This window comes from Carassius carassius, chromosome 6 (genome assembly GCF_963082965.1).
Source record: "Carassius carassius chromosome 6, fCarCar2.1, whole genome shotgun sequence".
In the NCBI taxonomy this organism is placed as follows: domain Eukaryota; kingdom Metazoa; phylum Chordata; class Actinopteri; order Cypriniformes; family Cyprinidae; genus Carassius; species Carassius carassius.
The window spans coordinates 35003849-35125744 of NC_081760.1; the positions used below are offsets into that span (position 1 = coordinate 35003849).

At 41.0% G+C, this 121896-nt stretch overlaps 4 protein-coding genes and 7 long non-coding RNA genes across 13 annotated transcripts; 5 read left to right on the plus strand and 6 right to left on the minus strand.

Moving 5' to 3' along the window:
• Positions 1–13587: 13587 nt before the first annotated feature.
• On the plus strand, positions 13588–112508 carry LOC132142762 (uncharacterized). Its single transcript, XR_009434107.1, has 3 exons — positions 13588–13604; positions 111793–111845; positions 112195–112508. It is a non-coding gene; the product is annotated as an uncharacterized LOC132142762 (long non-coding RNA).
• Positions 22823–23660, minus strand: LOC132142013 (uncharacterized). The gene is made up of 3 exons (XR_009433999.1): positions 23488–23660; positions 23138–23249; positions 22823–22987 (listed from the first exon to the last, which is right to left on the minus strand). It is a non-coding gene; the product is annotated as an uncharacterized LOC132142013 (long non-coding RNA).
• LOC132142014 (uncharacterized) lies at positions 24153–24512 on the minus strand. The gene is made up of 2 exons (XR_009434000.1): positions 24361–24512; positions 24153–24250 (listed from the first exon to the last, which is right to left on the minus strand). It is a non-coding gene; the product is annotated as an uncharacterized LOC132142014 (long non-coding RNA).
• LOC132142015 (ladderlectin-like) lies at positions 29484–30316 on the plus strand. Its single transcript, XM_059551659.1, has 3 exons — positions 29484–29657; positions 29896–30007; positions 30158–30316. The coding sequence occupies exons 1-3, from the start codon at positions 29484–29486 to the stop codon at positions 30232–30234; spliced, it is 363 nt and encodes a 120-aa protein (XP_059407642.1). The 3' UTR covers positions 30235–30316.
• LOC132142016 (uncharacterized) lies at positions 47594–48410 on the minus strand. Its single transcript, XR_009434001.1, has 3 exons — positions 48250–48410; positions 47903–48014; positions 47594–47752 (listed from the first exon to the last, which is right to left on the minus strand). It is a non-coding gene; the product is annotated as an uncharacterized LOC132142016 (long non-coding RNA).
• LOC132142017 (uncharacterized) lies at positions 48917–49276 on the minus strand. Its single transcript, XR_009434002.1, has 2 exons — positions 49125–49276; positions 48917–49014 (listed from the first exon to the last, which is right to left on the minus strand). It is a non-coding gene; the product is annotated as an uncharacterized LOC132142017 (long non-coding RNA).
• Positions 53491–55088, plus strand: LOC132142018 (ladderlectin-like). Its single transcript, XM_059551660.1, has 5 exons — positions 53491–53548; positions 53660–53757; positions 54289–54423; positions 54662–54773; positions 54924–55088. Exons 1-5 carry the CDS (start codon positions 53491–53493, stop codon positions 54998–55000), a joined length of 480 nt encoding a protein of 159 aa, XP_059407643.1. The 3' UTR covers positions 55001–55088.
• On the plus strand, positions 67729–70741 carry LOC132142020 (uncharacterized). Of its 2 annotated transcripts, XR_009434004.1 has the most exons (4): positions 67729–67845; positions 68540–68614; positions 68956–69038; positions 70053–70741. It is a non-coding gene; the product is annotated as an uncharacterized LOC132142020 (long non-coding RNA). The 2 variants fall into 2 exon arrangements; XR_009434003.1 differs by lacking the exons at positions 67729–67845; positions 68540–68614 and adding an exon at positions 68716–68782.
• Positions 76878–77696, minus strand: LOC132142760 (uncharacterized). The gene is made up of 3 exons (XR_009434105.1): positions 77540–77696; positions 77193–77304; positions 76878–77042 (listed from the first exon to the last, which is right to left on the minus strand). It is a non-coding gene; the product is annotated as an uncharacterized LOC132142760 (long non-coding RNA).
• On the plus strand, positions 84291–91098 carry LOC132142736 (peroxiredoxin-1-like). The gene is made up of 6 exons (XM_059552831.1): positions 84291–84434; positions 85944–86061; positions 86277–86430; positions 87261–87383; positions 88265–88395; positions 90668–91098. The coding sequence occupies exons 2-6, from the start codon at positions 85959–85961 to the stop codon at positions 90748–90750; spliced, it is 594 nt and encodes a 197-aa protein (XP_059408814.1). The 5' UTR covers positions 84291–84434; positions 85944–85958; the 3' UTR covers positions 90751–91098.
• LOC132142737 (transcription factor JunB-like) lies at positions 94186–95809 on the minus strand. 2 transcript variants are annotated; one of them, XM_059552833.1, is made up of 2 exons: positions 95653–95809; positions 94186–95438 (listed from the first exon to the last, which is right to left on the minus strand). In XM_059552833.1, the coding sequence occupies exon 2, from the start codon at positions 95398–95400 to the stop codon at positions 94528–94530; it is 873 nt and encodes a 290-aa protein (XP_059408816.1). In that variant the 5' UTR covers positions 95401–95438; positions 95653–95809; the 3' UTR covers positions 94186–94527. The 2 variants fall into 2 exon arrangements, with proteins under 2 accessions (XP_059408816.1, XP_059408815.1); XM_059552832.1 differs by having other exon boundaries at positions 94186–95787.
• Positions 112509–121896: the final 9388 nt, after the last annotated feature.

Here is a 121896-nt window from a genome sequence, read left to right on the forward strand (position 1 = left end):
TAATTTGTCTGTCTTGAGGGTGTGTTGGTTTTTAAACTAACCCTTTGGTTGGTTCCAACTGGAAGTCAAGAAAGGGACCTGTGTTTAATGGGCTTTGTAGGGTCAAGTGAGCAATTTATACGGACAAGTATGTCACTTTGTTTAAGGAATAGTGAGCGCAGGGGCACTCAACACCAGTGACGTTTGTATTCATTGGTTCAGACATCTACCAGGAGAGGGTGCAGCTAACATGCCACTTACTGTCTGACTTAACCAGCCGGACCTCGAATGACTCCATTGACTGAGAACCAGGGCTTAATTTGTGCCGGAACAAGCTGGATCAGGCACCTCATTTTGGCGGATCCCCCTCCTCCAAGGGTGGCGTTTCCGTATGACAGACATAGATGTGCAGTGGAAAATTATCCAAAATTCATATCTCTATCATTTGTTATTTTAAATCCGAGGGTTTTATATTTTACCAATGAGAAGTATTTAATAGCTTGTCAGTAATTTTTTAACTCCATTGGGTCCTCAAGCTCTCGTGAAACCTCATCACTTCCCCCACCTCCACTCAGATTGACGCGCGCACAGCGTGGAGGAGACCGATCTCCGCTTATCCATAAAGCAAGGGTAAACGCATAACTTTGAATAGTACAGCATTTCTTTACTCAAACACTGTCTGTAAAGGCTAATGTCTTTGTGTGTTTGAAGACTTGAAGTAGGTTTTTTGCCATCAATCCAATATACCTTTTGTACGTTTTAAATATCCTGTGCAGAAGCGCTTTATCGTTTATATCATTAGATATTGGCCAAGTGTATTAAGTTATACCCTTACCTGTAAAAGGTGACTATAGCAATAATGCACTGCACTTGCCTCAGATACAGAAAAAACACAGATCTCCTCATTCGCCGGCCAAAAACCTTGTTAACTCAACCTTGTCAACATTTGAGCTTGTTTTAGTAGAGTGTCATGAAACGGTTTTATTTGTCAACCATCAGACATATTGTTTGTATTTGGTTGCTTAAACTCAACAAACTACGAAAAATAACATGTGTATATTATACTCGCGAGCTTTGGATGTGACTGTGAGGGCATACACAGCCTGTGGAGCGTGCGAGTACACCAAATGGCTTAAAATACTTAAAAGGTGTGCAGATTATACATTTGAGACAATGCACCAATTACCCACTTAGTCAAGAGTCAATTCTGTCAGCTGTCCTGATCGAAATGTGAGTCTTGTATCGCAGCAGGTCGCTGGAGTGCAGAGGAGATGCGCTGAGAGCTTGTGCAAAAGATTATGAAATTGAAGGCTGGATTTGAATGACTAATCTTAAAGTTTGTGTGGATGTATTTTATTATTCAAATCTATTAAAAACAGGTGTTATAAACTCAAAAAAATTAGTCTTTAAACTTACACAATTTAATTATGAACAGTGGTTCCACACAACCAAATTGTGTTTTGATAACATTAATGGAATTTTTTTTAATCTATGCAAACTCCTTGTGTTGTGACAACACAACTGAATGAGGGAGAATCTATGTGAAATAGTAATGTCCAACCAAATCAATTTATTCACATTGCTTTAACTTAAACCAGTTAAGTTAACTGAACCTGTTTTGGTTTATTACAATCTAGCCAAATTTGTTTCACTCTATCAACATAAGGAGGTTTGTTTTCAAATTACTCATTTAAATTATGGACAGTGGTTCCACACAATTAGTTCTAGTTACTTTAACTAAATATTTTCAGAGAACCGGTGAACCGTTTTTTTCAACCGGTTTATTGAATCGAAACGTCCAAAAGAACCGGTTCGAGGAAAAGAACCGAACTTTGTTGACTTAAGACATAACACATAAGACACTCTTTTCGCCACCTGCTGGCATATTTTGTGTAATACAAAAAAATGATCACTGAACGAATCATTTTGGTGAACGAACTGAAAATGAACGAATCTCTTTCCACCATCATAATTTCCACCACTATTTTCTAATGACAAAGGTGAAAGGTTATGATGATCCAATAAGCACCATAGTATTTGTTTGTAAGACAATTTACAAGACTATTATATCCAGTAAATAAACGTGACTTTACAACATACTCTATCCCTCAATACCAGACACACAAACATCAAGAACGGTGACAACCTACACGGGTTAAAAAGATCCAAGCTTGTACATCTTTACCTACCATCCATCCATCCATCCATCCATCCATCCTCTTCCGCTTATCCGGGGCCGAGTCGCGGGGGCAGCAGTCTAAGCAGAGAACCCCAGACTTCCCTCTCCCTAGACACTTCCTCCAGCTCTTCTGGGGGGACACCGAGGCGTTCCCAGGCCAGCCGGGAGACATAGTCTCTCCAGCGTGTCCTAGGTCTTCCCCGGGGTCTCCTCCCAGTGGGACGCGCCTGGAACACCTTCCCGGGAAGGCGTCCAGGAGGCATCCGGAACAGATACCCAAGCCACCTCAGCTGACCCCTCTCGATGTGGAGGAGCAGCGGCTCTACTCTGAGCTCCTCCCGGGTGACTGAGCTTCTCACCCTATCTCTAAGGGATCGCCCAGCCACCCTGCGGAGAAAGCTCATTTCGGCCGCCTGTATCCGGGATCTTGTCCTTTCGGTCATGACCCAAAGCTCATGACCATAGGTGAGAGTAGGAACGTAGATTGACCGGTAAATCGAGAGCTTCGCCTTGCGGCTCAGCTCTTTCTTCACCACGACAGACCGGTACATCGACCGCATTACTGCAGAAGCTGCACCGATCCGTCTGTCAATCTCCCATTCCATCCTTCCCTCACTCGTGAACAAAGACCCCAAGATACTTAAACTTCTCCACTTGAGGCAGGAACTCTCCACCAACCTGAAGTGGGCAAGCCACCTTTTTCCGACTGAGGACCATGGCCTCGGATTTGGAGGTGCTGATTCTCATCCCATCCGCTTCACACTCGGCTGCAAACCGTCCCAGTGCATGCTGAAGGTCCTGGCTTGATGAGGCCAACACGACAACATCATCCGCAAAGAGCAGAGACGAAATCGTGTTGTCACCAAACCTGACCCCCTCCGGCCCCTGGCTGCGCCTAGAAATTCTGTCCATAAAAATCATGAACAGAACCGGCGACAAAGGGCAGCCCTGCCGGAGTCCAACACGCACCGGGAACAAGTCTGACTTACTGCTGGCAATACGAACCAAGCTCCTGCTCCGGTCGTACAGGGACTGGATAGCCCTTAGCAAAGGGCCCCGGACCCCAAACTCCCGGAGCACCCTCCACAGGTACGTCTTTACATCACAGTAAAACAAATAATACCAAATAACTAACAATAATGATAAAACGATAATAAAAAACTGCTGGCAATACGAACCAAGCTCCTGCTCCGGTCGTACAGGGACTGGATAGCCCTTAGCAAAGGGCCCCGGACCCCAAACTCCCGGAGCACCCTCCACAGGTACGTCTTTACATCACAGTAAAACAAATAATACCAAATAACTAACAATAATGATAAAACGATAATAAAAAAGTTTAAATTAAGTCAGCAAACAGCAAAACAATAATGTTATAACAGTAACTGCATAATTTATTCATGCTGCAATGCATGCTGGGAACTCACAAAGCCTTAACATTTCAACAATATGAAATTCTTTGTTCAGACAACTGTGTTTGACTTGGGGCAACGTTTGGGGTAATTTGGTTTTGTTCTGACAAGGATTTTTGTGTAGTTTTTTTTGTATTTGAGACTCAAAAGTTTTCCTAAACTGGACAAATGAGAAGTTTCATTGTTTAAAGTGCAGTCAAGTGTTTTTCAACAGTAAAATGTAATGTTTTTTAAAGTCTCTTCCGCTCACCAAGCCTGCCTTTGATCCAAAGTACAGCAAAAACAGTAACATTTTAAATATTCTTACTATTTTAAATCAGCTGTTTTCTATGTGAATCTCTGTTAAAGTGTAATTTATTTCTGTGATTAAAGCTCAGTACTCCAGTCTTCAGTCACATGATCTCCAGAAATCATTCTAATATGATGATTTACTGCTCAAGAAACATTTGTTGAAAACAGCTGAGTAGAATCTTTTCAGGTTTTCATCAACATTTTTCATATCTATATATATATAATTATACTGCTTTTGAATGAAATAATGTATATTGTTAAGAAAGCTTTTTAATAAATGCTGATCTTTGGATCTTTTCCTTTAAAGAATCCTGGGGGAAAAAAATGACTCAACGGTTTTAAATATTGATAAATGTTTCTTGTGCAGTAAATCGGTATATGAGAATGATTTCTGAAGATCATGTGACCCTGAAGACTTCAGTAATGATGCTGAAAGTAGGCTACAGCTGCACATCACAGAAATAACATTTTACAATACATTCAAACAGAAAGCGATTTTAAATAGTAAAAATATTGCACAATATTATTGCTTTTAATGTATTTTGGATCAAATAAAGACAGGCTTGGTGAGCATTAAAAATCTTAATGTTCAAAAATATTTAACTGGTAGTGTAAATTTGTACATGTTCTCCACAACTTGTTGTATCTTTACGTTTAGTTATTTCCATATGAATTAAAATAGAAGTACTGTGGCCTTGTTGGCACTGTATTGAAGTTTTGAAGTTGAAATTGAAGTTTTTTTTTATATGACTATTGACTTGCATTAATATCTTGCTCCGTTTTGTAAACTCTAAATGTTAATAACCGTTACTATTAAACAAACTTATGTTGTGTATCAGATGTTCTCCACAAATGTATTTTGTTTAAAACTATAATTATTTTGTATATTTATACACTTTGGTAAATTTCTCTTCATTTTTATAAGTATACTACTTTATTAAAGTGAAAAACTCAGTTTTACATTTCATGTATGAGTTCTGTACAATGTTATCTTAATTCAAACCTTATTTAAGTGGATCTATGAAAGACGAATAAACTCAAGTGTTATTTGTGGCCGAGGCAGGATTCGAACCTCTAGTTGTGCGCATTTTCTAGTTCCTATTGGCTAGTCAGCGCTCTAAACCCATCCGTGACTGGCCTGGGTGAGCCACAGGATCATGGTGATCAGTCAATAGAGTCATTCGAGGTCCGGCTGGTTAAGTCAGACAAAAGTGGCATGTTAGCTGCACCCTCTCCTGAAGATTAAGGATAGGTCATAGTAATCTGAATAGCACATTACACATTATAAGAAAGCACCCAACTGGTTTTTGTGATTGTTGTCAGGTTGCAGAAACTATAGAGCATGTGTTGTTGAGTTGCAAACAATATGAAGAACAGAGGAAAAATATGATGGAAGAGTTAGGAAAAGTTGGAATAATAGGGAGAGGAATGAGGGAAATACTGCAAAGTGAGGAGAATGAACAAAGCAGAGGAAATATTTTATTTTATTTATCAAGAACAGGTCTGATGAGAAGAATATGATGTAAATGGATATTAAAGGAAAATAAATCCGGAAGATGGCGGTAGTGCAACAATAATGGATGCAAGCTGCCAATAAACCCTAAAGAAGACCGCAGTTCTGGTACCGCAGCTTTAGGACCCTAATTTTTTTGTGACAGCGCCACCTACCGTACTTGATCAACACTAATTAAAGATGGACGACGTGGACAGCAATCAGATGGTGGGTACCGATATTTAATTAAGTTTCACTTTATAACGTTTCAACGGTGCGAAGTTTACATAGTTAGAACTGCTAACTATGAATAAATAATTAATTGCCACCAAATTAAGAATTTGTGAGCTAGTTTTATTAATTACTACGACGTTAATTCGTGGCCATGATTTCATACATCCTTGTTGAGTTTTCAATGACGAAGTATTATAAGTGAACCTAGCCTGCACATTAATTAAACTTATCAGATGACAAGAGCATGGTTGATGTAAGGTTTGTAAGATTTACCTGCAGCTTAATGTATTAGTGTGAATACTGGCTTAATAGTCGTTGTTTTACCATATTTATGTATAAAATATCTTTCATATTTAAACTGCACTGACTGCCTAGTTGCAGTATGTGTTAGCCTGTTGTTTTGGCATTGTTTTGCAATGATGAATGAGGCGTTTGGCAATTTTAATAGCTTGCCTAATCTGCAGGCCTACTCCACATACAGTCCATTGATATCATGTGTTAGTTTCTGTCATGTTCTGCGTGGCCAATATGAAGTGATTTTATGGATTTGGTTAGGCTCATTGTAGAACAGATGATTAAAAAAGGCACTAGGGATATTTTCATGATCTCAAAATATTCTAACAAGTAGGCTCTCTCTTTTTCAAGATACATATAACAATCCAAAAAGGGAGATCCCTGCCCGAATTGAAGAGATGCACCACATGCTGCAAGGACTTTCACTTTTCATATACAGTGTATATATACAGTATATATATATATATATATATATATATATATATATATATATATATATATATATGTGGCAAGGTGGGTGACGTAGTTTAGTTTCATTGGCTCATTGGTGCATGATTGTCACCTACCATAGCCTATTGGAGGTGGCGCTGATGGTATTTTAAGGCTGGAGTTAGATCGCCTGGGGTGCGTCACGACTGGTACCTCCCTGTCAGGAGAAAGCAGGCTGGATTCAGATGCAGGTAAACTCAAGGCTTTATTCGAAACAGAGGAGAAGAGTCACGGTTCACAGGTTACACTCGCAGTGACAGGATGAGAAGCAGATGAGTCACGTTTCACTCGCAGTGACAGGATGAGTAGCAGATGAGTCACGTTTCACAGAAGTACGTATAACCGCCGGACCGGAGGGATGAACAGCTGGAAGCTACTAGGAGCTCAAGGCTTGTAAGAACAAGGGCAGAGGAATCAACTAAACACACTGGAGCCTGAGGACAAGACACGACAAGGTGAGTTCAAAGAGCTGCTAGAGGATCGGAGCTATTGGTTTGAATAACAACAGTCTGACAATAGACAGAGAAACACAGGGAATAATAAAGGGGAAAAAATTAGAAGGACATAGAGAACAGGTGGCGAGCAATTAAGGTTAACAACGGGGAAACAAGGGAGGCGGGGAAAACACAAACAGGCAGACGTGGTGAGCTGTCAAACTATCCCAACACACACACACCCACACCAAAAAGACAGGTGATTAGCCCCGAGACCCGACAGTACCCCCCCTCCCAGGAGCGTCACCTGGCGCTCTAGGAAGGGGCCTACCTCGATGCCGCCGGAAGTCCTCAATCAACGAGCGGTCTAGAATGTCCCGGGACGGCACCCAACACCTCTCCTCTGGACCATACCCCTCCCAGTCCACAAGATACTGAAACCCCCTGCCGCGGCGCCGCTCATCAAGTAATCTCTTAACCGTATAGGTAGGAGATCCATCCACAAGACGAGGGGGTGGGGGGGTGGGGCGACTGCAAGCAGGATTAAGGGGGGAAGAGAACACAGGCTTGACCCTGGAAACATGAAACACCGGGTGAACCCGACCAAGAGTAGGAGGGAGCTTGAGCCTGATCGCCACCGGACTAACCACCTTGGTGATGCGGAAAGGCCCAATGAATCTGGGTGCCAGCTTACGAGAAGGCGCCCGGAGAGGCAGATCCTTGGTAGAGAGCCAAACCCGTTGACCACACACATAGGTAGGAGGAGAGGACCGGCGACGATCAGCTGCAGCCTTGGTTCTGTCAGAGGTTTGGACCAAAATCCTCCTGACTCTCTCCCAGGTGCGACGGCAGCGCTGGACGAAAGCCAGGGCGGATGGAACCGCTGCGTCGGGTTCCTGTGATGGGAACAGAGGTGGATTATAACCAACAGCACACTCAAAAGGGGACATACCTGACGCGGCCGCAGGAAGGGTGTTATGGGCGTATTCTGCCCAGGAGAGCTGCTGACACCAGGAACTCGGATTGTTGGATGCTAGACAGCGGAGCATTCTTCCTAGATCCTGGTTGGCCCGCTCACACTGCCCATTGGTCTGAGGATGAAAACCAGATGACAGACTAGCAGAGGCCCCAATCTGTGTACAAAATTCCCTCCAGAACCGGGAGACAAACTGGGGACCCCTATCTGAAACAACATCCACCGGTAACCCGTGGAGACGGAAGACGTGATCCACCACCAGTTGGGCGGTCTCCCGGGCGGAGGGTAACTTGGGCAGGGGAATAAAATGAACCGCTTTGGAAAAGCGATCCACCACCGTGAGAACTACAGTGTTTCCCTTCGAAGGAGGAAGCCCAGAGACGAAATCAAGGGCAATGTGTGACCAAGGACGGGAAGGGATAGGGAGAGGATGCAGTAGACCATCAGGAGGGCGATTGACAGGCTTACTTTGGGCACATGTGGGGCAGGCCAACACAAACTGTCTAACATCCGCGGCCATAGTAGGCCACCAAAACGCTGTCGGATGGCAGACAACGTTCTCCGAATACCTGGATGGCAGACTAACCTGGATGAGTGACCCCACTCAAGGACCTCAGAGCGCAGCGCAGCCGGCACCGGCAACCTGCCCGCCGGACACTCTCCCGGCACCTGCACCCCTCGACCGGCCTCCTCAACTCGCTGCTCGATACCCCACGAAAGGGCCCCGACCACCACCCCCTCAGGAAGGATGGCATCGGCCGCAAACTCCCCTCCCGGAGCACCGAACAGGCGAGAGAGGGCATCAGGCTTGGTGTTCTTTGATCCCGGCCGGTACGAGAGGGTGAAGTTGAATCTGGCAAAGAAGAGCGCCCAGCGGGCCTGACGCGAGCTCAGCCTCTTGGCCGAACGGACGTATTCAAGGTTCTTGTGATCCGTCCAGACCAAGAAGGGCTGCGCTGACCCCTCCAACCAATGACGCCACTCACCCAAGGCCAATCGTACCGCCAGCAGCTCTCTGTTGCCGATGTCATAGTTACGTTCTGCAGGGCTGAGACGACGAGAGAAGAATGCACAAGGATGAACCTTCCCATCATGGAGGGAACGCTGAGATAGAACTGCGCCAACCCCAACGTCCGAAGCATCAACCTCGACAATAAACTGGGCCTCCGGATCTGGAACCATCAGAACAGGTGCAGAGACAAAACGGGACTTTAAAATGTCAAAGGCTACCTGCGCCTCCCGGTTCCACCTGAAGGACACCTTAGTGGAGGTTAAGGCTGTCAGCGGTGCAGCGATCTGACCAAAATTCCGGATGTAACGCCGGTAGAAGTTGGCAAAACCCAGGAAACGCTGCAGAGCCTTCCGGGAGTCAGGGACCGGCCACTGGGCAACAGCTTCAATCTTAGCGGGATCAGGCTTGATCCCCTCCGTAGAAATAATATGGCCAAGGAACGTAACAGACTCAGCGTGGAATTCGCATTTCTCCGCCTTGACAAACAACTGGTTCTCTAGTAACCGCTGGAGAACCCGTCTGACATGCTGGGTGTGTAATTGGAGAGAAGAAGAAAAAATCAAAATATCATCCAAATACACAAAGACAAATTGATTAATCATGTCACCCAACACGCTGTTGACGAGTCCCTGGAAAACGGCTGGAGCATTGGTCAGACCAAACGGAAGAACCAAGTACTCGTAGTGTCCCGAAGGGGTGTTAAATGCCGTCTTCCACTCATCCCCCTCCCGAATGCGCACCAAGTGGTAGGCGTTGCGCAGGTCTAACTTGGTGAAGACCCGAGCTCCCTGTAATAATTCAAAAGCAGAAGACATTAAAGGTAGGGGGTACCTGTTCTTGATAGTAATGTCATTCAAACCTCTGTAATCAATACAAGGCCGCAGGGAGCCGTCCTTCTTCTGAACAAAGAAAAACCCTGCACCAGCGGGAGAGGAGGAATGGCGGATGAGCCCAGCCTGAAGTGACTCACGTATGTACTTGTCCATGGCCTCTCTCTCAGGACCTGAAAGGGAATATAAACGACCCTTAGGCGGAGAAGAGCCCGGGAGGAGATCAATGGCACAGTCGTAAGGGCGATGCGGAGGTAGCGAGGTGGCCCGGGCCCTACTGAAGACCGCCCGAAGATCATGGTACTCCGCCGGAACACCAGTCAGGTCAGAGGGATCCTCCTGAGGAACACAAGACACAGAGACAGGACAAAAAGCAGCACCCAAACATGACACGTGACAAGACTGACTCCAGGCTAAAACAGAATTACTAACCCAATCAATGTGGGGATTGTGCTTGTGCAACCATGGGTGTCCCAGAATTAAAGGAGCCTTAGGGGAATCAATAATAAACAGTTCAATCCGCTCATGATGACTGCCAGCAATATGGAGGTCTATCTTAGGAGTGACGTGGGTGATGGTGGTAAGGGGACGGCCAGCTAATGACCATGCTGAAACGGGACTAACTAAAGGAACAAGTGGGATTCTCCAACGTTGAGCAGAGGCAGCGTCAAGGAAGTTCCCCTCAGCCCCTGAGTCCACAAGGGCGAGACCAGTGTGTAAACGACTCTGGAAGGAGAGTTGGAACGGCAGCTGAGTGCGTGCTGCAGGAGAGCTTGAGCTGAGAACCGTGCCCACCAGGACTCTCCTCCTCACTGGTGGGCCCTGGCTTTTAACGGACACTGAAGGGCGAAGTGGCCTCCCTTGCCGCAGTATAGACACGCCCCCGACGACAGACGCTCCTGCTTCTGCCGTGGTGTAAGCCGTAGACGACCCAACTGCATGGGCTCCTCCTCCGAGGGCTGTCGGCTGGCTGAACTGGCAGAGGAGGACTCTAGGTGGCGCCACGGGGCGGGTGTTTGCCGTTGTTGGCGGCGCCGGCTAAGACGACCCTCAATGCGGAGCGCGAGACTAATGAGCCTATCCAATTCCCGCGGGAGCTCTATGGCCGCGAGTTCATCCGAAATGGCGAAATCCAACCCCTCAAGAAAACGAGCGCGCAGCGCGCTCTCATTCCAGCCGCATGCCGCAGCTAAAGTCTGGAACTGGATAGCATAGTCAGTGACGGAGCTCCTCCCCTGAGACAGTCGTGATAACTGGGCCGCCGCCTCGTCACCCTGAGCAGAGCGATCAAACAATTTGGCCATCTCTAGACTGAAATCCGCGAAAGTGGCACAACAGGGAGCCCGCGATCTCCATACGGCGATTCCCCATTCGCGGGCACGGCCCGAGAGGAGTGTAAGGACATAAGCCACCTTGGTCTCTTCATTTGCGTAACGCCGGGGCTGCAGAGAAAACACCAGCGAGCATTGGGAGAGAAACGCTTGACAGGCGTTAGGATCGCCATCGTAGACCGGCGGATTGTTGGCATGGGGTTCGGACTCGTGTGACATACTGGTGTGAGGAACGGGCCCCCGGCTCGTTGCCTCTCGCTGAAGGTCGTCCACCCGTGTGAGGAGTTCGGAGACTCGGGCACTGAGAACGTCCACATCCTGCGCGGTGGTGTTGAGCTGGGTGGCATGCTGCCCTAACAACACTCCCTGTTGAACGAGAGCCGAGCGAAGCGGATCAGATCCCGCTGAATCCATAATCTGGTCAGACTGTTCTGTCAGGAGAAAGCAGGCTGGATTCAGATGCGGGTAAACTCAAGGCTTTATTCGAAACAGAGGAGAAGAGTCACGGTTCACAGGTTACACTCGCAGTGACAGGATGAGAAGCAGATGAGTCACGTTTCACTCGCAGTGACAGGATGAGTAGCAGATGAGTCACGTTTCACAGAAGTACGTATAACCGCCGGACCGGAGGGATGAACAGCTGGAAGCTACTAGGAGCTCAAGGCTTGTAAGAACAAGGGCAGAGGAATCAACTAAACACACTGGAGCCTGAGGACAAGACACGACAAGGTGAGTTCAAAGAGCTGCTAGAGGATCGGAGCTATTGGTTTGAATAACAACAGTCTGACAATAGACAGAGAAACACAGGGAATAATAAAGGGGAAAAAATTAGAAGGACATAGAGAACAGGTGGCGAGCAATTAAGGTTAACAACGGGGAAACAAGGGAGGCGGGGAAAACACAAACAGGCAGACGTGGTGAGCTGTCAAACTATCCCAACACACACACACCCACACCAAAAAGACAGGTGATTAGCCCCGAGACCCGACACTCCCATACTGAGTGTGCAGGTGCAGACGTGCATTTTATGCCCGGTTGGGTCACAGGTTGTCCACTGCATGTCAGGTATGTGCGTGATTTTCTTTTTTTACCTACTGTTATTTTGGCGTCGGATGATTACTTATCTGTTTAACTCTTAGCCATGAAATCAGTGAAAAGTCTTCCTGCATGTTAATTCATTATGAGCTGTGAGCGACTATAAACTTCGTGTGGCACGAGGAATTGCTTTGGGTAAGCGTGATCAATCTGCTTCCTCTTTTTCGCAAGACAAGTAATTAATTAAGAATTCTTCTTTCTTAGTGTGCTGAGCTGTCTCTCCCGTCACGTTTCTTGAAGGCGGAAGTTTATACTGTCGTTAAAGGAGGATGCGCTGCTGTTTTTCTTTCCCTGCTTTTTGGGCTGGTTTACATCTAGGGCATTATTAGTGTCATCGCTCGTGCCCTGATAAGTGTTTCCACGCTAGTGTTGGGGAACGCTGATTCTGGGACCTGCTCGATTTGGACTGTTGCATTCATTTCATTTTTGTGGGATGTTGTTTATATTGTTGTTTATTAGTATTTTGTTTTGTATACTTTCAATATTTTAAGTTTGATATTGTAATAGTGTTTCTTGATAAATTTTTTAGTTTACTTTGATGGAAATATTTCCACTGTATTACTGAATTTAATTTGTTTTCTTTGTTTTGGTTTATTCTACGCACTGCTGGCCCGGGGCTGGGAGGCTAGCTGGCTAGTTTGGAGTATTACAGGTGGTGGTGCAGTTGTGTGGAGTGCAGTGCTGCTTGGATTCACCTCTCACTGTGTGTGTGTGCGTGTGTGTGTTACACGAATCCACAGATAGGGTCTTCACTCCATCTAGCCTGCCCCCCTGCCACTGGAAAGCCTGTGTCTTTTATTATTATTATTTTTGTTTATTCTTTTGTATTTTCAAATATTTTTATTTTGTCCAGTACACAGAGTTTCTGATTGTGACAGTGTTTGATGGTGACCTGACAATTGACATTGACTATCATTGATGTTTTAACTAATTATGGTGATTTGAATAAAGTCTTTGTACATTGTTCACACGCCTCTCTCAGATTACTTCAGCCTACGAACCTGTGTCCCTTATTTTTGGTTATTTCCCCGTTTCCTTACGGGGTGGCGTAGTCGGATTGTATTTGGGTGTGTTCAAACTTACTTGCAACGTCCCCCCCCCCCCCTTCTTCAGCACTGCCACATTTGTGGCGTAGTCGGCAGGGTTGGCTTTCTTTTTCGGGAGAGACGTGTACCTGTATATGGTTTGCTCTGTGTGCTGTCTGTTTTTTTTTTTGTTTGTTTGTTTTTTTTTTTTCCTAGGACTGAGTTTGTGGTGAAAACATTAAGACGAAGGAAAAACAGCAGCGTATGTCCAGTGAGCACTTTTCTCTTGTGGTAAGTGAGATTTGTAGTTAAATATGGAGGAAGAGTTGCGAGAATTAAGAGAAACAGTAACTCAGTTGAGAGCAGACAATGACAGATTGCGGCAGGAGCAATCATCTGCTCATCCGGGTCCTAGTGGGCCGCAGGCTATGGCTTCTGGCCCCCCTCTTTCCACTCCACAGTCAAGTAATGAAGGCGTTGCCCCACCAGAGAGGTACGTTTTTGTACCACGAGATCGGGGGTGCCCAAAATTTAGTGGCAGGTCTAGTCTTAATATTGAGGAGTGGATTGAGGAGGCCCAGGCTTGTATGCAGGCCCGTTATATGTCTGCATCTGATAAAGCATTCTTCCTCTTTGACCATTTGGAGGGAGAAGCAAGGGAGGAGATTCGCTACCGCTCCGATGATGAACGTAATGATCCAGTAAAAATTATTTCGGTGCTTAGGGAGTTGTATGGTTGCTCACGGTCATATGTTTCTTTGCAGGAGGCTTTCTTCTCTAGGAGGCAGCAGGAGGGGGAGTCTTTGTTGGAGTTTTCCCTCGCTCTGATCGGCCTCCTGGAGCGAGTGAAGCAAAAGTCGCCTTATGCCATGCCAAATTTTCAAGTTTTGTTGCGTGATCAATTTATTGAGCACGTGAATGATAATTCTCTCCGGCGAGAGCTTAAACAGTTGGTACGAAGTCAACCTACTCTGACTCTTTTAGACGTACGTTGTGAGGCACTTCGGTGGGAACGGGAGGGCATGCTAGGGGTTTCAAGGGGTCGTAGTCATTCGCTCCCTTCTGCATATGGTATCCAGTATGGGGTGCGGAGTGAGCCTCGTGAGAACACCGTGAGGTCTTCTCAGGAGTCCGAATTGGGGGAAGTTAAAGAAATGTTGCGGTTGCAGCAAGAACAAATTAGTAAACTGACTCAAAGTATCGCCCGGTTACAGGCCCCTCAACCCCATAGTCAATCCCCTCGTCGTAATCAGATTGTGTGCCGTAGATGTCAGAAATCGGGCCACTTCGCTAGGGAGTGTGATGGAGAACGCGTACTTGCCCGTTTCCCTTCAAGTGCTTCATCACTAATGGCTAGTGGACAGCCTGACTCAACTATGTCATCGGGAAACTAATTCCCACCGCGTTGCAGAGCCAAGGCGTGGTTGGGGAAGAAAATGGCTCCAGTACTATTTTATCCCATTTGATGTCGTCATGCCCACACCTGCTTGTTCATATGGGTAGTGTTCCAGTGCCCTGCTTAGTGGACACAGGATCAATGGTATCTACCATTACCGAAAGCTGTTTCCAAACTCATTTCCAATCATGGGGCGTAGACCATTTAAAGTCGTGCCATTGGCTCCAACTTCGTGCAGCCAATGGCTTGTCAATTCCCTATATTGGCTACATGGAATTGGACATTGAGATGTGTAACCGGTTGATTTCTAAGTGCGGGGTCTTGGTGGTCAGGGATCCTCCTGGGGGCATCTGTACTCAAGTTCCTGGAGTACTGGGAATGAATGTTCTTAGTCGATGCTACCGGGAGCTCTTTGGACAGTATGGCCCTGGCTTATTTGATTCTCCCTCTTCCGTGGAGGCCCCAAAATTTGTCTTACAGGCGTTACAACATTGCCATCTAGTGGGAAACCAGCCTTCTGTGGTGCGTATTGGTAGGGCTAAATTGCGGGGTCGTAAGTCGTGTCGCATTCCAGGTGGTATGCTGAAGCTGGTGCCTGCTACTTGTTCCGAACAATATGCGGATGGAACCGTGTTGTTCGAGCCTCCGGTGTCTGGACTGCCAGCTGGCCTGCTAGCCTCGCCTGCGCTGGTTAGAGGGGTTCGGGGGACAGTTTATTTGCCCATGGTAAATCTGGGGACCGTAGATGTAATGTTGTACGCAGGTGCGACATTGGGAACACTTAATAGTGTTCAAGTGGTAAGCCTGCCAGCTGGGATAACTGAGGTAGAGCCAATGAGGGTCTTAGTGCGTTCTCAGGTTGCGGAAATAGTTGCACCAGTTCAAGAACCAATTGATGCAGTTGATCTTTCAGTCCTGTCTCAGAGAGAGCAGGGTGAGGTCAGGGCATTGCTGAAGCGATATCAATCCGTGTTCTCAGCTCATGACGGTGATCTGGGTTGCACCAATTTGATTTCGCATGAGATACCACTGTTGGATACTGTGCCCGTTCGTCAGAGGTATAGGCGGATTCCGCCATCAGAATATGAGGTCGTGAAATCTCATATTAACCAGCTATTAGAAACCAACGTGATCCGAGAAAGCTGTAGCCCGTATGCGTCACCCATTGTGCTGGTTAGGAAAAAGGATGGTAGTCTACGCATGTGCGTTGACTACCGTCAGCTAAATGCGAAAACAAGAAAGGATGCTTTTCCCCTCCCGCGCATTGAGTCGCCGCTAGATTTCTTGACGGGGGCTGGATGGTTTTCCACCATGGATTTGGCTAGTGGTTATAACCAGGTCCCCGTCAATGAAAAAGACCGATCGAAGACCGCATTTTGTACACCATTTGGCCTATTTGAATTTAACCGTATGCCCTTTGGGCTCTGTAATGCTCCAAGCACCTTCCAGCGTCTGATGGAACGGATGTTTGGAGACCAACAGGGTAGCTCGTTACTGCTGTACCTAGATGATATTGTAGCATTCTCCTCTTCTGTTTCGCAGCATCTGGAGCGTTTGGTGGTTGTGCTGGGTCGCTTGGAGCGTGAGGGTTTAAAGGCCAAATTGGCAAAATGCGCGTTCTTCCAGAAAGAGGTCAAGTATCTTGGTCACGTGATTTCGGCTCAGGGCGTATCCACAGATTCCAGCAAGATAGAGGCGGTGTCACAGTGGCGGTGTCCTACCGGGGCATCAGAACTGCGCTCATTCTTGGGGTTTGCCAGTTATTACCGCCGTTTCGTCCAGGGATTCGCGAAACTGGCAGCCCCCCTGCATCGTGTGGTGGCTGAGTGTACTACTGGTAGGCCCCGGGAACGGGCTGGTAAGAGCTTTGCTGATGCCTGGTCGGAACAGTGCCAACAGAGCTTCGACTAATTAAAGGTGAGGCTTACAACAGCACCGGTGTTGGCATATGCCGATTTCTCCCTACCTTTTATCCTGGAGGTGGACGCTAGTTATGGTGGTTTGGGAGCAGTGCTCTCTCAGGAGCAGAATGGGAGAGTAAGACCTATTGCGTATGCCAGCCGCAGTCTTAGGCCCACTGAGCGCAATATGGTTAACTATAGCTCCATGAAATTGGAGTTTTTGGCGCTCAAGTGGGCCATGACTGAAAAATTTCGCGAATATCTGTTAGGGCACAATTGTATCGTTTACACTGACAATAATCCTCTTAGCCATCTGTCGACCGCTAAGCTTGCTGCTACTGAGCAACGCTGGGCTGCCCAGCTGGCAGCGTTTGATTTTACCATCAGGTATCGCTCGGGTAGGAGCAATAGAAATGCGGATGCCCTCTCCAGACAGGACCCCTCTGGGCAGTGTGAGATGAATGCACTCTTGTTGGGAACTGAAGTGCCAGCCACTGTTAAGCAGGTGTTTGTGGCAGAATCGCGTCCACAAGCAACTCAAGCTGTAGTCTCCGTGTTGCCTGGTTTTGAGGGCGACATGGGCGCTTGTCAGCAAGCCGACCCCGTAATTGGTCAGATTCTAAAGTTTTGGAGACAAGGTGTTCCCCCTTCCCCAGCAGAGCGGAGACAGCTGCCTAAAGCTGCCCTCGTGTTACTCCGCCAATGGGATCGGCTGGTGGATAGAGCGGGTATATTGCATCGCCGCGTCTTTCGCCCAGATGGAGGTGAGGAGGGTTTTCAGTTGGTTCTCCCAATTACTTTGCGATGTGAGGTCTTGGCCCAGGTTCATCAAGGGCATGGGCACCAGGGCATTGACCGCACCACTGAGCTGGTTCGACAGCGCTGTTATTGGCCAGGCCTTACGGCTGATGTAGCTCAGTGGTGCCGTGAATGTGAGAGATGCCAGGCTGCGAAGGACACCCAGCCTGTAGTTCAGAGTTTTATGGGTCACCTTTTGGCAGAAAGGCCAAATCAGATCTTGGCCATCGATTTCACCTTGCTTGAGCCCTCACGTTCGGGAATTGAGAACGTATTGGTAATGACTGATGTCTTTACTAAATTTACGCAGGCAGTCCCTACCCGGAACCAGCGAGCTGAAACCGTAGCCCAGGTACTTGTGTCTGAGTGGTTTTGTAAGTTTGGCGTTCCTGCCCGCATCCACTCAGACCAAGGCCGTAATTTTGAGTCCTCCCTTATCCAGCAGTTGTGTCACTTATACCAGGTGGAGAAGTCTCGCACTACCCCGTGGCATCCTGCCGGCAATGGGCAGTGTGAGCGCTTTAACAGGACCCTGCACAATCTCCTGCGTACCCTGCTGTAATGATTAAAACCTTCATATTCATCCGGAAGAAGGAGGCGGGAACCGGCGGACAATCAAACACATTTTAATAACAAAATAAACACAAAACAGCGCACCAGCCCCTCACGGACGACTGGTGCGCATAAAATAAAAACCAAAACACAACTAAAAGCCCAGGCCTGGTCCTCTCTCGTCCTTCACTGTCGTCGCTCCAGTTTTATATCCTTCCATCTCCTCCATGGGCCTCGAGACCGGTGGGTCGAACAGGTGTAGTTCATCTCCAATCACTCCCCCGGCCTCGCTCCCATGTCCCTCGGCCCCGCCCCACTTGTCACATACCCCCATCGCCCCTCGCAGGCCGGGGGGTACTCCCGAGACTGCGCTCTACTAGACCCCCCCCCCCCCCCCTCCGGGGGGGCCGCTCACAGGGACCTGCGGGAACCTGGGGGTAGGACAGACGAGGCGAGAGAAAAGGAGATGGAAGGAGGAGCGACAGAGACGAGAGAGGGGAGAGAGGAAAAAAAAAAATAAAAAATTCCGGTTCCCAGACGCACCGCTGCTCGGCCCTCCACCAGCTGGGTGATCTCCTCCGCGGTGCCTGGCGGTGGCACTGGGCGGCCCTCGGCGGACGGCACGACACTCCTCCGCCGCCCGGTGGACGGTGACGGCTCCTCCGGTTTTGGGCAGCCGGCAGGAGTCCCCCGTTCCCTGCTCCTCCCCGTTCCGGCGGAGGCAGCAGGCTCCGGCCACCTGGCGAACGGCGCCGACTCCTCCGCTCCCTCACGGACGGCAGCCGTCTCTCCACATCGTGGGCGGCCGGTAGCGAGCTCGCCCGTCCCCGGCAACTCGCTCCAGCCCACCGCCTCGAGCGTCCATGGCGGCACACTCCTCGCCAGCTCGATGGCACCGCGGATTCACCACAGCGGCGAGGGATCTTCAGCAGCGCGTCCCTCCTTCTCCCGGGTTTCGGCACCACTGTAATGATTAAAACCTTCATATTCATCCGGAAGAAGGAGGCGGGAACCGGCAGACAATCAAACACATTTTAATAACAAAATAAACACAAAACAGCGCACCAGCCCCTCACGGACGACTGGTGCGCATAAAATAAAAACCAAAACACAACTAAAATCCCAGGCCTGGTCCTCTCTCGTCCTTCACTGTCGTCGCTCCAGTTTTATATCCTTCCATCTCCTCCATGGGCCTCGAGACCGGTGGGTCGAACAGGTGTAGTTCATCTCCAATCACTCCCCCGGCCTCGCTCCCATGTCCCTCGGCCCCGCCCCACTCGTCACACCTGCCTAGTTCACGGAAGGATGACTGGGTCTCTGCATTGCCCCAACTACTCTTCTGTTATAACACTACTCCCCATCAGGTGACTGGAGAGTCTCCCTATTTTCTCATGTTTGGACAGGAACCCCGACTACCTGTAGATTTTCTGTTGGGTCGTGGTCAGGAGAGGGGTCCTGGTAGTGTTTACAGTTGGGTGTTGGAGCATCAGACTAGACTGCAGGTGGCCTTTGAAGGGGCCCGGGAACAGCTGCGTCTAAATGCAGGGCGCCGCAAGGAGATGCATGACTCTCGTATCCGGGACGCACCCTTGAGTGAAGGCCAGTTAGTCTATCTCCGTAACTATGGTCTAAAGGGTCGTCACGAGATCCAGGACCATTGGAGTGCAGTGGTGTATCAGGTACTGAAAGCACCTGGAATAGGAGGCTCAGTATACACCATTGCCCCGGTCAATAATGCGAGTAGGGTGAGGCATGTTCATCGCTCTCTGTTGAAGGCCAGAATAGGGCGGGAGCCCTTGGCACCCCCCCCCCCAGAGAATAGGGCGTCGGTTGGCGAGGAACCACTGTTGGAGGATCCTTCCTCAATGGAGGAAGTTGACCTTTTTAGGGTCGTACATGAGACTTTGCCGGCTGCTATGGAGTCAGGGAGTCAGGGCCCCGTTTTGGCGGACTCCAGTTCACTAGCGCCTGTGGTGGATGTGGAGGTTGAGGCTCCTGTGGTTCCTGGACCATCAGGGCAGGGCGCCGTAAGCCAGTTACCTTTGACTGATTTTGGTCCCTTTGGTCCATCATATGTGAATGGGGCAGTGAGGCGTACTAGGCGAACTACTGCTGGTCATCATTCTAACCGTAACCATCTTCCTAGGGCTGTAGGGAGGGTGGCAGGTTTGGAGGCTGTTGAGGCCTCAACCGGTTCTATATCCGCATTGTTTAGATCTTGGGATTAGGGTTATTGGAATAATCGGCGGGGCGACGATTCAAGAGCTGGGGGTAGATTGTGGCAAGGTGGGTGACTTAGTTTAGTTTCATTGGCTCATTGGTGCATGATTGTCACCTACCATAGCCTATTGGAGGTGGCGCTGATGGTATTTTAAGGCTGGAGTTAGATCGCCTGGGGTGCGTCACGACTGGTACCTCCCATACTGAGTGTGCAGGTGCAGACGTGCATTTTATGCCCGGTTGGGTCACAGGTTGTCCACTGCATGTCAGGTATGTGCGTGATTTTCTTTTTTTACCTACTGTTATTTTGGCGTCGGATGATTACTTATCTGTTTAACTCTTAGCCATGAAATCAGTGAAAAGTCTTCCTGCATGTTAATTCATTATGAGCTGTGAGCGACTATAAACTTCGTGTGGCACGAGGAATTGCTTTGGGTAAGCGTGATCAATCTGCTTCCTCTTTTTCGCAAGACAAGTAATTAATTAAGAATTCTTCTTTCTTAGTGTGCTGAGCTGTCTCTCCCGTCACGTTTCTTGAAGGCGGAAGTTTATACTGTCGTTAAAGGAGGATGCGCTGCTGTTTTTCTTTCCCTGCTTTTTGGGCTGGTTTACATCTAGGGCATTATTAGTGTCATCGCTCGTGCCCTGATAAGTGTTTCCACGCTAGTGTTGGGGAACGCTGATTCTGGGACCTGCTCGATTTGGACTGTTGCATTCATTTCATTTTTGTGGGATGTTGTTTATATTGTTGTTTATTAGTATTTTGTTTTGTATACTTTATATACTTTATACAATATTTTAAGTTTGATATTGTAATAGTGTTTCTTGATAAATGTTTTAGTTTACTTTGATGGAAATATTTCCACTGTATTACTGAATTTAATTTGTTTTCTTTGTTTTGGTTTATTCTAGGCACTGCTGGCCCGGGGCTGGGAGGCTAGCTGGCTAGTTTGGAGTATTACAGGTGGTGGTGCAGTTGTGTGGAGTGCAGTGCTGCTTGGATTCACCTCTCACTGTGTGTGCGTGTGTGTGTTACACGAATCCACAGATAGGGTCTTCACTCCATCTAGCCTGCCCCCCTGCCACTGGAAAGCCTGTGTCTTTTATTATTATTATTTTTGTTTATTCTTTTGTATTTTCAAATATTTTTATTTTGTCCAGTACACAGAGTTTCTGATTGTGACAGTGTTTGATGGTGACCTGACAATTGACATTGACTATCATTGATGTTTTAACTAATTATGGTGATTTGAATAAAGTCTTTGTACATTGTTCACACGCCTCTCTCAGCCTACGAACCTGTGTCCCTTATTTTTGGTTATTTCCCCGTTTCCTTACGGGGTGGCGTAGTCGGATTGTATTTGGGTGTGTTCAAACTTACTTGCAACGCCCCCCCCCCTTCTTCAGCACTGCCACATATATTCCAGTTTAATATGTTAAACAAATGTTTCTTATTTATCTCTCGCTCTCTCTAGAGTTGAAGCCTACAGCCATTCTATCCATGCAGCAACTGATGGAAAAGGGGTTCGCTTTGGTGCTGTTGTGTTGTCGCAAAAATGACATATACAGTACAGACCAAAAGTTTGGAAACATTACTATTTTTAATGTTTTTGAAAGAAGTTTCTTCTGCTCATCAAGCCTGCATTTATTTGATCAAAAATACAGAAAATAATATATTTAATATATTCTAATAATATATATTCTAATACATTTTCTTTACTATCACTTTTTATCAATTTAACACATCCTTGCTGAATAAAAGTATTGATTTTATTTAAAAAGAAAAAAAATTACTGACCCCAAATTACTGACCAGTAGTGTATATTACAAAATATTTATTTTAAAAACAGCTTTTTTTTTTACTTTTTATTCAAAGTATCCTAAAAAAGTATCACATGTTCTGAAAAAATATTAAGCAGCAGAACTGTTTCCAACTTTGATAATGAATCATCATATTAGAATGATTTCTAAAGGATCATGTGATAATGATCCTAAAAATTCAGCTTTGCATCACAGAAATAAATGATAATTTAAAGTATAATAAATTTAAAAACAATATTATTTATTTTATTAAAATTAAATCACAATATTACATTTTTTCTGTATTTTTGATCAAATAAATGCAGGCTTGATAAGCAGAAGAAACTTTTCAAAAACATTAAAAATAGTAATGTTTCCAAACTTTTGGTCTGAACTGTATATATATATATAAACATTCTTGTGTCTTGTCTTGCCTCTCAACAACTTTTAAAATATCAGCTGTAATTTAGTGACTCCATACGCTGATTCCAACTTTAACTTACCTGATAATGAGCTAATTCACCTTAAGGAGGTTAATCAATATACTGTATAATTCAAGAGACTAAGACTTTTAAGGTTCTTCATTTTTTACAATTGTTTTACATCAATTTTACAAAATTGATATTTCATTTATATTTTGTGTAAAATCATGTTTAAATTTAAAATTGTGACTCAAGTGATGCTATATACAAAGTAACGTGACCGCAAACTAAACCAACAGGGTACTAGAAGTGCGGTCCTGAAACTTCAGCCATCACCATATCGTCCAGTACGGTAGGTGGCACGGTCACGAAAAACTAGGGTCCTAGAACTGCGGTCCTAGATCTGCAGCCTCCGGTTGTGCAGGAACATACTATTGGGTAGACGTCGGAACCAATGAATACAAACGTCACTGGTGTGGAGTCCCCCTGCGCTCACTATATTCCTTAAAGTGACATACTTGTCCGTATAAACTGCTCACTTGACCCTACAAAGCCCATTAAACACAGGTCCCTTCCTTGACTTCCAGTTGGAACCAACCAAAGGGTCAGGTAAGGGTTTAAAAACCAACACACCCTCAAGAAAGAGACAAATTAAAACATACATGTGGGTAAAAGTCCACTTCAGTTTTATTTTTGCAGTGACTAACATCAATCCAAAAACCAAAGCCTCTCTGGTGATGGACAGACCAGATTAACAATCAGCAAGAGAAATCAAACAGATGAAACTGAGAGGAGTGGCACAGTCCAGATCATTCCAGCATTGCTCAGCTGTGGAAATTCAGTTACATTCAGGAAGTTAGTCAGATAGGCTTTAGTGCAAACAGGAAGCCATAAGTGTAATAAAACATAGAGGTCTGAAACCTTTACAAGTTTAATACCAAGGAGGTTGTTAAATAACCTCAGATATGGACATTTTACCTCCATAGGCCAGCTCCACACAATTTTCGGTTCCTCCATTATCATTTGGCTCACCAGTAAGCCAGTCACTGTAGTCAAACTTTGAGCCATCACTCCAAAACCAGACATTATTCTAAGAACGTTACATCAACATTACTGAACTTGTTGCCATATCCATCATTTTATCATCTCTTACAGTGGTAGGTTTACATGAACATCAGATTTCATTGCGTGTGAAACTCTGGTTTGTTGGGGCAGTGCAAACCAGCTTTTACTAAATGTGAACAAGCAACACTTATGGGTCACTCTAAATATGACAAATCCGACACTGGTTGGATTGAGATTTAAATGTAAATGAGAAGACAGGTTACCTTAATTGCATCATGAGCACCAATCCAGGTTCGGGGCATGCCACTAGCACATTTTCTCAGAAAGGTCTTGAGGAAACCGCTAGTGCGTTTATCATGGACTGATGCAAGGTTTCCATCGAGCTCAAGGCACTTTTTCTGACAGGATGAAAAAAGGTTAAGTGCATTGCACTTCATTTAATGAAAGCTGAAAACAAACCCCATATACACCCCTTAAAATATAGGGGAGCATGACGCGGACTTTGAAAGATGCATGGCACAGAGATACAGGATTTGTTTGATCAGTAAACACTTGACCTCTGTAAAAAGACACCCTTGACCATGTAAAAAAAATTTTTAGAATTAGAGTAGAACTAACAGGGGATTTTTTTTTCTCTTTTCGAGATCAAACCTGCAGTAAAAAAAAAAAAAAAGCTAATTGACTTTACTAAATTTTAATGGTAAGTGGTTGCAATCAATAAAACTTTAGCTATATTTAAATTTAACAAAGTAGTTTAAAATGTAGCTGAAATATATTGACCAACCACTTACCATAATTTTTTTTTTAAAAAGTTCAATGTCAGTGTGCCTATATTTTTAGCATTAGTGTAAAACAGTTACAGTATGACTCATTACACAATTTGGGGCTTGCTCCTATGGTCATAGAATCTACAGAGAAGACAACTTGCCTCTGCTTCAGCCCATGGTTTCAAGTCACTGAAAAATTTAAAACATTGCATCCGGAATTTTTCCCAGCCAGTGGGACAGCTTTCATCATGCTGAAAATCTGCAGAGAAATATAAGCAGTTCTTACTAACTGATGAATAGAAAGCCAGAACAGTCATGGAGCAGAAAACTGTTATTAAAAAGAAAAGATTCAGCCCATTGTTCACTTACCTTTAGATTGGACTCCACTTACAGCCAAAGCAAGAATGAATTCTGCAGAAATCCACATGCTGACACAGTTCTATTAACATCAATATTATGCAAAATAAATGTAAAGAACATGCATTGACAAGTTTTAACACACTAAGAATCAAAATACAGCAGAAAACTAAGGATGGCTGAAGCGAAACAGTCGTTCCGAAGCTTTGCGAGATCCCGAAGCGCAGATGTGTCGAAACACTGATCCGAAGCGTGATTCGAAACACCCATGTCACGTGACTATGACCAAACGAAGCCTCGAAGTGTTTCACTAATTGTTTCATCAGGTGTGGTCCGCCGAATCAGCGTTTGATTGGAACGGTCGGGAACAGACCACACAATCGCACATCTGTATAAAAGTGAAGTAAACGCATTTTGACCTCGTGGGTTTTTGTGAGAGGAGTTTGACTTTGAGATAGCGGATTTTTGGTGATATAGTGACATAGTGCGATTTGATTAGTTATAGGCAATTTAGACTTACATTTAAATTTACACAACACATTGACTGAGAGGCTAGAGACAGACAGAGTATACCTATAGTGACACATTAATAGATACATAGATATAAATATATATAGACAGCTAGATTAATAGATAGATACATATATAGATAGATTACAGATAAATATATAAATACATATATTATAGATAGATACATATATAGATAGATTATAGATACATATATAAATACATATATTATACATAGATACATATATAGATACATAGATTATAGATACATATCTAGATACATAGATCGATTCATATATAGATAGATAGATTTGGATAGATAGATCAAATGGAAGAGAAGAGATGCCGTACATCTGTGGTGTGGGAGCATTTAGAAACCCCAAATAAAGTGAGATGTGTTTATTGTGATCGGCAGCTAGCCTACTGCAACAATACATCATCCATGATGCGCCATTTGAGGAGCACTCATCCTGCCATTTTGCAGGGTGCAGAGGATGGCATTCCCCCTGTACCTAGGCCTGCTACTGACACTGCTGGGCCATCTAAGCAAGGTATGCATTGTTTGGGATATAATTATAATTGAAATATAATTACAACCTTTTGGGACACTGTTTATAAAGTTTATAAGTTATATAAAGTACTGATTATAAACACTGGAAGGTTTCCAAATAATGAACCAGTAGGCTATACTTTTAATAGATGTGCACTAATTGAAGCTGTATTTTTCCAATGTATTTGTCTGAAAGTATGTTTTGTCTTCTCTTTTAAAAGTCAGACAGAGGGAATTGGATGAGGCTCTTATAAACATGGTGGTGAAGGATCTGCAGCCCTTCACCATCGTGGACGATGAGGGATTCAGGGCATTTGTGAACAAGCTTGATCCAAGCTATGTCCTCCCATCCCGGAAGGTGCTTAAAATAATGGTCAGCGAAAAGTACAACAAAGCCAAGGAGAAGACAATGGAGGACCTACAAAAGGCAGAATTTGTTAGCCTTACAGCTGACATGTGGTCCTCCATTAATATGGATGGATATCTTGGTGTGACTTGCCATTACATAACACCAGAGGCAAAAATGGCAACTGTTGTACTGGGTGTAAGGAGGTTTTACCAAACCCACACAGCCCAGCATCTCATGGAGGCTAAAGCCTTGCTAATGGCTGAGTGGGGAATAACCTCCAAAGTTCAGTGCATGGTGACTGACAATGCATCTAACATGATCCTAAGTGCCCAGCTACTCCACCTTCGCCATGTCCCATGTTTTGCTCATACTTTAAATTTGATTGTGAAAAAGGCACTAGATCAAACCCCAGTCATCAATGAAATACGCCAGAAGGCCAGAAAGATAGTGGGGTTGTTCAGATCCAGCTGCAAAGCAAAGGACAAGCTTGTGGAGATGCAGAGCTTGATGGGAAGACCAACTCTGAAACTGATACAGGAGGTTGACACGAGATGGAACAGCACATTTGACATGCTACAGCGCTTGTATGACCAACGTGAACCAGTGGCTGCTGCACTTTCCAACTTAAACAATGATACTGCTCCCCTGTGAAAGTATTGATTATGACATTATTGAACAATCATTGTCAATACTGCAACCATTCAAACTCGCAACAACAGAGATGTCAGAGGAAAAGAGAGTGTCTGCTTCAAAGCTTATACCACTGTACAGGATGTTGCAGCACAAGCTTGCACAGAAAAAAGGAAATACAACGCAGGAATCAACTGTTCAATTAGGTAGGCCACAATGACCTTACTACCCATGTGATTGGCCATAACTGTCATATTATTGTCATTATTATAAATATGTGTTTCTCCTGTTTTGGCTCATAGGCTCACATCTGCAAGAAGGTCTGCACTCCAGATGTGGAGGTTATGAGAGTTTTAGAGCCTTGGCACTGGCTACACTGCTGGACCCAAGGTTCAAAAATGTGGCATTTGGAAATGCTGCCAAAGCCCAGGAAACTGAAAAGCATATCACACTGGAGTGTGCTTCACTGATGCGTTCAAACACAAATCCTGGTGAGCAGTTTCAGTCTGTGTTATGTTATGTAATCTGAATCATGTAATATAATATATCCTTCATATATGCCGTCAGTTTAGGATTTGTTACTAATTGCTGTTTTCATTTTTATTCAGACATTTCTGTCAACATCACACCCATCATCATCATCATCATCACCATCACCATCAACATCAACACCAGTAGAAACACAGGACAGTTTATGGGAACTTTTTGATACTTGCATCCATCAAACCAAGATGATACACAATGCTACAGCTGATGCCACAGTGGAAGTGAAAAAATACATCAACGATGCGTATTTGCCCAGAACTCATGATCCACTAACTTACTGGAAAGAGAGAGCAGTAATCTTTCCTCATTTGTATGTCCTTGCAAAAAAATATCTTTGTTTGCCAGCAACAAGTGTCCCTTGTGAGAGGATTTTTTCAAAGGCTGGAGAAATTATCTGTAAAAAAAGAAGTAGGCTAAGTCCTTCCACAGCAGATAAATTAATATTTTTGAATAAAAATCTCTAAAAAAGTGAGACATTGTGGCTTGATTTCTTTTATTAATATTCATTTTTCATGACCAAAATAACATTATGCACAGTGAGGAGCCTATAGGTTACAAGCTTCACATATTAGAACATTATAATAATAAAAAAACACATTTTTTTAATGGCTCGTCAAGGTTGTTTCAGATCAACACCTGCAAGTGACCACTAGGTGTCACCGTTGAGACGGGTGTCGGATTGATTCGAAGCCTCGAAACAATATGGCACATTTGGTTCAACTGTTTCATTGGTTCACGAGGCCTCGATTTTGCCATCACTACAGAAAACCCTCTTACCAACGGACTCAAAATTCAACTAAGCACACTCTTAACACCCCCGATGTAGTTCTCTGATCAGTGCTTGCAATCAGCTTCATTTATACCCAGTTGCTCAGTCACAAACACTGGTTCAACACCAATGAAAGCTCTGTTAATCTATCAGTCCTTATTTGGTAAACAAGACCCTAGGGCTGCACGATTAATCGAACGATTGTGTTCTGTGATTAGTAGTAAATCTTCAGCACCTGCTTTCAGATTGAGCAGCATTTACTATACACAGAGCCATAGTTCTCTAACAAACTACACGAAATCCAACCCACTATGCAACTGCCAAAACATACTCTGTCAAAAAAAAAGAAATTTTGTGTGATTTACCATTTAGATTTTCTACTTAAATCAAATTAATCTAATTCAATATAATCTAGATTTAACTCTACATTAAATGTATACAACTGCCTAATTACATTAATTCAATGTATTTAAATTAATCCATTAACTAAATTAAATTTACAAATCTGCATCAGTCATGCAAACAGGCATTACATATGAAATGAATTCTGTCTTCCATGCATTATAAATGGTAATTCACACAAATTGTATTTTTTTTTTTTGACAGAGTATGTTTTGGCAGTTGCATAGTGGGTTGGATTTCGTGTAGTTTGTTAGAGAACTATGGCTCTGTGTATAGTAAATGCTGCTCAATCTGAAAGCAGGTGCTGAAGATTTACTACTAATCACACAACACAATCGTTCGATTAATCGTGCAGCCCTAGGGTCTTGTTTACCAAATAAGGACTGATAGATTAACAGAGCTTTCATTGGTGTTGAACCAGTGTTTGTGACTGAGCAACTGGGTATAAATGAAGCTGATTGCAACCACTGATCAGAGAACTACATCGGGGGTGTTAGAGTGTGCTTAGTTGAGTTTTGAGTCCATTGGTAAGAGGGTTTTCTGCTGTATTTTGATTCTTAGTGTGTTAAAACTTGTCAATGCATGTTCTTTACATTTATTTTGGATGATGTAAATAGAACTGTGTCAGCATGTGGATTTCTGCAGCATTCATTCTTGCTTTGGTTGTAAGTGGAGTCCAATCTAAAGGTAAGTGAACAATGGGCTGAGTTTGTTCTTTTTAATAAGTTTTCTACTCTCTCATGACTGGTCAGGCTTCCTATTCATCAGTTAGTAAGAACTGCTTATATTTCTCTGCAGATTTTCAGCATGATGAAAGCTGTCCCACTGGCTGGGAAAAATTCCGGATGCAATGTTTTAAATATTTCAGTGACTTGAAACCATGGGCTGAGGCAGAGGCAAGTTGTCTTCTCTGTAGATGCTATGACCATAGGAGCAAGCCCCAAATCGTGTAATGAGTCATACTGTAACTGTTTTACACTTGTAATGCTAAAAATATAGGCACTGAAGTTAATTGAACTTTTTTTTTTTTTTTTTATGGTAAGTGGTTGGTCAATATAGTTCAGCTACATTTAAACAACTTTGTTAAATTTAAATATAGCTAAAGTTTTATTATTTGCAACCACTTACCATTAAAATTTAGTAAAGTCAATGAGGTGTTTTTTTTTGATCTCAAAAAGAAAAAAAAAAAATCTCCTGTTAGTTCTACTCTAATTCTACAAAAATGTTTTCTTTTTACATGGTCAAGGGTGTCTTTTAAAGAGGTCAAGTGTTTACTGATCAAACAAATCCTGTATCTCTGTGCCATGCATCTTTCAAAGTCCGCGTCATGCTCCCCTATATTTTAAGGGGTGTATATGGGGTTTGTTTTCAGCTTTCATTAAATGAAGTGCAATGCACTTAACCTTTTTTCATCCTGTCAGAAAAAGTGCCTTGAGCTCGATGGAAACCTTGCATCAGTCCATGATAAACGCACTAGCGGTTTCCTCAAGACCTTTCTGAGAAAATGTGCTAGTGGCATGCCCCGAACCTGGATTGGTGCTCATGATGCAGTTAAGGTAACCTGTCTTCTCATTTACATTTAAATCTCAATCCAACCAGTGTCGGATTTGTCATATTTAGAGTGACCCATAAGTGTTGCTTGTTCACATTTAGTAAAAGCTGGTTTGCACTGCCCCAACAAACCAGAGTTTCACACGCAATGAAATCTGATGTTCATGTAAACCTACCACTGTAAGCGATGATAAAATGGTGGATATGGCAACAAGTTCAGTAATGTTGATGTAACGTTCTTAGAATAATGTCTGGTTTTGGAGTGATGGCTCAAAGTTTGACTACAGTGACTGGCTTACTGGTGAGCCAAATGATAATGGAGGAACCGAAAATTGTGTGGAGCTGGCCTATGGAGGTAAAATGTCCATATCTGAGGTTATTTAACAACCTCCTTGGTATTAAACTTGTAAAGGTTTCAGACCTCTACGTTTTATTACACTTATGGCTTCCTGTTTGCACTAAAGCCTATCTGACTAACTTCCTGAATGTAACTGAATTTCCACAGCTGAGCAACGCTGGAATGATCTGGACTGTGCCACTCCTCTCGGTTTCATCTGTTTGATTTCTCTTGCTGATTGTTAATCTGGTCTGTCCATCACCAGAGAGGCTTTGGTTTTTGGATCAATGTTAGTCACTGCAAAAATAAAACTGAAGTGGACTTTAACCAACACGTATGTTTTAATTTGTCTGTCTTGAGGGTGTGTTGGTTTTTAAACTTTTTAAACTAACCCTTTGGTTGGTTCCAACTGGAAGTCAAGAAAGGGACCTGTGTTTAATGGGCTTTGTAGGGTCAAGTGAGCAATTTATACGGACAAGTATGTCACTTTGTTTAAGGAATAGTGAGCGCAGGGGCACTCAACACCAGTGACGTTTGTATTCATTGGTTCAGACATCTACCAGGAGAGGGTGCAGCTAACATGCCACTTACTGTCTGACTTAACCAGCCGGACCTCGAATGACTCCATTGACTGAGAACCAGGGCTTAATTTGTGCCGGAACAAGCTGGATCAGGCACCTCATTTTGGCGGATCCCCCTCCTCCAAGGGTGGCGTTTCCGTATGACAGACATAGATGTGCAGTGGAAAATTATCCAAAATTCATATCTCTATCATTTGTTATTTTAAATCCGAGGGTTTTATTTTACCAATGAGAAGTATTTAATAGCTTGTCAGTAATCTTTTAACTCCATTGGGTCCTCAAGCTCTCGTGAAACCTCATCACTTCCCCCACCTCCACTCAGATTGACGCGCGCACAGCGTGGAGGAGACCGATCTCCGCTTATCCATAAAGCAAGGGTAAACGCATAACTTTGAATAGTACAGCATTTCTTTACTCAAACACTGTCTGTAAAGGCTAATGTCTTTGTGTGTTTGAAGACTTGAAGTAGGTTTTTTGCCATCAATCCAATATACCTTTTGTACGTTTTAAATATCCTGTGCAGAAGCGCTTTATCGTTTATATCATTAGATATTGGCCAAGTGTATTAAGTTATACCCTTACCTGTAAAAGGTGACTATAGCAATAATGCACTGCACTTGCCTCAGATACAGAAAAAACACAGATCTCCTCATTCGCCGGCCAAAAACCTTGTTAACTCAACCTTGTCAACATTTGAGCTTGTTTTAGTAGAGTGTCATGAAACGGTTTTATTTGTCAACCATCAGACATATTGTTTGTATTTGGTTGCTTAAACTCAACAAACTACGAAAAATAACATGTGTATATTATACTCGCGAGCTTTGGATGTGACTGTGAGGGCATACACAGCCTGTGGAGCGTGCGAGTACACCAAATGGCTTAAAATACTTAAAAGGTGTGCAGATTATACATTTGAGACAATGCACCAATTACCCACTTAGTCAAGAGTCAATTCTGTCAGCTGTCCTGATCGAAATGTGAGTCTTGTATCGCAGCAGGTCGCTGGAGTGCAGAGGAGATGCGCTGAGAGCTTGTGCAAAAGATTATGAAATTGAAGGCTGGATTTGAATGACTAATCTTAAAGTTTGTGTGGATGTATTTTATTATTCAAATCTATTAAAAACAGGTGTTATAAACTCAAAAAAATTAGTCTTTAAACTTACACAATTTAATTATGAACAGTGGTTCCACACAACCAAATTGTGTTTTGATAACATTAATGGAATTTTTTTTAATCTATGCAAACTCCTTGTGTTGTGACAACACAACTGAATGAGGGAGAATCTATGTGAAATAGTAATGTCCAACCAAATCAATTTATTCACATTGCTTTAACTTAAACCAGTTAAGTTAACTGAACCTGTTTTGGTTTATTACAATCTAGCCAAATTTGTTTCACTCTATCAACATAAGGAGGTTTGTTTTCAAATTACTCATTTAAATTATGGACAGTGGTTCCACACAATTAGTTCTAGTTACTTTAACTAAATATTTTCAGAGAACCGGTGAACCGTTTTTTTCAACCGGTTTATTGAATCGAAACGTCCAAAAGAACCGGTTCGAGGAAAAGAACCGAACTTCCCATCACTAGTTTGTTGACTTAAGACATAACACATAAGACACTCTTTTCGCCACCTGCTGGCATATTTTGTGTAATACAAAAAAATGATCACTGAACGAATCATTTTGGTGAACGAACTGAAAATGAACGAATCTCTTTCCACCATCATAATTTCCACCACTATTTTCTAATGACAAAGGTGAAAGGTTATGATGATCCAATAAGCACCATAGTATTTGTTTGTAAGACAATTTACAAGACTATTATATCCAGTAAATAAACGTGACTTTACAACATACTCTATCCCTCAATACCAGACACACAAACATCAAGAACGGTGACAACCTACACGGGTTAAAAAGATCCAAGCTTGTACATCTTTACCTAACATCCATCCATCCATCCATCCTCTTCCGCTTATCCGGGGCCGAGGCGCGGGGGCAGCAGTCTAAGCTGAGAACCCCAGACTTCCCTCTCCCTAGACACTTCCTCCAGCTCTTCTGGGGGGACACCGAGGCGTTCCCAGGCCAGCCGGGAGACATAGTCTCTCCAGCGTGTCCTAGGTCTTCCCCGGGGTCTCCTCCCAGTGGGACGCGCCTGGAACACCTCCCGGGAAGGCGTCCAGGAGGCATCCGGAACAGATACCCAAGCCACCTCAGCTGACCCCTCTCGATGTGGAGGAGCAGCGGCTCTACTCTGAGCTCCTCCCGGGTGACTGAGCTTCTCACCCTATCTCTAAGGGATCGCCCAGCCACCCTGCGGAGAAAGCTCATTTCGGCCGCCTGTATCCGGGATCTTGTCCTTTCGGTCATGACCCAAAGCTCATGACCATAGGTGAGAGTAGGAACGTAGATTGACCGGTAAATCGAGAGCTTCGCCTTGCGGCTCAGCTCTTTCTTCACCACGACAGACCGGTACATCGACCGCATTACTGCAGAAGCTGCACCGATCCGTCTGTCAATCTCCCATTCCATCCTTCCCTCACTCGTGAACAAAGACCCCAAGATACTTAAACTTCTCCACTTGAGGCAGGAACTCTCCACCAACCTGAAGTGGGCAAGCCACCTTTTTCCGACTGAGGACCATGGCCTCGGATTTGGAGGTGCTGATTCTCATCCCATCCGCTTCACACTCGGCTGCAAACCGTCCCAGTGCATGCTGAAGGTCCTGGCTTGATGAGGCCAACACGACAACATCATCCGCAAAGAGCAGAGACGAAATCGTGTTGTCACCAAACCTGACCCCCTCCGGCCCCTGGCTGCGCCTAGAAATTCTGTCCATAAAAATCATGAACAGAACTGGCGACAAAGGGCAGCCCTGCCGGAGTCCAACACGCACCGGGAACAAGTCTGACTTACTGCTGGCAATACGAACCAAGCTCCTGCTCCGGTCGTACAGGGACTGGATAGCCCTTAGCAAAGGGCCCCGGACCCCAAACTCCCGGAGCACCCTCCACAGGTACGTCTTTACATCACAGTAAAACAAATAATACCAAATAACTAACAATAATGATAAAACGATAATAAAAAAGTTTAAATTAAGTCAGCAAACAGCAAAACAATAATGTTATAACAGTAACTGCATAATTTATTCATGCTGCAATGCATGCTGGGAACTCACAAAGCCTTAACATTTCAACAATATGAAATTCTTTGTTCAGACAACTGTGTTTGACTTGGGGCAACGTTTGGGGTAATTTGGTTTTGTTCTGACAAGGATTTTTGTGTAGTTTTTTTTGTATTTGAGACTCAAAAGTTTTCCTAAACTGGACAAATGAGAAGTTTCATTGTTTAAAGTGCAGTCAAGTGTTTTTCAACAGTAAAATGTAATGTTTTTTAAAGTCTCTTCCGCTCACCAAGCCTGCCTTTGATCCAAAGTACAGCAAAAACAGTAACATTTTAAATATTCTTACTATTTTAAATCAGCTGTTTTCTATGTGAATCTCTGTTAAAGTGTAATTTATTTCTGTGATTAAAGCTCAGTACTCCAGTCTTCAGTCACATGATCTCCAGAAATCATTCTAATATGATGATTTACTGCTCAAGAAACATTTATGTTGAAAACAGCTGAGTAGAATCTTTTCAGGTTTTCATCAACATTTTTCATATCTATATATATATAATTATACTGCTTTTGAATGAAATAATGTATATTGTTAAGAAAGCTTTTTAATAAATGCTGATCTTTGGATCTTTTCCTTTAAAGAATCCTGGGGGAAAAAAATGACTCAACGGTTTTAAATATTGATAAATGTTTCTTGTGCAGTAAATCGGTATATGAGAATGATTTCTGAAGATCATGTGACCCTGAAGACTTCAGTAATGATGCTGAAAGTAGGCTACAGCTGCACATCACAGAAATAACATTTTACAATACATTCAAACAGAAAGCGATTTTAAATAGTAAAAATATTGCACAATATTATTGCTTTTAATGTATTTTGGATCAAATAAAGACAGGCTTGGTGAGCATTAAAAATCTTAATGTTCAAAAATATTTAACTGGTAGTGTAAATTTGTACATGTTCTCCACAACTTGTTGTATCTTTACGTTTAGTTATTTCCATATGAATTAAAATAGAAGTACTGTGGCCTTGTTGGCACTGTATTGAACGGTGTTAAGTTTTTTTTTTTTTTATAAAAAGGTATAAGTTTTTTTTTATATGACTATTGACTTGCATTAATATCTTGCTCCGTTTTGTAAACTCTAAATGTTAATAACCGTTACTATTAAACAAACTTATGTTGTGTATCAGATGTTCTCCACAAATGTATTTTGTTTAAAACTATAATTATTTTGTATATTTATACACTTTGGTAAATTTCTCTTCATTTTTATAAGTATACTACTTTATTAAAGTGAAAAACTCAGTTTTACATTTCATGTATGAGTTCTGTACAATGTTATCTTAATTCAAACCTTATTTAAGTGGATCTATGAAAGACGAATAAACTCAAGTGTTATTTGTGGCCGAGGCAGGATTCGAACCTCTAGTTGTGCGCATTTTCTAGTTCCTATTGGCTAGTCAGCGCTCTAAACCCATCCGTGACTGGCCTGGGTGAGCCACAGGATCATGGTGATCAGTCAATAGAGTCATTCGAGGTCCGGCTGGTTAAGTCAGACAAAAGTGGCATGTTAGCTGCACCCTCTCCTGAAGATTAAGGATAGGTCATAGTAATCTGAATAGCACATTACACATTATAAGAAAGCACCCAACTGGTTTTTGTGATTGTTGTCAGGTTGCAGAAACTATAGAGCATGTGTTGTTGAGTTGCAAACAATATGAAGAACAGAGGAAAAATATGATGGAAGAGTTAGGAAAAGTTGGAATAATAGGGAGAGGAATGAGGGAAATACTGCAAAGTGAGGAGAATGAACAAAGCAGAGGAAATATTTTATTTTATTTATCAAGAACAGGTCTGATGAGAAGAATATGATGTAAATGGATATTAAAGGAAAATAAATCCGGAAGATGGCGGTAGTGCAACAATAATGGATGCAAGCTGCCAATAAACCCTAAAGAAGACCGCAGTTCTGGTACCGCAGCTTTAGGACCCTAATTTTTTTGTGACAGCGCCACCTACCGTACTTGTTCAACACTAATTAAAGATGGACGACGTGGACAGCAATCAGATGGTGGGTACCGATATTTAATTAAGTTTCACTTTATAACGTTTCAACGGTGCGAAGTTTACATAGTTAGAACTGCTAACTATGAATAAATAATTAATTGCCACCAAATTAAGAATTTGTGAGCTAGTTTTATTAATTACTACGACGTTAATTCGTGGCCATGATTTCATACATCCTTGTTGAGTTTTCAATGACGAAGTATTATAAGTGAACCTAGCCTGCACATTAATTAAACTTATCAGATGACAAGAGCATGGTTGATGTAAGGTTTGTAAGATTTACCTGCAGCTTAATGTATTAGTGTGAATACTGGCTTAATAGTCGTTGTTTTACCATATTTATGTATAAAATATCTTTCATATTTAAACTGCACTGACTGCCTAGTTGCAGTATGTGTTAGCCTGTTGTTTTGGCATTGTTTTGCAATGATGAATGAGGCGTTTGGCAATTTTAATAGCTTGCCTAATCTGCAGGCCTACTCCACATACAGTCCATTGATATCATGTGTTAGTTTCTGTCATGTTCTGCGTGGCCAATATGAAGTGATTTTATGGATTTGGTTAGGCTCATTGTAGAACAGATGATTAAAAAAGGCACTAGGGATATTTTCATGATCTCAAAATATTCTAACAAGTAGGCTCTCTCTTTTTCAAGATACATATAACAATCCAAAAAGGGAGATCCCTGCCCGAATTGAAGAGATGCACCACATGCTGCAAGGACTTTCACTTTTCATATACAGTGTATATATACAGTATATATATATATATATATATGTGGCAAGGTGGGTGACGTAGTTTAGTTTCATTGGCTCATTGGTGCATGATTGTCACCTACCATAGCCTATTGGAGGTGGCGCTGATGGTATTTTAAGGCTGGAGTTAGATCGCCTGGGGTGCGTCACGACTAGTACCTCCCATACTGAGTGTGCAGGTGCAGACGTGCATTTTATGCCCGGTTGGGTCACAGGTTGTCCACTGCATGTCAGGTATGTGCGTGATTTTCTTTTTTTACCTACTGTTATTTTGCCGTCAGATGATTACTTATCTGTTTAACTCTTAGCCATGAAATCAGTGAAAAGTCTTCCTGCATGTTAATTCATTATGAGCTGTGAGCGACTATAAACTTCGTGTGGCACAAGGAATTGCTTTGGGTAAGCGTGATCAATCTGCTTCCTCTTTTTCGCAAGACAAGTAATTAATTAAGAATTCTTCTTTCTTAGTGTGCTGAGCTGTCTCTCCCGTCACGTTTCTTGAAGGCGGAAGTTTATACTGTCGTTAAAGGAGGATGCGCTGCTGTTTTTCTTTCCCTGCTTTTTGGGCTGGTTTACATCTAGGGCATTATTAGTGTCATCGCTCGTGCCCTGATAAGTGTTTCCACGCTAGTGTTGGGGAACGCTGATTCTGGGACCTGCTCGATTTGGACTGTTGCATTAATTTCATTTTTGTGGGATGTTGTTTATATTGTTGTTTATTAGTATTTTGTTTTGTATACTTTCAATATTTTAAGTTTGATATTGTAATAGTGTTTCTTGATAAATTTTTTAGTTTACTTTGATGGAAATATTTCCACTGTATTACTGAATTTAATTTGTTTTCTTTGTTTTGGTTTATTCTACGCACTGCTGGCCCGGGGCTGGGAGGCTAGCTGGCTAGTTTGGAGTATTACAGGTGGTGGTGCAGTTGTGTGGAGTGCAGTGCTTCTTGGATTCACCTCTCACTGTGTGTGTGTGTGCGTGTGTGTGTTACACGAATCCACAGATAGGGTCTTCACTCCATCTAGCCTGCCCCCCTGCCACTGGAAAGCCTGTGTCTTTTATTATTATTATTTTTGTTTATTCTTTTGTATTTTCAAATATTTTTATTTTGTCCAGTACACAGAGTTTCTGATTGTGACAGTGTTTGATGGTGACCTGACAATTGACATTGACTATCATTGATGTTTTAACTAATTATGGTGATTTGAATAAAGTCTTTGTACATTGTTCACACGCCTCTCTCAGATTACTTCAGCCTACGAACCTGTGTCCCTTATTTTTGGTTATTTCCCCGTTTCCTTACGGGGTGGCGTAGTCGGATTGTATTTGGGTGTGTTCAAACTTACTTGCAACGTCCCCCCCCCCCTTCTTCAGCACTGCCACATTTGTGGCGTAGTCGGCAGGGTTGGCTTTCTTTTTCGGGAGAGACGTGTACCTGTATATGGTTTGCTCTGTGTGCTGTCTGTTTTTTTTTTTTGTTTGTTTGTTTGTTTGTTTGTTTGTTTTTTTCCTAGGACTGAGTTTGTGGTGAAAACATTAAGACGAAGGAAAAACAGCAGCGTATGTCCAGTGAGCACTTTTCTCTTGTGGTAAGTGAGATTTGTAGTTAAATATGGAGGAAGAGTTGCGAGAATTAAGAGAAACAGTAACTCAGTTGAGAGCAGACAATGACAGATTGCGGCAGGAGCAATCATCTGCTCATCCGGGTCCTAGTGGGCCGCAGGCTATGGCTTCTGGCCCCCCTCTTTCCACTCCACAGTCAAGTAATGAAGGCGTTGCCCCACCAGAGAGGTACGTTTTTGTACCACGAGATCGGAGGTGCCCAAAATTTAGTGGCAGGTCTAGTCTTAATATTGAGGAGTGGATTGAGGAGGCCCAGGCTTGTATGCAGGCCCGTTATATGTCTGCATCTGATAAAGCATTCTTCCTCTTTGACCATTTGGAGGGAGAAGCAAGGGAGGAGATTCGCTACCGCTCCGATGATGAACGTAATGATCCAGTAAAAATTATTTCGGTGCTTAGGGAGTTGTATGGTTGCTCACGGTCATATGTTTCTTTGCAGGAGGCTTTCTTCTTTAGGAGGCAGCAGGAGGGGGAGTCTTTGTTGGAGTTTTCCCTCGCTCTGATCGGCCTCCTGGAGCGAGTGAAGCAAAAGTCGCCTTATGCCATGCCAAATTTTCAAGTTTTGTTGCGTGATCAATTTATTGAGCACGTGAATGATAATTCTCTCCGGCGAGAGCTTAAACAGTTGGTACGAAGTCAACCTACTCTGACTCTTTTAGACGTACGTTGTGAGGCACTTCGGTGGGAACGGGAGGGCATGCTAGGGGTTTCAAGGGGTCGTAGTCATTCGCTCCCTTCTGCATATGGTATCCAGTATGGGGTGCGGAGTGAGCCTCGTGAGAACACCGTGAGGTCTTCTCAGGAGTCCGAATTGGGGGAAGTTAAAGAAATGTTGCGGTTGCAGCAAGAACAAATTAGTAAACTGACTCAAAGTATCGCCCGGTTACAGGCCCCTCAACCCCATAGTCAATCCCCTCGTCGTAATCAGATTGTGTGCCGTAGATGTCAGAAATCGGGCCACTTCGCTAGGGAGTGTGATGGAGAACGCGTACTTGCCCGTTTCCCTTCAAGTGCTTCATCACTAATGGCTAGTGGACAGCCTGACTCAACTATGTCATCGGGAAACTAATTCCCACCGCGTTGCAGAGCCAAGGCGTGGTTGGGGAAGTAAATGGCTCCAGTACTATTTTATCCCATTTGATGTCGTCATGCCCACACCTGCTTGTTCATATGGGTAGTGTTCCAGTGCCCTGCTTAGTGGACACAGGATCAATGGTATCTACCATTACCGAAAGCTGTTTCCAAACTCATTTCCAATCATGGGGCGTAGACCATTTAAAGTCGTGCCATTGGCTCCAACTTCGTGCAGCCAATGGCTTGTCAATTCCCTATATTGGCTACATGGAATTGGACATTGAGATGTGTAACCGGTTGATTTCTAAGTGCGGGGTCTTGGTGGTCAGGGATCCTCCTGGGGGCATCTGTACTCAAGTTCCTGGAGTACTGGGAATGAATGTTCTTAGTCGATGCTACCGGGAGCTCTTTGGACAGTATGGCCCTGGCTTATTTGATTCTCCCTCTTCCGTGGAGGCCCCAAAATTTGTCTTACAGGCGTTACAACATTGCCATCTAGTGGGAAACCAGCCTTCTGTGGTGCGTATTGGTAGGGCTAAATTGCGGGGTCGTGTCGCATTCCAGGTGGTATGCTGAAGCTGGTGCCTGCTACTTGTTCCGAACAATATGCGGATGGAACCGTGTTGTTCGAGCCTCCGGTGTCTGGACTGCCAGCTGGCCTGCTAGCCTTGCCTGCGCTGGTTAGAGTGGTTCGGGGTACAGTTTATTTGCCCATGGTAAATGTGGGGACCGTAGATGAAATGTTGTACGCAGGTGCGACATTGGGAACACTTAATAGTGTTCAAGTGGTAAGCCTGCCAGCTGGGATAACTGAGGTAGAGCCAATGAGGGTCTTAGTGCGTTCTCAGGTTGCGGAAATAGTTGCACCAGTTCAAGAACCAATTGATGCAGTTGATCTTTCAGTCCTGTCTCAGAGAGAGCAGGGTGAGGTCAGGGCATTGCTGAAGCGATATCAATCCGTGTTCTCAGCTCATGACGGTGATCTGGGTTGCACCAATTTGATTTCGCATGAGATACCACTGTTGGATACTGTGCCCGTTCGTCAGAGGTATAGGCGGATTCCGCCATCAGAATATGAGGTCGTGAAATCTCATATTAACCAGCTATTAGAAACCAACGTGATCCGAGAAAGCTGTAGCCCGTATGCGTGCTGGTTAGGAAAAAGGATGACCCATTGTGCTGGTTAGGAAAAAGGATGGTAGTCTACGCATGTGCGTTGACTACCGTCAGCTAAATGCGAAAACAAGAAAGGATGCTTTTCCCCTCCCGCGCATTGAGGAGTCGCTAGATTTCTTGACGGGGGCTGGATGGTTTTCCACCATGGATTTGGCTAGTGGTTATAACCAGGTCCCCGTCAATGAAAAAGACCGATCGAAGACCGCATTTTGTACACCATTTGGCCTATTTGAATTTAACCGTATGCCCTTTGGGCTCTGTAATGCTCCAAGCACCTTCCAGCGTCTGATGGAACGGATGTTTGGAGACCAACAGGGTAGCTCGTTACTGCTGTACCTAGATGATATTGTAGTATTCTCCTCTTCTGTTTCGCAGCATCTGGAGCGTTTGGAGGTTGTGCTGGGTCGCTTGGAGCGTGAGGGTTTAAAGGCCAAATTGGCAAAATGCGCGTTCTTCCAGAAAGAGGTCAAGTATCTTGGTCACGTGATTTCGGCTCAGGGCGTATCCACAGATTCCAGCAAGATAGAGGCGGTGTCACAGTGGCGGTGTCCTACCGGGGCATCAGAACTGCGCTCATTCTTGGGGTTTGCCAGTTATTACCGCCGTTTCGTCCAGGGATTCGCGAAACTGGCAGCCCCCCTGCATCGTGTGGTGGCTGAGTGTACTACTGGTAGGCCCCGGGAACGGGCTGGTAAGAGCTTTGCTGATGCCTGGTCGGAACAGTGCCAACAGAGCTTCGACGAATTAAAGGTGAGGCTTACAACAGCACCGGTGTTGGCATATGCCGATTTCTCCCTACCTTTTATCCTGGAGGTGGACGCTAGTTATGGTGGTTTGGGAGCAGTGCTCTCTCAGGAGCAGAATGGGAGAGTAAGACCTATTGCGTATGCCAGCCGCAGTCTTAGGCCCACTGAGCGCAATATGGTTAACTATAGCTCCATGAAATTGGAGTTTTTGGCGCTCAAGTGGGCCATGACTGAAAAATTTCGCGAATATCTGTTAGGGCACAAGTGTATCGTTTACACTGACAATAATCCTCTTAGCCATCTGTCGACCGCTAAGCTTGCTGCTACTGAGCAACGCTGGGCTGCCCAGCTGGCAGCGTTTGATTTTACCATCAGGTATCGCTCGGGTAGGAGCAATAGAAATGCGGATGCCCTCTCCAGACAGGACCCCTCTGGGCAGTGTGAGATGAATGCACTCTTGTTGGGAACTGAAGTGCCAGCCACTGTTAAGCAGGTGTTTGTGGCAGAATCGCGTCCACAAGCAACTCAAGCTGTAGTCTCCGTGTTGCCTGGTTTTGAGGGCGACATGGGCGCTTGTCAGCAAGCCGACCCCGTAATTGGTCAGATTCTAAAGTTTTGGAGACAAGGTGTTCCCCCTTCCCCAGCAGAGCGGAGACAGCTGCCTAAAGCTGCCCTCGTGTTACTCCGCCAATGGGATCGGCTGGTGGATAGAGCGGGTATATTGCATCGCCGCGTCTTTCGCCCAGATGGAGGTGAGGAGGGTTTTCAGTTGGTTCTCCCAATTACTTTGCGACGTGAGGTCTTGGCCCAGGTTCATCAAGGGCATGGGCACCAGGGCATTGACCGCACCACTGAGCTGGTTCGACAGCGCTGTTATTGGCCAGGCCTTACGGCTGATGTAGCTCAGTGGTGCCGTGAATGTGAGAGATGCCAGGCTGCGAAGGACACCCAGCCTGTAGTTCAGAGTTTTATGGGTCACCTTTTGGCAGAAAGGCCAAATCAGATCTTGGCCATCGATTTCACCTTGCTTGAGCCCTCACGTTCGGGAATTGAGAACGTATTGGTAATGACTGATGTCTTTACTAAATTTACGCAGGCAGTCCCTACCCGGAACCAGCGAGCTGAAACCGTAGCCCAGGTACTTGTGTCTGAGTGGTTTTGTAAGTTTGGCGTTCCTGCCCGCATCCACTCAGACCAAGGCCGTAATTTTGAGTCCTCCCTTATCCAGCAGTTGTGTCACTTATACCAGGTGGAGAAGTCTCGCACTACCCCGTGGCATCCTGCCGGCAATGGGCAGTGTGAGCGCTTTAACAGGACCCTGCACAATCTCCTGCGTACCCTGCTGTAATGATTAAAACCTTCATATTCATCCGGAAGAAGGAGGCGGGAACCGGCGGACAATCAAACACATTTTAATAACAAAATAAACACAAAACAGCGCACCAGCCCCTCACGGACAACTGGTGCGCATAAAATAAAAACCAAAACACAACTAAAAGCCCAGGCCTGGTCCTCTCTCGTCCTTCACTGTCGTCGCTCCAGTTTTATATCCTTCCATCTCCTCCATGGGCCTCGAGACCGGTGGGTCGAACAGGTGTAGTTCATCTCCAATCACTCCCCCGGCCTCGCTCCCATGTCCCTCGGCCCCGCCCCACTCGTCACATATCCCCATCGCCCCTCGCAGGCCGGGGGGTACTCCCGAGACTGCGCTCTACTCCCCCCCCCCCCTCCCTCCGGGGGGGCCGCTCACGGGGACCTGCGGGAACCTGGGGGTAGGACAGACGAGGCGAGAGAAAAGGAGATGGAAGGAGGAGCGACAGAGACGAGAGAGGGGAGAGAGGAAAAAAAAAAAAAAAAAATTCCGGTTCCCAGACGCACCGCTGCTCGGCCCTCCACCAGCTGGGTGATCTCCTCCGTGGTGCCTGGCGGTGGCACTGGACGGCCCTCGGCCGACGGCACAACACTCCTCCGCCGCCCGGTGGACGGTGACGGCTCCTCCGGTTTTGGGCAGCCGGCAGGAGTCCCCCGTTCCCTGCTCCTCCCCGTTCCGGCGGAGGCAGCAGGCTCCGGCCACCTGGCGAACGGCGCCGACTCCTCCGCTCCCTCACGGATGGCAGCCGTCTCTCCACATCGTGGGCGGCCGGTAGCGAGCTCGCCCGTCCCCGGCAACTCGCTCCAGCCCACCGCCTCGAGCGTCCATGGCGGCACACTCCTCGCCAGCTCGATGGCACCGCGGATTCACCACAGCGGCGAGGGATCTTCAGCAGCGCGTCCCTCCTTCTCCCGGGTTTCGGCACCACTGTAATGATTAAAACCTTCATATTCATCCGGAAGAAGGAGGCGGGAACCGGCGGACAATCAAACACATTTTAATAACAAAATAAACACAAAACAGCGCACCAGCCCCTCACGGACGACTGGTGCGCATAAAATAAAAACCAAAACACAACTAAAAGCCCAGGCCTGGTCCTCTCTCGTCCTTCACTGTCGTCGCTCCAGTTTTATATCCTTCCATCTCCTCCATGGGCCTCGAGACCGGTGGGTCGAACAGGTGTAGTTCATCTCCAATCACTCCCCCGGCCTCGCTCCCATGTCCCTCGGCCCCGCCCTACTCGTCACACCTGCCTAGTTCACGGAAGGATGACTGGGTCTCTGCATTGCCCCAACTACTCTTCGGTTATAACACTACTCCCCATCAGGTGACTGGAGAGTCTCCCTATTTTCTCATGTTTGGACAGGAACCCCGACTACCTGTAGATTTTCTGTTGGGTCGTGGTCAGGAGAGGGGTCCTGGTAGTGTTAACAGTTGGGTGTTGGAGCATCAGACTAGACTGCAGGTGGCCTTTGAAGGGGCCCGGGAACAGCTGCGTCTAACTGCAGGGCGCCGCAAGGAGATGCATGACTCTCGTATCCGGGACGCACCCTTGAGTGAAGGCCAGTTAGTCTATCTCCGTAACTATGGTCTAAAGGGTCGTCACAAGATCCAGGACCATTGGAGTGCAGTGGTGTATCAGGTACTGAAAGCACCTGGAATAGGAGGCTCAGTATACACCATTGCCCCGGTCAATAATGCGAGTAGGGTGAGGCATGTTCATCGCTCTCTGTTGAAGGCCAGAATAGGGCGGGAGCCCTTGGCACCCCCCCCCCAGAGAATAGGGCGTCGGTTGGCGAGGAACCACTGTTGGAGGATCCTTCCTCAATGGAGGAAGTTGACCTTTTTAGGGTCGTACATGAGACTTTGCCGGCTGCTATGGAGTCAGGGAGTCAGGGCCCCGTTTTGGCGGACTCCAGTTCACTAGCGCCTGTGGTGGATGTGGAGGTTGAGGCTCCTGTGGTTCCTGGACCATCAGGGCAGGGCGCAGTAAGCCAGTTACCTTTGACTGATTTTGGTCCCTTTGGTCCATCATATGTGAATGGGGCAGTGAGGCGTACTAGGCGAACTACTGCTGGTCATCATTCTAACCGTAACCATCTTCCTAGGGCTGTAGGGAGGGTGGCAGGTTTGGAGGCTGTTGAGGCCTCAACCGGTTCTATATCCGCATTGTTTAGACCTTGGGATTAGGGTTATTGGAATAATCGGCGGGGCGACGATTCAAGAGCTGGGGGTAGATTGTGGCAAGGTGGGTGACGTAGTTTAGTTTCATTGGCTCATTGGTGCATGATTGTCACCTACCATAGCCTATTGGAGGTGGCGCTGATGGTATTTTAAGGCTGGAGTTAGATCGCCTGGGGTGCGTCACGACTGGTACCTCCCATACTGAGTGTGCAGGTGCAGACGTGCATTTTATGCCCGGTTGGGTCACAGGTTGTCCACTGCATGTCAGGTATGTGCGTGATTTTCTTTTTTTACCTACTGTTATTTTGGCGTCGGATGATTACTTATCTGTTTAACTCTTAGCCATGAAATCAGTGAAAAGTCTTCCTGCATGTTAATTCATTATGAGCTGTGAGCGACTATAAACTTCGTGTGGCACGAGGAATTGCTTTGGGTAAGCGTGATCAATCTGCTTCCTCTTTTTCGCAAGACAAGTAATTAATTAAGAATTCTTCTTTCTTAGTGTGCTGAGCTGTCTCTCCCGTCACGTTTCTTGAAGGCAGAAGTTTATACTGTCGTTAAAGGAGGATGCGCTGCTGTTTTTCTTTCCCTGCTTTTTGGGCTGGTTTACATCTAGGGCATTATTAGTGTCATCGCTCGTGCCCTGATAAGTGTTTCCACGCTAGTGTTGGGGAACGCTGATTCTGGGACCTGCTCGATTTGGACTGTTGCATTCATTTCATTTTTGTGGGATGTTGTTTATATTGTTGTTTATTAGTATTTTGTTTTGTATACTTTATATACTTTATACAATATTTTAAGTTTGATATTGTAATAGTGTTTCTTGATAAATGTTTTAGTTTACTTTGATGGAAATATTTCCACTGTATTACTGAATTTAATTTGTTTTCTTTGTTTTGGTTTATTCTAGGCACTGCTGGCCCGGGGCTGGGAGGCTAGCTGGCTAGTTTGGAGTATTACAGGTGGTGGTGCAGTTGTGTGGAGTGCAGTGCTGCTTGGATTCACCTCTCACTGTGTGTGTGTGTGCGTGTGTGTGTTACACGAATCCACAGATAGGGTCTTCACTCCATCTAGCCTGCCCCCCTGCCACTGGAAAGCCTGTGTCTTTTATTATTATTATTTTTGTTTATTCTTTTGTATTTTCAAATATTTTTATTTTGTCCAGTACACAGAGTTTCTGATTGTGACAGTGTTTGATGGTGACCTGACAATTGACATTGACTATCATTGATGTTTTAACTAATTATGGTGATTTGAATAAAGTCTTTGTACATTGTTCACACGCCTCTCTCAGCCTACGAACCTGTGTCCCTTATTTTTGGTTATTTCCCCGTTTCCTTACGGGGTGGCGTAGTCGGATTGTATTTGGGTGTGTTCAAACTTACTTGCAACGCCCCCCCCCCCCTTCTTCAGCACTGCCACATATATTCCAGTTTAATATGTTAAACAAATGTTTCTTATTTATCTCTCGCTCTCTCTAGAGTTGAAGCCTACAGCCATTCTATCCATGCAGCAACTGATGGAAAAGGGGTTCGCTTTGGTGCTGTTGTGTTGTCGCAAAAATGACATATACAGTACAGACCAAAAGTTTGGAAACATTACTATTTTTAATGTTTTTGAAAGAAGTTTCTTCTGCTCATCAAGCCTGCATTTATTTGATCAAAAATACAGAAAATAATATATTTAATATATTCTAATAATATATATTCTAATAAATTTTCTTTACTATCACTTTTTATCAATTTAACACATTCTTGCTGAATAAAAGTATTGATTTTATTTAAAAAGAAAAAAAATTACTGACCCCAAATTACTGACCAGTAGTGTATATTACAAAATATTTATTTTAAAAACAGCTTTTTTTTTTACTTTTTATTCAAAGTATCCTAAAAAAGTATCACATGTTCTGAAAAAATATTAAGCAGCAGAACTGTTTCCAACTTTGATAATGAATCATCATATTAGAATGATTTCTAAAGGATCATGTGATAATGATCCTAAAAATTCAGCTTTGCATCACGGAAATAAATGATAATTTAAAGTATAATAAATTTAAAAACAATATTATTTATTTTATTAAAATTAAATCACAATATTACATTTTTTCTGTATTTTTGATCAAATAAATGCAGGCTTGATAAGCAGAAGAAACTTTTCAAAAACATTAAAAATAGTAATGTTTCCAAACTTTTGGTCTGAACTGTATATATATATATAAACATTCTTGTGTCTTGTCTTGCCTCTCAACAACTTTTAAAATATCAGCTGTAATTTAGTGACTCCATACGCTGATTCCAACTTTAACTTACCTGATAATGAGCTAATTCACCTTAAGGAGGTTAATCAATATACTGTATAATTCAAGAGACTAAGACTTTTAAGGTTCTTCATTTTTTACAATTGTTTTACATCAATTTTACAAAATTGATATTTCATTTATATTTTGTGTAAAATCATGTTTAAATTTAAAATTGTGACTCAAGTGATGCTATATACAAAGTAACGTGACCGCAAACTAAACCAACAGGGTACTAGAAGTGCGGTCCTGAAACTTCAGCCATCATTATATCGTCCAGTACGGTAGGTGGCACGGTCACGAAAAACTAGGGTCCTAGAACTGCGGTCCTAGATCTGCAGCCTCCGGTTGTGCAGGAACATACTATTGGGTAGACGTCGGAACCAATGAATACAAACGTCACTGGTGTGGAGTCCCCCTGCGCTCACTATATTCCTTAAAGTGACATACTTGTCCGTATAAACTACTCACTTGACCCTACAAAGCCCATTAAACACAGGTCCCTTCCTTGACTTCCAGTTGGAACCAACCAAAGGGTCAGGTAAGGGTTTAAAAACCAACACACCCTCAAGAAAGAGACAAATTAAAACATACATGTGGGTAAAAGTCCACTTCAGTTTTATTTTTGCAGTGACTAACATCAATCCAAAAACCAAAGCCTCTCTGGTGATGGACAGACCAGATTAACAATCAGCAAGAGAAATCAAACAGATGAAACTGAGAGGAGTGGCACAGTCCAGATCATTCCAGCGTTGCTCAGCTGTGGAAATTCAGTTACATTCAGGAAGTTAGTCAGATAGGCTTTAGTGCAAACAGGAAGCCATAAGTGTAATAAAACGTAGAGGTCTGAAACCTTTACAAGTTTAATACCAAGGAGGTTGTTAAATAACCTCAGATATGGACATTTTACCTCCATAGGCCAGCTCCACACAATTTTCGGTTCCTCCATTATCATTTGGCTCACCAGTAAGCCAGTCACTGTAGTCAAACTTTGAGCCATCACTCCAAAACCAGACATTATTCTAAGAACGTTACATCAACATTACTGAACTTGTTGCCATATGCATCATTTTATCATCTCTTACAGTGGTAGGTTTACATGAACATCAGATTTCATTGCGTGTGAAACTCTGGTTTGTTGGGGCAGTGCAAACCAGCTTTTACTAAATGTGAACAAGCAACACTTATGGGTCACTCTAAATATGACAAATCCGACACTGGTTGGATTGAGATTTAAATGTAAATAAGACAGGTTACCTTAATTGCATCATGAGCACCAATCCAGGTTCGGGGCATGCCACTAGCACATTTTCTCAGAAAGGTCTTGAGGAAACCGCTAGTGCGTTTATCATGGACTGATGCAAGGTTTCCATCGAGCTCAAGGCACTTTTTCTGACAGGATGAAAAAAGGTTAAGTGCATTGCACTTCATTTAATGAAAGCTGAAAACAAACCCCATATACACCCCTTAAAATATAGGGGAGCATGACGCGGACTTTGAAAGATGCATGGCACAGAGATACAGGATTTGTTTGATCAGTAAACACTTGACCTCTGTAAAAAGACACCCTTGACCATGTAAAAAAAATTTTTAGAATTAGAGTAGAACTAACAGGGGATTTTTTTTTTCTCTTTTCGAGATCAAACCTGCAGTAAAAAAAAAAAAAAAGCTAATTGACTTTACTAAATTTTAATGGTAAGTGGTTGCAATCAATAAAACTTTAGCTATATTTAAATTTAACAAAGTAGTTTAAAATGTAGCTGAAATATATTGACCAACCACTTACCATATTTTTTTTTTTTAAAAAGTTCAATGTCAGTGTGCCTATATTTTTAGCATTAGTGTAAAACAGTTACAGTATGACTCATTACACAATTTGGGGCTTGCTCCTATGGTCATAGAATCTACAGAGAAGACAACTTGCCTCTGCTTCAGCCCATGGTTTCAAGTCACTGAAAAATTTAAAACATTGCATCCGGAATTTTTCCCAGCCAGTGGGACAGCTTTCATCATGCTGAAAATCTGCAGAGAAATATAAGCAGTTCTTACTAACTGATGAATAGAAAGCCAGAACAGTCATGGAGCAGAAAACTGTTATTAAAAAGAAAAGATTCAGCCCATTGTTCACTTACCTTTAGATTGGACTCCACTTACAGCCAAAGCAAGAATGAATACTGCAGAAATCCACATGCTGACACAGTTCTATTAACATCAATATTATGCAAAATAAATGTAAAGAACATGCATTGACAAGTTTTAACACACTAAGAATCAAAATACAGCAGAAAACTAAGGATGGCTGAAGCGAAACAGTCGTTCCGAAGCTTTGCGAGATCCCGAAGCGCAGATGTGTCGAAACACTGATCCGAAGCGTGATTCGAAACACCCATGTCACGTGACTATGACCAAACGAAGCCTCGAAGTGTTTCACTAATTGTTTCATCAGGTGTGGTCCGCCGAATCAGCGTTTGATTGGAACGGTCGGGAACAGACCACACAATCGCACATCTGTATAAAAGTGAAGTAAACGCATTTTGACCTCGTGGGTTTTTGTGAGAGGAGTTTGACTTTGAGATAGCGGATTTTTGGTGATATAGTGACATAGTGCGATTTGATTAGTTATAGGCAATTTAGACTTACATTTAAATTTACACAACACATTGACTGAGAGGCTAGAGACAGACAGAGTATACCTATAGTGACACATTAATAGATACATAGATATAAATATATATAGACAGCTAGATTAATAGATAGATACATATATAGATAGATTACAGATAAATATATAAATACATATATTATAGATAGATACATATATAGATAGATTATAGATACATATATAAATACATATATTATACATAGATACATATATAGATACATAGATTATAGATACATATCTAGATACATAGATCGATTCATATATAGATAGATAGATTTGGATAGATAGATCAAATGGAAGAGAAGAGATGCCGTACATCTGTGGTGTGGGAGCATTTAGAAACCCCAAATAAAGTGAGATGTGTTTATTGTGATCGGCAGCTAGCCTACTGCAACAATACATCATCCATGATGCGCCATTTGAGGAGCACTCATCCTGCCATTTTGCAGGGTGCAGAGGATGGCATTCCCCCTGTACCTAGGCCTGCTACTGACACTGCTGGGCCATCTAAGCAAGGTATGCATTGTTTGGGATATAATTATAATTGAAATATAATTACAACCTTTTGGGACACTGTTTATAAAGTTTATAAGTTATATAAAGTACTGATTATAAACACTGGAAGGTTTCCAAATAATGAACCAGTAGGCTATACTTTTAATAGATGTGCACTAATTGAAGCTGTATTTTTCCAATGTATTTGTCTGAAAGTATGTTTTGTCTTCTCTTTTAAAAGTCAGACAGAGGGAATTGGATGAGGCTCTTATAAACATGGTGGTGAAGGATCTGCAGCCCTTCACCATCGTGGACGATGAGGGATTCAGGGCATTTGTGAACAAGCTTGATCCAAGCTATGTCCTCCCATCCCGGAAGGTGCTTAAAATAATGGTCAGCGAAAAGTACAACAAAGCCAAGGAGAAGACAATGGAGGACCTACAAAAGGCAGAATTTGTTAGCCTTACAGCTGACATGTGGTCCTCCATTAATATGGATGGATATCTTGGTGTGACTTGCCATTACATAACACCAGAGGCAAAAATGGCAACTGTTGTACTGGGTGTAAGGAGGTTTTACCAAACCCACACAGCCCAGCATCTCATGGAGGCTAAAGCCTTGCTAATGGCTGAGTGGGGAATAACCTCCAAAGTTCAGTGCATGGTGACTGACAATGCATCTAACATGATCCTAAGTGCCCAGCTACTCCACCTTCGCCATGTCCCATGTTTTGCTCATACTTTAAATTTGATTGTGAAAAAGGCACTAGATCAAACCCCAGTCATCAATGAAATACGCCAGAAGGCCAGAAAGATAGTGGGGTTGTTCAGATCCAGCTGCAAAGCAAAGGACAAGCTTGTGGAGATGCAGAGCTTGATGGGAAGACCAACTCTGAAACTGATACAGGAGGTTGACACGAGATGGAACAGCACATTTGACATGCTACAGCGCTTGTATGACCAACGTGAACCAGTGGCTGCTGCACTTTCCAACTTAAACAATGATACTGCTCCCCTGTGAAAGTATTGATTATGACATTATTGAACAATCATTGTCAATACTGCAACCATTCAAACTCGCAACAACAGAGATGTCAGAGGAAAAGAGAGTGTCTGCTTCAAAGCTTATACCACTGTACAGGATGTTGCAGCACAAGCTTGCACAGAAAAAAGGAAATACAACGCAGGAATCAACTGTTCAATTAGGTAGGCCACAATGACCATACTACCCATGTGATTGGCCATAACTGTCATATTATTGTCATTATTATAAATATGTGTTTCTCCTGTTTTGGCTCATAGGCTCACATCTGCAAGAAGGTCTGCACTCCAGATGTGGAGGTTATGAGAGTTTTAGAGCCTTGGCACTGGCTACACTGCTGGACCCAAGGTTCAAAAATGTGGCATTTGGAAATGCTGCCAAAGCCCAGGAAACTGAAAAGCATATCACACTGGAGTGTGCTTCACTGATGCGTTCAAACACAAATCCTGGTGAGCAGTTTCAGTCTGTGTTATGTTATGTAATCTGAATCATGTAATATAATATATCCTTCATATATGCCGTCAGTTTAGGATTTGTTACTAATTGCTGTTTTCATTTTTATTCAGACATTTCTGTCAACATCACACCCATCATCATCATCACCATCACCATCAACATCAACACCAGTAGAAACACAGGACAGTTTATGGGAACTTTTTGATACTTGCATCCATCAAACCAAGATGATACACAATGCTACAGCTGATGCCACAGTGGAAGTGAAAAAATACATCAACGATGCGTATTTGCCCAGAACTCATGATCCACTAACTTACTGGAAAGAGAGAGCAGTAATCTTTCCTCATTTGTATGTCCTTGCAAAAAAATATCTTTGTTTGCCAGCAACAAGTGTCCCTTGTGAGAGGATTTTTTCAAAGGCTGGAGAAATTATCTGTAAAAAAAGAAGTAGGCTAAGTCCTTCCACAGCAGATAAATTAATATTTTTGAATAAAAATCTCTAAAAAAGTGAGACATTGTGGCTTGATTTCTTTTATTAATATTCATTTTTCATGACCAAAATAACATTATGCACAGTGAGGAGCCTATAGGTTACAAGCTTCACATATTAGAACATTATAATAATAAAAAAACAACACATTTTTTTAATGGCTCGTCAAGGTTGTTTCAGATCAACACCTGCAAGTGACCACTAGGTGTCACCGTTGAGACGGGTGTCGGATTGATTCGAAGCCTCGAAACAATATGGCACATTTGGTTCAACTGTTTCATTGGTTCACGAGGCCTCGATTTTGCCATCACTACAGAAAACCCTCTTACCAACGGACTCAAAATTCAACTAAGCACACTCTTAACACCCCCGATGTAGTTCTCTGATCAGTGCTTGCAATCAGCTTCATTTATACCCAGTTGCTCAGTCACAAACACTGGTTCAACACCAATGAAAGCTCTGTTAATCTATCAGTCCTTATTTGGTAAACAAGACCCTAGGGCTGCACGATTAATCGAACGATTGTGTTCTGTGATTAGTAGTAAATCTTCAGCACCTGCTTTCAGATTGAGCAGCATTTACTATACACAGAGCCATAGTTCTCTAACAAACTACACGAAATCCAACCCACTATGCAACTGCCAAAACATACTCTGTCAAAAAAAAAGAAATTTTGTGTGATTTACCATTTAGATTTTCTACTTAAATCAAATTAATCTAATTCAATATAATCTAGATTTAACTCTACATTAAATGTATACAACTGCCTAATTACATTAATTCAATGTATTTAAATTAATCCATTAACTAAATTAAATTTACAAATCTGCATCAGTCATGCAAACAGGCATTACATATGAAATGAATTCTGTCTTCCATGCATTATAAATGGTAATTCACACAAATTGTATTTTTTTTTTTGACAGAGTATGTTTTGGCAGTTGCATAGTGGGTTGGATTTCGTGTAGTTTGTTAGAGAACTATGGCTCTGTGTATAGTAAATGCTGCTCAATCTGAAAGCAGGTGCTGAAGATTTACTACTAATCACACAACACAATCGTTCGATTAATCGTGCAGCCCTAGGGTCTTGTTTACCAAATAAGGACTGATAGATTAACAGAGCTTTCATTGGTGTTGAACCAGTGTTTGTGACTGAGCAACTGGGTATAAATGAAGCTGATTGCAACCACTGATCAGAGAACTACATCGGGGGTGTTAGAGTGTGCTTAGTTGAGTTTTGAGTCCATTGGTAAGAGGGTTTTCTGCTGTATTTTGATTCTTAGTGTGTTAAAACTTGTCAATGCATGTTCTTTACATTTATTTTGGATGATGTAAATAGAACTGTGTCAGCATGTGGATTTCTGCAGTATTCATTCTTGCTTTGGTTGTAAGTGGAGTCCAATCTAAAGGTAAGTGAACAATGGGCTGAGTTTGTTCTTTTTAATAAGTTTTCTACTCTCTCATGACTGGTCAGGCTTCCTATTCATCAGTTAGTAAGAACTGCTTATATTTCTCTGCAGATTTTCAGCATGATGAAAGCTGTCCCACTGGCTGGGAAAAATTCCGGATGCAATGTTTTAAATATTTCAGTGACTTGAAACCATGGGCTGAGGCAGAGGCAAGTTGTCTTCTCTGTAGATGCTATGACCATAGGAGCAAGCCCCAAATTGTGTAATGAGTCATACTGTAACTGTTTTACACTTGTAATGCTAAAAATATAGGCACTGAAGTTAATTGAACTTTTTTTTTTTATGGTAAGTGGTTGGTCAATATAGTTCAGCTACATTTAAACAACTTTGTTAAATTTAAATATAGCTAAAGTTTTATTATTTGCAACCACTTACCATTAAAATTTAGTAAAGTCAATGAGGTGTTTTTATTTTTATTTTTTTTTGATCTCAAAAAGAAAAAAAAAAAATCTCCTGTTAGTTCTACTCTAATTCTACAAAAATGTTTTCTTTTTACATGGTCAAGGGTGTCTTTTAAAGAGGTCAAGTGTTTACTGATCAAACAAATCCTGTATCTCTGTGCCATGCATCTTTCAAAGTCCGCGTCATGCTCCCCTATATTTTAAGGGGTGTATATGGGGTTTGTTTTCAGCTTTCATTAAATGAAGTGCAATGCACTTAACCTTTTTTCATCCTGTCAGAAAAAGTGCCTTGAGCTCGATGGAAACCTTGCATCAGTCCATGATAAACGCACTAGCGGTTTCCTCAAGACCTTTCTGAGAAAATGTGCTAGTGGCATGCCCCGAACCTGGATTGGTGCTCATGATGCAATTAAGGTAACCTGTCTTCTCATTTACATTTAAATCTCAATCCAACCAGTGTTGGATTTGTCATATTTAGAGTGACCCATAAGTGTTGCTTGTTCACATTTAGTAAAAGCTGGTTTGCACTGCCCCAACAAACCAGAGTTTCACACGCAATGAAATCTGATGTTCATGTAAACCTACCACTGTAAGCGATGATAAAATGGTGGATATGGCAACAAGTTCAGTAATGTTGATGTAACGTTCTTAGAATAATGTCTGGTTTTGGAGTGATGGCTCAAAGTTTGACTACAGTGACTGGCTTACTGGTGAGCCAAATGATAATGGAGGAACCGAAAATTGTGTGGAGCTGGCCTATGGAGGTAAAATGTCCATATCTGAGGTTATTTAACAACCTCCTTGGTATTAAACTTGTAAAGGTTTCAGACCTCTACGTTTTATTACACTTATGGCTTCCTGTTTGCACTAAAGCCTATCTGACTAACTTCCTGAATGTAACTGAATTTCCACAGCTGAGCAACGCTGGAATGATCTGGACTGTGCCACTCCTCTCAGTTTCATCTGTTTGATTTCTCTTGCTGATTGTTAATCTGGTCTGTCCATCACCAGAGAGGCTTTGGTTTTTGGATCAATGTTAGTCACTGCAAAAATAAAACTGAAGTGGACTTTAACCCACATGTATGTTTTAATTTGTCTGTCTTGAGGGTGTGTTGGTTTTTAAACTTTAAACTAACCCTTTGGTTGGTTCCAACTGGAAGTCAAGGAAGGGACCTGTGTTTAATGGGCTTTGTAGGGTCAAGTGAGCAGTTTATACGGACAAGTATGTCACTATGTTTAAGGAATAGTGAGCGCAGGGGGACTCAACACCAGTGACGTTTGTATTCATTGGTTCAGACATCTACCAGGAGAGGGTGCAGCTAACATGCCACTTACTGTTTGACTTTATGGGAGGCCGTTTCAGCATAAAAACATTCCAGCATTACTCTAATTAGATTTTTACTAGTAACAATTCCAATTAGAGAGCTCTACAATTCCACTAGAGAGCTCTCTAATTCAATTGTTACTAGTAAAAATGTACTCTGTTACTAAACGTAACCTCGGTTCTCTCTAGAAGAGCGAACGAGTACTGCGTCTTAGCTAAGACGCTACGGGAAAAGTCTCTTTTCACGAAATACTGAAGCAAAAAATTATCCTTACTTTGTATTTTTGTAAAGCGCATTTGCAGCAGTACACAGCCATAGGCGAGACGGCTCGCTCGCTCATTGGCTTGTTCTGCGGCAACTGCACAGCCTATCGAGTGCAGGCTGATGCAACATCAGACCAATAAAGGCGCTTCGCGCCCTTCTTGCCACTTCCCGCCGAAACGGGTGTGGCCCAACCTATAAAAGGAGCTCGAAAAGGCTGACTCACCTGATTTATTTAATCGCCGAAGCGAACCAGAGTGAATCGTACGCACGGCAGAGAACGCAGTACTCGTTCGCTCTTCTAGAGAGAACCGAGGTTACGTTTAGTAACGGAGTACGTTCTCTTACGAGAGCTCTCTCGTACTGCGTCTTAGCTAAGACGCTACGGGAACCCGATGTTTTAAAACGCCGTGCGCGCAGGGATCACACACCAATAAACCTGAAGCAACATATATGACATCACACAGCCGAGGCAAGGCCTGACCAATGTGGCAATGCGGGTCTTACGCAATACTGCCCATATAACAGTCGGCAGCGCATAGCGCTCATGAATTCAGAATTCCCCTCAGGGCCCTGATTCTTCTATACCGACAGCAGCCTTGCTTGCAAGGCGGGAACCTCCAGGTTATAGAACCTGATAAATGTAGATGGCGAGGCCCAACCCGCCGCCATACATATATCCTGCAAGGAGATCCCAGTAGACCACGCCCACGACGAGGCGATGCCTCTTGTGGAGTGTGCTCTGACGCCCAACGGGCACTGAAGGCCCCTGGAAGCGTAAGCTAACGCTATGGCGTCAACTATCCATCTGGATAGAGTCTGTCTCGAAACAGCCATTCCTTTGGAACGTCCACCGAACGAGACAAATAGCTGCTCCGTCTCGAAAGGCAGCAGAGTGAGACACATAAGCTCTTAAAACCCTGACAGGGCAAAGAAGACTCGAGTCTCCATCCTCCCCTGACACCGGCAGGGCAGACAGGGCAATAACCTGAGCCCGAAACGGTGTGTTGAGGGATTTCGGCACATAACCGTGCCTAGGTTTGAGTATGACCCTTGAGTCATTGGGCCCAAACTCCAAGCACGACTGGCTCACCGAGAGCGTGTGCAAATCACCCACACGCTTCACAGAAGCGAGAGCCAACAAGAATACTGTCTTGAACGACAGATGCTGAAGGCTAACCGATTGGATAGGCTCAAAAGGGGGACCCTTCAAGGCCTCCAAAACCGCCGCGAGGTCCCACATAGGGACTGACGGAGGTCTGGGAGGATTTAGTCTCCTAGCTCCTCTGAGGAACCGGATGACAAAATCGTTCCTTCCTATTGACTGACCGGACGCCGTTTCAGAAAACGCCGCGATGGCCGCCACATAAACTTTTAGCGTGGATGGGGCTCTGCCCTTATCCAACAGCTCCTGTAGGAAGGAGAGGACCTCCGTCACCTCACAACTAAGGGGTGAATAACCTCGAGCTGTGCACCAGCTGGAGAACACCGACCACTTCGAGGCATACAGACGTCGTGTCGACGGAGCTCTAGCCTGAGTGATGGTATTTAGCACTCCCACTGCGAGATCAGCGGGTAACCGTTGAGTGCCCATACATGGAGGGACCACAACTCCGGTTGAGGGTGCCAAATCGAGCCCCTGGCCTGCGAGAGGAGATCTCTCCTCAACGGTACCGGCCATGGGGCGACATCTGCTAATTGCATCAAATCTGGGAACCATGGTTGGTTCTCTCACCCGTTCTATCACCTGCGGAAGGAGGGAGACGGGAGGGAACGCATAAAGCGGGCAGCACGGCCATTTCCGTGACAGCGCGCTTTCGTTCTTGGAAAAGAACGCGGGGCAGTGAGCGTTTTCGTGGGACGCAAAGAGGTCCACCTCCGCCATGCCAAATCTCTCCCACAATAGCCGAACTTTTTGCGGGTGTAGAGACCATTCGCCCGTAGGGACAGTGTCTCTGGACAGCCTGTCTGAACCCAGATTCTGCAGTCCAGGCACATGCACTGCTCTCAGCGAGCGCACGTTGCGTTGAGCCCAAATCAGGAGGCGTTCCGTCAGCCTGTACAGGTTTCGGGACCCAAGACCGCCCTGGCGATTTATGTAGGACACCACGGACATGTTGTCCGAACGGACTACGACGTGGTGATCCTTGATATGGGGACAAAAGCGCGTTCTCCACTGCCAGCATTTCCAGGCAGTTGATATGATGGAGCTTTTCCCGTTCTGACCATAGGCCAAAGGACGGTCTGCCTTCGAGCAGCGCTCCCCATCCCGAAGTGGAGGCGTCTGTCGACACCATTTTCACACTCGGGGAAGTCCCCAGGCTTACACCTGATCGGTACCAGCCGTTCGCTGTCCAAGGTGCTAGAGCCGCAACACAGCTCTGATCGACCTTGAAATGCAGCCGGCCAGACGCCCACGCTCTGCGCGGCACCCGAGCCTTCAGCCAGAACTGCAGGGGGTGCATGCGGAGCAGGCCCAGCCGCAGAACCGGAGATGCTGAGGCCATGAGACCCAGCATCTTTTGACAGTGTTTGAGCGACACAGTCGCGCCGCAGCGGAAAGAACTCGCTGCGCGCTGAATGCCCATCGTGCGCTGTGGTGACAGTCGCGCCGTCATGGAACACGAGTTCAGAACTATACCCAGAAACAGGATCGCCTGACTGGGGTTCAGCGAACTCTTCGCCCAATTGACACTGAGGCCGAGCTTCTCGAGGTGATCGAGTAAAACGGCCCTGTGGTCCACGAGCTCCGCTCGTGATTGGGCCAGAACCAGCCAGTCGTCCAAATAATTCAGCACTCGTATGCCTCTGAGTCTGAGAGGAGCGAGCGCTGCATCCATGCACCTCGTAAACGTACGAGGAGCTACGGACAAGCCGAATGGCAGGACTGCAAACTGGTATGCCTGGCCCTCGAAGGCGAATCTCAAAAACCGCCTGTGGTTTGACGCTATCTGTATTTGAAAATATGCGTCCTTCAGATCTATTGACATGAACCAGTCCCCTCCGCGAATCTGCGCGAGGAGCTTCCTGGTCGTGAGCATTTTGAAACTGCGTTTCATCAATGCCTTGTTCAGCTGTCTTAGATCCAGTATGGGCCTGAGACCCCCGTCTCTCTTGGGCACCAGAAAGTATCTGCTGTACAGCCCCCCCTCGCTTTGAGCTTGAGACACAGGCTCTACAGCCCCTTTGCTCAACAGTTTTGATATTTCGGCCCGAAGTATGTGCGCTTCTTCTGTTTTGACCGTAGTTTCGACGCGCGGTGGGCGTCGAGAAAACTGTAGCGAGTAGCCTCTCTTTATAATGCCTAGCACCCAATCCGAAACCCCTGGAATCGCTGACCATGCATCTGCATGAATGGCTAAGGGCTGGATGTGACACGCGCTTTGTTGACTGGGCAACGGCGGCGCTCGAGTGTGCTGCGCATCTGAGGCGGGGAGCGCGCTGATCACAGCGGGCAGATCGCTCATCCTCGACCCCGTTCCGGCGCTTAACCGACTGGAGGGAGGCTGAGCGGGTCCCGTGGGACTCAATATATCTGCGAGTAACCGTGGGCTGCATGTGTGCACTTTTACCACTTCCAACTCGCCGTCTGCCTGTGCAGAATGTACGCGCACAGGCCTCGTTTTTACAGAAGCCCCGCGCCGTAAGTGACATAGTGTAGTGTAGTGGGCACTGGGAAGTGGGCACGTTTACTTGCGGCGCGCTCGACCGATCTGTGTCGATCTTATGTGCGCAAGCCCTGTGTGCAGGGCTGTGCTTACATGCGGGGATGGGCACTGGGTAGTGGGCATCGTCACTGCATTTAAAGCACCATCGGCCGTGGCCGGACGAGCGTGCACGGGTTTCGTTTTTACAGAAACCACATGACGCGTGTGACATAGTAATTGTGGGCACTGAGGGGTGGGCACGTTTACTATGTAGTGTGCGCGACCGACTTGAGTCGACATTATGAGCGCAGGCCCTGTGTGTAGGGCTGTGCTTACATGTGGAGATGGGCACTGAGGAGTGGGCATCATCACAACATTTATAGCACCATCGGCCGTGGCCGGAACACCAGAAAAAACACTGTTTTTGTGAAACATCTGGGTAGCCGTGATAACGGCTTTTGTGTGCAGGCAAGCGGGCACTCGTGCAGGCTTGCGCATTGCAGAAGACACTGAGGCAGTCGCAACTCTTGGAACTGCAACAGCGGCGCGCTTGGGTGAGAGCTCGGCCGCAGCGGAACTCAAACACCGGCGCTTTCCCAGCAGTGCTAGGATGCTTTCGGGGCTTCTGGCTTCACCGCAATCCTCTGCCGCGGCTCCCGCGGCGCGGGGCGACGGCTCGAAGAGCGAGAACGGGGTCCTGAGCTGCGTTGCTGACGCTGTCGTGATGGCGCAGCAGGAGGCGGTGGGCGTGACTGAGAGCTCTGTGGGGCCGGTCTAGACCGGCTAGCTGCAGAACTGGAGCGCTTCGGCAAGAAGTGCTTGAACGCCTGTGAAGCTTTCTGGTCCTCGGCGAATCTCTCCACAAACTCGTTGACGGAAGATCCAAAGAGGCCGACAGGAGTTAGCGGATCGTCAAGAAACGCAGCGCGCTCAGACTCATTGATGTCAGAAAGCGTCAGCCACAAATGCCTCTCAGCCACCGTAGCGGAAGCCATAACCCGTCCCATGGCCTGTGCAGCGGACTTAGTAGCGCGGAGGGAGAGATCCGAAGCACTCCTCAGATCCGCGAGACAGATCGCTTCAGGTCCCATCTCATCCAGCTTGCGGAGAAGATCGCCCTGGAAAATCTGTAGCGTCGCCATGGTGTGTAACGCAGACGCAGCCTGCCCAGCAGCAGAGAATATCCGTGCGAGCAGCGATGACGTCATGCGGCAGGCTTTGGATGGCAACGCCGCCTTAGTCCGCCGTCCAGCAGAGGGCGGGCAAAGGTGCGCTGCTATAGCCTGTTCCACCGGCGGAAGTGACAGGTAGCCTCTGTTCTTAGCACCGTCCAGTGTGGAGAATGCTGACGAAACAGATGAGCGGATTCTCGCCGAGAATGGAGCGTCCCAAGCCTTCGCCACTTCTTCGTGAAGCTCAGGAAGAAAAGGGACGTGTTTTGAGCTTGAGGAAGAGCGCTCATCCGGAAGATAGCTACCATCCAGCCGGGAACGTGAAGGGGGCGCTGGTGCAGACCACTCGAGGCCGAGGCTCGCCGCGGCCAACGAGAGTACATGCATCAGCTCCTTATCGATATCCCCCTGTCTGCTGGGCCTCTGAGCAGCGGGCGCGAGATCCACGGAGCTCGCCCAACCCTCACTGCCCGAAGCAAGCAGAGAGCACGTGTCTTCTTCCTCCGACGCGGGCCTGAGATCCACTTCCTCCGATGACGCGTCGGCAAGCAGCGGACGCTGAGCATCGGGAAGCGATGCAGGGGAGACCGGCGAAGCGGAGGGAACCGGCGAGCTCGGCCTGGAGGAGGTTCTGGTAGGCGATGCGAGCGGCGCTTCTTACGGCGCTGCGGCGCAGTGGATGATGCAGGCTTCGAGAAGGATGCCAGGCGAGTCCTCAGAGTCACCATAGGCATCAACTCGCAATGAGGACATCCGCCATCAGCGAGCGCGAGCGCTGCATGGTCTTCACCCAGACAGGAGACGCAGATGACATGACGATCTCCTTCGCTGAGCGGGGTTCTGCACAAGCCGCACGAAGGCATCTTTAAAAAGACGCAGCTCTTTTGTGAATGTGCGTCGCAGGGCGAACACACACACACAGAATATCACAGAACAAGGATTATAAAGGATATGGGCGCCGGATAGCGCAGCAGGAACGGCAGTGGAAGGCGGCGGTGCCAGCGGCTTCAGGATGGCTCGTCCTGCTGATATGCTCTTCCAGACGGCGCTTGCTTCCTCGTGATCCAGCGATGCGTGAGCTTTGCTGAAGAGATGAAAAATCAGGTGAGTCAGCCTTTTCGAGCTCCTTTTATAGGTTGGGCCACACCCGTTTCGGTGGGAAGTGGCAAGAAGGGCGCGAAGCGAACATTATTGGTCTGATGTTGCATCAGCCTGCGCTCGATAGGCTGTGCAGTTGCCGCAGAACAAGCCAATGAGCGAGCGAGCCATCTCGCCTATGGCTGTGTACTGCTGCAAATGCGCTTTACAAAAATACAAAATTAAGGATAATTTTTTGCTTCAGTATTTCGTGAAAAGAGACTTTTCCCGTAGCGTCTTAGCTAAGACGCAGTACGAGAGCGCTCTCGTAAGAGAACTGAATTAGACGGCTCTTTAATTCCATTCTTACTAGTAACCATTCTAATTACAGAGCTCTATAATTGTATTACTAGTAGAAACTCCTATTCATGAGATGCAAAACAGATTGCAGATTTCCTGCCTACAAAAGTGCGTTTCAAAATAAAAGCCCTGTAGCATGGTTCTAAAGTATCCTGAAATATTTTACAGACTTGGGTAACATATTAATCATGTTCGCATTAAAGGAAAATTAAGATGATGCCTGAGATGAAAGTCTTTTGACAAACTTTATATTTAGGAGTATAAATTAATTTTAAATATTTACAGTGTTTAGTATTATGCAATAATAGAATGATTGTGTTTGTTTAGTAAAATATAAAACATTAGGCCAAATAGTCTTAAACTTTTTTTTTTTATAAATTGTGACTCGAGGTAAAATCTAGCCAAAAGGTTTTTTTTTTTCTCCAGGTTGCAAGATTTTATATTTTGCCTTCAAATAAGCTTTATGCCTGTTGTGGTTGTATGTGTTCAGGGCTCCAGACTAACTTTTTTCACTAGGAGCACAGTGGCCCCCAACTGAAAATTTTAGGGGAACAACCAGAAAATTTAGGGGCGCACACCGTAGATCAACATGCTAACCAAATCTACTAACCACTGTATTACTGATAAATACTTTAATAGATGAAAAAATCACAATGTGCTGTTTCAAATTCAGTGTCACATTTTATTCTGCACTTTTGAAGATGCAACAAGGTAAACTGACAGCACCATCGCTGTCATGACAGTTCAAATAGTAAACAAAATACCATACATTCAGAATAAAAAAAAAAAAAGTTAGTAACAAATTGGTCATTTCACAGTTACAAACAATACTTAAATGTATGTAAACATTAGGGGCACTGGCCAATAACATTCTACTAGAACATGTAGGCCTAAACAACTTGAGCCTTTACTCACTCCCCCTTAGAGCAGATCCTCCTGTGTTCCATTAGGAGGCTCAGAAGGCCAGCCCTCGTAATTTGGCCTCCTAGACCTTTTACCTTGACTGAACCATGTTTGTACAGCTTCCTTGGCATCAAACTCTTGTAAACTAGGTCCCTCCATGCTAATTCGAATCAAGTCATCCACAGTGTCTACATGCAGGGACCCCTGACATGAGATTTAATCCTCTTCTGAGCAGAAAATCCCCTTTCACATATAGCAGAGGAGACCAAGAGGACCAGCATGATGTGAACAAGATGTAGGATGTTCTACAAAGAATGGATCATTAGTGTAGGTTTTTGTTATTTAATCAAAAAGTAATAATTACTGACTTAACAAGGATATGATCATAATGGGGTACCTTGTAATCAGAGCAGAATGGCAACTTAGTTACCATCATCCCCCATATGGCACGGTAAGACTTGTCCATGTAGTTCCTAAAAATGAATGTCTTCATGGATTGATACTCCTCTCTAGCCAGATGGAAATCACAGCCATTTGTGAAAAGAGTGAAAGGAAGAACTGACCAAACAATCTAGGTTAAGGATCAAAGTAGATGTTTGAAATGTTGCTCTGTGTTATACTTTTTATATCTTTATGATAATTTAAAAAGAGTCACTAACCTTGTTAAGACAGAGGAAAAGTGGTCTAGCAGGAAGTCCAGCTCCTCTGCACCATAGTCTGTCAGCTCTCGTTGCTCTGCGGGCCAGGAATCATGACTGAATATCTTGAATGACTTCACTGCCTTTGCTGATGTAGACTCTTCATCTATCAATGAATAGAAGTACAGAGTTGAGAGAAAAAGAAAAATGATGATAGCTTATCTTATTTTCACAGATTTTTTAAAATATATAATTATGTGGTTTCACTTACAAAGCAGACTGCTGAATCTTTGCTTTAAATGAAGCAAAGTGCAGTCGATGGTTGCTCTCACTGCTTGTTGTAGCTTAGGTGTGCTTGCCATGGAGAGTCCTTCCTTTCCCAGCCCAGCAGCTTCACCTTTGATGGTGATCCCCTGGGTACAAAAAACATTCAACATTTAGACAAGAAATAAATAAATAAATAAATCAACTCCAAATCTAAAATTTACTTAAAAAAAAACTGCTCACCTGAAACTTGTACAAAAGGTGAGTCTCCCCCTCCCCCTCTTGTTGTCTTCTCTGGACCTGAAGGTCTGCCAGTAATTCTGCCAGCCTCCCACCTGGCTTGCATCTCACTGACATGGCCTCAATAGTTGCAAGGAGATTCTCAATCCCATTCACAGCCTGTAAAACATTTTCCTTGTGAAAAACAAGGGTAAAAGCTACATATTCCAAAATTATTTGTTTAACTATATTCTTCTTAACATGTCAACATTACCTGAGGCAAAATAACTTCATTTCTTTGGAGAAGAAAGCTGAATTTACTTATGGCCTCAAACAAGTCAGCCAACAAGTGACAGAAACCCACAAAGCTTCCATCTTCCATCATCTTCTTGACCTGCAAGACATAACCAATTACTAACCACTAACCACCAATATCAGTAATTTTGTATGCCTCCTAAATATGAAATCATTTTGAAATTAAATACAGACCTTCCTTGATCTCCCAGCAGTATCAGCATTGGTGGATGATGCAGTCAAATGTTCCATGTGGTAATACACTGCTGTGAACTGGCCAGGGTTCTGCAGATTTTTTTCCTTTCCTCCAGGTTTTAACAAGGTTTGGAGGGCCCGGTTCACATGTGGTAGCCAGCGTTACACGAACACCCAACTCCTCTCCAAGTGCTCGTAGTTCTCTCATAGACTTGCTGCTCAAGTGATATGTCTTCCAAACCATGTTGAGGAGATTGCAGACATGGTCCACCATCGGAATTTTCCTTTGTACAGATAGCATTGCCAGCTCCAGTCTACAATTACAATGAATTAAACTTAAAATTAAACATGCATTTTTTAGGTTACTACCCTATCTTTATTCTGAAGATTCACATTTAACCTACCTATGTGACATGCAATGAAAAGGGACAATAAAAGCCCCTGCCTCAGCTTGGAGGAGGGCTATTACCCCTCCTTTATGCCCGAGGTTGACAGCTGCACCATCAGCTCCCATGACAACGGTCTTCTCTAACCACCCTGTTTCTGTATGGAAGGCAGTTTCAGCATAAAAACGTTCCAGCGTTACTCGTCTTAATTATATTTTTACTAGTAACAATTAAATTAAAGAGCTCTATAATGTAATTTGTACTAGTAACAATTACAATTATAGAGCTCTATAATTCAATGTTTACTAGTAACAATTACAATTACAGAGCTCTATAATTAAATTTTTACTAGTAACAATTCCAATTAAAGAGCTCTACAATTAATTTATTACTAGTCATATGTCTCCATTGACTACCATTCATTTTTAATTATAGAGCTCTGTAATTCAATTGTTACTAGTAACAATTAGGATTATAGAGCTCTCTAATTGAAATGTTACTAGTAACAATTACAATTATAGAGCTCTGTAATTCAATTGTTACTAGTAACAATTACGATTATAGAGCTCTCTAATTGAATTGTTACTAGTAACAATTGAATTACAGAGCTCTTCAATTGATTTATTACTATTAAAAATACACATTAATATGGAAGGGCGTTTCAGCATAAAAACGTTCCAGCGTTACTCGTCGTAATTGTATTTTTACTATTAACAATTAAATTAAAGAGCTCTATAATTTAATTTGTACTAGTAACAATTACAATTATAGAGCTCTATAATTAAATTTTTACTAGTAACAATTATGATTGTAGAGCTCTCTAATTCGGTTTTTACTAGTAAAAATTACAATAATAGAGCTCTACAATTAAATTGTTACTAGTAACAATTACAATTACAGAGCTCTATAATTAAATTTTTACTAGTAACAATTATGATTATAGAGCTCTCTAATTCAATTGTTACTAGTAACAATTCCAATTAGAGAGCTCTACAATTCATTTATTACTAGTCATATGTCTCCATTGACTGCCATTCATTTTTAATTATAGAGCTCTGTAATTCAGTTCTTACTAGTAACAATTAGAATTAGAGAGCTCTGTAATTGCAATCTTACTAGTAACAATTGCATTACAGAGCTCTGTATTCGGCGACATATCATTATGCTAATCGTGCCTTATGCATATTCAACTGGGGTATATAAACAGGCAGGCGGGAAACTTTGGCGCCCCCAGCCGACATGGACGAAGTACACGGTGGAGAGGCAGGGCAAGCGAGAAGCACCTGGCTGCAGCCTGCAGACCTACTCTTATTGGTTCAATCGTCTTTCATAGACTTACATGATAGGAAATGTGTGCGTAGTTGGTGTAGGACGGAGAATGCTGTCTAAAAGGAGGGCTATTACCCCTCCTTTATGCCCGAGGTTGACAGCTGCACCATCAGCTCCCATGACAACGGTCTTCTCTAACCACCCTGTTTCTGTATTTCGTGGGAAGTCGTGGCCTAATGGTTAGAGAGTCGGACTCCCAATCGAAAGGTTGTGAGTTCGAGTCCCGGGCCGGCAGGAATTGTGGGTGGGGGGAGTGCATGTACAGTTCTCTCTCCACCTTCAATACCACGACTTAGGTGCCCTTGAGCAAGGCGTCGAACCCCCAACTGCTCCCCGGGCGCCGCAGCATAAATGGCTGCCCACTGCTCCGGGTGTGTGCTCACAGTGTGTGTGTGTGTGTGTTCACTGCTCTGTGTGTGTGCATTTCGGATGGGTTAAATGCAGAGCACAAATTCTGAGTATGGGTCACCATACTTGGCTGAATGTCACTTCACTCACTCACTCACTTTCTTAAAATATTCAAGTAGCTACAACAAAACCGATGACATTAATTCACCAGTGAGAGGCAGCAGTGCGCTAAATGCGCAACAGGATCAAAACAACAGAAGAAGAAATAAGGACAGTGAGCACAGAGACATATCGGACATATCTAGGGCCCTGTCCCAAATGGCACACTCCGGACTTGTGGACTTCCTCAGAGTCCACACTTCGGTGACGTCATGTAGTGCAGACCTATAGGGCCCTTAGCGCGAGTCCGCGAGGGTGCATTGAGAGGTATTTTGGGACAGACTCGATCGTCACGCCGGAAACAGGAAGAAGGTCTGGTTGACTTATCCCTCTCCATACGGAGCTGAATAAACTTAAAGGTCATCTCATCAGTCCCTTTATTAGAAAAATATTACAAATATCATTAAACAAATTACAGTCTTTAGCATAGAGAACAGGATTAATTTTAATTTCCCAAATAATATGTCCATGTGAAATACACAGCCTGCTTTTACAGTTCTATAATTGTAAATGCCACCTGGGGATTAGAATAGATGTCATGGTTATTTAAATGATAAATACATTTGTACATAATAATACATAATGTTAAATTTTAACACAAAATTAAAATGAGTTTAAGAAAAATGTATAGGTTTCAATATTCATACTACGTTTATATGACTCATAAAGCCATGACATTCGGTTCTATTTATGTAATGAATCATAATGCGATCGTATTATTTAACGCGCTATTATTATGTTTGAGATATCAACTGGTCGATAATGTTTGTATAACTGTAAGTAACAACTGGTAAAATGTACGCCTATGTCATAAAAAACATTGATACTTTTACACTTAAATATTCTCTTCTCAGCCATGTTTACAGTCCGTGAGCGAAATATCCTCCCATCTGTTGTCTGATTGGTCTTTCGCAAGGATTCCTGGGTAATTGAAGTGCGTGGAGCCTGCTTCTATGCGGGCTTCGCGGAAGACCGCTTTAAGGGTACAAAGGGGGCGCTGCTGAGCACACTTCGGAGCGTTAAAATGCTGAATGGGACGGCCTACGGACTCGTAGACTCGGCGAGCACGCGCATTTCAAGTCCACGAGACCGAAAGTCCACATGAAGTGCGCGATTTGGGACAGGGCCTATGGGTGAGCATGGCAGCAAGCAAAGTTTTGAAGCTGCGTCGAATTTGCTGAAACTAAGAAGTAGAAAGACTGTTTACATTTCACCTCTGGACAAAGAATGATTGATTACATCTACACAATAATAATAAGGTAAGTTAACTGCTAATTTGAACTGACTAACATTAGCTCCTTGTCAGGACCAGTGTTTGCTAACAGGGAGCAACGATCTTTGCTATTCTGCTATTAGAACAAAAACTATAGAAATACACAACCTGTGGCACATTTGGTTAAAGGTAAAAACTTTTAAAGACTTTTTTTTAATTTAATTTTCTCAAATTGAAAAATGTTTTACTAGTTAAAAAAGAAAGCATGTAAATTCCGAGGAACAATTCAAGAACATGCAAGAAGTCGTCAATATGATCTTTATGTGCCACTTATAGTATTTATTGTTAACAGTAATCTTTTGCAAAATTTCCTCTATGATTTTATAAAACTGAGGCATTGGCCACTTTTTAGGTTAAAGGCATTTTTCAGTTTACAAATTTATTTTCATCATTTTAATACTATCATAGTCATTACGTGATCAGACATATAAGGTATAAACTGAATGAGCTCGTTGTTTTGCAGTAACTATTTCTTTGCTGTGTTAAAAACACTGAGTACTGTAACAGAAGAAATGCTGCTTTTGAATTGGTTTTATTACTGAGGCCTCAAATAGAGATGTATAGAACATTTATTTCTATTGTTAAACATGCAAATATCAAGAAATGAATGTGTCCTTGTTCTACAATTCACAACATTAGTGGAACTTGCCTTTATATGAAGAATTATTTTTCATATTTAGGAAAAAAAGCTTGTGTCAGCTGTCTTCTCTGAGCAGCGGTCTTGTGATCACCGGCCTCAGTATAATAAAGTTGAGGTATTTCAACAGCCGTAGAGCAGTTTTGACTCAATCATGTGCTATGCTTTATTTGCAATTTCTAATAATTTATTGCAGTTACAGAATACCTGTAACCGTATTTGTAAATGTGTTTCTTTTCACATATCTAAGAGTACACTTCACATCCTAGAACCCATAAAAATGTATGTTGCTACCTTAAATGTTTAATTTTTTTTATTATATTTATTAATAATATTTAAAATAAACAGCGTTTATTGACTTCAATGACTTCTTTATTGACACTTTGAAAAACATGTTTTTATTGTAATTTTTACATTTCTTAAGCTTAGTTTTTCTTTTTTAACTAATTAAAAATGCAGATTTGACAGAACTACACACCCATCTGAGGCCTACCAGTTTTAATTCATGATCGCCCCGGATACTTCTACAACTAACCCGCCTGGTAAGTTCTCATAGTTAGTAACACCTTAAAGAAGCACATCATTTTAGAAAAAATACCTGTGTATTTGCTGGTATAGTACTGAGATACCTTTATAAAGATTAATTTTGATTACATACCTAGTTCAATCAAAAATGAAAAATGTGTCATTTAATCTCCCTCCTGTCATTCTATTCCATAAAAAACTGTGCATCTTCATGACACGAATGAAGATATTTAACCCAAATCTCTGACACCCAAGAAACCATCAAATCAATCTAGATGAATGGAGCCGATTAATCAACTTTTTGGGCCAAACTGTTCAATGAATTGTAAGGAGCAGTTTCAGTTATATTTCCACTTGAACTCTGTTAGGCATGGTCTGGTGAACTGTTCTTGATCCAGAACTGTTAGCTGAACACACTGAACGTGCTGTAGAAAGCCTAGATGATAGTCACTGCTCAGGGTTTGTTGTTTGTTTTTGCCTAGCCACCAGTTTCTCTGTAGCTGGGCAACATGCTATTTGAGTTAAGTAAACTAGGTAATATTAAAATTAAAAGTAATATTTAATCTTTCATAACATGGGTGCTATTTACATCAGGTTCGATATCTTAACTATTGCATTACTAAGGCAATGACTGACACGTTTATGTTGCATTCAAAAGAGCTCTGTTAACAGCCCAACAGTGAAAAATTAAACCATATCCGTATTAGCACAGAATGGAATGGTTAAGCATTGAGAATTAAGAATGGTTTGGCTCAAGTCTTCAAAAGAGACGTGATTGCTATATGATCAACTGTCTAAACTTTTGGGTAAATAGACATTCAGTTAAAGGACAGAAATTTCTGGGATTTCACTGAAAATGTCTTTATTTGGGTTCTGTAAATAACTAAAAGTCATGGGTGAGTAAATGATGACATGAATTTCAAGTTTGGGTGAACTAACCCAATGTTATGGCAGTGTAGGCAAGACCGAAAACACTGAAAACTGATCATCCACATTTCCTGCTAATATTGTGTTTATTTGGTTTTATACAGGTGTCTGATGTTGATGCAGTCTGGGCACTAGTATATGTTGGCTTGCTGACTATCACTGACGATGAAGCACTTCTCCAAATCTTGACCCCTTGTCTTCTGCCATCATTGTTCAGGGTAGTACTACAAAGAACTGTCTCCAGGGTCTACCTCCAACATTTGCTTCCCGACCACCATGTGCTACGTTTGGATCACTGCTACATGTGGGTTACCCTGATACTGTGAAGAGCACCTACAATATGATGCTTGACTTGGGACAGAAAAAAAAAAACATTGGCAACTTGTGTGGCCAACTCATTGCCGTATTTAAAATCATTGTACCGCTACCTCCATTGTTTAACATAACCAAAAGCAGATTGTTTTTGCTTTGTTTCAAATTTTTTGTAATACAAGTTAAAACTACATTGAAAAAAATATATCATCTTTAACTTTGAACTGTCACTACATTTGATTTAATTATGTGTGTGAAGAATAGAACATTGTTGACATGAATTTGTAATAGATTTTTGAAGTATTTAAGTTACTAGAGTAATGGTAACTTTTTTTAAGGCAATTGGTCAAAACTAGATTTCTGTTCAAGTAAATACAACTTAGAAATTCCAAGTCGCAGGAAATGTTACTTGATTTAGCTAAACTTAAATAAGTTGTTTGAAATACGTACATAGTATAATGTACTTAATTTAGTTGTTGAAAATAGTGTATTTGCATGCTTTTTTATAATAAGGTTTACTCATTATAATTTACAGTGCAGTCAACCTCCCTGCCCAGTGCACACTAGTGAGATCAATTCAGAACACTGTAACTGTAATAAAGTACTGTTACTATACTGTACTACACTGTGTGATTCTTTCAGCTCTCTCTCCAGTGCTAGGATGCATTTTTAAAGCAGTCACCTGTGCTCCTGTTCATAATTTCCTGAGATGCTACTGAATGCTTGCTTATGGATAATTGTGTGTTATTTGAGTTCACACTGTGACAATAGAGTTAACTATTTGATGTGTTTGTGTTTTATGAATGAGAACATAAAATATCTGTAAAATGAGGCCAACTTTGGAGAAATCATTTTAAAAAATTGTAATGTGTGTATATATGAATATTATAGAATATTATAATTTCTAAACTACTAAATTATTAAAACATTACATGATTGAAGTGGCCCATGGTCCATTGTTAATTTCGAATTTGGCCTTTGGATTTAACTATTAATGCATTAAACCATTTTCAATTTATGTTTTCTGGTGGACAAAACACTTAAACTTATAGAAATGTTGTCTTTTTGGTTTATACTGTCCTTATCTTGGTGCCATTAGTTATATATGATGTTTACAAGAAAGCTATGAATTGGTTGTTCCTGGTTGTTGTTTTACATGTGCACTTCTAAATAACATTGTAAGTTCATTGATTAGATATACTGCAGTGTAATCATATTTTCGTCAGCATTCTGAAGATTATGAAATATTTGGGGATTTGGAGGAGCTAAATTGTTATAACATGCAGGTTTTTCTTTCTTTTTGCTCCGAACAAAAAACAAACAAACAAAAAAACACTTACCTACAGCACTTAAGACATTTGACAAAATCACACACAAATGAAAAAAAATATATATATATAAAAACGACAAGGCGCATGACGTCAAGTAGCTTTTCACGCGACGAAAGTGTCGCGCTTCTTATCACACGTCTTTGGTCACGGCAAGGTACGCGACGATCGACACGATGATTGCTTAGTTTGCAAATCAAATGCATAAACCACACCCCATACGTGTACTAAGTACGTCTGAACTAGCTACGTCGCCTTACAAGACGCCTGATATAAACGCCGTCTCAATATACGTCGCCTCACAAGACGCCTGATATATATGTAGTCTCAATATACGTCGCTTTACACGAAATGTAAAGTTTGCATTACAGTAGATGCATTTGTAACAGGTTGTTATTTAGATATTTCCCAAAACGTGGTAATAGTGCATAATAATTACTGCATGAAGTCTATTTTATGTTTGATAAATTCTGTTTATCTGTTAAGTTGGTGTTGAAGTACAGCACATTAATGTTCAGTTTGCTTGGATGCTACAAAAAGTAGGGAAAAACTGAGAGGAAATGCATGATTTCTGCTTGAATTACAGTTCTTTCTTGTTTCCTTGTGATCTTGACATAGAAGAGTGTAATTTTAACAGAAATAAAGTTGTATTTATAATAGATATTCATTAGACATTCGATCTTTAACATTAAATTGCGTCGAGAACAAAGTCGTTCTAAGCAAACATGCTTAGGTTTATTAATTTATAATATTTGGGACGCTAAGGCTGTGATATTAATGTTGTCCACTAGATGGCGCCATGGGATTGATTTTAACCCAAATGTGCTTCGAGAAGTTTTAATCCTTATGAATTGAATCAAACGCGATGATCTACTTCATTTGCATAACTATGGTGCGCTGACAGTATAGTTTTATATAATTACAGTACATAGAAATCTTTGAATTTTATATTTATCATTACATTAACTTTTATAGACATCAATAAGACATAGGCTAAAACATCAAGATAGGATTAAATACAACCCCAAATCAGAAAAAAGATTTTTAAAATGCAATAAAATCAAGATCTTATAATAAAATCGTAATTCTATTACGTTTATTTGATTGGCAAAAGTGCAAAGAAAAGATTTTCAATGTTTTGACTGACCAAATAATTGGTAATCTATAAATATAAGATAACTGGGACAGAGACATGTTTAACACTGTGTCCCAGCAACTCTCTTTTAAATTACAATGTTTAATTGTTTGTAAATCGAAGATACTAATAGTTTTTTACAAGACTTCAGCTGCTCATCAGTCTGTGGTCATCATTGCCTGGATGTCCTTTTCATGATGGGTTAGGGTTTATGATGTTCAATATAGGAGACAGATCTGGACTGATCTAGCACATTCACCCTGTCTCTACCAAACCATGCTGTTGTAGTGCATGAATGAGAGAATGACAGAAAGAGATCTGGCGTTGTCTTGGTCTAATAACCATGGACTTCTCTTGAAAGATGTCATCTTGATGGCAGTATATGTCTCTGTACAATACCAATGACATGTAATGCCTCCATGTCAGTGTACCCTCACACATGCCAGTCACCCATGCCTCTTGCTCTGATAAACCCCCATCCAATAACAAATGTTTGCTTTTGCATCTATCACTGGTAAAAGTCTGGATGGCCCATTGGTCTTTGGGACTGAGAACTCATCTGTTTTTCCCAGTGGACTCATCTGAGCACATCACACATTTCCATTGTCTCTGACTATCTGAGAGAATCCGTGGCATCACTGCATAGAATTGATGTATCGCTTTCTGATGAGTCAAACCTGATAGCCTGACCTATTACCAATTTACTCTGATTATAGACAGTTTGAACCCTTTTAGCCCTGAGGCTTCACCTCAGTGAAGGTATTGTTTTTTGCTTTGACATACACAAAAATAATGACTCATAACTCAAAAACTGTAGCAAGGAGAGTCAAAAGGATGGTATCATTTGATACAAATCTTTCTATATTTTTAGAGGGAAAAATCTTTGCCCTCTGAATATTCTCATGTGGAGAAATAGATGATAAAATGTAAGAGAAATTTGCGTGGTCAAGGGATATTTTTTTATATCTCTCTTATATTTATCTCAAGATAAATCGAGCGCAGCGTTAGTTCAGTCAGGCCATGGAGGCAAGGCTGTGAACAGCTGATGTGGATATCTGTCAAATCACTCCAATCACCATCTCTCTCCTATTAGACACGGGACATATATATATACACGTGGCACCACTGCTCGGTAAGTATGCTCAACGGCTTGCAACCCTCCCTCCCCATTATAAGCATGAGCACATTACTGCGCACCTTCTGGCTGTCGTCTTCTTTGTTTCAGATCACTAAGGCTTCCTAAATCTTAGCTGGTATGGACCTCACAGTGGAGAGACACTCATCTTCATAACCAGGCTACAGGATAGACGTCCCTCTGCCACATCTACATGATTATCACTGTTTGCTTTAAAGACTTATTAAAAGTCTTAATTGTTATATATTTCTAAATTCATGGTTCCAGGGGGTTAATGTTAAAGCTCTTGTATGTTCAGTTATTCTGGGAGCAAGAACCCCCATAAGGAACCATACCGCCAAAGATAAATTGTGTTCAATATACTCAAGTAAACTTGCCAAAGTGGTTCCTGTCTGAAATAAGGTAGGAGAACATTTCATTTTTGGTGATGTTCTACATGATTCATTCATGTATTTGCATTAAATTTTATGGTGATATCATGAAGTAATCAAAAGTTACAGCATTTGGAACCAAGCTAGCCTTTCTCTTAGTCCTTGACAGTTTAGAAACTTTTGTTTTGAATTTCAAGTTTAGTCAAAGTCCTAAATAATTACACTTGTTTTATTTTACTATGAGACCTTTCAAATTACATATGACAACGACTAACTGAGCTGTATGATGTTTCTGACATATTAGGGTACATGGCACAAAAAAAATATTTAATTTCTTTAATTATATATATTTATATAAGTTATATAAAAGATAAAATACAGAAACATTCTAGGTTTTATATTCTGCTTGCCAAGTGTTCAAAGGATATTTCCAACTGATTTCTTTAATTCATGGGTTTAGGTATTATTCACACGAAAGACGAAATGGGTTGTTTTGATTTTAGACTCATTTCAATTGTGAGAATCTGCTGTAAATAATTATGACATTTTCCACAATCAGAGCATGTGTTATGACATGACCAGCATAAAAATCCACAAGAAAGTTACACAATGTGCACACTTGGAGTTTATAATTCGATGATGAATATCTTTAGATCTATGACAGATTATGGTAAACTCTTTTTAATCAGGAGAATTTCCTGAAAATAATGACATCCAATTATGTGCATGTTTCTTTATGAGGAATATCTATCTATCGATCTGATCGACTGATTATGGTAAATTTTGGATTATTAATCAGAAGAATTTTCTGAAAAGAATGTGCCATTTTTCAAGATCTATGCATGTTTGGCAGGAGTGCAACCTCTGATTTAGTTTTTATATATATATTATTTAATTAATTAATATTTTGCTCAGCTCCATGTCATAATTAATTTTTATGTATTATAGCTTTATGAGAGATATCTTAGGATCTCAATGATGGATTTTCTGCAAATAATGACGTGCCTTTTTCTATGATATATGATATTTCATGAGGTTATGAACGAAATCGCCATTACAGATATCTTTGATGTTTTTTTGTTTTTTTTGCCAAGCTCCTGTGTAGTTTAATGCGTGTTATAACTTCATAGGAATATTTTTAGATAATGACGGATTATAGTGATTTGGGGCTCTGTTTAATCAGGAGAATCTAAATTATGGTATTTATTTTTGTTTTATGTTTTACAAAGTTATGAGCAAAATAAATAAAGCCCAAAAATAATATTACTTACATTCATTAGAGCTGAGATATTCGAAGCTTTTAAATAATTTTTTGGTTATTTCATTCAGGGGTTACTTACTAATTTGATTATTTTTCATGCAGGAGGTGTTCTTTCACTTTCATTTTTATTAAATTTTTTTTAAATTCTTTTTTTTTTTTTTGCAGCCATCAAAATTAAATGTTTATATTTACAAAATATATTTAATCTTTTAAATTATTTTATTTGTACTTTTAATTAAATAACAGTTAAAGATTAAAGATTGTATTGTAAAACATTTACAAAAACTCCAACCGATAATTTATTTGTTATTAAATGATTAAACTTTCATCTGAAACATCACATGGTTTTCTTCTTGTGACTTTTACTCAACTTTAAATATTTAATAATTGTCTGTTTTGTTTTTAAGTCATCAAAACAGTTGGATCATAATATGAAAGTATACTTAGATTTATAAACTACTTCTCCGGGTGTGTGTGTGTGTGTGTGTGTACACTTTGGATGGGTTAAATGCAGAGCACGAATTCTGAGTATGGGTCATACTTGGCTGTTTATCATGTTCTCTTTTTATTTTATTTTTTTAAATGAATACATATATGATATGTTTTACAAATATTAGTCATGATAGTTTTTTGTAATATTCAGTGAAATGAGCCATTGTATACTTATCGGAAGCCAAAAATCATATGTTTGAGGGACATGGAAAAAGTATTGGCTTATAGGAAAGTCTTAGAATAACTTTTATGTCCCACAGAAGAAATAAAATCCTGCAGGTTTGGAAAGACATGAAAATGAGTAAATGATTTCTCAGTGATTACTTGATTATGAAGTTCTTGATTTTGGTGAACTATCCTTTAAGTAAAATACATCCCTTAAGTAAAATCAAATACATTACTATATGCATGAAAGTATACTTCAGATATTACTTATTTTAACTTCTATCACTGGATTATAGAAAAAAAAAACAGGTTCTCTTTCATTTTATTACTTGGTAAAATTACACCTCCGACGATGAATTATTTAGAGGGTTAGTGTAATGCAGAGATTTACTTAAAATATATATAATTTTTTTTTTTTGGCAGAGTCAGTTGAGGCGACGTACCCTTCTCACACGTAAAAGTAAACGACTGTCGACTTCAGAAGGTAATCCGGTCACATTCCACTCGCCATAGGAACCAATGAATACAAACGTCACTGGTGTTGAGTCCCCCTGCGCTCACTATTCCTTAAACATAGCGACATACTTGTCCGTATAAACTGCTCACTTGACCCTACAAAGCCCATTAAACACAGGTCCCTTCCTTGACTTCCAGTTGAAACCAACCAAAGGGTCAGTTTAGAGTTTAAAAACCAACACACCCTCAAGAAAGAGACAAATTAAAACATACATGTGGGTTAAAGTCCACTTCAGTTTTATTTTTGCAGTGACTAACATTAATCCAAAAACCAAAGCCTCTCTGGTGATGGACAGACCAGATTAACAATCAGCAAGAGAAATCAAACAGATGAAACTGAGAGGAGTGGCACAGTCCAGATCATTCCAGCGTTGCTCAGCTGTGGAAATTCAGTTACATTCAGGAAGTTAGTCAGATAGGCTTTAGTGCAAACAGGAAGCCATAAGTGTAATAAAACGTAGAGGTCTGAAACCTTTACAAGTTTAATACCAAGAAGGTTGTTAAATAACCTCAGATATGGACATTTTACCTCCATAGGCCAGCTCCACACAATTTTCGGTTCCTCCATTATCATTTGGCTCACCAGTAAGCCAGTCACTGTAGTCAAACTTTGAGCCATCACTCCAAAACCAGACATTATTCTAAGAACGTTACATCAACATTACTGAACTTGTTGCCATATCCACCATTTTATCATCTCTTACAGTGGTAGGTTTACATGAACATCAGACTTCATTACGTGTGAAACTCTGGTTTGTTGGGGCAGTGCAAACCAGCTTTTACTAAATGTGAACAAGCAACACTTATGGGTCACTCTAAATATGACAAATCCGAAACTGGTTGGATTGAGATTTAAATGTAAATAAGACAGGTTACCTTAATTGCATCATGAGCACCAATCCAGGTTCGGGGCATGCCACTAGCACATTTTCTCAGAAAGGTCTTGAGGAAACCGCTAGTGCGTTTATCATGGATTGATGCAAGGTTTCCATCGAGCTCAAGGCACTTTTTCTGACAGGATGAAAAAAGGTTAAGTGCATTGCACTTCATATAGTGAAAGCTGAAAACGAACCCCATATACACCCCTTAAAATATAGTGGAGCATGACACAGACTTTGAAAGATGCATGGCACAGAGATACAGGATTTGTTTGATCAGTAAACACTTGACCTCTTTAAAAAGACACCCTTGACCATGTAAAAATACATTTTTGTAGAATTGGAGTAGAACAGGGCACTTTGTTCCCCCTTCATTTAGAGATCAAACTTGCAGTGAAAAAAAAATTGGGTTGACTAAATTTGATGGTAAGTGGTTGCAATCAATAAAATTTTAGCTAGATTTAAATTTAACAAAGTTTGTTTAAGTGTAGCTGAAATTAATTGACTGCAACCACTTACCATAAAAAAAACCAAATAATTTTCAGTGTGCCTATATTTTAAGCATTACAAGTGTAAAACAGTTACAGTATGACTCATTACACAATTTGGGGCTTGCTCCTATGGTCATAGCATCTACAGAGAAGACAACTTGCCTCTGCCTCTGCTTCAGCCCATGGTTTCAAGTCACTGAAAAATTTAAAACATTGCATCCGGAATTTTTCCCAGCCAGTGGGACAGCTTTCATAATGCTGAAAATCTGCAGAGAAATATAAGCAGTTCTTACTAACTGATGAATAGAAAGCCAGAACGGTCATGAGAGAGTAGAAAACTGTTATTAAAAAGAAAATAATTCAGCCCATTGTTCACTTACCTTTAGATTGGACTCCACTTACAACCAAAGCAAGAATGAATGCTGCAGAAATCCACATGCTGACACAGTTCTATTAACATCAATATTATGCAAAATAAATGTAAAGAACATGCATTAACAAGTTTTAACACACTAAGAATCAGAATCAGAATCAGGATCAGAATGAGCTTTATTGCCAGGTATGTTCACACATACGAGGAATTTGTTTTCGTGACAGAGCTCCGCAGTGCAACATAACAGCGACAGATCAAAAAACACAATAAGGAATAAAAAATACAAAAAAATACAAATAGGTGGGTAAGGATTGACAATATACAAATTGACAATGTATGGCAGGTATATTAAAAAGAGCATTTATGTATGTACATGTATATTATGTGGAAAAATTGTAACTGTACGCTAAGTATGTGTGTTTGGATAAATAAGTGTATGTGTATATAAATATAAATATAAGTAGTATAGTGTGTTCCATGTATGTACATGTATATTATGTGCAAAAGATTTACGTGTACGCTAAGTATGTGTGTTGGATAAAAAGTGTAGTGTATATAAATATAAATAGTGTAGTGTGTCCCACAGTTATTATCAGCTGTTCATAAGATGGATTGCCTGAGGGAAGAAACTGTTCCTGTGTCTGGTCGTTCTGGTGCTCAGTGCTCTGTAGCGTCGACCAGATGGCAACAGTTCAAAGAGGGAGTGTGCTGGATGTGAGGGGTCCAGAGTGATTTTAACAGCCCTTTTGCTCACTCTGGATAAGTACAGTTCTTGAATAGATGGGAGGGTTGTACCGATAATTCGCTCAGCAGTCCGGACTACCCTCTGTAGTCTTCTGAGGTCCGATTTAGAAGCTGAGCTGAACCAGACAGTTACTGAAGTGCAGAGGATGGATTCGATGATGGTGGAGTAGAACTGTTTCAGCAGATCCTGTGGCAGGTTAAACTTCCTCAGCTGGCGAAGGAAGTACAACCTCTGCTGGGCCTTTTTCACAATGGAGTCAATGTGAATGTCCCACTTCAGGTCCTGAGAGATAGTGGTGCCCAGGAACCTGAATGACTCCACTGCAGTCACAGTGCTGTTCATGATGGTGAGTGGGGGGAGTGCAGGGGGGTTTCTCCTGAAGTCCACGATCATCTCCACTGTTTTGAGTGTGTTAAGCTCCAGGTTGTTGAGACTGCACCAGACAGCCAGCTCTTTAACCTCCTGTCTGTAAGCAGACTCGTCACCGTCCTGAATGAGGCCGATGAGTGTGGTGTCATCTGCAAACTTCAGGAGCTTGACAGAGGGGTCCTTAGATGTGCAGTCATTAGTGTACAGGGAGAAGAGCAGTGGGGAGAGAACACAGCCCTGGGGAGCTCCGGTGCTGATTGTACGGGTGCTGGATGTGTATTTTCCCAGCCTCACTAGCTGCTGCCTGTCAGGAAGCTGTTGATCCACTGACAGACGGAGGTGGGCACGGAGAGCTGAGTTAGTTTGGGCAGGAGGAGGTTTGGGATGATCGTGTTGAAGGCAGAGCTGAAGTCCACAAACAGGATCCTCACATAGGTCCCCGGTCTGTCTAGGTGTTGCAGAACATAATGCAGTCCGATGTTTACTGCATCATCCACAGACCTGTTTGCTCTGTAGGCAAACTGAAGAGGATCCAGCAAGGGTCCAGTGATGTCCTTCAGGTGGGCCAGCACCAGTTTTTCAAATGACTTCATGACTACAGACGTTAGAGCCACCGGCCTGTAGTCATTTAGTCCTGTAATTTTGGATTTCTTTGGGATGGGGATGATGGTGGAGCGTTTGAAGCATGAAGGGACTTCGCACAGCTCCAGCGATCTGTTGAAGATCTTTGTGAAGATGGGGGCCAGCTGGTCAGCACAGGATTTCAGACAGGCTGGTGTAACACAATCTGGGCCTGGTGCTTTTTTCCTTTTCTGCTTCCTGAAGACCTGGCGCACCGCATCCTCGCTGATCTGTATTGCAGGTGTGGGGGAGAGGGGGGATGCAGGAGGTGTGAATGGTGAGAGCGCTTGATTGGAGAGGTGTTCAGGGTGGGTTGCAGGAGTTGTGAGTGGTGTGAACAGTTGTTTGGAGAGGTGATCAGGATGGGTTGCAGGAGCTGTTAATGGTGTGAACGGTTGTGTGGAGAGGCATTCAGGGTTGGTTGCAGGAGCTGTGAATGGTGTGAACGTTTGTTTGGAGAGGCATTCAGGGTTGGTTGCAGGAGTTGTTATTGGTGTGAACGGTTGTGTGGAGAGGTGTTCAGGGCAGGTGATGGGTGTTCTTTCAAACCTGCAGTAAAACTCGTTCAGATCGTCTGCCAGTCGTTGATTCTCCACAGTGCTGGGGGGTGGTGTCTTGTAATTGGTGATCTTCTTTAGGCTTTTCCACACTGATGCAGAGTCGTTCGAAGTGAACTGAGTCCTTATTTTTTCAGAATAATTCCTCTTTGCCACTTTGATCTCCTTTTCCAGTGTGTATTTAGCCTGTTTATACAAGACATTGTCCCCCTTCACGTAAGCATCTTCTTTGGCCTGACGGAGCTGTCTGAGTTTTGCAGTGAACCACGGTTTGTCATTGTTGTAATTTAGTTGAGTCTTGGTAGGAATACACATATCCTCACAGAAACTGATATATGATGTTACGGTCTCTGTGAGTTCGTCCAGATCGGTGGCAGCAGCTTCAAAAACACTCCAATCAGTGAGGTCAAAACAAGATTGTAAATCCTGCTCTGCTTCATTAGTCCATCTTTTTACAGTCCTTAATACAGGTTTAGCTGATTTTAGTTTCTGCCTTATTTATTTATTAAAGTCCCCAAGAATGATTAAAACAGAGTCTGGGTGTTGTTGTTCTGTCTCTGTGATCTGCTCAGTGAGTTTCTGTAAAGCTGAGCTCACGTGCGCTTGAGGAGGGATGTAAACACTAACCAGAATGAACGAATGAAACTCCCGCGGCGAATAGAATGGCTTGCAGTTAATGAAGAGCGTTTCGAGATTTGAGCAGCACGTCTTCTTTAACACAGTTACATCTGTACACCACCGTTCATTGATGTAAGAATCAAAACACAGCAGAAAACCCTCTTACCAATGGACTCAAAATTCAACTAAGCACACTCTAACACCCCCGATGTAGTTCTCTGATCAGTGCTTGCAATCAGCTTCAATTATACCCAGTTGCTCAGTCACAAACACTGGTTCAACACCAATGAAAGCTCTGTTAATCTATCAGTCCTTATTTGGTAAACAAGACCCTAGGGCTGCACGATTAATCGAACGATTGTGTTCTGTGATTAGTAGTAAATCTTCAGCACATGCTTTCAGATTGAGCAGCATTTACTATACACAGAGCCATAGTTCTCTAACAAACTACACGAAATCCAGCCCACTATGCAAACTAAGCTGTTCCACTAAGCTGTTCCTTATATGTACATTTAACTTTTCCGGCCTCTTATTGCTACCTGTCCCAACTTTTTTGGAATGTGTAGCTCTCATGAAATCTAAAATGAGCCAATATTAGGCATGACATTTCAAAATGTCTCACTTTCAAATGTTTAATATATTATCTATATTCTATTGTGAATAAAATATAAGTTTATGAGATTTAAAAATGATTCCATTCCTTTTTTACTCACAATTTGTACAGCGTCCAAACTTTTTTGGAATCGGGTTTGTATGTATGTCATCCTTAATGTTAAATTCTTAAATGATAATGTTCAATTGGAATACATGTAATATGACAATAGGCTGTTACCAATTAAATCAGTATCTACTTTATGATACTTATGAAAGTAATATCGCCACTAGATGTCGGTAAGTCACTGTGTTAATAAAGAAGCCTTTTATTCAATGTACAGTCGTGGCCAAAAGTTTTGAGAATTACATAAATATTGGAAATTGGAAAAGTTGCTGCTTAAGTTTTTATAATAGCAATTTGCATTCATTGTATATTGTTCAATTGCATATCATTGTGTTGCATATAAATGGCTTCACAGGCAAGGATATTGTGGCTACTAAGATTGCTCCAAAAATCAACAATTTATAGGATCATCAAGAACTTCAAGGAAAGAGGTTCAATTCTTGTAAAGAAGGCTTCAGGGCGTCCAAGAAAGTCCAGCAAGCGCCAGGATGGTCTCCTAAAGAGGATTCAGCTGCGGGATCGGAGTGCCACCAGTGCAGAGCTTGCTCAGGAATGGCAGCAGGCAGGTGTGAGCGCATCTGCACGCTCAGTGAGGCCAAGACAGGAATGGCAGCAGGCAGGTGTGAGCGCATCTGCACGCTCAGTGAGGCCAAGACTTTTGGAAGATGGCCTGGTGTCAAGAAGGGCAGCAAAGAAGCCACTTCTCTCCAAAAAAAAAACATCAGGGACAGATTGATCTTCTGCAGAAAGTATAGTGAATGGACTGCTGAGGACTGGGGCAAAGTCATATTCTCCGATGAAGCCCCTTTCCGATTGTTTGGGGCATCTGGAAAAAGGCTTGTCCGGAGAAGAAAAGGTGAGAGCTACCATCAGTCCTGTGTCATGCCAACAGTAAAGCATCCTGACACCATTCATGTGTAGGGTTGCTTCTCATCCAAGGGAGTGGGCTCACTCACAATTCTGCCCAAAAACACAGCCATGAATAAAGAATGGTACCAAAACACCCTCCAACAGCAACTTCTTCCAACAATCCTCAAGAGGCGGGTGGACAAACAAAAACCCACTAATTCTGACAAACTCCAAGAAGTGATTATGAAAGAGTTGCAGTCAGGATTTGGCCCCGAAGTTGATTGAGAGCATGCCCAGTCGAATTGCAGAGGTGGTACATCACAGAAACAACTGAAACAAAGATCTAAAAGCAGTTTAGCAGCAAACTTTTTGAAAACTAATATTTATGTAATTCTCAAAACTTTTGGCCACGACTGTGGTGCTGAGAAAACACGGAGGAACTTTGTGCTTCGCGAGTCACCCATCGCGTGCTGGTAGAGGCGTGTACCACAGATTGCTTTGCCGATTGAGAAACGTGTCAAGAATATACCCTGACATTTATTTTGACTCTAATTACCAGCCTCAGTGTGCTATGTAACCAACCTGCCACTTTCAAATCTTCATGTCTTCCTATATATATATATATATATATATATATATATATATATATATATATATATATATATTTTTTTTTTTTTTTTTTTTTTACAAAATATATCACAAGCAAGCATAGGTATGAATTTTAATCTTAATTTAAGTTTTACCAAAATGCATATCGCAAACAAATATTTAAAATATCAATAATAATAAATAAATAAAGCTTTAAGCTAACAACCCACCAACATTTTGCTCTTCATCAAAAGATTCTGAAAAACTTTTTTTTTTACAAAACTATTAAGCAGCAAATAGTTTAAATAAGAAATAACTTGCTATTATTGGACCAGATAAATTTTTCTAAACATATAAATACATATATTTAAATCAAAACACACGTATTATTATTCCCATATGAGATACAACATTTAAGAGGCACTCACAACCGCATAAATGTGTGCCCCCTCCCAACTCTCTATCGCAGTGCTTTATGGGAAATGGAGTTCGGGGAACGTTTTTTTTTTCATGTACACACAAAAACACGAATAGGGAGGTAAGCAATACATTATTATAAAATGTCATTGATGACGTAGAAACGTCTAGTCTTGAGGTCACATGCAAAACTGTAGGCATGTGCGTTTTACGCGGCTTGTCCTCATGTTGTGTGTGTAAAATGTGCCTGAAATTATGAATAAATTAAGAATTTACTTTTCATTTTCTGTAAACTATAGACTATAAAAATAAAAACAAAACAAAGAAAAAAAACTCTAAAAGGTTTTTTTTATGTTGCCTTATCTATAATCTATCATAAAACTAAATGCAAAGTATGATTTAACCGAAACACATAAAGAGAGGCGGTGCGCTGAAGCGCGTGGATCCTCCCTCTCCTCTCGAGAGTTTAGCAGCAGGTCGCGCGACTGGATCTTTCTGTGCTCGTGCATCAACAGAAAGTTGAGTTTCTCATCCGCGTTCAGAACAGGTACGGTTTAAACATGGACAAATTGCTTTTTTTGCCTTGAATCATAAGGGTCATGTACATGCAAAATACATGTATTTTTTTGCAGATTATTACTAAACAAAAGAGCGCGTGGAAAACGCACTTGTTGTTTTCTCCTGCAGGTTGCATGTTCATATATTACTAACTGTTTGACATATCTTAACGTACTTACTATAAATCTTCGTTATTTCTACTGTTGTTATTCTCTCGCAGTACTTCTTTTATAAAGTATCACACTCCACTGATCTGACTTGATGTTAGCTCGCGTGGCTAAGCGGCTAAATAAGTCTGAATATATTACTCGTTTTAATATCGACTCTGTCAAGTGTGCATCATATGTATTTCATGTTTGTCACGTTTCCAGATACTGTATATCATGAGTGAACGTGCCTCTTAGGATTTATAGCAAATACCTTACTCGTCTTGGCCTTCTCGAAGTTCACCCGTTTTTATCTTTTTCCAGTCGTTTGCAGGGCAAAGTCTTGGAGGGTCGTTGACCATTCATGTATTTTCTAGGGGTGGATACTGTCAGCTTTTTGCAGAGATACTGAGCTGGCAGTCGCTATCAGTGCGTGCAGGGTCACACAAGACGTGTAATCGACCTTTGAGCCAAGTTCACTTCTAAAACGCCTCAGATTCCCTCTTTTAAGGGTAGAAAAAACTAAAATGCTCATGTATTTGGTCTGAAGCTGAACTGAGATGTAAAAGGCTGTGTTTAGGCCGATCTGTTTTAGTCAGTTTCTTAGAAGCTCCTTTGTTCAGATGAACAACTGACTATCATGTGACCTGCTTTGTGTGTGTGTGTGTGTGTGTGTGTGTGTGTGTGTGTGATCTACTGCAAAGCCTTAAAATATATTATGAACTGATACTCTGGTTCAAACCTGTTTTTATACAGTCTATGGTTCAAACATGAAGTTATTTACCTTGTTTATTTTTGTCAGATTAGAATCTCAGTTTCCTCTTCACATTTCAGAGCTGATATTTTAAAGCAAATATAATTTGTTAAATGATTTGAAGCAGACATATTTGATGCAAAAATTTAAAAAAACTTGTCATTTATGCATGCTAAATTTGTTCCACATCTGTATGAGTTTGTTTCTTCTGGTGATAGATATTTGAAAGTATGTTGGTAACCAAAAAGTTTCTGTTTCCCATTGACTTGCATAGCATTTTTTCCACACTATGGAAGTCATTGGAGACTGTTCTTCAAAACATATTTTCACATATGTTTCTGTATCAGAAGAAAGAAACATACAGGTTTTTAACAACTTTACACATAAATTCCACCATTTTGTTATTTATTCAGTGTTTTTGTCTGCTGTCCTGGTACCACAAACAAATATATATTTTTTTATTATTAAATTTAAAGCAATTCAAAAGTTTATCATTTGTAAAAAAAAAAAAAAATAAAAGTGTGGTGGAAGTAGTAGTTGCAGGACCACCAACAACAACAATAATACTAATATTTTTGATGTTCTTGTATATTTGTAGTCCCCAGTGACCAGCATGTCTTCTGGAAACGCTAAGATCGGTCAGCCTGCTCCTCAGTTCAAGGCCACAGCTGTGGTGGACGGACAGTTTAAAGATGTTCAGCTCTCTGACTACAGAGGTGAGCATCAGACTCCCCACGTGTGGTGTTTTGTAGATTAGGACAAAAGTATTTCTAAATGCCATTCTAACCTACTTTTACTTTCCATTGCATCATGATACTAGCCATCAAACACCACATGTCTGTTTCTAATTGAACTCCGCGAACCACTGACTGGATTACAGTTGTAACCTGTTTTTCACTTCATCTTTATTTTCCCTCCATTTCTTCTTTAGGGAAGTATGTTGTGTTGTTCTTCTATCCACTTGATTTCACCTTTGTGTGTCCTACCGAGATCGTTGCGTTCAGTGAACGGGCCGCTGAGTTTCGTAAAATCGGCTGCGAGGTCATGGCTGCTTCCACCGACTCTCATTTCAGCCATCTGGCATGGTGAGGATCCTGCTTCTCCACATCTAAAGGGCTAAAGGGCTCTTACTGGCCACTTCAGAGCAAAATCTGTATTTGATATCGTTCAAATGTTGTAATGCAAAGTAAATTGCCTTTATTATAGATCAGTAGTGCCAGAGGTCATTGTACATTTAGATTTCACTGTTGGTTCTTCTCTTGTTTGTGAGCGTGATTCTTAGCTGGCTTTCTATGGTTTCACCCAGTTAGTGGTTATCTTCTACGTTGTACTGAACAGCCTGGCTTTGATAAGAGCTACTATAGTGTGTTAGAGAGGCACAGATAAAGGAAGGGTGTAAGTGCTTTATTAGCTCTAGAAATTGTCACCCTTGAGTCTTAATGACTTTTATTTGGAAAGCATTAATATTTACACTTAAACATACTTTTTTTAGGTAAAAAAAACCCCCGACATTTCTTCAAAATAATAATTTTAGGTTATTTTGAGAACCCAAATGTTTCGAAGGGTAATAATAATATATTTAAAAAGAGAACTTTTAAGGTTTAAAAAATCCAGACTTTTGTATGAAGAAGACTTAAAATAAATGTAAACAAATTATTTTGATTCATGAATTAATTTCTTTGTTTTAAAAACCTAGACTTTTCTACATCATAAATTATGATAAAAAAAATCTAAATAAATACATATATAATTATATATATATTGCTATTATCATAATATATATTTGTATCACTTTAACATTCAATACCTGTATTTAGCCTCTTGATGGAAATTCGGTGAAAAAATGTAAATATGTAATTACCAAGAGGTATAACCATGTCTATTAAACTCTTGATTTATGGCTTGTTCCCGATAGGATCAACACACCCAGGAAGCAGGGTGGCCTTGGCTCCATGAACATCCCACTGGTGGCTGACCTGACTCAGTCCATCTCCCGCGATTACGGCGTCCTGAAAGAGGATGAAGGCATCGCCTACAGGTCTGTGACGATGTGCTAATGTTTGCACTGGTTCAGTTAAACTCCAACCACTTAACCACTCTTGCTTGCTATGTGTGATTGCAGCAGGAGATAAGGATCAAGTGTGCTCGATAACACCCACGTGTACTGCAGAGCAGTCATGGTACAGGAACTATGAGAGAAATACTGTATGGGGTTTAATTGCACATTGGAATTTTCTATCAAATGTTAAGTCGCTGATTTAAAATGTGTGTTCCAGGTTCAGAGTTAAGCATTTTACACAGTGTTGACACACAGTAGTTAAAAAAGCTTTATTCGGTAATTACATGATTTAGATTAATTATACTCTTCAGAAGTTTGAAATTTAATATTTGAATATAGATTTAAAAGTGTTTTTTTCTTCTTGTGATCAAAGCTGAATTTTCAGGATCATTACTTCTGTCTTAAGTGTCAAACGATCCTCCAGAAATCATTCTAATATGTTAATTTGCTTATAAAACATTATCACTGTTGAAAACCGCTTCATATTTTCGTGAAAATTGCAATCTATATTTATTTTGAAATTTTTCTGAGATGTATAGAAAGTTCAAAAGAACAGCGTTTATTTAAAGTAGAAATCTTTTTTAACTGTATAAAATGTCATTTATTGTCACTGTCGGTCAATTTCATATGTCCTTGCTGAATAAAATAACACTTCTTTAAAAAAAAATCTTGCATTTAACTGAGGATTTTCTTTTTTAATAGTGAACATTCAATGAATTCTTAGTGCTTAACTTGAACTGCAGCTCAAACGTTGTTAAATTTGTTTTTTCAACCTTAAAGCGGGCATACAGGTTTGATAGTGAACAGAACAAATTGCCGTATAAACCGAACGTTTTCTGTGTCTTCTCCTGCTCCCACAGAGGTCTGTTTGTGATTGACAATAAAGGCATCTTGAGGCAGATCACCATCAATGATCTGCCGGTGGGCCGCTCTGTAGACGAGACGCTGAGACTGGTGCAGGCCTTCCAGCACACCGACAAATATGGAGAAGGTGAGCGAGACGGGGCTCTTTCTGAATGTCCTGTTTATCTTGAGTCGACCGCATGTTTAAACATGCTCTAAAATGCTTTGTGATCTGATCACTTAACCACATTTAGAGGTAGTCAAAGACATGTGACTGCGTTGTATAAGTATTGTAAACACAGATGCACCCTGATGCAGACAAAGAGATGTTTACTTCCATAAAACAAAATTATACTGACAAAATTAGGGTTTTAAGCCCATACCTGTACTATTTAATTATTTAATATATATATATATTTTTTAATGTAGTATAATTTATAATTATACTGGGATTTCGATTTCTTTTTCCTTTAACATTTTATCAAAGAATCCTGCAGGATGCAGGAACTGTTTCAACATTGATGATGATAATAATAATAATAATAGATGTTTCTTGAGCAGCAAATCGGCATATTAGAGTGATTTCTGAAGGATCATGTGACACTGAAGGACTGGAGTAATGATGCTGAAAATTCACAGCAATAAATATTTTAAAATATTTTCGAATCGAAAACAGTAATTTTAAATTGTTATATTTCACAATATTACTGGGTTTGCTGAATTTAATTAAATAATTACTCCAGGACAGTATACATTACTATACGTACAAACCCGATTCCAAAAAAGCTGGGACACTGTACAAATTGTGAATAAAAAGGGAATGGAATAATTTACAAATCTCATAAACTTATATTTTATTCACAATAGAATATAGATAACATATCAAATGTTGAAAGTGAGACATTTTGAAATGTCATGCCAAATATTGGCTCATTTTGGATTTCATGAGAGCTACACATTCCAAAAAAGTTGGGACAGGTAGCAATAAGAGGCCGGAAAAGTTAAATGTACATATAAGGAACAGCTGGAGGACCAATTGGCAACATGATTGGGTATAAAAAAAAAGCCTCTGAGAGTGGCAGTGTCTCTCAGAAGTCAAGATGGGAAGATGATCACCGATTCCCCCAATGCTGCGGCGAAAAATAGTGGAGAAATATTAGAAAGGAGTTTCTCAGAGAAAAATTGCAAAGAGTTTGAAGTTATCATAATCTACAGTGCATAATATCATACAAAGATTCAGAGAATCTGGAACAATCTCTGTGCTTAAGGGTCAAGGCCGAAAAACCATACTGGATGCCCGTGATCTTCAGGGTCTTAGACGGCACTGCATCACATACAGGAATGCTACTGTAATGGAAATTACAACATGGGCTCAGGAATACTTCCAGAAAACATTGTCGGTGAACACAATCCACCGTGTCATTCACTGTTACCGGCTAAAACTCTATAGGTCAAAAAAGAAGCCATATCTAAACATGATCCAGAAGCTCAGGTGTTTTCTCTGGGCCAAGACTCATTTAACATGGACTGTGGCAAAGTGGAAAACTGTTCTGTGGTCAGATGAATCAAAATTTGAAGTCCTTTTTGGAAAACTGGGATGCCATGTCATCTGGACTAAAGAGGACAAGGACAACCCAAGTTGTTATCATCGCTCAGTTCAGAAGCCTGCATCTCTGATGGTATGGGGTTGCATGAGTGCGTGTGGCATGGACCGCTTACACATCTGGAAAGGCAAGTTCAAGAACAACATATGCTCCCATCCAGACGTAGTCTCTTTCAGGGAAGACCTTGTATTTTCCACCATGACAATGCCAGACCACATACTGCATCAATTACAACATCATGACTGCGTAGAAGAAGGATCCGGGTACTGAAATGGCCAGCCTGCAGTCCAGATCTTTCACCCATAGAAAACATTTGGCGCATCATAAAGAGGAAGATACGACAAAGAAGACCTAAGACAGCTGAGCAACTAGAAGCCTGTATTAGACAAGAATGGGACAACATTCCTATTCCTAAATTTAAGCAACTTGTCTCCTCAGTCCCCAGACGTTTGCAGACTGTTATAAAAAGAAGAGGGGATGCCACACAGTGGTAAACATGGCCTTGTCCCAACTTTTTTGAGATGTGGATGCCATGAAATTTATAATCGACAATCAACTTATTTTTCCCTTAAAATGATACATTTTCTCAGTTTAAACATTTGATATGTCATCTATGTTGTATTCTGAATAAAATATTGAAATTTGAAACTTTCACATCATTGGATTCTGTTTTTATTCACAATTTGTACGGTTTCCCAACTTTTTTGGAATTGGGTTTGTATGACCATGAAATATTTACTAAGATGATGCCAAAATATTCACTTTCAGTCTCCACTTTCAGAGGTTTAAAATAACAAGTCTGTCTATTCTCCGTAGTTTGTCCTGCTGGATGGAAACCAGGAAGTGACACTATTGTTCCAGATGTGCAGAAGAGCAAGGAGTTCTTCTCCAAGCAGTAACAGTCCTGCCGTGTTTCCTGGATCATGCTCCCATTCAGTGGGACGCTCGAGCACTTAACCTCAGCTTGAGAGTTCTTGAGAAGTTGTCGAAGCCAACGTAACAAACTCTTTGCAGTTCAAATGCACTTGTTAGACAGATTTCTTTTCTTTTCTTTTCAATTGTCTGAAGAAGCGGTTGCATTTAGCATGTCCCATGCACTGAAATATCTGTAGTTTGTTTTCAACTTTAGTTAATCTGTATTACATATTTAGTACTCCGTGAAGATTTGATTCAGTTTGAATTCTCAAGTTGTTTGACATTCTGGTGATCCTCAATGTCTGTCAAATAAACGGGCTGTTATTGTGTGACGTGAAGTTCTCTTATTTTTACCAACCTATCTCTGCTGTTGTTGTGTTTCAGATTCATTATAAAATATGCAGTTTATGACTTTTTGACTCTGACTATAGGTTCATCCACCCAGAAGTTTTCACAACTCCATAAGAAGCATAAAAACTGTGTGTGTGTGTGTGTGTTCTCTCCCACTCTCATTTGCAATAATATGAACTGTGCAACCCTGGTTATAAATCCACCAGTGTAATTGTCCAGGCAAACTTAATTGATAATAGACCAGCGTATCATTGATACATCTATAATATATACAGCTTTTGTTCATATTTTAAATTAAACTATTTTCATATTTATTAATATACCTATTTGAATTTAGTATATTCAGTTATTATAGGTTAGGTTCAGTTAGTTGTTAAACTAAAGGAAAATATGAAATGTAGTCTGAAGTAAATAACGAAGTTAATTCTTTTTCTCAATGATTTGTTTTAGTTTGGTTTTAAATAACTATAATAACACTGTAAAGGACATTACCACAAATGCTTTTGGTAGAGCTCGAATTGAACCGGGACACGTCTTAAGATTGGACAAATCAGACCGGTAGATGTCAGTATTTCATTACATTTGGGAAAAACCGCTCAGGACCATCTTGTTCTTATGAGCCGTTGGCTGCAGTAGGCCCAGTAGAGCAAGAATAATTTAGGTCTATGATTGATTCCATTTAATGTTAATTAAACATATCTTATATTCAGAACAGAGATCTCAATGATTTACTTGCGCAAACAAACGTGATTTGTAGGTTGTGTGTTGCTACTGTGGGGGTGATGTAGCTACAAGCCATCTGCTAGAGATAATCTAATGATAAAACACCCAAAATAGCGATATTCCAGCGAAGGCTACAGGAAATCAAAACGTCAAGCACTTGACACTGAATTTTAAGCACTCACTGATGTTTGATAATCTGGAGCTAGTTAAACCACAAGTGATTTTGCTGATCTTGCTTAATTGTTAACATGGTGTTATTTTCTACGTCAGATGACTGATACCAACCGAGTTAAAAGGGAACGTCCTCAATAAAAGAAAGAAAGGGGGACGTCCTCATTAGAACGTTTTGTTCAGAGAACATTCAAAAGTAACATTCCCATAATGTCTGTAATGACCAAATAGAATGTTCCCAGTGTTGGTATTACCAATTTAAAAAAAAAGTTTCTTATAAACGTTTTTTCCCAAATGGACGTTCAGAGGACATTCAGAAATGCGTTTTCATAATAAAGAAAACTTTAGAAAACGTTCTTAAAAATTTTTTGTTATCTGAGAATGTGATTGACGTCTTTTACAATAAAAGTGCTTTTAGAAGCCACCCCCTCCCCACCAGAGATTTTTTAATGTCCCTAAGTGTTAAAAAAATAGAATTGTGTTATCAAGCTAATTTAACAATTTTGTATATATGCCGAGATAATGTTAATGTTCTGTAAATATCTTGTTTTTAATCTTATATGATGTTTTCAAACTATGTGATGACGACGGTTGTTGCTTATCCTGGGACATCACAGTTTATATATATATATATATATATATATATATATATATATATATATATATATATATATATATATTAAAACCTATAATAGCCTACATAACACTAGCTTTTATTTATTTGAATCAAAATGTGCTTATTTGGGTAGAATTTTGTCCCGACAACAGGACAAGATACATGGAATTAATTCCGTTGATGTGTGATATCAAATAAAGTCACCATCTGACTGTCTATGCCCAAAGTAGAATTTGCTATAGATGGGTTTACAATCTGTAGGATGAAGATATAATTAGTTCTAATGCCGAAAGATTCCCTCACAAAATTGTTGTATTTTGTGGCTGACTAAAATTAAGAAAATTGGCAACTTGTGAAAGAATAAAAGCATGTTTCAAAACAGATCATACTGGCCTTGTGTCTTATGGCGTGAGTCTGTGGTTTTGGTACTGGACAGTTAATCAATATTTTCCGGAAATCACTGGAAAAATAGTCACCGTATAGTCAGCTCTTATTTACTGCGATCTGTTTTTCTATTTTTGTGCTTGCGACGGCTCCATTTTTTGCAAAGTGCCTGGAAAATGCCCGTGTTCGTATTTTTATCTCTCTTTCGCTGAAACTGTTTTGGGAAGGTTTCTGCGCGCGGGGAAAATCCCGAGTTGCTAAATTTTCACGAGTTCACACGCGCTTCATTCATTCGAACTTCAGACTTGAAAGCGCGCGGACTTCCTGACCGGTAGCGTGGGCGGGGGTTCCCGCAAGTCTACACTCAGTGACAGTGTTGCCAGATTGGAAATGTCCAAGTATCGTACCAGAAGTTCAAAATTGTCGTATTTGGAAGAAAATTATCGTACACGAGTCAAAAGAGTTATTTATCTATTCTAAACCAACAACATTTTGACACGACCTGCAAATTACCATAATAGATAACAAGGCTTATTGTTGGACGGAAGCAGTGAGACAAAATACTATCCTTTTATTTTCAGTAACTGTCTGCGACGCGGCGCATATTAAAATGCTTTTTAAGACTTGCTTAGTCGTGTCCAGTGAAGAAGGAATTTATCTGTTGCTGCGTGGTGCAGTTAACTCCACATCCGAGCCGCTGTCATCGGAATCTTGCGTGTTGCCAGATGTTGAAGGGGTTCTTGCTGTCATGGACCGCAACAGTGCTCGTTGGCTTTAAAGCAGGGCACTCTCCTGCATTCTTAACACACCCTCAGGTGCACACGAACGCATTTAGAGTGTCTGTAATGAGCCGATTTCGTGTATGAGAAAAGAAGCCCTATGTCTGCAACTACCATCATTTAAATTTTCATAAAATTCTGAGATTATCGTACATTACGGGATTTTTTTCATTATTGATCGTACATCGTACAGAGGTAAAAATTATCGTACAAATACGATAATTATCGTACGTCTGGCAACACTGCTCAGTGACGTACGTGCGCCAAAACAGCCCATATATGGGCTTTGCGTCGGCAGGAACAAGAGGCCAACGTGGGCACGTCTCCAACGTCAATTTAAAGCCGTACAGAACGAGCTATTCGTTTGCTAGAAATGAACAAGGCAAACAGTGAAATAATTTTCAACGCTTTTACTTAAATATAAAAAATAAACAAAACAAACAGAAATACAGGTCTGGATCAACCCAACTCACAATATCAATAACTTACTGGAATGTTTTCAAGGGCAGCACTTAAAAGCAAAACCAACATAAAGGTTTCTCCCTGTGCTTTCATTGTCCATTCTTCAGCATTTAGTACCTTGAAAACAATTATAACACTTTAGTTTTCTACAAGAAAACGTTTAAGAAATATACAACGCTCGTACTCAGTGCTGCAATATCACTTGCATCAAAACATCACAAACATGATCTGCTCTTCCAGTGTTGCCCATTTGTCAGTGTCCTTGTCCTCAAGGTCTAAAACGACTTGATCTTGGGAGTCAGCATCAGCTGGCACCCGCTGCTAACATGGGTCATGACCTTCTGCTTGAGCTGGGCCACTTGCTCCCTCAGTAGGGACGCGGTGCTGGACAGTCCGGCGTTATCCGACTTGAGAACTTTCACTTTGTCCTCCAGCCTGGAGATGCGCTCCAGCTTCCGTTTCCGGCACTTGGTGGCGGCCACCCGGTTCCTGAGCTTCTTGCGCTCCGCTTTGACGCGCTCCTGGTCCTCCATGTCGATGGGTGACATGGGAGGAGAGCCGTCGCTGCTCTGCAGGTCGGGCACGGTCTGTGGCTCCTCTTTAAGCGCGACAAGGCGCTGCGGATGATGGAGAGAGTGCTGGAAATGGTGATGAGGGTGCGTCGTGGCTTGGTGGTGGTGATGGTACTGTTGGTGGTGGTGGGGCAGGTAGCTGATGGTGGCTGTGGGGTAGTTGGATGCAGGTGTGAGGTTAGTGTTGGGATTGCAGCTGTTCAGGGTGGTGTACACAGGGGTCTCCGGTTGCAGGGAGGCGGCGAAGACAGACGACGCGGCCGAGCAGGATGACATAACGCCGGCTCCGATGGAGACGTTTGGCGGGGGCATCTGGTTCATTTTGTGGAGCTCGTCCAGCGCTTTTACGAAGCCGTCCGCGAAGCCCTCCTGTTCTTCTGTGATGCCCCGACCGTACAGATACTGCCCCGGGGTGGGTGATGTGAAGACGCCGTTACCGTTCTGGATGATGAGTCTCTCCAACTCCGGAGAGGCGAGTTTCAGCGAGCCAACGTCTCCGGTTGCCGCAGTGTAGAAGTCGCTCTCGGAGCGCAGGGACTTGAGGTTCCGGTAAGGTTCGGTGAAGCCCACGCTCATGTTCTGCTTTAGGAGCTTGTAGTCGTGCAGGGCAGCGTCTGGATGACCATAAGCAGAAAGAAACGAGTCGTCATGATAAAACGGTTGCTCCATTTTTGTTGACATGTGAATAGAAATTACGTTGGAGGCTTTTGAGTTGACTGTACACTTTACTGTCCGTAAATCTTGTTCTCTCCGTAATATTACATGAGGCAAAAAAGATGTCAAAGAGTAAACAAAACTTCCAAAATAGTTTGAACAACTTTACTGTACCAAGTCGACAGGCGGTTTCCCTTGACAGCTGATGTCCAAAAAGTGCTTTTTCGCTGTTGTGTTCCCGGACAGTTATTTTTATCAGTCGTAGCCTACGCGTTATCTCACATCTCGGTGCGCACTAAATCTCAGAAGAAAGCGCACCTCGGAGTGTTTTATACTCAGCGTTCCGAGGGCGTGTCCTGGAGAATCGGAAACCTCTGATTGGACAAGAGTTTGTTCCGATGTCAGAGGAGCGATGACGTTGTTGCCAGGAACCGCTGAGATTGAAAACAACGCTGGAGGCGAGAGTGCAAAACTGAAGGGAGACTGCGCTCCTATTTTTGTTTCCACAGACAAGACGCAAAAAAACTGGCCGCAAGAGTTACATAGGCACTTTCAAGAAAAGTTTCCCATCGCCAAGTAAACAGAAACTCTGTTGTGGTCTTGAGAAAAACAACCTGAAGACGGCGTAAAGGGATCATTGGTATAAGCTTTGAAGTAGTATATACAAAAATGAAAATAGTTTTCATTATTTTCTTGGGAAATTTCACACGGAATATTTAAGCAGCTGTTTTACTCACAACGAAAGTGGACGTGATTTTAATGTCAAGCTCAGAATATACTCCTTTAATTTAGGTGGCACATCTAAACTGGCCATTTGAGTAAATACAGGATCGCAAAAGATGGGATTGGATCATTTTAACCCAGATGAATGTGTCAGGGCTACCACATCACCCCAGGGCTTCAGGAGGTGCCCACTAAGGTCCCGTACTGTAGAGCTTCATGAGTAACATAAAATAAAGGTGCCAAATTAATTCAGATAATATATAATGCTTTTCTTTTTTTTGAGGACATATTGTCCATTTGCATTTGAGTACTTTGACCTTCTGAGTCATATAATATGCAAAACATGAGTAAAAGTAGACCTCTCTTATAGAGCTTTAAAAGTATGATCCCACAGATAGACTCACTAAATGTCTTTAGAGATTCTTACTTTAAAATATAAGCTTTAACTGTAGCTCTTTATTGATCAGGATTAAACTGACTCATGATTTGGCAACTGATATCCATCCCATATAAGGGCAAAACCACACAGTAGTTCCTCCTTAGTGAACAACCGGGAAACCTCTCCCATGTCGGCCTGATTCCAGAGGCAACGCCTCCGCACATGGAGAGGTGGAGGAGGGGGAGTAGACACATACAAAACATGCTGTCGAAAGAGTGTGAGGTTGAAAGTCCAGTTTTAATGTGACAACTTAATGTGAACTAAAATTCAGTACATTCCTCTTCTCTCATACTCTCATACTATCCATACAGACATTCAGGGAAGCTATAGCATACACTAGGTCAGGACACAATGGTGCTTCACACCTGTGGTGTGGGAAGACATTCACACGACCACATACAAACTCTTTTAGCACTAAAAGAAAGCCACTACTGTCTCCTCAATATGCTAATAAGACTGAATCATCATTGACTGGGTTTAAAGCCAGGTGCAAACCCATGTTTCGTCATTCGGCAGCAGCGTGGAATCTTTCACCTATATCTTTCACCTATATCACACTCCTCTCAAGGCTCACACTCAACTTCCTCATTGAATAAATATCTTAAACTATGTTAGAAAACAGGCTTTTTTCCAATGAATGGTCAGCGAAAAAGGGCACATAACCTTCTTCTATCATCTGCATCAGGAGGTCAGACTAAATATGGGATAACATTTTAAGTAACTAGAAGCACAGGACCTTAAGAACCACACCAGTAAGCCAATGGGTCAGCCACAGGGTCATCGGCTGGGAGCCACCCATCACAGATGTTTCACCCCGTGATAGTATCTTATAGTAATATTAATCATTTTTACCTCTTGGGTATGCAATATTTACAATCCTGTTATCAAACTTTGAAGTATACAGTATAAAACACTGAATGCAAACTTTCTTGCAATAAATATTAAATAAACATTAATTACATGTATATTTAAAGGGATAGTACATCCAAAAATGAAACATTGTGTTTACTCACCCTCATATCATTCCATATATATCATACCTATATGAATTTCATTCTCTGCTAAAACACAAAAGATATTTTGAAGAATGTTGGTAAATCAAGCAGTTCCTGGTAGCCATTGACTTCTGTAGTATTTTTTATACCATGGAGGTCAATGGGGACCAACAACTATTTGATTACCAACATTCTTCAAAATATCTTGTTTTTTTATCAGCAGAAGAAAGAAATTAATACAGGTTTGGAACAACTTAAAGGGTAAATAATGGCAAAATGTTCACTTTGGATTAACTATACCTTTACAACAACCAAAAAATCTAAAAAATAAAAAAATCATATAATGTCAACATGGACAATATAAAATTGTAAGGTTATTCAGAATATAAGATTATTCTGTCCACTAGCACTGCTTCTCGCATCCGCTGAATATTTTATTTCTGAGTGACTATGATTCACTGACAATGATCTGTGTGGACTTTTAGTTGTGTCATCAGCTGAGATCAGGGTGGAGGTCATTCTTCAAATTTAGGGCCGCACGCATCCTTCAGAAGTCTCAGAGCATGATGCTGTAACACCATGGTCACAGGTTCAATTTTCAAGAAATGCACATACTGATAAATATTCGTATTTTACATTTATGGATGTGCATATCTTACATGCACTGTAATGTAAACGTCCAGTTTCAGTAGCTAGACATATTTTTTTGCATCATAATAAATGATACAGCCAAGCAAGTCATATTTTGATTCTGTTGTTTAGCATAATAATGAGCAAGTCTTTTTATTTCAAAATTAGGCCCAGTATGTTTGTTCATGAATGAGCCAGTCATAGTGAAAGTGTGAGGCTAGAGAAAAAAAAACAAGACAAGAAAAAGATACACATCCAACCGTAACCATGTGGTAGCAAAGAGAACAGTGGCTTCCGTCTCACTTCTTTGATATCTTTAAATCAAACTGGTTACACAGGAAGTTGGCTTCCTCTCTCTTCATTCCACCACCACAAAATTCAATTACTACTCTAGATATCATTCTTTTTAAAAATTTACCGTATCACATATTAGTCTTTTATAGATTTTATGATATTTGCTTTACTATTGTTTTTCTTTTTTCCAACCAATTAGATTTTTTCATATGTGTTAGAAGGGCCATTGTATCACTTCATTACTGAAGGTCACAAAAAGGCTAAATCCTTTGACCTTTTAGTCACAGGACGGTGACTGTGGGCCTTATTCATTGATATTAATTTGCATTCCTCAGTTCGTTTTCCCATCAAACAGCTTTCGAGAACACTTGATCCCACTTGCCTGACATCAAACGGCTGTCAGTTTCATCACACCCAAGTCCAGATCAAAGTGAGTTACACAGAAGAGTTCAGTTTTCTTTGAAGGCAGACCCACATGAGAAGTTGGAAACCGGCTGTAGAATAGTACTTCCCCTTTAAAAAACATATATTTCTCATTAATTTTCATCATGCTTTCTGGAGGTTCATGCACACATATTCATTCACGCTTCTTGTAAACAATTTCCCCGTAAGTGTCATCTTTTCCCGTTTGAAAGGATAATCTGGCATGACAGACTGTAGTTAGTGGCAGTGGAGAAGGTATGGCATGGGGTGAAGGAGAAAAAGCTGATGAAATGAGAGAGAGGGTGGCAATAGTGCACATGTGGTCATATCTGTCAAGCTGGTGAACATGCTGAGTTAGGTGAGAGATGTCTCACACAAATGCTTCAACTCTGTTTCTAAAACATCTGCTTTTCACAGGTACTTTGAAGTCAAATAGAAAATGCAAGTTATGCTTGTGGCCATTCCCCTAATTTTCCAGTGCTTGTGGTTGTGAAAGGTCACTTCTGAGCTCTTCTGTCTTCTGTCGAGCTCCATAAAACATAATTAAAAGTAGAGACTCATGCACTATATTCTAAGCCATATTAATGTCCTGTAACTTCAATTAACAGTGCCAAGGTCTTGGGTTCGATTCCCAGGAAATGCATGAACTGAAACAATTTAGACATTCAGTGCCTTTAAGTTTCTTTGAATAAAAGCATCTGCCAAGTGCGTAAATGTATAACTATAGAAGACTTGAAATATGTGTCTGTTGCATGGACTACTTTAATGGGGCCTTCTTTTTTATCCTTTTTAGGAGTTTGGTAGACATGGATGTAAAATGTTGTTGTATGGCATAATGAAAATGAAAGCCATCACAAAATGGCTTATGCAGTTACACACTTGATACATACTTCTAAAGTATCTAATCATAGTTGAGTTAGGAAACTAGGGACATTTCCTAGTTCAAAAAGTCCAAAACATAATTGTAATCTTGTTATTTTCTATGAATTAAAAAAACAGGATAATAAATGTTTGTATGTTTTGGATTTTAAATTTTAAATGAGTTCCATGTACTGTAATTAATTAATAATTATGAATAAATATTTGTGAATCGTATCTAATTAACTTCAATACAAATCAATATAAAATCAGTGTAAAAAAATAGTAACCATTGAAAATAGATCAGAACCCTTTTAAAAAATTTGACTACAAAAATAAACGTAAGAATATATTATAAATAAATCTGTATTTATTATTTTTTACAATATTCTGTACATATAAAACAGTTTTCAGTGTTATTTTCTGTTTGTACTTTTGTAATTGGATCTTTGCTAACTCTAATTAAGCTTATTATTTTTGCATTTCAGACTCATTGTGAGCACAAAGTATGTGCATTGTGTATGTGCAAGTGTAATTGTTGAAAACGCAATTGTTTAGTTGATTCACTTTTTACTGATATTGGGGTGTACTTTCAGCTTTTCATCATATAGCCAAGATGTTTGTGTGGTAATTGCTGCACTGTAACTTTCTGGAATGTTTAAAATTGTGTGGAAACCAATCCTGCCGCCTGTACAGGCCCTGCTATATAGGTGCATTCAAACAGCATAACTTCAATTTAACATGGATAGTTAGTATGTGCCTAACTCGAAAGGGCACCAAAAACCAGGACTGTCCTCTGTACAGTCGAGCACTTAACAAGCTTCTTGGGCAAGGTTAGTGTTAGGATCAGCACTGATCCATGAGAGGCCTGTAGGAGTCATGAGTCAGGTAAGAGTGACTCTTTCTGTCCCCATGGGCAAGGAGAACAATTTAAAAGTCCTTCACAAACATATTATGCTTGTACGAATTGAGGTACAGCATTATATAAAGAAACTTTTGTGTTAGCTTGACTATTAGGGCTAACAGATGGATATTAGCATTTAAAACTAAAGCACCCCTTTTCACCACCCAGGCCCTTTTTTTTTTTTCATATAAATGCCATTGAGCGTGCTCATGTGATCTGGTGTGCGCATAAGCTTCGACAGATTTTGAGTGTCTGCGACTTAAATTTCCGTCTAGTTTTCACTCAAAGCAGTCGAATACATTTTGAAGACTTGGAATATTGCACAGGGATCCGATGGACTACATTTGTGTGTTTTTTAGGGCTTGAAATGTTACAATCACCACTGTCTCATCATCACTGGTTTTATCCGATGAAAACATCATGTGGTTTCGGAGGGAAATGATGGAGAGTTCCTCAAGTCCAAAAAGCTTTTCTACTTTCCAAAAAGGGGATTACCAAAAATAAACAATTCAAAAGAAATATATAAATAAAAGCGACAACTTTTGAGCTCTAAGGGCGAGCATTCTGGCACAGAGACATTTTAAGCTTTGTTTTTAGCATACAAAGATGTCTGCAGGCATGGTATCAACTGCATGTTTGCAAACTGAAAGCATTTTGACTTAATAACTTTTGGTTCTTTAGGTTTTTAGGTAATCTTTTGAAGGTTATCATATATTCTTTCAGTTTTATTGTTTTTAATTTAGGATCTTCTATAAATTATTTTGAACCTTAGGGAAAAATAATCTGAATTGCTATAACATGCCAGAACTTGTTGGGAGTGAATTCCAGACTGCGCTGCACTATTTATTGGCAAAGATTATGAGAATTATAAGGAGCTGTGCCAAAAAAAAACAATGATCAGGAAATGCTGTGCTTGTTCCACCCAGTTTGATAAAGGTTCTGTTTATATATCTGTTCCTTTAAACGATTTCTGCCTGTATTTACTAATTTGATTGATTTCCACCATTTTTGGAATTTAATCATCACATTTGCTCTTATTGAAAGGTCAAAGGTCAAGCATTGTTTGACCAGCTGCTCAGGAATGATGATGGCAGGTCATCAACAGGTCATGAAAAGTGATGTAATTTTCGGATGATGTGAGATCAGTGTATCAATGTGTTTTTTTTGTTTGTGTGAGTAACAACCCACACACACCCAAGCAAATCACATCACACACATGTGAGAGACTATTCATACTATTGAAAGCACAGTCACTGTTTGGTTCCCTTAATGTTCTCTTTCTGTGACGCCCCAGACGCCCCCAGGTTTAGCTCACACCAAATGTTAAAATCCTAACATAGTTCTTCCTCTTTGTAATGGCATGACTTTTGATTTAGTTTATTTAAGTGCAAAAAAATGATATCAGACACTTTTAAAAGCCTTTGGATACTTGCAGACAGCATTGCTGCTAGCTGTTATGCGAACACCTTAGTGTTGGTGTAAAGAGGACTTTCTGAGTGGCATCCATTGCAACGGACAATGCAAAGTAAAGTGTCTTGAAATATGTTCAGCTCTCTGAGGTGTTGGTGATTTCCCTCTGTGGCGGTGCGCTGGTAGTGAACTTTCATTTGAATGCTGTTGATAACTGTAAATTGTAGTATGGACATGCATATGACTGCATGCACACTTTTGTTGGAATGTTTTATATTCTTTCCATCCCCATGCACTTAGTTAGCAAATTGGTCTTTATTTAGGGCCACGGTGTTGCATCATACAGCAGTTTTTCACTAATCCTACACCCACACAAAGAGAAAGGAAACAAAAGAGGGAAAAAAGGAAAAGAAAAGCAGAAACATACTCTTTGAACACCGCAATTAGCTATTAGTCTAGCTTTTTTTTCATGGCTCTGGAGTGCTTCCTCTTTTGAAAAATTTGCAGAAGCACTTGCGTGTTCCAGCACAACCCTGACTACAAACATAAGAACAAACCTTTAATAAACTGTTTAATGTATTAGGATGCAAAGGTTTATTATTTCATTATTTCATTTCAACATCAAAATTACATGCAAAGAAACTGTAGAATGGGAATTGCTTGCCTGAGCTGGTTTGCTGGTCTTAATTGGTCTCCCAGCCTAACTGTCAGCTGGTTTTAGGGGTCTTTTCCTTTTCTGAAACCAGCTATTACCAATTAACCAAATGGGTAATGTCAAAATATGCTAATTTTAAGCAGGAACTGGTACTGAATAAGTAAACAAAGTCAGTTTTTCTTCTTTCCTGATATACATCAACAAAAGACAATGATTGGGGAAAAAGATAACTGTGCCGAAACAGTGCCCTCTGACACATCTTGTTTTATCACTTATCTTCCTTGTGTTCTGCAAGTGAGATGCTCAGATGACCCGTTTGATTGTGTTATGGATTTCTGCCCCTGCAGACTCATCAGTCCATTATTATAAAACTGTGAAAGCCATTTCCAGAAACTAGTGTTAACTCACTTCCCTGCAGATGGGTTTCAAAGAAGTGTGATTGTGTATGTGCGAGAGTTTGATGTAAAGAGAGAGAGAGAGAGTGTGGAGGAAGTGTGGTTGACCAGCCTGCACTCATTGCATTTAGGTGATGCATGTGAAAAAGGATACACACATGCATAGGCTATATATATACTGCGCAATGGAAATAATAGACAGAGCATTCAGAAATTAGATGTTAGAGAGTAAATGTGATCCACATGACCTAATAACACAGTGACATGCAAAAAAATATGCAAAATAGGGAAATGGTGTACTATGCACATTTCACATGCACATGTACAGTTCAGACAATTAGTGAATTAGTGGTATTTGTATTATTTTTGTATAATTGTTTCATCATCCGATTCTTTGGTCATGCAGAGGTGGGTTCATTTCTGTCATTTTGAGTCTTAACAAAAAACTAATTCTGCTAGTTGTTCTTGAAACTTTGTCCAATCTTCATTATAATTGGCACAGATGACAACACCAGCTTCTTGGCGTCAAAATAATCACAAAAACAGGCAATACTTCAGAATGTCTGGGCCTAAAATTAAGGTCCCATATTCCTTTGCTTTTGCTAGGTTAAACCATGGCAAATTTGTCAAGATTCACCATTCTACCCCATACTGCCAAGTTTGTTTTCTCTACTTCTAGGAGAAATGTTTCATTCCATCTTCACAAAAATTGGCACAGATGATCCTGACCAATTCTCCCAAAACTGACCAAAGGGATTTAGGATTTTCAGCTCCGTTCTCCAATAAATCTCCAACAAAATCCATGGTACTGTGTCTATGTCTACTCGAATGAAAACATGCTCTAATACGTTACTCATAAACGCTTTAGTTCCTTGAATCTGAACACATCTTATTTCCCCACAATGACTTAAAATAATAACTTGCGTACAAAACGACTGTAAATATTCCCCTTTTCGGGGGAATGATTTCACTGAGAAGCCCATGTGATATCAGTAGCATTTAGGTGATCAGTAGTCAGTACTGCTCTCATGTGTTACTCATCATTGAGTGTCAGAATTACTGCACTGTGCTTCTGCTAATAAAGCAGCCGTCGCCTGTTCGTGCGTGTTTCCCTGCGAGGGGTTCTGTGGTAATGCTGTTGTGACCCAGCAGTGTGCTTGCAGATGTTCTAGTCATCTCAGTGTGGTCTGATCGCCCAGTTTGTGTTCCAGCAATGCATCTTTCCCATAACCTGTCCTACATGTGGGTGATTCTTGCGAAAATCTGGTCTAACCGTACCCGGGTTTTGTTTAAGATAAACTGTATATAAAATTAACCCTTTTTTTTCTCTGTTTATTTATTTATTTTGTTTGATTATTTTAGTCAGCATAAATTAAGGCATTACAACAAATACTAAAGGGATGCATAAAAATGTTACAATTTAAAAAATATAGCACTAATATTTTATTTAATGTTAATCTCATGAGAAGAAGACTTTTTTGCATTACCGCAAATTTGGGATGTGCTTAATTGACAACGCAATTACTTTTGTCACATATATATTTCTGTAATTTTTTATTACTTTTATTTGACGTTTTTATTTTCTGGTTAAATATGATTTGGTTAACACTTTCTTGACTGGTTTTGTGAGTTTCACTCTTGCACATACTCACAGACTACCATGTAATCAGATCGGCCTATTTTACTCACCCTGTGAATTTCCTGATATTCATGCACACACATACTTGTACTCTCTCTGTCTGTTTGTAAGTCTGAGCAACAAGAAAAATGCAGTGTCACCTGTGGTTATGTTAATGCATGCGTGTGTGGGTTTTGTCGAGAAACTGAAAGCGCCGTTGTGTGAACTGGCCCGGCTGTTGCTCTTCCACGGCTGATGTCTGAAGCTGTCAGAAGTCTCGATAAACATCAGGGTGTGAACATCAAGACAGTTGCGCTTTTCTACAATTGAATGAATTTGATTTCTCAGCATCCCTCTCAGTATTAGATTTTAGTCATGACATGCATGCTAATGTGTGCAAGAACACCTGCTGTTCAAGGGAGCATCAAATACTTTACCTCGACAGAGTTTACGACAGGTTACGAAGGCACATTGCAAGTTGATCAAATATGTAGTGCTGTATCGCAGTATTTTATTAAATATCCCAGAGGAACAATTGTTGCTTTTTAAAGAGATAGCTGTCCCTAAAGTGTGTATTTAATTTAAAAGGATAGTACATCTGACATCTGAAACGTAATCACGTTCCAAAACACATTGGACCCTATTGACACTTTTTCACTGTTACAACAGTTACTGTAAAGTTACTGTAAAACATTTATTACTGTATTTTCATTTACAGCATTAGTACTGTTCAGTTTATTGCCATTTTTTACTTGTATAAAACAATCCAATTGCTATACAGCACTGTAAACCATATTTTTTTACCACCCCAACTCCACAAAAATCTAGCATGCACTAGCTGAATAAGGGCATCAGCATTGTCCCCTGGGGACTTTGTATCTGTAGCATGCATGGCAAAATAAAACACAGTAACAATTTGTTTGTGTTGTTGTGTTAAATTTCAATTTTCAATTTTGCCAGTCAAAGTTGACAGGCTCTCTGATGAGAAACACCATGAGGGGATTCAGGCTTATGCTATTTCTGCCAACAGGGTTGATTCTCGTAATGTTCCTGCAAGCGCAAGAAAAATAATTCAAACCAGTGTTTACAGAATTTGTCCCAGCTGTCAAACTTTGTGCTGCATGCACTTTGAGATGAATTAAAAACACTATCTCTGAATGCACCTATACAAGGAAGGTAAATAATTAGTAGATAATCCATCACAAATCATTAAAGCTCCATTCTTTATAATGCATTCCTGTAAATCAACTCATGGAACTCTGAGAGTATTATGTATAAGCCAGCTAAACTGTTTGGTTATGCTTGAATCTCCCTTGTCACCCCACAGATGATGACTCAATATGTCAATCTGTCATGCCTATATGGATGAGGAGCTGCAGAAGCAGGTGTGGCTCATCAGGGCGTGTGGTGGTCTCGTGAGAGAGGTGGAAGTTCTCAGAGTGAAAAAGAGAGAGGAAAGTGCTGCGAGCTTTTAGTCAATCAGACCACAGGACACTCAAAACGCTCCGGCACTCAAACGGTTAAACAGCTCTTTTTGTATCACTCTCCCTGTTCACATTGTACAGTCAGTTCATTCACCTTATAAGGAAACAGTCTGCTTTTACAGTAAGAATAAGAAAGCAGAGCAATGCGTGTGCTTCTATATACTGGAATTGTTGTTGTTATGGTGCTGTTGCCAGGTTTAGGCTGAAGGTGAGAAAAAGTCACATCGGTTTTGCACGTGTTTTTGAGTGTGATATCTTTAGTTTCTCAAATCCATCAGCATAGGCTCTTTATCAGTTCATCTTCTAGTCAAGAAGCCCCCAAAATGACTGGTTTAGGGGTGAAATGTGTAATTTCTGCATCAGAGGAATCACAAAAGTAGTTATTTGTTTTCAAACAGGGTTACAGAACACAATTTTGAGTGTGTATGCATGTATATATATATAAATTCTATTTTAATTGGTTTTAGTAATTCAGATATGTTTTTGTCATTTTGTATTAGTTTTTAAAATTATTTTTTATGTAGCTATTTTATTTTTATTCACATTTTAGTAATTTATATAAAATATAAAAAGTTATATTTTATTGCATTTCAGATTTACTATATATTATGAAGACAACATATAATTTGAATGCTCACAGTAAGGCCAATAATAAAACTAAATGGATTCAGTTTTGATTTCACATTAGTTTGAGTTCATATTTGTCACAACAGCTTTAAAAATTCTGCTTCAAAGTCACTGATGTAACATTCCAATTAAAAGTGAAGTATCAGTGCCATGAGAGCTTCATGTAGGATGGACCAAAATGCACATGTGAGACATCAACGCACCCTTCAGACTCCTCGCTGAAGTGCTCTGTTGCTCAGAGAGAGTGGGATACAGCAATGCTCACTTTCAATGGAATTCGCCCTCTGTTCCTCTGCTAATTAAATCGGCCAAACATCTGTCTCGATAATCTGCATCAGAGGGGCTAGCCTTAACATGCAATAATGAGCACTTAAGTAATTGGCCAATTATAATCAGTCTGCAGCGGTCATCATTGCCATGGCAATGAGGGATGAGCAAGGTCTGTGGCCGTCGCCAGCAAAGCAATTGTACAAAAATTCACATACTGAACTACCAGTTTAAGTGCATTAAACTTAAATACTTTTAGATGTTGTGTTAGAAGCAATGTTAGAATCTCAGATTGTTTGCTGCAAAACACAGACTACATCATTTTATATTAAAGTGCTAAAGATTTAGAATAATTAAGAAAAATGATTTATGAAGTTATTTGAACATGCAAAGTTTGCAAGGTTAGGTGCATCAAATCTTTAAATATTATCTGGGTTTTGCTTAATGTACTTTAAATTGTAATTCTTTGTATTTTTTTATTTAATTTGATTACTAATTTTTACATTTAGATCAGCCTACAGTTTAGCTATTATTAATGTATCCTGAATAATCTGTTTATTTCTCTTCACCTATTACATATTTAGTTTATTTTTTTGATAATCATTTAGCATTTAAGATGATTTATATTGTCATAAAATATTTTATCCTATTTAATATCATATTATTGTTACTGTTATTTTATTATTATTATTATTATTATTTTTTACAAAAGCTGTAAGTGCCAAGAGTCTTCCATTTTCTTTGATTTGATTTCCTCATGTAGTGTGGCTTCTAGGTGTGTGTCGACACTTGTACTGACAGTAGATCAAAAGAAAATGTATCATTAATCAGATAATGACGTGCAGACTGACGTTGTCATTCGAGAGAAATCTTTGTCATTTGTGTTGTTTTCATGCAGTATTTATAAGGATGTTGACACACTTCTGTCTTACTATTAACCTTCTTCAAAGGTGTACAGGTATATGAATACATATGTTTCCTTTCCATCAGATCATCTGTCATGGAAACAATGAGCTCAACATGTTTTCTTCAATATATTCTCTGAAAAGACCACAGATTTCAAGTTCCTATTATTTGCCCAGCAGATGTGTTAACTTTGCACTTTTTGCTCAATGTTTCAAAAGGTGAGTTTTGTGTGTGTGTGTGTGTGGTTATTGACGTCAATAGAGGACGAGAGATGAGTGAAGCAATCCATGAATCAGACAGTTTCCTTCTCTAGCGCTTATTTCGACATTTTCTTCACAGATTGACATTGTTTGCACTCGAAGGGGAACCAGAGGTGGTTTTGTGCTCTACCAAATTCTAGCTATATACTTTTTATAGTTTGCGTTAAAAGTCAAGGGAAGAAACAAGCTTTTAGCTGGAATTTAGACCAATAAAACATCCCGGAAAGAAGTGGTTCCACTTGTCTTCTTTTATCATGATGATACTCCATTATTTTTCTGGTCATGGTTTCTGGGAATTTCTCATATACTTCCTGCCACTTGTTGTCCCACTTTGAGTTGCTCAACTCAATTAATTCGAAGAAGCGTGCTCTTTACGTGCCTTGTTAGTATAGGTTCAACAGGAGCACAGGTACTTTAACCTCAAAACAAGTCTCCATTCGCTGTGCTTTGATGAAACTCACTCATCTCTGCCTGCATGGATTCCAGTCGAAGCGTATTGCGTTTCAAGCCTGATATTGGTTTTTGTGTCATTTGTGGAAGAGAAATGCTCCTTGGACTGTGCAGAAATGGTTCTAACTGTTTCCTTTGTGTAAAGGGCTACTGTGTTTCACTTCCTTTTTCATTGTGGTGAAGGCCAAAAGGGAGAGAGCGAATGCCTAATGCCTTTTGCATCCCTCAGAAACACTTCCGGAATCAAAAGAGGCTCTTGAATTTGTGTCCGAGAATAGGGAAGGAATAACTAACTCACCAAGGGTGACCATACGTGCCCTTTTTCCTGGACTTCTATATTGCCTAAAATATCCAGGTTTTGCCGTTGATTTCCTGTTTTCATACTTGCTGAAATAAATGATTTAAAATGAGTTTGACCAATAACATGCAGGCATTGTACATAATCGACCAATCGTGACGCGTGAGAAGGTGGGATCTACAGAGAACGGTCAAAGAAATTGAGGTCAAAACTTTTTTGAATGTAATATTCACAATAAGATCTATACATGCGTTTAGAAAACTCACTGGGTGAATTTGAATTCCCTGCTGACTTCCTCAAAGGGAAATTGCAGTTAGTATACAGTACAGTATTGTGTGAGGTGTTCAGCAAATGGCATGTGTCTTCATGGTGCTGTGGTTATGGGTAGAACGCCTGTCAAAGTGATCTTAGGGATTGTGATTTAATAAAAGAAAAAAAAATCAATTAAGAAGGAAGTATCAGAAATATTATGAATGGGCTCAAGATTCTCTGCTTTCACAAACAATCTCCACACTATCTCCTGGCAGATCAGAAGTGTGGAAGAGGGTGCGCATGCAATCATGCACAAGCGCGTCTGGGAATAGGCTCTTTGACGCACTTGCTCCCAAACACCAGCTGTAGAGTCTTGGCAATGTGATGCCGCACTCAAGCTCCTTCTGCCTTCACATGCTCCATTAGATTATTGGGATAAATCATTTTTATCCTTTTTTGGTCCGTAAATTATTATTTGTTTCTCAACCTAAGGCTCTCATTCAGTAGGTGCATCAGCCTGTCTGGAAAGTGCCACAAACTGATTGAGCCAAACACACATACAGATATACTGCAAAAGCTGTAAAGTCTGTAAACTTCCTTAGCAAAATAATTCATGAGAAAATGATTGAGTGCTTGAATTGAACTAATGAAAGAGAACTAATTATTTTATTTAACTGTTAAAGTTTGCCAGGTCTTGGCAGGTTTAGTTTGAGGTACTATTTTATTTTATTTTATTGTGCATTTGGCAAATGCTTTATTTTATTGCAAGTTTGTTTATTTTATTTTATTTTATTTTATTTTATTTTATTTTATTATGCATTTGGCAAATGCTTTATATTATTGCACTTTTTATTTTACTTAATTTTATTTTTATTTTATTGTGTTATTTTACTTTATTTTATGCATTTGGCAGACTCTTGTTGCCAGACATGGGGACTTGTGACTTGGTGACTTGGACTCGAGTCGACTCGAGTCGCTATTTTTATGACTTGTGACTTGACTTGACAAAAAATAAAATACTTGAGACTTGACTCGGACTTGGAAGTTAAAGACTCGGGACTTGACTTGACTTGAGACAGGATGACTTGAATGACTTGAGTGTTAATCACATTAAGTTTTCAGTTTGAATATAAAATATATAAATTATTTAAAAAAAAATAAAATTGATTACTCAGCTGGAGCGCAGGCTGAGAATCGCGTTGTCATGTCATGACATCATCAGTCATGCCCTCTCTACCTTACGCAGACCACGCCCACTTAGATCAGATATCACATCACATCAACATCTCAGCTTGAGGGGTACTGAGGGTCATCGCTTTTGTCGTCAATAATTCGCGCCTAAAAACGCGTGGAAATCGCTAGTCGCGCCGCTTTCTCATTGTTTCCAAAGCGCTCGGGCAGTTGCGCCCCTGAGGCGTCGAGCGTGTCGCACCGCGTGCGCGTCGCGACCGCGTTGCTTCCATTATGAGCGCGCATACCGGTGGCGCATACATGGTGGGATAGGCCACATCGTGCTCGGCTTGCAGACAAGACTCTCGAATCTTATATTTTGCAAGTGCAATACCTTGTAATAGAGGTAATGACTTACGGATGTACTCTGAGAGAGAGAGAGAGAGTGTGTGTGTGTGTGTGTGTGTGTGTGTGTGTGTGTGTGTGTGAGAGAGAGAGAGAAACACACTCCTGCTTCACCTGATGAAGGAAACCAAACTGAGTCTGACTCCAATCACAACCCCAACATTCAGAAACTAATTGACAAAAATCTGAAGTATAATTATGATGAAAAATTAAAAAAATGAATTTGAGCTCCAAACCAAACTCCAGTGTTATTCGGCCCTAAACAGAACTACAAAACTGGCAAATTACTTATCACTCAAGCAATTAAAAGAAAGACAAATCCTTTCAAAATATCGACTCAGTGATCATGATTTGGAAATAGAGATTGGTAGACATAAAAGATCCTGGCTACCGAGAGAAGAGAGACTGTGCAAACACTGTGAGCTGAATCAAACAGAGTATGAGAAACACTTCCTTCTTGTCTGTCCCAAATACAGCACTACAAGAGAAACCTTTTTTCCACAGTTTGAAGCTTTGAATCCTTAATTCTTGTCTCTAAATGACTCAGAGAAACTACTCTATATACTTGGAGAGAATGAGACGGCAGTCACAATAGCTGCTAAATATTTATACACCATACACACCATACGAAAGGGATAATGTATTGTATTCAACTGTTTTATTTTATATTCTTAATTCTATATAATTACTATTATTAATTTTAGAAATATCTGCTGCTGCTATTTTTATTGTATTTTATTGTAATCATATTCTATTCTGTATCTAAATAATAAATTTGGCAATACTGTAACTCAAATGTCATGCCAATAAAGCAACTTGAACTTGAACTTGAGAGAGAGAGAGAGAGAGAGGAGAAATGTAAGAAAGTTTAATGTTGTATGTAAACTGTGTTTGAGGGGAAGTCGTGGCCTAATGGTTAGAGAGTCAGACTTGCAATCGAAGGGTTGTGAGTTTGAGTCTCGGGCCGGCAGGAATTGTGGGTGGGGGGAGTGCATTTACAGTTCTCTCTCCACCTTCAATACCACGACTTAGGTGCCCTTGAGCAAGGCATCGAACCCCCAACTGCTCCCTGGGCACCAAAGCATATGGCTGCCCACTGCTCCGGGTGTGTGTTCACAGTGTGTGTGTGTGTTCACTGCTCTGTGTGTGTGCACTTCGGATGGGTTAAATGCAGAGCACGAATTCTGAGTATGGGTCACCATACCTGGCCGAATGTCATGTCATGTCACGTCACGTCACATCGCTAGAGAGAGAGGTGTTCAGAGAGGAGTCTGTTGGATGTTTAGCTGTTATTTGTTTTATGGACTCAATGTTGAAAATGTAAAACATTTCAAACACTGTTGGCAGAAGTGAAAAATAAATAATTTTATGAAGTTACAATTTTGTTTGATTCCATGATGTATTTTACTGAACATGAGTATTTACAATGCAAATCCAAATTATTTTAATTTACTGTTACTTATATCTTGTCTTTTAACTTTATTAAGATCAGATTCTGCAGGTAAAATTACAATAATAAGGTGACTTGACTTGGACTTGACTTGACTTACTACAGGACTTGACTTGACTTGACATAACTTGTGACTTGACTTGACTTGACTTGCCCAAGAAAAAAATACTTGGGACTTACTTGAGACTTGAAGGTTAAGACTTGAGACTTACTTGAGACTTGCACATGTGTGACTTGGTCCCATCTCTGCTTGTTGCAATGTATGCTTTTATTTTATTTTATTATTTATGTTTTGTTTTATTTTATTATCATTTGACACATGCTTTATTGAAATTGAGGTATAGAATTTTTATTTTAGTTTAGTTTAGTTTACCCCCTAAACAACACTTAAAAACAAAACTAACTTGGGTTTGTCACTTTATATGAATAAGCTACCACAAGGACCACACTTTTTCACCATTAAAAGTCAATCTATGTAATCATCGACTACTCACTTTTATGGGTGTTAAAAATTGAGAATTCTGCTTTCTGTGTTTTACTGTCTTTTATCCACCCCTGTGTAATGTGCATTTTTCCATTATTCCTAACCTTGCAAAAAAATAATCAACAGTTTACAACTACAAGATGTGAGCAAGGGGCTGCGTGTTGTAAATGTTTCCCTTGGGATTGTTTGTTTTGAATTATTGCCACTGGAAACAGAACTTTATGAGCCTTCATGTTTAGCAACAGTAAAAGTGGAATCAGACACATGCGATGACCTCACCCTGAACACGAATCATGGGCTGCATTACAGCACTGACTGGAGTCTTGTGTTCTTTCGGTTGTAGCAAAATAAAAGCGACACGGGCTGTTTAAACTGATTTTAGAACTGTGTTAAAAAAGCAGCCAGCTGCATGATTAACCAAGCTTATCTACCAGTGATGTGTAGGGGAAGAGCACTCTGGTCTACATAAATGCTCATGCCTGGAAGTCCCAGACCACAAACCTCCCCGTATTCCCATAATGCCCCCCAGGTGAGGACGTTGGCAGGGGGTGTTGGGGGGGTGGGGTGTTAGGTGTTCGGGGTGAGTTGGATTCCCCCCCTCAAAGTTTCCCTTAGTAGCAATGAAATCATCTTTAAAACATTAACTAGTATTCTCAGGACGGACATAGTGCCGTGTCACAGCATTTAGCCTGTGTAGCCTTGGGGATTCCCAGCAGAGTCCGAGAATTCGTTTTTTTAATGTGTGTTTTTGTTTACTCTGTCTGTGCCACTTTCATCAGTTCAAAGACTGTCTGAATATTTGAGCGTATAAAAGAAACACTCTCCTGTTCCAGTCTGCAAATGTATGTGAGTCGCACTGAGTCACTGGCCTTCCCCGGAGCTGGACTGTTTAGTCTGTTCATGTGCACATGTGATTTAGTCCTCGAATATGCACTGCATGTATGTTTGTGTTTGAATTTGTGCATGTCTTCATGAGAAAGAAAGGGAGAAAGTGGCACATTTCACAAAGCGATACATAGCTTTGTATCACGGTTTCTTTTTTCTTTTTTCATGGCTATATATGTTTGATAAATAACTATATAAAATAGAACTAGCTACTTTTAGTGTATCTGCATTTCTCACAAAAATGTGTCCTTTGTCTTCTCAACTAAATCCAGTTATTAAAATGAAAAATAAAATGTAATTAAAATGAACTGAAATTAAAAGATTGTAATTTTTATTGTAATCTTTTAAACTGAACTCCATTAATTGTTGTAAAAAATATCATTACTTGAAAGAAAATATAATGTAACCCAATACAAAATATTGCAATCATTTTTTTTCTATTACACTATTTTACATTATATGTGCAATATTACATATTATGACAAAATGGCAAACATATATATATATATATATATATATATATATATATATATATATATATATATATATATATATATATATATATATATATATATATATATGCCATTTTGTCATAATATGTAATATAAAAATATAAAACTAAAATATTACAAATTATCTTTTATATTTAGTTTTAAAATAGACAAACATTTAAATTATTTTAATACTAGTTTTTTATTTATTTATTTTTGCTAATTTTCACTTGTTTTTTTTACTATGAATATACATAGCTGAAGAAGCTGGCATGGTGTTTAGAATAAAAATCAATTGATCAATCAAATCCTTATCTCCTTCTGTTGCCATGTCCTTCATTGTTTTGTTTTTTGTCCTTAGCTCATCTTTGTCTCACTGATCAGGTGGGTGTGTGTTTATGAAAACATGTCTTAACAAATACATTCTGCTCTTTATAAAGAGACACTGAAATATGCGTTCAATCCAAAATATAATCATGTGGCCAATTTAGTGACTCATCACCAGCTGTAGACCCTTTAGTCATGAGAAGATCTTGTCTCGGACTCTCTTCATCAGTGTACAGCGTCTGAGAACATCAGGGTGTCCGATTTTGGAAAATAGAGCCATGTGTGTGAGTGACTCAGGAATGTGTTGACATTGGAAAAATGTGTGGAAAAAAAAGTCTGATTGAATCCTGATTTGTAAATCGTTTCCAATCGAACCATTTGAGAGGCTTGCCAAACAACAGCTTTGAAAGCAAACCCAGCAACCAAGTTTGTTTACTCAGCTGGATGATTTTGTCGAGAGGTTTTGGGAAAGAGAGTGGAACATCTGATGACTTCTGGATATGTCAAAAGGATTTTAAACATGAGGGTATTTTGAAAGCTTTTTTGTGTTAACTGCTTCTGATGGAGCTTTAAAGCTCATGTTTTGAGACTAATTTTACTGTCTTTCTATTTGAGATCCTTAAGAACCCTGTGATGTGCGCCTAAAATAACACTAATCAAATTAACTCTCCCTTCCCGTGACATAATTTCATGTTCCTGTGAGTGCCTGGTGAGAGTCTTTCAATGCAGATAACATAAAAAGGAGGACCCTGATGCATGTTAAGTAACAGATTTTTAAAAAAAATCAGTTCACAAAATGTCAACCTTGAATTTTATGTCGTTTTTGAGGTCGAACGTGCTTTGGGGTTCCAACAGAATGGCAGTGTTTGCATGTCTTTATTTTGTTTAGGAAACTGCTGATGTTGATAGAATTTGAGTAAACAAAATAGTTCACCCAGAAATGAAAATTTACTCATGTTCATGCTATCTAGATTTAGATGAGTATGTTTCTTTGTTGGGAAAGATTTGGAGAAATTCAACCATCAGAATAAGAGATTACGTGTGGATTACGTTATTGTGATGTTTTTTATCAGCCGTTTGGACTCTCGTTCTGACGGCACCCATTCACTGCAGAGGATCCATTGGTAAGCAAGTGATGTGATGTTGAATTTCTCCTCCAAAATCTGTTCCAATAAAGAAACAAACTCATCTACATCTTAGATAGCCCGAGGGTGAGTCCATTTTCAGCTAAATTGTAATTTTTGGTTGAACACTTCCTTTAACAAACACTGACTTCTGCATGCTCCTTCTACAGACATGGTAAAGTCGATGTAAGACTCATCCCTCCATAATTTATCTTGGAGACTGGAAGACAAACTGACAGTGACAGTGAGCAATTGTTTAGAGCACAGTCATGCCATGTTTGTAACCAACAATGTGCCTACAGCATCTGACAAGCACTGGCAATACGCCTTATAGAGAATGACAGCCAGCACAAAAAGCCTGCGACTCTTCACTACGTCAGTCTGTGTGTCACCACCACCTCCCTAATGAAGGGTACATAGCAATTCTGACAGCATGCTGGGTGATGTTTACAACCTTTAAAATGGTAATTTCTTCCATCGTTTTCTTAACACTTGTAATTACTTCCAACCAGTTGGATACTATTGTCTTGTTGGAACTTGCAATTTTAGTCTCCGAGGAGCCTGTGGTGGAAAACTACAGTAGATTTTATTTCTCCTAAACTGAGGATGTAGTCTAAAACAATCTTTCCTCTCTTTTCCCCGTGCTTTAAATTTAGCTATCACATCTCTCAGCCTGAAGTAGATGAAACAGGGTGTTCATTTCATTAATGGGTTGTTCAAATAAGATGAGATCACACTTTTCAAAATGGAGATACTTTAAGCTTGGCAATGCATTACAGAAAACACAAACAAATGTTCAGTAAGGATGAATAAAATTGATCAAAAGTTACAGTAGAGACATTTATGATGTTATTGAAGATTTCTATTTCCTTTGAATTTTCCGTTCATCAAAGAATCCAGGAATAAATGTATCAGGGTTTACACAAAAATATTAAGCAGCAAAAATGTTTCTTGAGCAGCAAATCAGCATATTAGAGTGATTTCTGAAGGATCATGTGACACTGAAGACTGTAGGAATGATGCTGAAAATTCAGCTTTACATCACAAGAATAAATTATATTTGACCATATATTAAAATGAAAACAGTTATTAAAAATTATATTAATATTTCACAATATTACTGTTTTACTGTATTTTTGATCAAATAAATGCCGCGTTGATGAGCTTAAGAAACTTCTTTTAGAAACATTTAAAAATCATAAAAATCGACCCCAACATTTTGAATGATGTACATTCTCATGTTTCATTATCATAAATGTTGCTGCAATGTGTTTTTGAATACATTTAAAAGCATAAAGATCCTCTAATATTATTATAAATATGGTATTAATTAATAAGAGACACCCTTTTCCTCATTATTATTTAATAACTGAAACCCGGGTATACAATTATTGCATGCAAAATTAAACGAAATGCATGTACTGTAGATGCATGTAAAAAAAGAAAAAGAAAGCAAGAACATGCAATGGTCAAAGATGTCCGTCTTATGCATGTAAAACATTAATGCAAGAATGAATCCTATTTGCATGGCACCTTTTCCTCATTTACATTTAGTCATGAAACAGATGCTTTTATCCAAAGCGTCTTACAAATGAGGACAATGGAAGCAATCAAAATCAACAAGAGAGCAATGTTATGAAAGTGCTATAACAAGTCTCAAACTTTTTTTTGTAAGATAAGAATGAGAAAACGTATTCAGGGTTGACACTGTATTTAATGATTCACAAATGAAAGCAAGGCTGTGCGGGACACGTTAAGTCTGTTAAATGTGTTCAGACTATATGAGTATCTCTCACAACCTTGCTTTCATTCGCTTAAATGATATGGCGTCCCCACTGATTGAGGTCAGTGAAGGCTTGATGTGTTTGGCTTGAGCAGTAATTTACAGCAGTAATGTTAGTTTGGCGATGGTGTGACTCAATCATTTTCGCAATCCCCACCACCTCTGTCACAATAATTTTGACGGGAACCGGGTGTATTTTTGCCTATATGAAGAGCAGAGCTGGGTCAGCCTGTGTGTGTGTGTGTGAATGCGTGTTAACTGTCTCAGGGTCCGTGTCTAATTATCACTGCTGGCCTGTAGAGAGTTGGCCAGGGCGGACACACAGTGGCCCTTTGTTCGTCTGTGATGTTTGGGATTTACTTGTAAAGTAATATGTTGTCAAGATGGAAAAATAAAAGTGTGCTTGAAAGTTTTTAATATTCATTGCCAATACAATATTTTCTGCTTCCTTACTTTGTGACTAACATTTTAAGTAGATGACATTCAATAAATACCTTATTAGTGTTGTTTGCATCGTCAAGGCAAGCTTTATTATTATTATTATTGCTCATATAGGGTTGGAGATTAGAACAGCATTAAACTTCAGTGCTTAATTTGCATTGCTTGTGTTTGTGCTACACCCTTAAAAAATAAAGGTGCTCTCTTGGGACTGATGGTTTCATGAAGAGCCTTTAACATCCATGGCATCTTTCCACTGCAAAAAAAAAAAAAAGGTGAATAAAATGCTCTTCACACCAAGATAAAATGTTTCTTTTAAGACTGAAAGGCTCTTAGGGGAACCAAATATAGTCCTTATTTGTGGTTTTGTTGAGGAGAGCTGTGATGTTACTGTTCATGTTTAAGTGATTGGTCTTGCAATAACAATATAATAATTAAAAAATTATAAAAAAGGTGAAAACGATATATATAGACTTTTTTGTGTGTGTAATGTATCTAATATATCTGGTTTGATCCAGTAATTTTAAAGTATGATTCTGACTTTAAAGCATTAATCATTTGTGCAAACATTTTTATTTATTGCATAGAGACTAGAAGACTTTGGGGTGGATCTTTTGACGTGCATGAGTATAAAGCATGGGCAAGCACCAGTCACATTTTCTTACGTAAACATGATTAAACAAATCTAGTTAGTAAATGTAAAAATCATATCATTTGTCTTATAAAGACAAATCTGCAGTTATGTACCGATACATCCACAAGCACAGAGATGGTGACAGAAGTCTCACATAAAGCATGACAGTGAAACCAGAAAGTGATAATAGGAACAGAATAATCACACTTTTCTAGTCACATTGAACGGGAGGAAGCGGGTGTTTGATCATTCAGTGTGTTTTCTTGCGGAAAAGGGATTAAAGGTATGGCAGCTTTTTATCCCAGTGATGACATCATTTCTGACTAATAATAATACTTTTTTTACTCTAAAATAAAAAAATATATTTACGAAAAATTATAATTTTACAGTACTACTGTAAAAATACAATACTAAAATGTAGTAATGTATTTAATTTCTTCTGCCTTTGCAATTTAATAGTCACGCTAAACCATATTGTAATTTCCAGTTTTTATTTAGATACGGATCCCCTGATGTCAAATTATATCTCACCTGTCTTCAACAAGACTCATTATTTCAGGTATGATTTGCACAAAAGCTCTTAATGCCGAGGCATGATCATTAGCAATAGTGAAGATTTCCTTTGAAAACGTCACTAATTGTATTTGCATCCAAATGGCTTCTCTGATCTCTGGATCATCTCTTGGATGTGTTTGTGACCCCTCGCTGCCTTTTTCTTAAGCTTGTGTTTCTCACCTCCTGTCGGGCCAGACAGTGGCGTTTTCAGCATGGATATTTCCTCCCTCCTCCTAAGGAACTGTTTATGTTGTGTCTTGGATGGGGTTTTTCCAGGGCTATTTTGGACAGATAAACAGTGTGGTGTGGGTGGAATCTCTGTAGAGCAGCACCCACGCGCACGCCCTAGGGAGGTGAGGAAACGAATTCAGGACGTGAACCAACATGGGCGAGACATTACAGAGTGTGCAAAAAATAGATGCGTTTCCATTCCACCCCAAGGTGCCCTCAGGGCGGAAATTACCAGATAGATTCTCCAAGGACACAGCCAGATGCAACAATACAGCAGAGAATGGGAGGATAATAAGTCAGACAGGTTAATACCAGCTTAGCCTTTTTGGCAAACAGCTCTATTTCACAGGTTGTTCTATCTAACGTAGAAACACTAAAAATACCAGTGCAGTTCATTTTAGGCCATTTTGTTTTTTAAACACTGTATTATTTGTAAAAACACTACCTGAAACCTCTCAAAACTTAGCCTCCCCAATTAAAAACTAAGATGCCAAAATGGCCAAATCTTCAGAGTCCACACTATTAAGAGCAGCAGACCCAAATTCAAAAGCACATTTTTGCAATGTGATTTGACGCTTGTGAGGATGCAACACATGCTTGTTGCAAAAATGTGCTTTATGGCAGGGAAATCAAATGCTCATTGGCTCTCACAGATTGCATCATGCCATGTTTTCATGTGATGTGCATTTAAATGAGAAATACGTGCATTCCAGTGCTATCAAAGATTATAGGCTCTGTACAGTTTGGGGTATCTGCTCTGTGTGAGAAAAATGTCCTAAGGAAGTCCTTGACTATATCTTTGATGATACATCTAACATTTTTGTATTTAGAATTTGAAAGATAGAGAGTTAGAAGCTTCTAGACATTTTGTTTCAAATGCAGTCTTGATTATTGTAAACAACTATTTGAAACATTAAGATAAAGTTGTACTATGAACTATTTTAACATATGCAAAATACAGTAGTGCATGGTTAGGTCTCTATTTCTGTGGTTGTACTTGTTGTGATGTTTTTATTTTAGCAGTTTTTGTCTGTTTGTGAGGTTGATGCTGTATAAATTGCCCTGAGAAGGGACAAATAAAGATATTACTATACTACTACTTCACAGAATAGATTGAGATAATATTTGGCGATTAACAACTTATATTCTTATTATGTTTTTCTGTATATTTTTATGAAAAGGTTGTAGTTAGGTTTAGTGGTAAGATAGGGATTACCGACTCAAAATATATTTTCCTGCACATTTATGTCTGTTACTCTTTGTATGTTTTCTTTGCATTATTTCTAAAATGGTTATGTTTATACTTGGAGGACTAATTAAGAGCCACACCTTTTAGAAAGTTGTCATGTGTCATGGCTTAATGTCATTTATCAGTCCCTTTCTCTCGGTGTGTCTTGCACGCTTCTGAAGGACACCCAGACTGTGAATGCTGGCGTGGCTGTCTGCCGTCACTCCGTCCCTCACCCGGTTCAAGTGTGTCTGTGTGTGTGTGTGTGTGTGTGTGTGTGTGTGTATGTTTGTGGTGGAGTTATAATGATGTCACCAGTCTACTGACTCAGGAATTATAAAATGACACACCCTAATACTGACAAGACAATGGCTCTTCAGCCTTTAATTTCACACACACACACACACACACACACACACACACACACACACACACACTTCCTGACATCTACGAGATTCAGAAGAGCATTTGATTGGTATTCAGTCTCTCATCAGACCACTGCTTGTGGGGTCTTCAGACATACAGACTTGAAGCTGACCATGATGCGGATTTTGGGGTCAAGTATCCATCTGTCCATTTCAGTCTCAGTCAATCTGATAATTGGGTATATATCGAATTTCAAGAGCAGCTCATTTAAAAGGCAGTGCTGTATTGATATTGCTCAAACATTCTTTTTTATTAAGTCGTAGATTTAGTTTAAACTTTTTGTAGTTAATTTCACTGTATTGTGTGCTATTTAGTTAATCTTCCACTGACTAACTGATTGACTTTATTACAGTGTTCAGTAAAATGTCTGAATGTTCTATCAGTGGGATAGAATGCAAATATAAGCATCTCAAATGGTACAGCATGGTGCTAATGGAAAGGTCATAGGTTCAATTTCCAGGAAATGTGGAAAGTGATTGAAAAAAAAGTACCTTGAATTATTATTTTCCATTATAGGGTCAGATATTGACCAAGAAACTGTTAATTTAATTTAATTTAATTTAATTTAATTTAATTTAATTTAATTTAATTTAATTTAATTTAATTTAATTTAATTTAATGTCTAGAATGTGCCCAACAAAATAGTATTATTTTTGTAATTAAACATGTAGTATCATTATAATATTTGCACATTCTGTTTGGTCTTTTCTATTTGATGCAGCATTTTATTTACACTCAACCAAAGCCTAAAACTTAAGCTTACCCTAATGTTAACTCTAATCTTTCGCTGTGTTGCAAACATTGGTATCTGCTTTCATTAGGATTTAGTTTTCGATGTCACTTTAATGCCATTGTATGTTGTTGTGCATTGGTTGGCACTGTGTGGTAAACCTGACTTG

Bases quoted from the DNA above. Each gene is read 5' to 3' on its own strand.
- LOC132142015 (XM_059551659.1), top strand. From the start codon at position 29,484: ATGAAGTGCAATGCACTTAACCTTTTTTCATCCTGTCAGAAAAAGTGC. The intron at 29,658-29,895 runs GTAACCTGTCTT...TAACGTTCTTAG, and splicing joins GTGCTCATGATGCAGTTAAG to AATAATGTCTGGTTTTGGAG. The intron at 30,008-30,157 runs GTAAAATGTCCA...GAATTTCCACAG, and splicing joins TGTGGAGCTGGCCTATGGAG to CTGAGCAACGCTGGAATGAT.
- LOC132142018 (XM_059551660.1), top strand. From the start codon at position 53,491: ATGTGGATTTCTGCAGTATTCATTCTTGCTTTGGTTGTAAGTGGAGTC. The intron at 53,758-54,288 runs GCAAGTTGTCTT...TCATCCTGTCAG, and splicing joins AACCATGGGCTGAGGCAGAG to AAAAAGTGCCTTGAGCTCGA. The intron at 54,424-54,661 runs GTAACCTGTCTT...TAACGTTCTTAG, and splicing joins GTGCTCATGATGCAATTAAG to AATAATGTCTGGTTTTGGAG.
- LOC132142736 (XM_059552831.1), top strand. From the start codon at position 85,959: ATGTCTTCTGGAAACGCTAAGATCGGTCAGCCTGCTCCTCAGTTCAAG. The intron at 86,062-86,276 runs GTGAGCATCAGA...TTTCTTCTTTAG, and splicing joins TCAGCTCTCTGACTACAGAG to GGAAGTATGTTGTGTTGTTC. The intron at 87,384-88,264 runs GTCTGTGACGAT...CTGCTCCCACAG, and splicing joins GATGAAGGCATCGCCTACAG to AGGTCTGTTTGTGATTGACA.
- LOC132142737 (XM_059552832.1), bottom strand. From the start codon at position 95,505: ATGTCAACAAAAATGGAGCAACCGTTTTATCATGACGACTCGTTTCTT.